The following is a 122704-nucleotide window of genomic DNA, read 5'->3' as shown; positions in this document are numbered from 1 at the left end:
AAGCAAATGAAAATTTCATTAAAAATTTAATTTTGTCATCGCATTTTAATACTTATTCGCAAAAAAACTATTTCATTTTGTATATATATATTTTTTTTTAAAAAAATTTGCCAATGGTAAATTTCTGTACTACTCATCATTATTGAAAAGACAAAAGACTTAATGTGCTTCTAAATGTTTCTTTGTTCCCGACAAATGTTAATGCTCATATTTTTTAAAAGAAACATTTAGAAGCACATTAAGTCTTTTTGACTTGAAATGTATCTAATGAATTCTAAAATTTTGTTAATTAAAACTTTAAGGAGCCTCACTAAAATAAGTCTTGGTATTCCCAGAATTTTGCTCTCTTGACAAAATCTGCGAGTTCGATTTTGTTTCTTAAGAGACTTATTTTTTACTGATATCCTCAAGAAAGTTTAAACTATTTAGAAAGTACTAGAACAATTTCTTGATTCTAGTGATAACTCTTCATGTGCCCCTGATTCTAGTGACAACACTTCATGTGCCCCTGATTCCAGTGACAACTCTTCATACAAGATATTAGTTCCTTTTTTAATGTAATATTATTCCTCATGTTAATCAGTAGCTATAGAAACTTTATAAAATATTTAAAATTTATATTTGTCATGCCACCGATCGGAGTATATTTTGTATTTTTAAACAAAATCTCAAATGTATATAGTGCTTGAGCTCAATGCATGAACTAATTTTTAAACTAAACCTTAACATTTTTGTTCCGTAAAAAATATTTTTATGTTAAAAAGTTTTTATTAGTTCGAGTTTAATCAAAAATAATTTAAAACTACTGCAAATAAGTCTCCAATGAGGTTCAACGATAAAATTTATTCATTAAAAGTTACATTTTGCATAATTTTCTTGCAGATTAAAAGTAACATACATTGGTCCATGCAAAATTTCAGTATTTATCATTAAAATAGCAACAATAAACGATTGTAAAAATATAAACATTAGCGCTCATAAAAAAGAACACGAAACATTTAAAAACAAAGTAAGCAATGAGAATGGTATTAAATAAGAATGAGCTGACAATGCAATAATTTCATGGTAAACTGATAGTTGTATAACTTTTTTCCGATACTGGGGCAAAATGTTGACTAAAACACATCTTTCTCTTCAAATATGAACTAACTTTAAAAACAGGTTTTTCTGCCACTTGAAAATTCGTTGAAAAAGACAATATATTTCATGCTGATCAAGTCTATACTAGGCCAAACAATGTCCTAATTGGTATCACATGTTAATTTTGCACCAGGAGAGAAAACATGGCAATTTGCAGAGATTTTTACTCGATTGTCATGCACTGAGAGAAATCGGTAAACATTATCATAAAAAAAAATATGCATTTAAACTAAAACTTATATCTAGATTTGTTGCACCAACTGTCATTAACTTCATAATAAACATCACATAAAGCGCAGAAGGAAGTCAAGATCAGGGCCACTACCTCGATTTCAAACAGTTTCACCAGATAATACTGGAAATATGAATAATGGACTTTTGTCCGAATTGGTGCTATTAATTACCATTAAATCCTTAATATAACATTACTAGAATACAATGCACTACTATGAAATAAGATCAGTGATGATCACTAATTAAAAACAATCCTGCCAGTTGGTTTGGGCAATATGAGTAATGATTCCGATACCCAAATAGATACCATTAACTGTCATTGGATTCATAATTGAGAATAAATTAGATAAGTAATCATTACTAACGTAATTTCAAGCCATTCTGCAAGCTGGAAGTAGCAATGGGAATAATGGCTTAATGCTCCAATCAGTTCAGTTAAGTGCCATTAAATTCATAACAAAACATCATGAAATAAGATTAGTATTGATCTTGATCAGACAGCTGACGCTAGTGATATCAATTATGGCCTGGTACCCAAATCAGTACCAGCATTTGAAACATGCAACTTCAAGACCTTGTAATTATAAAATGCTTGCTTTGTTCCATGGTGCATTTTAAGTTGGTGCCTTTTAATCACTAGCAGAGATTTTTCACTCGGTTGTCTATAATATAATAGCTTTAAAATTGTAATTAATATTGTGAATATTTACACAATGAGACACTAATAAAAAATCTATTAGTGTCTTTTAATTCCAAATTCGAAAGTTGAAACCATGTGATACCATTAGGTCAATAGTTCATACCATAGTTTTGTCAATACCATGTCTAACTTCAGGCCATAGTATGATACTTGTTGGTATACCAGTATATATGATACCATACATATGATACCAGTATATATGATGCCATACATATGATATACCAGTATATATGATACCATACATATGATATACCAGTATATATGATACCATATATATGATATACCAAAATACCAGTAAATAGTAGCAACTTTTACTCGCTTGTCTGACCATAGTTTACCAATCATTGACTTCTCGATTGCAAACATTTCTGAATGGTGGGGCGGGTAAAATGAATAATTGCGTGACGCCATAACTGCAGCCATGAGAAGTTAAACTGATCCTTTCCATATTAGTTTGAATAGGTTCTGTGTCTAATCTTGTAATGGGCCATTTCACGCAACGATCTTCTCTGACTGGCCTGGTAGACCTTAACGACAATGCGTAAGTATTATATGGATCCACTCTGACGGGGTATGGCAAATAAGCGGTCATTTCTTTCCAAACTTGACATCCTACTGATGCTCCTCTTGACCAAGGCAGGGACATCAGGTTAAGTTGAATGAAAACTTTACCATCATCTCTGCTTAAGATGAGATAATTTGGAGCTGGAATAAAAAGTAGAATACTGTCAATCGTGATTAACAAGCCCCCTTTCAATTCAAAATATCGGCCAATATAAGAGCATTTACTTTCGAGATTGTTATAAAGTAGATATAGAGCTAAGCACTTTGTTACGTGTACAAAACTTGTGTGTTCAAGAAAAGAAAAGAAATTATGATGATCAACGTTACCTTGTAATAAGGGTAACTTAATCCAACGGTAAGAATAGAATATTTGAGTTATGTGAACTACTGATAGGGTGACAAAAGGCAAAAAATGTACTTTTATTGGTCAAAGTATTAGTAAAAAAGAACTCACTTTTTCTTTTAAATTTTAGGAATTGTAGTTATAAAGGAAAAGGAAAAAAAGTAAATATATCATAACTTTTCTAATGGATGTGATTGTAATAATTTAAGCAACGACTAACTTTGTTAATAGTGAGAAAGATATTTTTCAAAGAATTATAAACTTTTTCCCCCATAGAGTACTTTATGTACAACAATATTTTGAACAAAGAGAAATAATGGCATAAGGTAAATATTACTTAGCCTTGTAATAAATTTTATTCTAGTCAGAACTGTTATTTCAATTTTTCAAGAAACTGATTACAAGTTGAACATAATACATTTAACTTTACGTAAACATTGACATAAAATTTATAATTAACTATGTAAGTCAAGTTACAGAATAATGAAATTAATAAAAGTTTTTAAGCAGTTATTAATTACAATTATCAATTATAACAGTTATTTTTAACATTTCCATAAAATCGAAAATAGCTATTTTCCGTCATTAACGCTTTGAAGCAGAAGGAACACCGGTGTGCTGTTTATAATTTTTTTCTAACTTTCTAATTATAAGCAAAAAATATATTTTTGGAATTTTTAATTATAAAAAACAGTCTAATAGTTATTAAAAAAAACCTGCTAAATTGTCGAACTTGTTTGTTTTACGCTGTATTTTTTGCCACCGTTGTTTAAAAGAAGATAATACCATGAATAATAAATGACTGTTTCTAATACATTGAAACAACTGCAAATAAGAGCAAATTTGAAAAACCATCACTTGGAAATGAGCCGTGTTGGGAAGATTTTACCTTTAACATGGAAAAAGATAGCATTTACGCGGTATTTCTTGAACATAAGTTATTAAAATGCTTGGACCTAAATTTATGAAAAATAAAAAAAATTAGTAAAATGTGTTTAATAAAAATTCTGCTTTAAAGTTTTAAAGTGATTAAGTTTTTTTTGGGACCCCAATTTTACAGCAGCTCGTTATTGATCTCTAATTACATTAGACACAGAGACCAAACGACTTTTTAATGTTGAATTCATCACTTCATAAAATACCATTTACCTGTTGAGCTTTCCGGGAATTTGTGAAAGAGACCAATAATTCTGAATCCCACAAAGAACATGTGATTGTCGGTACTGAATCTCAAGCAAGGCGTAGATCTTTTTGCAAAATAATCTTCATGGTGAAAAATGCCGAGCTCCACGGAGCACTTAACGTAGCTAATATGGTTCTGGAGCAATTTTGGAATACCGAATGATCTTCGATATAATGAACACGGCATTTTAACTTTCTCTACCATGGATGTGGGAATAAAAGTTCTATTACATTCCGGTATTAAATGCCATTGTATGAGTTTCAGGAAAGGTTCCATGGTTGACAAAACGTTAAACTCTGTCAAAGAAATACATCTGAAAAAAGAAAATTAACAGTTAATAATTAAAATTGTCTAAATGGTGACAAATATAATTTGTAATGTTTCAAAAAATTCTCGCTTCATTCTCTTTTTTTTTTAATTTAACGAGTTCTAAAAAATTCACAAATTTCCAAACGTTATTTTATGGTTTTAAAATAAATCTGAAATAACATTTGTAGAGCTTAATTGAAGAAAGAAATTATACCTACCAAACACAACCATTACATACTCAAGGCGACGATTAAAATGGTGTTATGACGATTATAATGGTGTTAATCTAGTCCCGTAAGTAATCTAGCCCCGTAAGTAATCTAGCCCCGTAAGTAATCTAGCCCCGTAAGTAATCTAGCCCCGTAAGTAATCTAGCCCCGTAAGTAATCTAGCCCCGTAAGTAATCTAGCCCCGTAAGTAATCTAGCCCCGTAAGTAATCTAGCCCCGTAAGTAATCTAGCCCCGTAAGTAATCTAGCCCCGTAAGTAATCTAGCCCCGTAAGTAGTCTAGCCCCGTAAGTAGTCTAGCCCCGTAAGTAGTCTAGCCCCGTAAGTAGTCTAGCCCCGTAAGTAGTCTAGCCCCGTAAGTAGTCTAGCCCCGTAAGTAATCTAGCCCCGTAAGTAATCTAGCCCCGTAAGTAATCTAGCCCCGTAAGTAATCTAGCCCCGTAAGTAATCTAGCCCCGTAAGTAATCTAGCCCCGTAAGTAATCTAGCCCCGTAAGTAATCTAGCCCCGTAAGTAATCTAGCCCCGTAAGTAATCTAGCTCCGTAAGTAATCTAGCTCCGTAAGTAATCTAGCTCCGTAAGTAATCTAGCTCCGTAAGTAATCTAGCTCCGTAAGTAATCTAGCTCCGTAAGTAATCTAGCTCCGTAAGTAATCTAGCTCCGTAAGTAATCTAGCTCCGTAAGTAATCTAGCTCCGTAAGTAATCTAGCTCCGTAAGTAATCTAGCTCCGTAAGTAATCTAGCTCCGTAAGTAATCTAGAAAGTAAATCTAGAAAGTAATTAGTAATACAGAAGTAATCTAGCTTCATAAGTAATCTAGAAAGTAATTAGTAATACAGAAGTAATCTAGCTTCATAAGTAATCTAGCAACAGAAGTAATCTAGTATCACTTCAAAATGAGATAAAAATTGATTATGAACATAAGGACAACTACATTTTTCAATAAAGGGAATTAACTTACTATTCGTACATGGTCTTCAAATATCGAACCTAATTCCCCTGCACATCATTCTCTTTTAAACTGGCAGATGGTATTGAACAAATAGTTATTAATTTAAATAAAATATCTGTATTGTATAATCGTAAAATGGGAATTTAGTGGTATCATTTCATAAATGGTCGTGAAAGCAGTTGTAAGTTATTTTAAGCTAATAATGCAGACATATTTTAGTAAAGTAGAAAATAAAACATGCTTCCAAGTAACTAATATACAAAAACGACCGATGTCAGTTTATTAAGTTTTCAAGCATAGTATGATTATAAAATGCGTTTCAAATTCTTCAGTATTAATTATAGTATTTTTGCTAATTTATTTTTCCATTTTTTAAGAATAAATTAAGTTTTATCTATCGTAAAATAAATAGTTTATTTCAGAAGTATTTACTCATTTAATCAGATTACTTAAAATAGCTTGGTATATATAATAAATCCATCACCGTGAGCGATTCAGAAAATTCGAGTTTTTATTAATAGCTTAGAAAATGATCTTACTTCCGAGTGCATTCACTGACGGCCCACTCTTTTAAACTAGTAAGAAGGCATCCCTCGTTTTCAATGTTAAAAAAAGGGTTGGACAGAAAGTATTCCATACTCTGAGGCTTCAGATCAAAGAATCCATGCGTGGCGGACACAATAAAACCGGCTTCCAGTATGAAATCTTGAGATTCCTTTTCAAGTAAATCCAGAGAATAAGTTCTTGCAAGCTCGTAAAGAATGCAGACATTGCTGAACTTGATATTAGAAGTCAAGTAATTCTCGCATAAGCCGATTAGGGTTTGTACGCTATACTTGTGAGCAACTTTCAAAAGAGTAGTTGCATCGTTCCAGTCTGTGAATTCCACCACTCCCATATAGAGGTACCTAAGAATAAAACAAAATGGCTAATTCAGTTGCCTGCATTCGTTTGTACATGTAGATAGTTCATAAAAACTATGTGCTTTAAGTAAAAGTTATCTTATAAGACAAAGTAGTGATACCGAAATACAAGATGAGGGAGAAGCACAGGAATATTGTACCTTACTGAAAAATTAATTTTCAATGCAATCTTTCCTATTATTATTTTTTTTAAATAGGCATTTCAAGCTATGTTATTTATTTTGAAGTAAACGCATGTTCAAGTTATGTCACTTTTCTTAAATACGCATTTTAAGCTATATAGCTTTTCTTAAAAACACATCTAAACCCATGTCCATTTTCTTACACATGCATTTTAAGCTAAGTTCGGGATTCAAAAACCACACTGACAGTTTCCTAGCTACTAACAAAGTGACAAATATTGTAAATATGCATTCTACATTTTAACTCTGCAACAAAAATTCTCTCTGAAATTACCGGTTTTTTACGGACTTTTTAAATTCACATAAATATAAAATTCACATAAATAAAATAAATTCTTTTTTCTCTCTCTTACGTAATATGCAAATGTGTCTATTTGATTGATTTGAAACTCGTAAATCATGAAAATACAGCACATTTTATGAATACCCATACTTTAATTTGTCTTATAACCGGCATTGAATTTTAACCGGCTGCCGGTCCATCTCTGAGTTTTCGACTATCAATGATTTTGAAGTCCGCAGCCTTGTAATTTTGAACACAACCCAAAAAACACGAGAACCCCTGGATCAAGCATTGGAACAAACTAGTCTTCGCGGAGAACTTTTTTGATAGAACTAACACGCATTTGCGTTGAATGGAGAGAAAAAGCACGAAAACTTACAGTTAGCCTAACGGCAAGGACCTGAGCACTGTGATCAGTGAGAGCCAGGTGCGGCAATTTGTATCCACCAGCCATCTCTGGGATATGAACTCGGCTCACCTCGTTGGAAGGCAGACGCTCTGTCCCCTGAGCCACCACGGCTCCAATATCTATTTCAAAAGTTTTGGTGTTTTTTATACCCTAGAGAAAAGGCCGCAAAACTTTTTTAATCCTAGACATCCAAAAATTTAATAATTTTCTTATCAATCCCTCTATGAAAAACGAGAAAAAAAGAAAATAATCTACCTGTTTCTTAAATAATTCATGTTATTTTGGCAAAAACAAATTTTAAATCATCGAGAAAGATGTGCGTGGCTAGTTTATCAAAGTTTGGCTCGAAATTTGTTAGTTTTAGTCATAAACAGCTTCAGCATTCCACATTCAATTGATTAAAAAATAATTATTGGTAAAAGAAATTAATAACTATGTTAAACTGTGCTGAACAAAAAAAATGATTAACGAGATGTAATTACGAGGTTTAGTGAGCAGCGCTTTCCTGTACATTAAAAAAATTAGAATACTGATTTAAGAATTCTGTAAATGTCATGAAACAAAATTATAACTACGTTTCTGTACGCTAACTGCTTTGCCAGTACTATTTAGATCCCACAAATATTCTGAAAATTACACACAGATATCCCATTAATGTAAAAGTGGAAATGCAAAAAGTGGAACAATACTTCATAAACTGTTTAATTGCATGGGGACTGGTGTCTCTAATTATGATGGTTCTCGTGTTCTTCTCTAACATGTCCACCTCCATCATTGTCCGGAATACTTCACTCATTGTGCAAAGGACGAGCTTGTGAGCTGGAAATTGCCATTTTTCGTCCTCATATTCTACTTTGATGCACACGTCACTGTCGCGTTCGTTGAAGAACAATTTGTAGCCAGCAGGGTTACCGAGCACGTATTTCGTACCGCTTACTCCTTGCAATTCTTGAAATAGATTATTCTGGAATAAAAAACACTATATAAAAACATGCACTATCACTAAACCACCAAAAAATATAGACTAGACTTAATAAAAGTCATTAAAAAAAGTAATTGGAGAAGAAACAAGGTTCTGAATTAGTCTGGTTCGTCATTCAACTGAAGAGACTCACTGTTAAAAGTTTGGGTGTAGATAATAGAACAAAAACTTTTGAAATTTTAAAGGAAACACCAGCGTGAAGTTTCAAAATACTTGAAAGACATTTTTTAAAGTCGATCAGTCATTTTATTTACCAAAAACTAATACTGATCTAAAAAAGACTTTTATCCCTTTATTTGAATGATCATTTATATGGCCTACACATTTGAATTCTAAGAATTTCTTTTATTACAAATATATGTTAATTTTCAGTTATATAATAATAAATATAAATTGAAAAAAGAAGTATTTTTTCAGACAATTGAGTTTAATGGTATGAAACCAGATTCATATATAGTGTGCTAAGCAACTTTGAATTATGACCTATGTCAGATGCATAAGAGGAAGGGGAAAAAAACTAGATGGCATTAAAGAAATTTAAAAGCAGGTGTTCCATGTACCTGAAACTAGTATTTAATGAATGGGAAAAAAACGAACAACAAATTTATCATTTTTTCTTTATGTGGTTAAAAAGTACATCATTTTATTTGCTCTACTCTATTGTGATAGAGCAGGTTAAAATATACTTTTAGCCTGAACTGTAGAATCACCCCAACTTCTACTTTTTATCACCAATCTTAAGCACCAGATCACTGTTCACTTCAGATTTGTGGCTACCAATATTTTACTCCTTAGCCTTTTAGTCTTAAAATCAAATCCAGAAGACATGAGAAATATTAAATCAAGCATTGAGATAAACTCTTATCACTTTTTGAGTGACACTAATTCATTATTAGCTTTAAATGGAAAATATAAATCCAATCTGTTTCCATGGTTAGCTCGATTGAAAATGGATTTTAGTTCATATTCAGTCTAAAACAGGAAAATTGTTAAGTCAGCTCTGTGGTTAAGTCAGCAAGGCGGACGCAGACTATGAAATGATTCACCATTATCTGGATTCGAACCTGGGTCACCCCATGAGAAGGCAAATGCTCTATCCCCTAAGTTCAACGTGAAAGTTTATTAGTCGCTTAAGATTTCCAGATTTTTCAGGACAGAATATTGGTAATTTATAACAAAAATTATGACTGTTACTTAGCTAAAAGCTTACTTAGCTTGCTTCTCACTTTAAAAATAGTGCTTTTTTTAAATATATTTTGTACATATTCGAAATTTTCCTGGTTCCAGAAGGTTGACATTCATTCGATATATCAATAATTTCTATATATTCTTATTCATCACAGCAATGTAAACCTGTAATAAGCTTTTAACAGTTTAAAACCACTTAGAAAGAAAACTGTAGGACTTAGTCAAACGTGGTGGGTCGTAAGAATATTGTTTTTCACGTAGCTAATAACCATTTTTTCCATTATTTCAAAACTCAAACTAAGAAAAAAATGACATATGCATTTATATGAAAGCAATTTTATGACTTATTTTTTTATTAAACAAAAAATAGTAAAATTGATTAAAAAGAATGGTAATCATAATAATATAAATTATAAAACAACTCATGCTTGACTAAATTAAAGTGATCTTTCATCTAGACTAGTTTAGATGAAAGAGAATATTTAGATTCTTGACGCAAGCAACATAAGTTTAAAAACGTGTAAAAAGAAACAACGTTGAACGTAAATTGAGAAAGAGTACAAGTTTTTGTGTTAGATATCCCACAAATTTTTTTATGCATTAAAAATAGAATTAAGATTCAGAACAAAATGTGTTTCAATATGTCATTAAAATGGTAATAAATAAATTTTGTTCTTAAATTACCTGGAAGCAAAGATTGATTATTTATAGACAAATTAATTTAATCAGAAATTACTTGAATGACGTAAAATATTTTTTTAAAAAAGAAATTAAAGCCAGCGGGTTACATCATTGTAAAGGGTTGGCTATAACCAGCTTTAAATTTACAAAAAAAGTTGAAAAAATGCAAGTCAGGGTGAAGTAAGTTTCCGTGTTTAAATACTGATAGAGAATCTATATCATAATTATATATATTGTTACAATTAATATGTGAACATGCAATGAATAACAGATTATCCTTGTATAAATTATTCATTTTCTGGTCTTATATTAAAATCTTGCACATACTAAATTCTAAAGTTATTTTTATAAAATACTTTAATACTATTTGATTCATAATAGAATATCTACGAGCAAAATTTTGTCCTACGATATGTTGAATTCCACGACTCACTCTTCTTTGCCAGTGGATTCGCTTTCATATTTTATGTGTATTTGGTTCCATGATATTTTGGCATACTATATCAAATTTTGTGTGTCACAGGGAGATGACAAAGATTTGATCAAATCACAAGGTAAGCTGATCAGTTCATGATGGAAATCCCTTAACTGTTTTAGTGAAACGATGAAATGGTGTTAAGATGTTATGATCAATGTAATTTATTAGGAAATATTAATTATATTATTAGTAAATCTAAGTAAATTTGTTTAAGTGAATAATTCTATCTATTATTACTAATATTCCATTTTTTATAACTGTCTTTGAACAGATGACTCAGTTTCTGTATTAACGACTATTGATGTTCAACTTCATAGCCTTGAAATTTTGCACTCTATTCAGAAGACAAGTAAACTCCTAGTCCAAGCATTGACAGAAAGTTTCCTTCACGGAGGATTTTTTGATAATAATCTGGATTTGCGCAACATGGAGAGGAAAACCACGAAAACCTCCCATGATTAGCCTGACGGCAAGGGGACTATAACCAGTGATGCGTCTGTCTCTGAAGATATTTAACTTCTGCACTATGGTCAGTGCGAGCCAGGGGCAGAATTCGTATCGACCAGCTATCGCTGGGATTTGAACCTGTGGCACCTCATTAGGAGGCTGACGCTTTATCCCCTGAACAAGGACGGCTTGTTATTACGAATAATTACCAATGAAGTTGGATCTATGTAGTAATTTTTAACTCATTTTGAGAGAGATTTCCAATGCGCATGCGCAATGGTAATTTCCCACCATAACATCTAAACAATATTAGTTTACTTTCAATGCAGGTTTCCTGCATTTTGAATGTGCTATTTGTCGTGCGAATACTTTGTACCAGAGGTTTATTTTTATTTTACCTTTTACGTTTGCAATGTTTAAGCATTTTGTCAAGTGATCTTGGGTTTAGCGGGCAACGACACTTAACTTTAAAAAACAGCAGTGTATATTTAACAGATCAATAACACTCACACTTCCCTTCATTATTCTGATTATTAAAAATAACAAACAAGGGATATTATCACTAGCCACATTGCAAACATTAATATTTTCATCACTTTTTTGTAACGATAAGTATGCAAACTCTACATTTTAAAGATTTTCATTCGTTAATAGATTTGCAATATTAAAAAAATCAAATGAAAATTATGAATTATAATAAACAAACCATCACTCATTAAATAAAATAGAAAAATAAACTTTTAAAGTTATTGATTTAAATTGAATCATAAGTGAAAACTCGTATATTTATTTAATCTTTATTTTCCTTCGACTTATTCACTTCATTTTTTACTAACAAAATTAAGAGAAGAGATCAAATAATTTTCTTTGGAAAAATCCCCCTGCAGAGTTATTTCAACATCTTTCAAGAATTGATAATATAACTTAAGAATTTGATCAAACCTCCATTTTCATCATTCTCGTGCGACGTTAAAGTGACATTTTTTAAACAACTGACATACAAGAGATTGTACAAGTGACATTCTTTGGCCATTTCTCAGATAATTTCTTTAAAACAAAGAGAGAAGAAGTTTTAAATTGAGGCTTTTAAATTTTGTTTGGGAAACAAGAACTTTGTTTGGGAAGTTTGGGACTTCAGAAAGCAGTTTTAAGCGCAAATAAAAATAGTCACACTGCTGTCTCAGTGCTTAGAGCAAGTATCAGTATTAAGTTAAATCAAAAATGAATAAATGATTGAAATACTTATTAACGGTTACCCATAATACTAGTACAGCAAACTTAAAAAAAAGATATTGAGGATAACTTTAGATTTTTACATGATATAAACCAGTGTTTCTTAACCTTTTAGATATAATGGACCCCTTTTAAGAATTTTTAAGAAGTCACGGACCACCCCCCTATGAAATAAATAATTGTAAAAAACATCAATTATTAGAAAACATTTAATTTTATTATTTTAATAGTATAGAAAATTTTTAAAATTAAAATTTTTAATGTGAAGGTTGCTGCTGCTTTTCCTTAATTAATAAATTGAATTGGGGGCTGGTTTTCGACAAAGCAACGTACATATCATGTTCAACATTCAATCGATTTGGATGTTATGTTTTTATTGTCATAAGTGTGGAAAATCTCTCTTTGCAAAGATACACTGTTGCAAACGGAATTATAACTGCCATAGCTCGTTTTACAAGCAATGGGTAGGCTTCCAAACGTTTTAAAAATTAGGAGTAGTCAGCGGACCCCCAAAATATAACTCATGGACTCATGGACCCCTTAGGGGTTCATGAACCACAGGTTAAGAAACCCTGCTATAAACCAATCATTAAAGTTCAAAAATTTGACCTCAAGTATGTTTCCATTAAAATGTGCATGTTAAGAACGCAAAATTTTAATCAATGGAACAAAATTTTCTAAAGGTGCTTTTTTCTCTTTTGGGTTTACTGCTCAACATTAGTAAATTTTACGCCAGTTTCTGTTTTATGTAATTCAGTGCAAAGTCTATTTTTAATTCAGTGATTCATTTTAATTGCCTTTATTGAAAACATGATTTTGTCTAATTTATTTTCTCGTAGTTCTGATAGATATTTTTACTTAAATTTAAATTATTTTTTTTTATTTAAGAACTTACATGAACAATAGCAGGTTATTTTTAGTATATTTACATTTAATGAGTAATAAAATGTATTTTTATATTCTGTTACAATATTTGCTTTTTTCTTCCACGCTAACAACCTTATGGATAAAGCTCAAATTTGTAAAAATATTAATACTTGCATATTTGATTTTTTTCGAAATAAGATTATGACTAATAATTATAACTGCTACATTTCTTATGGATATAAAGTTAAAACTCAAAGCATTTTTTAGAACTAGTGATCAATATATTGATTCATTTTTATACTTGTTTAAGAATTAAAATTTAAAGTAAAATCAGTAAACTGCTCGTTATAACTTTTGAATTGACTAGTTAATATTATGCGTATTTAACTCTCGAGAGTAAGAAACCAACAATAAATAAATTTTATCTTGTGAAAATACAAAGATCGAGTTTATACCAAACTAAATTCCAAAATTAAAAACGTTTGGCTGACAAAATTACCAGACTCTCCTATTCTACTGGATAATGAATTCTTTATTCTGCTGAAAATGCTTACACGATAGTATGATTTCAAACATTTACACTTAATGTTGATCTTGTTCTGGGCATTAAACCTAATTTAAAACTAAACGCTGTTTAAGAATAATTGAAAATACATAAATATATACAAGTATTGAACAAGAGAACAAAATTAGAATATTACATATGACATGACTGTATATTATATAATTTGAATTTCACATAAACAAAAATGCAAATAATAGGTTTTTTGATTGTTTCCTTTTAATTGCAAAAAACTTATAACCACTCCCATTATATTTAATGAACTGTCAACACATTTTTAACAGTCTCATAGCAGCTAACTCGCATAGAAAAGCATTTTGGATTATTATTGTTTTATTCTCTTACGTAATTAGTTTTAGTTAATTGACTCTTTGAAGAAGCTATTAAATAATATGAAAATAAGAAAAACTTAAATCACAAAACTCACGGCCATCAGAAAAAAATATTGGTGCAACAGTTGAAAAAGTATCTCATGCTAGAAAAATATGGTTATACAAGCTGAAGTTATTACGGTACTTAGAAACAAAAGCGGTTAAAAGTACATAACATATTTAATTCATAAAACTCCAGACTCAGGAGCTTAATTCAAAGATCTGTTCTTAAGCCACTCGTTATTGAAAAGTTTGACTTGACTTAGGTTGGTTGATTACTTTCCCGGTGCCACCCTGGCCGAGCAGTTTCGCCGCTGTGCCAAAAGCTCTGTAGTGAAGAGGCAGAGACTTCAAGTTCCATCGTAACCTTGGTGGGATACGAACCCACTACCTCGGTTTTTTCTCTACCTTATTTCTGCTATTTACTTTTCAATTTGACAAAGGCTTATTAGTAAGGCCCGGATTTTGATGACATTTGCATTTTTTGCATTTTTGGACATTTTTTGTCTCTTAGAGCATTTTTTTTAGATTTATAGGGCATTTTTCTTTAAATTTTTGGGCGTATTTTGCATTTTAATGCATTTTTCGAAGTTTTTTGTTAATTTTTCCAATTTTTATTATTTTTTATCAATTTTCATTATTACACTGGCTTCCAAACAATGAAGAAAATCTATAGGATATTAACAGGTGAAGCAAAATCTTTTCAAATTGAAGAAGAATTGTCAGTAAGTGAGATCGTCTTTTTCAAGTACACGCCTATAACATCAGTAGACGTTGAAAGAAGCTTCTGCAGGAATGAAAATTTACTTTCAGACAAGAGACGCTCGTTTACATTTCAAATTATCGAAAAACAATTAATAATCCAATGTAATTCTGATATTTAGTAATATTATGAGATGGAAGTTGTTATATCCATTAAAGTTTCTATACAAAATAAAAATATTTTGGTATCAATATATTTTCCTTTTTCTGTTATTTTAGGATATAAAACATATTTTTCAAACTTTAATGAGAGTAGAACAAGTATTGCATTGTTTTATAGTTTTTAAATGACTCATAATAATTTTAAAGAGCAAAACATTTTTTTAATTCAATATTTTTACTTTATTTAAAGCATTTTTTGCGCAATTTTTGCATTTTTAAGGGCATTTTTTGCCCTTTTTAAGGGCATTTTTTGCACTTTTTAAGGGCATTAGTTGAGATTTTTTAGGTCATCAAAATCCGGGCTCTACTTATTAGCAAAATGTGTCGAGCATACAGACCTGAATATGTATATGTAAAAATAAATGACTAAACTACTTTCCCGTGAATTAAGCTCTTTCATAATATTTGTTTGTAAATGCAGATACTTTTCACTGACTTCGTGACCAAACCCTGTGACCTTCTCTACCAAAGTTTGTGCCTTTACTGATTTGAGCATCCAAATTTCATAGTTGTTGCAGTTGTAGTTCATTTACGTCGCGCTAAAGCTGCACAATGGGCTATTGGCGACGGTCTGGGAAACATCCCTGAGGATGATCCGACATGCCATCACAAATTTGATCCTCTGCAGAGGGAATGACACCCCCGCATCGGTAGCCCGACGACCTGGAACACGAAGTCGAGCACTCTAAGATAGAGCAGTTTAACGAGGACCAATAACGCACACCCTCGGTTCCTATGCAGACTGATCCAAATGGTCATCCACCCGCACACTGACCGCAACCAGTGACGCTTGACTTCGGTGATCTGCTGGGAACCGTGTCTTGACGATCAGTCCGCTGCGGGACCCAGTTTCATTGAATACAAAATGAATGGAAGTCGGTAAGGTGGCTGAAACAATGCAATTCCGAATTATGACACAGTAATGCAAAAATCCGAGCCAAATTTCCGACTGAGAATTCAAATGCTTAATGGAAACAAGACAAACTTTATTAATGCTAATACCAGGAAACGCAAAAGACTAGTTGGTTTGAAGACTATAACTGCAATAGTAAAATGTACAGGTTTGTGAAAGGAATTCTTCACAAAGAATTGTTGAGGTTAATAAGACGATATCTCAATTATAAAATCAAGAGATCAAATGACACTAAAAGAAAAAGAATTCACAAACCATGTCAGAGAAGGTTGCACAGTCTCTGGGCGTATAAGACAAAAGCATTTAAATGCATTATTGTATATCAAGAATAAAAGAACTGATGTTTTAACAGAAATTTCACTATCTGCCTCTTAATAGCAATTGGCACAAAAACTATGGGCCTCGAAATTCCCTTAGGCTCTCTACTGTTCTATTGCAAGAATTTATTTTACAAATAAATGGGTTTTTTTTATTTCCAATGAGCTGCACAATCAGTCTTCCCGATGAGCAAACCAAGTGCGTTCTCCAGAAGTGGTATCCACTCTTTCAGGACCACCACAATAGGTTAGATACCGTTGGCGGTGTTAATTTGGACGTCTAGTTTCTGCGACACTAGATGGCAGCACCGAGACTCTCTTTGGATGCTAAAGTGCACTGGAAATTTAATTTTGCCGGAAATGCCAGAAGCCAATAGGGCACTCCAGGGATCTTTTACATGTCGCATAATCATACGGCATGGTCGATGAAGATTTGCTGCATCCCAAAAATCCGGTGTCTGGGCCGGGGATCGAACCCGCAGACTTGGGCTCAGAAGGCCGACTACAAACCAACTGCGCCACCCAGCCACTACAAATAAATGTAGAATGAGCAATAAAAATAGTAGTATTTTATTTATGTCGAGCTATGGGGGCACAATGGGCTAATGGTGATGGTCTGAGAAATATCCATGTTGTTGTTGTTGTTGTTTATTTACGTCGCACCAGAGCTGTGTTGTTGTTGTTAATTTACGTCGCACTAGAGCTGCACAATGGGCTATTGGCGACGGTCTGGGAAACATCCCGGAGGATGATCCGAAGACATGCCATCACAATTTTGATCCTCTGAGGAGGGGATGGCACCCCCGCTTCGGTAGCCCGACGACCTGCGCGCGAAGTCGAGCACTTTACGGTAGCACAGTTTAACGAGGACCAAATACCGCACACTCTCGGTCCCTACGCAGACTGATCCAAGTGGTCACCCACCCGCACACAGACCGTAGCCAGTGATGCTTGACTTCGGTGATCTGCTGGGAACCGTGTCTTAACGATCAGTCCACTGCGGGACTAGAGCTGTGCAATGGGCTATTGGCGATGGTCTGGGAAACATCCCTGAAGATGGTCCGAAGACATGCCATCACAATTTTGATCCTCTGTAGAGGGGGTGGCACCCCCGCTTCGGTAGCCCGACATCCTGCACGCGAAAAATATCCATGAGATTGATCCAAAGATATGCCATCACAATTTTGACCCTCTATAAAGGGGATGAGGCCTCGTGGATTGCACGCGAAATGCAGCACTTTATGGAACAGCAATTTTTCGATGACTGATATTATACACCTTCGGTCTCTTTACGGGCTGATCAAAGTGGCCTTCCATCCTCTAACTGACTGCAGACAGTGACGCTTGAGTTAGGTGACCTACTGGGAACCGTGTCTTACGACCAGTCCGCTGTGGAGGATCGGGAGAATATAGATTGCGAGTTATGTGTGGGTTGTTGTTGTTGTTAATTTACGTCGCACTAGAGCTGCACAATGGGCTATTGGCAACGGTCTGGGAAACATCCCGGAGGATGATCCGAAGACATGCCATCACAATTTTGATCGTCTGCGGAGGGGAAGTTATGTGTGGGTTCGTTTCAAAAAATCGTTAAAAATTTGAAATGGTGGCAGTAGTAGATTAAATGCATGCACTTTATCACAATTTTGAACTGTAAATATAGTCGCAATTAAATGAAAGTCACAAGCTTTGACGTAAAAGTCACTGGTCCGTGCTCCAAAGCTCTTGGAGAATTTCAGCCTTTACAAGCTAAACACACGCAGTGAGACTGTGAAACCTATCAAATTAGTAAATTTTGTAAGTTGATTACCAGTACTAGTTGATCTTTATTTTCACTAATCAATTTAATCCTACATAATGAAAAAGAGCAAACCATTTGTGACTTGACCACTTGTTTTGACTGTTGAAATAATTCAAATTTGTCTAGGACTCTTATTGAATACTCTATTTTGAACTATTTACTCCCCGTTACCCCACAGAGGATTAAAGGGAAGAGCAAAGATCCTCTTCTTCATGCAACCCAAGAACCATTTATCTGAAGCATGGAGGTAGCGGGTTCGAATCCCGCCGTAACCCTGGGTGTATTCTTCGTATTCCTGGATGTATTCTGAGTTGATAAAATGAAATTAAAAGCAACAGATCTAGAAACCCTTCGTGTTACAATTGATCTTGACGTAATGCGTTTTGAGTGGTGCTTCTTTTCTCCCCTGGCTGTGGTTTTTTATTGCAGATTATTATTTTTTTTCAATTGCTCAATAATATATGTACCAAGTTTGACAGACATCTGTGTGCTAGAGCAGACTCTGCTGATTTAAACAGTGTAACTTTAATTACAATCACCCTGTACAAGTGTTTAATTAAAGTATCACATATACCAGTAAATAAATAGATAGCAGAACATATCGTTCATTTACTAGTTTAACTATAGTTATATAGTTTGCGTAAAGGTGATTGTATACTATGCTATTATCCATAACAGCTATTTATAACTCGTAATTAAAATTACAGAAATAATCAGAAAGTATGATTGCTTATAATTCAAATTACGTTTGTAAGCTTTAGTTAAGATTAATTATAAAAGCGATTACAAGTAGGGGATTACTTATCATTAATTGTATTTCGCCAAAATTTGGTTGAAATGAATTTGAGATGGCTGTAGTCAATAAGCCTTTAGAGTAGCTCTAATACGACGAAAAATGTATTAATGCCATATTATCTTATTTAATATATTTTAGGTCATTCTAAAGCAGGGAAGAAAAGATACTGGAAGAAAAAAGTAATAAAAACTAAACCACGTATGTAAAAACAGTTCATTTAAAAATATCTACAAGAAACATAAAATAAATAAATCTAAATCCTAAACATTTATTTACAACATAAATAAATAAACCTCTTTATAAATAATATCGAATAAATGAGAAAACGACACAAGTAAAAAATTTAAAACCATTGCAATAAAATGATTTAAAAGATATAAAAAATATTAGCCATATTATGATTCAAAAATATTTAAAGTTACATTATAATAATAAAACGAAGAAAATAATTTATTCAAGAAACATCGAAAAAACAATGCATTATACGCAAAGGAAATATACGTTATAAAACTATGAGGATTAAAATAACAAAATCTACAATAAGGAAATTCATTGCAATGCACTATAAAATTCATTCTAATAAAATTCACTTCTTATAAAATTCCCACTTAGTTAATGTATTTTTATTACAATAAATAAAAGTATATAATAAATAATTTGTAATATTGTAATTTGTAGTAATAATTTAATCTAAGTAATTGACATTGAGTATTAAAAAGCAAAATTTTTTCTTCTCCCTCTCTTCTACCATATCGTTAGATGCCACAAGGAAAGGGTACAGAAATATGCAAAAATTAACAACCATGTATATTAACAACTTGAAAGTAAAAACTATTTGAAATTCCAATTTCGATTACAATTATTCTATTTATCCTTATAAATTGCCTTCTTCTATCTAACACGTTTTAGTGAATACGCAAAAGAATTTTACAATGAAAATTTTGGCCACTATGCGACTATCTATAGAGTTCAACTTTTATCCGGAACCTTGGGCTGAATCTCTAATTTAATTCCAATCATTTTTTGACCGCTACAAGCAAATTATCTTGCAATTTCATCACATAATGGAATTAAACACTAATTTAACGATCCAATGTAATTCCAATGTAAGCAAACTAAAAGACACAGAACTAAAAATTAAACAAAAAGTTTTGTCGCATCTGATGTAGGAAACAAAATCGCATCACTCACCCTGTAAACTTCTAAAATTTAAAATTTATCCTTGTTTTTCGAAAATAATGCAACTACACATTTTTTGCGACTAATTTACAGCAAATTATAACTAATTATTACCCTTTTTAAGCTCTCTGTAAGCGGTGGTTATGAATTTATTTATTTCTTTAGAAATTGAAAAAATATAAATTGTAAGATTTATTTTTTAGAATAAATCTTATTATTTATATCAATTGTTCCAATAATAATGGTTTTATAATTATAAGTCTTTACTGTTCAGTATTTTTTTTCATTGTTTTGTATATGTTCTCTTTAGGATTGCATATTGTATCATAAGATTATTGGTTTGGTTTATTGGTACAATATACATTTGCAGGCTTGTGTGCTTAATTAAGGCTTATAAACCTTTATCAAGTTGAAGGACAGGTAGCACAGTACAGGGTGATGATTGATTTTGTTCATTTACGACGCACTAGAGCTGCGCAATGGGCTATTGGCGACGGTCTGGGAAACATCCCTGAGGATGATTCGAAGACATGCTATCACAATTTTGATCCTCCGCAGAGGGGATGGCACCCCCGCTTTGGAAGCTCGACGACCTGCTCGCGAAATCGAGCACTTTGCGGTAGAACAGTTTAATGAGGTCCAATACCGCACACCCTCGGTCCCTACGCAGACTGGTCCAAGTGGCCACCCACCCGCACCACCTGACCGCAGCCAGTGATGCTTGACTTCGGTGATCTGCTGGGAACCGCGTCTTAACGATTAGTCCACTGCGGGACTGCACAATGCAGGAAAGGACATCACAAGGAATACATCTAGGGTTGCAGCGGGATTCGAACCCGCCACCTCTACGCTTTGCAGAGCGTTTTTCGCGCGATACCACTCAGCCAGGGAGGCCCTTATCATAAGATTATTAAAAAAACAAAAGAAAATATAATCAATCATTTGTATTCAACCAAAAACACTAACTACGAATTAATTATTAGGGCCGGTAACCTAGTGATTAAAGAATCGGGCTTCAGCCCGCAGGGTCCGGAGTTTGATCCCCGACTCCACTAAGACTCACCGAGTACATGCGATATGCATGCTCGTAAAATCTGTGGAATCAAAGTCCTGTGGTCGGTCGCTGTGCAGTATCATGGGTACAGGAATCTGTAAAAAAAAAATTTTCCTTCCAGATCAATGTCTTAATTGAGGAAGTGGCCTCACAAATTGTGATGGTATGTTTTCGGTTCATCTTCAGGGATGTTTCCCAGATCGTCGCCAATGGCAAATTATGCAGTTCTAGTGCATCTTTAATAAAGTACCAATATACCAACCATCATTTAATTAAAATAATTTAAAACACTGAAAGTATGAAAATATATAGGAATAATATAATAATTTTTATGGATACATAGGACATAGCATACTATTAACAATCTGATAAACAAAATCGTAATTCTATCGTCAAATTTGCTTTCATAATTTATTGAATAGACCATAGAATGAAACAACGTGAACATTATGACAAAAGAACTTAAAAAATGTATGGATAAAAATAAATAATAATGTCAATTTTCATGGGTAATAATAAGTAGCTATATACCAATAAAGTACCTATATACGTACCATCATTTAAATAATCTAAATAATTTAGAATTATTTAAAGCACTGAATGTATGGAAATATATCAGAATAATATAATAAATTTCATGGGTATATACGACATAACATACTGTTAACTATCTGATAAACATAATCATAATTTTTTCTTCAAATTTGCATTCGTAACTTATTGAATAGACCATAGAATGAAACAACATGAACATTATGACAAAACAACTTAAAAAATGCATGAATGAAAATAAATAGTAATGTCAATTTTCATGGATAATAATAAACTGTCTTAAAATCAAAATCATCACTTCTTCCTCGAATTTGTATTCGTAATTCTCCTTCTGGTCTCAAAATGATTTCGTTCATTACATTCACTTTGTCTCTCGGATCCAGTGATTTTACTTTGAACTTTCTAAGGATGGACGATACCACCGTTTTAATCTCCATGAAAGCAAATCTTTGTCCTATAAGAAAAAAATTTATGAATTTCAATGTGGACTTATCTTTCTATGCCGTCGGACCTGTGTAGGGGTCAGGAAACTGGCCTTGCATCTGAATGGTTCTGAGTTCGAATCCCGGGTAAGGCATCGATGTTCTTTCGTTCTCTGTACTATCTGTCCTTACTGTGGGAGCAACGTTGGACTGCCTAATATGGTGCCGCTGGAAAAGTGGCCAACAAATCTGCCCTTCAGATGCCTGTATGACGTAAGTCATTACCGTCAGCGTAAGGGCATTGGAAAAAAAATTTCTTTCTATATTTATAAACGACGCCATGGCTGTTTATGGGTGTTTAACTTTACGTTACATTTTTTTTTCTTGATGCGTAAGTGTAAGTAGGGAACGTAAATTTGCGAGGATGCTACGAGGAGTAAAAGGGAATTAAAATATTCAAGATTTATTAGTACGATAATTATCAACTGTTATCATATATGGACCTAACGCGAATTAGTTTTTTCGATTTTCCAACTTACTCGGAAATTGTTGAAATTTTTAAGTCGTTTTTCACGAATTTTTTCACTGATTTTCCTTAAATAATGACTATTTGTCTATTGTTGTAGGTAAACTAACTTATCCCTCTCCATATCTTCATTTATAAGTTTGCACTTGATTCGCAGTCAAATATAGCAGATATAGATAAAATAAAAAATAGAGAGCTTATATGTAGTCAGTTAAAAATTCTAAATTTTTATATCGAAACTTTTTTAAATAAAAAGGTAAAAGCGATAAAATTTAAAAGAGATAAAAACCGTTTCCAATATTTTAACTGTTATAGTTATCTAAGATTATGGATATATGTTAATAATAAGAAAATTATTTCGTATTCATTACTCATTGTGTCACCCAGCTTGTGTTCCTAAGTTTAAATATTTTATTGAAATAGAGTTTATTATTTTGAAATCCAGGCAATTGCTTATTTTGTTACGATGAGCGAGATTTTCTTACATAAAATTTCAATAATTAATAAGTATTTTAAAAACAAAATTATCTTTTTTTAAATATCGATCTTTAAGAAGAAAAAAAAAATATTATGAGAAATAAACACATAGATTGGTGAGAGCAGAGAGCAGGACTTCTTAGTTTAATTAAAAAAAATATTCCTTATTAAAATTCATCTTTCTAATAAAATTTAAGTTATTATTAAGAAATTATTAATTAAGTCTAATCGCTCAGAACAAAATTTTAGAAATAATAGATTTTATTCCTAACTGTTCCTGATTGCTTTAACTATAAAAATGCTATTTGCCCAAATAGATTTCCATGTTTTTGACAATGCTTACATATATTTATTTTAGAAAATTCTTTAAAGGTGCTTGTTAAGGACAGACACAATTCTAAGCATCTCAATTTTGAGTTCGGTATAAATCGCTAGAGCTGTTGTAATAAATTATATATTAACTCGAAAGATGGTAGAAACGCATTGACAAATGATAAAATCTGGTACAAATTTGTATTTTTGTTCAAATTTTTTGTATAAGGCTCAATTTAGGAAGTTGTATAAAGAATATTTTGAATTACGCCTGCGTCGCTTCCTGAAAAGTTAATGTTTCCTTTTTTTCGTAAGTATTAATTAAATATTTTCTCTCTTCCCCTCTTTCAACTAGTGTGACCATTTACTCAAAAAGATCAACTCTGCATATGCATGAACTTATTTTTTACTGTAAAGAGATAGAACTGACTAAGCGTGAAGCATAGAAGGCCAAACGATACGATACTTTTCTATTGTTTCAATACTTTATCATTTTCGTTTATTCTACAGGAATGAAATTTCTGAATCAGAATAAAATTCTCGCAAATACACCTAATTCGATCCTAATGAATGGATTTAATTCGTCTAATTCTCTATAGTATATGTTTGTTTCAAAACTGATAAGCCCTAAGTCACTCATCTCGCTGATTCGTGGCTCCCCATTCATCAATCTCAAACTCGATAATTCCCTAATCATGGGAAATCTCACCTTTCTTAATATTCTAAAAATAAAGTTGAAAGTTGCTTTTATTACCTATACAATTTCGAGGACCAGCTGAAAAAGGTACATATGCAAAAGGATGTCTTCCAGCGCTATTTTCAGGAGAAAATCGATCAGGGTCGAATTTTTCAGGATTAGGAAAGACTTTTGAATCTCTGTGAAGGAGATATGCATTTACGTAACACATACTTCCTTGAGGTATCACGTACTCATCTAAAATAAGGAAAAATAAATTATATAATTACATTTAATTACAATTACTTACTAATATAGATTTCAAATAATAGTTTCCGTTACAAATCACGTTCTATTCATCTTTAAAAAATAAAAAAAAATGATTATAAATATTCAATAACCGATATGCAACTATCATAGCTTCTATCACTTTTCTGCACTGAAATGAAAGCTTTAGATTTTGTTTTTGTCACTTTTAAACTGTATACAACTGCCATGACAAAGTATACATAACATATTTCCTAACATTTAAAACTAAATTATTATCTTATTTAATCCTTATCTAAAAAAATAGAATCATTATTACAATATTTTGTAACAAAATCTTGAATTCAAGGCTGGATAATATCTACTTTTGGAGATTCCCTCAACATCTACCTAACACTTTCATTTAGAATTCGAAAAACTGTAACATGGTTGTTAAATGTTTTGATTTATTAAAATCCGTTATCATTTCTCCCACTTTCATTTACGACAACTCATTTTAACGCGCAAGACTTCGAAAAAGAGCCTTGGTAATACATTAAAACAATCAATAGCCAATACATGGATTCCTTGGGTTTTCTAGGTTATTTTTTGTAAAACTGTTTTGAAACCTCGCAAAGTATGTTAAAAATACATTTGTAGTTATTAAGCTTTTCATAGCTATTATTATCTAATATATATAATTCTCTTACGTGGCCCCCAAATTCTGGCTGTATTTCTTTTCCGCCGGTGGCAAGGCTTGCTTTGTTTTGTTTACGTTACTATTTCTCTTACACGGCGACTAAAAAAAGCCTCATTACAACTCCCCGAATGGCAACGTGAGAAAATCGACCAATGATTGCCGCTAAAATTTTAACATGCCAAATCTAGTTGAGGTGGTTCAACATATAGCACTTTTAAAAACGGAAATTGAAATAACCATAGAGCATCAGCTGCGGCAATTTCATACTATTAAGCTAGGCAGAAGTGAGTAGTCTTTGCCGATAGATCTCTATTTTAGTATTTTGTCGAAAGCGCTTTTTTTCACGAATTTATACATTAGGAATTTATTGGACGATTTTCGATTTATGTCACGAATTATACTATAGCACATTTCTAATAGGTTTAACAAATTACATGTCATTTATTTGAATTCAAATTTATTTTAATGACTTAGTATTTACTAAAAAGATGTAATTTTTTTCAAAAAAAGAGTTTTTATATGGATTTGAATGATTGTTTTGAATTCTTAGAATTTTGTGCATTTGCAATGTACCTAAGTTAGTAGCTAGCGAAGCGAGCTTGGTTTGCGAAGCAAACCATATAAGATTGAGTGGCAATTTTCGGGGGTTGGCGAGCGTTAACGAGCAGGGGGCGCTGCCCACTAGTCAATAAAATTTCGATTAAAACTTCTTAAGTAATTACGCAGACGCGTTCTGATACTTCATTATTGAGTAACCGATAAGCTCGTCCGAGAAGAACCATGAAAAATGCAGAAATGAGATGAGAAAACCATTAAAAAGCATAATAACTACTGAAAAATTGAAAGAATCAGGGCATTAATTGTGGAATTAAAGTGATTTGCATCAGGGTAGCTCATCAATAGATAAGAAAGTAAAACAAGAATAGTAGAGGAATTTTAGTTTCAATTTTGCTATCAAGCTAAAATATGTAAAAAAAATATTTTATCAATTTTCAATCTATGCACATTTTTTGACCTTTCAGTCATACGTCGGCAAGCAAGCAGTATAATTATGAAAACAAAGTTCTCTGAAACAACAGAAAAGAATAATAATAATAATAATCTGTACCCTTGACAGCTTGTCTTTCGTAAATTCTCGTTCTTGTTAAATTCTTTGAGATTATTCCTTTAAATTGATTTGAAGTAAACTTAAAGTATTGACTTAAAGTAAGTGATTTAAAGTATTTTTCCATCTAAATTTCAGAGAGTGGAAACTTTAGCTAGATTTTAAACTGTTAAATGTAATTATATCTGCTACTGGATACAGAGCGTGCCATTTACTATTTACACTTTGAAGATCATAGTGGAAGAAAATTTAAAGTGGTATTCTGAAAAACAGCGAAATTCTGTATTAAGGAAGTGTAAAAGCATGATGATACACTATACATACCCTCCAACTGCTACGGAATTTCCGTAGTTTCAGAAATCTTCTTTTCAGACGGTAGCAAAATTAATGTCTTAATATTTAAAAAAAATTAATTTTAGCGTAACTTGTCCACTATTGCTTATAAAAGTGCAGGCCATATGGCTAGATTCTTAAGTTCTGATAAACGTTTTATGAGAGATCCATTTGCTTTAAAAATTTCTATTTTCGTTCGCTACCACTAGAAAGAATTATTTTCAAAATCCTCATAAGTTGGAGGGCATGCACTATACTACTTATGGTGATGTAGAAACTAAAAATCTTTTATACTAACTACATTGAAGATCATCTCTTATTTCTCTTCCATAAATAGACACTGAAGGATACAGTCTCATTGATTCCTAAAAAAATATGGGAGCTTGAGCTGTTACAAAGCAATAAACAAAGATCTAAGACAGTAAAGAATAAATTTTAGAGCAAATAATAAAATTTAAAAAAATAATTTATATTCTATGGCGCAGTTCAGGAATAAAAAGACAACCAATGTAAATGTGTATTTACGTTTTAAATTTAAAATTATTCTTTACATTTATTTGACTCGTTTAATTGATAGTTGAAATAAAATTTAGCATAACAACCAGTTTTATTTTATTTTTTTTTAAGTATAGACGAAATATTTTTGTCATTAAAATTTTTCTTTTCCCAACGCTGTTTTTCGAAGCTCTGTCATCAAGGAAAATGAAAAAAAAGCCATAAATTAAGTGCCTTGCACATGAACAATATGATGACTTCAAACTATATATCTAATCTTGCCGTGAAGAATTATCTGGACTTCAGAACAAGCAAATAACTTAAATACTTTAAATGCAATTAAACTTTTTTTTAAAAATCTCCAACTTGAAAATTAAGAAAATTACTGCCTTATCCTCAGTTTTTGCAAATTTTTATGAGCCCAAGTGATGGAGTAAGTTTTTAAATAATAAAAAATTAGACCACAAGCGCTTTTCACTTTCACAAAACTGTGATTTTCTCAATATTGGCGACAAATTAAACGTAGACATGGCTGGCTTTGAATAGGCCAAACTTGACCTATCAGTTATGACTAACATTTGCAGACTCATAGCAGTTATAGAAACAGCATAATATTCTCAAGAAGTCTCATTTCATATTACAACGAAGCCATCGAAAAATAGCCTTTAATATAGAGACCCAGGAGTTGAGATTAACTGATCTAAGTTATTTACTGATCTATATATGTGCACTTGAAAATATAAATGTACATTTGGGAATTTATCCGTTGTTAGTTTCCAACCTCTCATCATCTGCTTATCGGTTATAAGGGCCATGTGTTGGCGACTGCTTTTTTGAATTGGCTCCCAAACATAACACACGTGACTAACGAGTGCAAATTTTAATATCTCAAAGCATTGTTGAAAACATATCGTGATTTTTTTTCCTATTATTCAAAATTTCTACATAGGTGACGATATTTTGTTACCCATCCTTCTGAAGAACAGATTGCGTAAGTAATTTTCTCCAAAATACCATAAATTAATCCCTAGTAGCAGAATTTTTCAAGACAATCAGCAGAACAATCTTCATAAATTCATATTTGTTTGCAACTTAATCACACTTAAGGAAATTCGTCCAACTCAACCTTCAACTCAACCTCAACTTCAACTTTCTGTTCAACTACTACCTGAAACAGTTGAACTATGGTTGCCATGCGGTTGAAAAGAGTTGATCATTGATAAACGAGTGATTTCTTTCTTTTTAGGCGATTTAGCGTTTTATACATAGACGGATAAAAATTTTCATCGAAAGACTCAGCGCGTGTGGTAATTAAATTTAATTTAATCGACGGCAATGGATCCTTCCTCAGCAATTTCAAGTTTGATCATTTACAGTTTGCTAAAGAAAAAAAAAAGATAAGAGAAGGACACTTTGGAGTAAAGCATGACGCTTACGAAGACAGAGATTAGGCTGTTGGGAAAATTTATTGAGAGAACTGTTTGTTTTCCTTTGTGCAATCTTTGACATAGAAGTTAAAAATATATAATTAGTTTTAATATTGGAAAAGTAAATTAAGAAAAAAAAATCACCATTTTGTTATAAATATATTCGTTGCATGTTGTGTTAATTTCACTTATTATCATAAATTAAACACATAAGTAGCAATGGATTTTTATCTTTAGTTAATAAATATATTTTTAGATTATTCTTTACTTTTAGTCATATAGTATTTATTTTAAATTATTCAAATAAATTACCTTTAAGTTTTTCATATATTTAATAACATAATATAGCTTTTTGCAACTTACATTTACTATGTATATTTTACAACGGAGAAAACAAAATCTAATATAAGAGTAAAAATAAGCAGTTATAACAAAATTTAGGAGTTTGATAATTTTTTGCACCAAATTAATGCAATTAATTTTTTTAATGTTGACTTTAAGTTCTTGAAAAATTATTAAAATAGTTTTTTAAGAGTTCGATAAGTATTATTATATATGTTTAGTGAAATACTCTAATTTGAAAAAAATTGTGCTATTTGTAGAAATTTAAAAGTTTATGTGAAACTGAATTTTTAAAAAAAGAAAGCTATTAAACGGCACTATTTTGTAGAAGGTTCAACATGAATAAACACAAACTATTCAAAAATTAGGAAAAACAAGAACTGATAAAAGTGAACAATTTATTCCAAAAGCAGTTTCGATTAATTTTTTATGAGCTCTTAAATGATATTTCCTGTGGTGGCGGGATGTTACATTCCAAATGTTCTCTTTTTTCTTCAAGAGTTCAATAAATGTGCTCTCCATTTCGGTGCTCCATTTAAAAGTTTCTCCAACGGGAGCTTGTTCAAAATTTTGACTCATCTTTGCTGCAATACAAGTAAAAAAATTTATTAAGAAAGGTGAAGCAAATGTATTTAAGGCAACAGACAATAAGGAACAGTCATTAAAAATTACCAACCAATTAATTCTGTCAGCATATTGTTATGGTATGAGTAAGTTTTTTATTATCAGTAAAAACTGAAATAAATTTTTAATGGTTTTCCATGTTTTTATAATAAGATTAATAGAAAGTGAAATTAAAATTATGTATAATTACAAGGAGTATCAGTTACTTGTCCCATTTTTTCAAATATTTAACCTTAAGAAGAAGACTTCTTTTTTAGATAAATAATTTTAACTTTATCTTTAATTTCAAAAAATAAATTAATCTATTAAATTATGAAAAAAGCAGATATAAAAAGTACCTACATATTAGTAAATTTAAAGTTAAACGTGTGTTAATACTTTTTTATTAAAAAAATTACATTGAAAAAACCTGTTAGGTGCTTTAACGGGTAAAAAAATATTTTCAACTTCCTTCATAATTTATTCAAAACCTGCTTATTAATAATATAAAGAATGCAACTGCATTTGAAAAATTGATCCTTACAGTCTATGTTATTTAAATTTCCATCTAATCTAATTTCATTAAATATTACTTTTTGAAAAAACCCTCTTTAAGTTTTTAATAGTAATACAAAATTACAGATACAAGTTTCTTCAACTTTATAAATATTAAAAACTTAATCATATAAAGCATGCAGATCTATTTGACAAACTTATGCTACACAATAAATTACATAAGATTAAATGTGAATCAATAAGTTTTAATAAAAACATTTTTTTTTAATAAAGCCCACTTAGCGTCCCAAGTGGGTTTTTTCAAGGTGGGCCCACTTGTCAATAGAAAGTGCAAAGTAATTGGAAAAAAACAAATTTTTATTCCGCGAATACTGACAAATATACAGTTTAAAAATAAAATAATAACTGCAAAGAAATTAATTCTGTCAGCATATTGTTTAGGTATGAGTAAGTTTACTTCTTATAACGCAATTTTTTCCTTTGTAAAAAAATATTCAAAATCACTGAATTCAGTACCAACTCTAGAATAATTGCTGGTATAATCTTATCGGAACTATAGAAAGAGCAAAGTAATTGTAAAAAAAAAAAAAACTATATTTGAATTCGGCGAATACTAATAAATATACAGTTACGTACGAAAAAGATTAAATGCAATTCATAAAATTTGTTTATCATTTAAAGTAATGTCAAAATATAAAACAAAACTACTTTTATGTACTTGCAAAATTTACTTCAGATTGGCGAATTTGGCGTAAAAAATCATACTTTTAATTCACGGTTAAAAACATAACACATTTATAACATAAACTTCTTTAATGGATAGAAACAGATTTATACTTCTTATAAAATAACTTTAAAATCAATACTCAATTAAAAACTCACCTGAATTAATATATAACAAATTAGATTCGCTGCTTTTTCACATAAACTTTGCCGCCATATTGTTTTGACTTGTGCTATCCCATAATCCCATGCGGTTGCTGCTACCTGATTGGTTGAATTGTGAAGTTGAATCAACTTTTTCGAGGAGATCTGAAAGAGTTGAACAATAGTTGATCCAACTCGGATAAGTATAGCACACCTATGTTTTCGGACGAAGTTGGACGAAAAGTTGAAGTTGAGGTTGAGTTGAAGGTTGAGTTGGACGAATTTCTTTAAGTGTGATATGGCCTTTAGTTACCTGAAAACTATTATTATAATCATTTGGTGCAATCTAGCATGTATAAATCAAAATTTGCTTATGCAAGATAGAGTTAATAAAATCGATTTTATATGATATGTCGTTAAAAGCTCTATTACTTTAAGTATTTAGCAGAAAAATGCCTTGAAAAAATGGAACAAATCTCATTATAAGCAGATTGTGGAAATTCGTGAAAATAATTTTTTTATTGAATTCTAGTTATTTAAATAAAAGGATCTTAAATTTTTTGGAAATGTCTCCTAAATACTTTTTCAGTTTCATAATATGATAATTTTTGAACAGTTCGGAAAATCTTTCTCCACGCCAAGGGAATAATCTCAATTTGTAACTCGTATTACGACAATTCGGTGTTCGTGTCAAATTTTAAAAATTGTTCCTAACCGTTTATCAAGAACAAAGGAGGGTAGAAAAATCTCTCCCCTCCACAGATAATTTTTTATTTTTTTTCTTACCTTACCCTCAATATCCTTTCAACTACTTTTTCCCCTCCTCCTCAAATCTGCAGATTTTGTAATAATCTACAACGACCGCTGCCCTGCTGGTATGTTTTTGCCTTTCTGCTTCCAGTGTAACGCCCTCACACCTTTATATAGTTTGTAAAGGGAGAGAACTCCCTTTACCACAAAGTCTAAGACCGTCTGCTGCTATGGTAAAAATGAATAGCTCATTTCAGAGAAGAGGGCCTCTCTCTCCCTTAATTTCGTCCTCTCGCTGACCCAATCCAAACCTTGTCTTAAATTTTAAACCAACTTTAAATAGTTAGGCCTTGTATCGCTAGCCACCGCCACTGCTTCGGACGAATAACGAGGGGAGCTCTTTCCATGGACATACAGTTTTATGAGGGAAAATTGAAGGTACAGTAAATTTGGTTAGATCTACTATTATGTTCAGAGACAGTGTAGAGGTTTCTTTTCGTATTAAAACAAATCAAACAAAGTTTGAAAAAATAGCTGAGATAGCATATACTAGAGCAATAACTTTGAAGAAGAGAAAGTTTATACATTGGATGCCCTTACATCATATGTCAGTCACTTTTCAGTTCATCTGGAGTTAACACATTACATTATATTTACATGAGCCTGAAAAAGGTCTCAATGCAAGTCTGCAGGGCATTGTTGAAATTTTTTTAATATAACTCTTGCTAAGAAAGGTCATATGTCTTGGACTTTTTTCCTTATTTAATTATTAGAATATAAAATTAGAGAACAGTTCCTCGACCTGGTATTGGCTATCATTTAATTTTCAATTGTGAAATAATAAGTTCCAAATAGCGTTAAATAAATTAAATTATTATAAAATATTAAAAACAAAAAACGTGTATACCTTCACCACACATTCCAAATATTTCATATCTTTAATATCATCAACATCTACTTCACGATCACTCTCACCAAATATAGAATCCAATTCCTCGTGAACTTTATCCTGAACCCATGGATGCAACCCTATTAAATAGAGTGTCCAACTCATAGCAATAGAAGTTGTATCATGACCCTGAAAAATAATATTTATCCAATTATTTTAAAATCTCCACAAAAATAGAATAAGCAAACAATTTAACAAAAAAAGAAAATTTTAATTAAATGTTCATTGACACGATTTTATTCCTTCTGCCAAATCATAAAAGATGGCGTAAATCTCTTAGAATCAACATTTACTAACTATTAAAGCGGAAAAAAAATTATATACCAAGAAGACACTCACGCCATCTAGAATGAACATTTTAAACTCAATATACTCGAGAACGTCACTTCTTGTACCTATATTACGTATTTTTAAAACTCGTGTCAAGCGCGTACTCTTAAACCTAAATTTTGATCGAAGTTTTAAAAATAAAATTATCAAAATCTCACGAATGTTTATTAAGAACAATCACAGAAACGTTAGAATTGAGTTCGTATAACAGATTCTTTTTTAAATAAAGGAAATTGGAAGCATTCTTACTAACACTTATTGAAGCTAAGCCTCAGTTTTATTCAACAAACAAACTAGTTTTTATTATTTCACATTTTCTGTTAGTAAGCTCATTAATTGGATCAATTTTCTTGAGATAAATGTTTATCCTTTCCTGCTATTCTCGATAACTAAATTTTAGGTTTTCATAATTTTTTTTCAACAAGGATTCCAAACAGTATATTAAAAATTATCCTGATTATGGAGTACTTTGTAGATGCGTATGTCGTAGAAATGGATAAATAATATACAGAAAATACATAATCTAGAAAATGAATTACAACTAAAACATTCTTATGAATTACAATAAAACAGAATAACAAGATCGGATAAAGAATTTTATACACCGTGACCAATAAATTCGCATACAACTTTTAGAACACATTAAAAGATTATATATTTGTCTCGGTAGTGCCAATTCTATTTAGCAATTCTACCAATTCAATTTCTATTTAGACTGTTTAGTATTAGGTATATCGAAGCTATTGTAAGTTTAAATGTTGGACTACTTATAATTTTTTGACCTAAGTAGAATGAAGAAATTTTGAAAAATATGTGATAAATAAATTCATTAAATGCGAGCAGAATTTTCTAAGATTAGAAAGCTCTGGTGTTGAAGAGATTTCAGTTACTGCACTATCTGAAGGTATTATGACATGTCCTCAGTCAATGACAGAAAAAAGTCTGGCGGATTAGAAGATCTGTTCAGACAAAACTGTGAAAAAGGTCAAGAAAGAATGCAAGAAGTGAATAAAGATCTGCTATGAAACTAGCCCAAGTGCTCAATATATAGAAGGTATCAATGCTAAACATTTTGAGAAAGGACTTTGGGTGCAAAGCTTTGAGAAAAAGCAAAATTAATCGACTTTCAAAGTCTACTAATATGAAAAATAGAAGGTGCTGCACAAAATACTTGCCTGGCACGCTGAGGATAAGTTTGTCTTTTCAGACTAGAAAATATTAGTTTTGCAGCTAAGTCTCAACCCTCAAAATAGTAGAAGATGGCCAGTTTCTATTAATAACATCCCTGAGATACAGAATTATGTTTAGCTTTATTAAAATGCTTCGCCTGCGATGGTTTGGGGAGCTATTTGAAGAAAAGGCAAACTCCCCTTAGCTTTTATTGAAACAGGAGTAAAAATCAATGACCAAAAAAAAAAAAAAAGTTTAGGTTTTTGAAGCTGTTTTACTCCCAAGTGTCCACAGTATATATGGGGTGGAATATTTCTGCTTCTTCTTATGGGGTGGAATACTTCTGCTTGGTGGAATATTGCTGGTCCTCCTCATACCGAACGTGTAGCTCAGGAGGGGAGCTGCAAACATTTAGCTGAGTTTTTGTTTTCAGAATGGCAATTCAGGACCTTGAACAAAGCCATCATGGTTCTTTTTATTATTTGTACCCGTATTCGTGCTTTATAGACCCAATTTTAAAACTTACCTCAAATGTGAAAGTGTCCACTTCCTCTCTTATTTCTGTTTCTGAGATGGAATTGTTTTCAATGTGCTCATCCAGCAGGAGATCCAACAAAGCTCTTTTCTTCCTCTTGTAACTACTCTCATTGCTACCTTGTGAATCGTCAGAAGACATTCTCCTTTCAAGTTTTGCCTGCTTCCTTTCAAAAATCAACTAGGCACAAGACAAACCAAAATAACTTCCACAAATGGAATTTTTATTCACATTTAAAAGCAGCATGACTCATATTTTTTAAAAAAACAAAGAATATTAAAAACAAAACATAACATGATCTTCCTTATAGAAGAATATTTTCTTAATATTTGATATACTGAAGCAATATTATAATTATTAAATACCGCTTAACAATATGTTGTTTGTAGAGAAATATAATTGTTCGTGTCCGAAATTTTGTAAGTATCATAAAAAAACATAGGCTGACTTAAGCAATAACAAGGTATAGAACAAAGAGGCTGACTGCAAAATGCAAAAGCATGGAAGCATAATGTGTGGAGTTACTGTTTGTTAAATATCATTTATTTAATAAATTTTTATTTAATAAATTTTTATTGATTTTCGTTGTTTTTTTTTGTATTTTTTTTTTAAATTTATTTAAGTGGCGTTGAACAGCTGACCCAACTTTAAGTTTACGACTATCAATGTTTAACTCAGGAACTTTCTAATCCTGAATCCAACATAGGAAGACAGGAGAACTTCCGGATTGAGCATTGGGACAAACTAGCTTTTTCGGAGAACATTTTGGTAAGATAATCCTGCATTTGGGGACGTTCCGCAGAAAGAAAAACTATAAAAGCCTCTCACAGTTAGCCTTGTGGAAAGGAGAGTCTTGCCCTTGATCTGTCGACCACTGAGGATATTTTACGTCAGCATTGTAATCGGCTAAAGCCGGGAACAGAATTTGTATCTACTAGCCATCGCTGGGAATCGAACCTGGGTGTATTTTCCATCGTCCACTTTGCAATGTCATTAGTGATGTGAGAATGCAAGTTTAGAGTCTTGACATTGCACGATTCGCCACCCTCTAGACCTTTGGTTTTTTTTTCGTTTAAAAAAATTGTGAGGCAAAATTATTTTTCAGGAATTTTTCTTTAAAAGTATCTTTCAAAAGTCAGTTAATTAGTTTTTGTGGGTTTCGTACAGCTAAAGCAAATATTTTAAAAGTAAACTATTATGAAGTTATCAGATTATATATTTAATAAGAGCAACAAATTGTTAGACTAAAAGTTCTATTTATGAGCAATTGCACTTTTACAAGACGTTTTTTTCTGTAACACTTGAAACATAAACAATTGAATAAATACCTACTTTATCAGTAAATTCATGAACAATAGCACTTGTTTTCAGAAATTGTCTTCCAGAAGGAAAATATGGATAAATAGCTTCTATCCACAACCAAGGTCTTAAAGCTCTTTGAAAAAATAAATTACCTAATCTAAAATGATGAAAACATGTATTTAGACATATATTACATACTAAACATTATACATTATTATACATTACAATATAAAATATTATACTAAAATTTTAATTCCCCAACTTTAATTTAAAAAACTGCTAATCTATAAAGGAGGTGCTTTAAACATCGCCCTTCATTTATACCAGTTATCCCGTAAATACCGATCTTAATTTATATTTTCAGAATATTTATCTAAAAGGAAGAACAAAAGTATGCACAATAGAGGAAGCAAATTAATATTTGAACAGTGTAAATTGTGAGAAATCACAAGTAAAGAAGGTGGGAGTAGGAAACACTAAAACCTGTTTTATTGTATGTTGAAATTAAAGGGTGATTTCATACACATACTTGGTTTTAAACTAGCCTCTGTTTTCTTTCAAAATTGAGTAGGTTTTTGGTGTTAACACTTCCGTCTTCCTCAACTGTGGTTTGTTGTATTTGAGAAGCATTTTTGTTTAATTTAACTTCTTAAATACTAATTTACTGCCCCTAATTTGCATATTTTCTTGTCTATCTTTTCATAAGGATTCTAAAAATATATTTTAAGGGTGGTATTTATGGACCATCCTGTTTTTTTCTTTAAAAAATATCATGCTTAATAGGGAATAAAAAGTATGCATGCGAATTTTAATAATTTCCTATACTGATTATATATTCAGTTAAGCTTAAAATGAAGGCATTATTAAAATTGGAAATCTTTTTATAAATTTCAATCACAATAAATGGAATAAATTGGTGCAAAAGTTTTATTTATTGCACAATTAGGATTTCTAAATACAATATAAAAACAATTTTGAAGTTTCCAACACATTAAATTAGTTTATAAGAGAATCCTCTAAAGCTAGATTTGTTTTTTATCAGTCCATCTTTTTAAATAACTGTTCACAGACTTGCAAATTAATAAAACCTATTCCCATTCATATTACAGTTTTCTAGTTATGAAAAAACCTCGCTCTTTAGATGTACTTTCCTGTGATTTTGTAGCAAATGTAAAGCAATCATCAATGCTATTTTTGTGAAGCTATGGTGTAGTTTTTAGTTTTCTTCGGCTTGTTTACTTTTATTTTGTAATTTTAGAAGCCTCAGAGTAGTAGTATTATTACTAAAAAATAACACTCCAGCGTCCGTTACTGAGTAAAAAAAGGAAAAATGAACTGGGAAAATATCAAAACAATTCATGAGTATTAGTAAGCAAGTTCTGTATCATTGAACACACAACTTTTGCAAGGTGCTTTATTTTCTTCTGACAATTTTTAAAAATTCAGTGATTTTTAAAAATGCTGTACTTTTTGTGGAATTTTATAATATTTACAGCTGTTGCAAGTTATTAAAATGATTCTGAACAATTCTTAAAAAATTCACAAATAATATTTTGATCAATACACAACTTTTGAGTGGTAATTTGTTTTTATGTGACAATTTTTGAAAATGTGAAAAATTTTCGAAAATTTGCTGTTTTTTTAAAAACAAAATTTTTAAGGCTATTGAAGAGAGTAAAGATAATGCATAAGAAATGTGAAAAATTCTAATCTGATATGAAGACACAACTTTTGGAGGGTATTGCTTTTTCATTATAGAAAACTTTTTCTTTCGCTTCTACTTAAAGCCTATTCAAGCTTTTTTATGCGCTTTAATCTAGTGATATTGGGATGCAAGGAACACTTATTCTCAAACTTACAGCAGATTTAGAAGTACCGTGTTTATAGGGTCTGGTAAAAAGTTGCACTATCTCATATGTCGGATTTTGGTGGTACGGGTAAATGATAATGCTGACAAAAGTCGACAATGTTATGCTTTTATTTAGAAATATCAAATGATGCTTTTGAAGTGTTTTTTTTTTTTTTTTTTTTTGTGTTGAACCATATGAGATCAATCTCGTAACGACAGGACTAATAGCTTAGAAGTTATAAGGGTCTTATGATGTTCTGTATATCTTTGTATTTGCGCCTACGTATGTGACATTGCTATCTAAAAAATATCGTATTGTTTTCTACTTATTTTTTAAACTAAATTGAATGCGATAAATTCTGCGACAACAAAACAAATATTTCCGAAGTTTTAAGCATTTTTATGTGTACAAAGTAATTTTCCTTACTTGAACTTTTTTCCGTGGTAAATATTCCTGAATCACGACGTTGAATCAATAGTTGAATAATCAATTGATAGGATAAATATTTTGGATTCTCTAAGAGTTTCGAAGATTATACATTTTGTGCAGAAGAAAAGTAAAATCATTGCAATTTGATAAATAGTAGCCATATTCTCTAGTTTCAGTTTTATTGAATATATTGTGTCCTTCCACCCTATAATACCCATAGCAGAAAAACCTATAATGCTCATAGCAGAACATAATTACTCAATGCTTTCCTTCTTGTTTGCTGATGTTAATATCTCAGAAAGGAATGGACCAATGTTCTGTTTTTAGTATTATAATTTTGCATTGCTAACTAACATTTTATAATGTTTGGTTGTGTTTTCGTAACATAATATTGATACTTCCAAGAAATAAAATGCATTTATTATTTATTAAAGTGATTGTTTATTGAATTATATAACTGCATAAAATAAATAATAAAAGAAAAAAAGAAAAAAAAGAAGTGAAAAACGAATAAACGAATGAGCTACATGACTAAATATTGAAGCCTCTTATAGTATATTAGTATCAAGCGTCTACTTTTATTTTGGAATGAATTCAAAATAATACTTAATGGTATTTTTTAAAGGTTAAATTATCACAATACCGCATTAATAATGAACTATACTTACTCTATTACACCTTTCACATAAGGACTCGTTGATTTCGTTTGAGTATGCATTTCTGCTCCCAATACTGATTCTAGTATAAAAAAATCGATTAAACTTTCCATGATTAATTCTGAAATTGGGTGTACCTGCTATTCTAATTTTAAGATATCGCTCAAAAAGAGCAAAATTACCTTCTTAAGAGAAATTTTTTTTTTGCTTCATTTTTCTAAATTTACTAAAATGTTATTAAAACAATTCAAAATTATGATCCTAAAAATCTCTACATGTAAATCAAAAACAAAAAAGGACTTACAGTGGAAATTAGAAATTTTACTGACTTAGTACCTTATAGTAGAAAGAATATTTTATACAACAATTGGACACTTCTGATACATTTTAAGAAAAAATTACTGAAATGCTAAGTTTAGCAGTATTTCCGTTTGTTTATAGACATATATATATATATATATATATATATATATATATATATATATATATATATATATATATATATATATATATATATATATATATATATATATATATATATATATATATATATATATACACTCATGTCCATAAATTAAGGATAATTCAGAATCACCCGGAAATCAAACTCTAAAATTAAAATTTCACCTGTAAAATTATCACACACATCCTGAAGAAGAATATGCAAATTACAGGAAACCACTAAATGACGCTGGTAGTACGTCACAATGACGAGAGTGTAAGAGAGAGGTATATAAGGAATGGTGGCAAAGAAGTAAAATTGTTCACAAGTTCTCTAAAAGCCTTTTAGTGCAATAACCGTATAGTTATGGCACAAAGGAAGCATTAGGATTATTTTTTACGTGGCAGAATCATCGGACGACTGGAATGTGGACGTACTTAGCTGGAAGCATCCGAGGAACTTGGAATCACCCAGAGTGTCATCTACAGGCTTTGGCAACGATTCCAAGATGATGGTAATGTGAGTAGACGTTACAGCACAGGTCACCCCCGAGTTACAACGCCAAATGAAGACCGGTATTTGGCAGTTACTGCCAAAAGAAACAGACGGAGCACAGTATCAGACCTGTCTCGTCAGCTCTCTTCAGCTACCGGTACGGCAGTTTCAAGGCAGACCGTGTACAGACGCTTAGGGCACATTGGTCTATATGCTTGTAGGCCTGTCAGATGTGTTCCACTTACCGCAACTCACTGTCGCCTGCGATTAGCCTGGAGTAGAGAGCATTACATTGTGGACACGGCAACAGTGGTCTTGTGTGAAGTTTTCCGACGAGTCCAGGTTTAGTTTGCAGTCTGATTCTCGCCGGACTTTCTTATGGGGAGCGCCAGGTACCCGTTACAACCAAGACAACACCATTGAACGACACCGTTACGGTGGTGCAGGATGACTCGTTTGGGGAGGAATCTTTCTTGGTTCCAGAACTGACCTGCATACTCAGAGTGTAACGATGACAGGCCACATCTATAGGGAAATCATTCTGGAACAACATGTACGTTTGTTTCGAGGCGCCATGGGTGCTGAATTTCTGTTTATGGATGACAACGCCCGTCCTCACCGTGCAAACATTGTAGACGAATGCCTTCAATCGGAGGATATCACCCGTATGGATTGTTCAGCATACTCACCGGACTTGAATCCAATAGAGCATGTGTGGGATATGCTTGGCCGACGAATTGCAGCCCGTCAACTCCCTCCCACCTGTCTACCGAACTTTCGGAGGGCATTGCTTGATGAGTGGTGTAATATTCCCCAAAATCAGATTGATAATTTGATACTTAGCATGCCTAGGCGTTGTACGGCCTGTATTGCATCGTCCGGGAGACATACTCCGCATTAACCATCATACTAACCATGTTATACTGTTTTTTGTAAATAGGTTCTTTTTTGAAATTTGCTCCAGGGAGTAAAAATCGCAAGTTTTATTAATTATGTCAAACATATAGTATCTTTTTTGCTCTTTACCTTTTGTTTAATACATAGACTTTACAAATAAGTCAAATTTGTTTGGCTTCTGTCTCTTTCTGTGCCTGAACTTCATTATCCTTAATTTATGGACATGAGTGTATATTATATATATGCTACGGTCAATGTGATTGAACGGTTTAACCTGTCAAAATTAGTAATAACTTTTTTTTAGTCAAAGTGAGGAATAAAAACGAGAAAGAATGACATTGACCAAATTTAATTGGTTATTATTGATAATAAACGGTAATGTCATAAATTCTTAAGTCAAAGGAATACCGTAAATATATTCAAATTTATAAGACAGCAATGTATTCTAGCAGGCATCTAATTATTTTTCTTCTTACATTTTAATGGTTGTTTCAGTGATAATATTATACATATACTTGATTTTCCAGTATACATACGCAACACTATAGAATGCACAAAATTAAAAGGATAACAACTCAATATATTTTGATTTATTAATTGGATATTTTTAACATGATAATATGCACTCTTGATAATTCAATTAACTCACCTTCAATGTGCTAAATTATTTGTGTCAGTTATATTTTAAGTAAAGAATACAGGCACAAAAACGCACTTTCTCTGAGCAAGCATTCCCTTTTCTTAAGACAGATTTTTCTTGACTATCAAAATATTGGGGTAACTGCAATTTTGAAAATATTGCTCCAATAAATTGAGGCAAGAGAATTGGATAAAAGATTTAGCTCCTTAATATCACCGTAACTTTTTTGCGTTATTTTTACTGTTATACTGTAACCGTTTAAGATGCTTGCTTAAATTATTTTGTAACCATTTTAAAATCATTTTTCCAAAGAAAATTTTACGTTGAAAATAAATTGCTACAATTATTTATTATTCATTTTAATATTAGTCGAAAAAATTTGAATTATGAGGTAAATAAATTTTCACATCCCTTCTTAACTGTGTAAATTTAAAAAACAAAATCCAAAATGTGCGGAATCAGTCAAATAGTTTGAAGCAATGAAACTTAAAAAAAAGCAAGTCTTCTGAACTATTGGGCATAAAAAAGTAAAACTATTATTTAGTAGAACAAATTTTTGAATACTCTTTTGCCTTAACTATTTGCGCTGCAAATAGCTCCTTTATCTTGATATAAAATTACGTAGGATTGAAATCAAATCGTAGAAAACGGGACATGTGGTTATTCTGATCAAGTACATCTTTGTGTCAGGTTTCATAACTTAAAAAATAATTTCCCAAATATTTTCTGCATATTTAATGTAAGTCGCTCGAATCATGAACTTTGCATCCTTCACTGTAAAAGTTTCTTTGCAAAATTACGGTAAAAGCACTGGCATTTAACGGGGAAATGCAACTTCCGTAAAATGTATTTTATCGTTAAATCCATTTTACCTTAAATTTTACAGTAATATTTATTTATTTACAGTCATTCATTGATTTTACAGTAAATACTACTACAAACATGACGGCATATCAGATGTTTCTTGTTCTGCAAAATTTTAAAATAAAATGGATTTTACAATAAAAAGTATTGACACCCAGAGTGCCGATACCTTTTACCGTGATTTCATCTGGAAACTGTGTAGTACGTGAAATTTTAGAAATCCAACATTAGATTTAAAGTTACTTAAGTATGCTCTTTTTTTATTTTGAGCTGTGTGCATCAATACTTACCGCATATAATATCCAAACCACATCGTGTAACAATAGGAAGTATGTCAACATACTTTTCTTTCGAATGTTTGTCTAAAATGTTGACTAATATCTTTGACTGCTTGTTGAAAACATAATGGAAATCTTTCAAAATATTGAAATGAAATGCTGGTGTGAGTAGCTTCCTCCTATGCCTCCATTTTTCGTCATAACTTAAGATACAAAGAATGATTAAAAAAGAAATTGTGTTAGTATTAATACTAAGTACAAATATTGATATGCTAGGTAATTCAAGGATTTTAATCAATTGGCAATTTTATCTCTATATTAGAAAAGGTTATTGCCACCATCATTACCTCCATAATAACAAGCATTTTTAGCATACGCGCTTCTCCTTTTCATAGCTCAAACACTGTCAGATTAAACAGCATGAAATATTGCGTGATTCTTGTGAAATATTTTAGGAATTATTTGATATCAAAATGATACGGTCATTAGTTATTGAGTTACTTTATATCTAAGTTGAAGTCTTATTTCTCTTTTGCGCTACGTTCAGTATATGTAAATCATCTGCAGAGAATTATAATTTTTTCCTGCTACTGATATTCTTATGCCTGAAACTATGCAAAACATATCAGTCTGTTTAAATCTTGAGCTTGTCTTAAAACAACTAGATACTAACAGACAAATAAAATATTTTTAAAGAAATCAGTTTCTGATAAATAAAGTTAAAAAAATAATAAATGATAGCCTGCCTCAAAAGTTTAAGAAGAAGAGCTAATATGAAACCATTCAACAGTCCTAAAATAATCTTATTTGGATATTCTTATTCTTTTCAAATTATTCTTAAAAATATCGAAGCTATGTTATTCCACTGAATTAATTAGCTTCTTATCTGTTTCTGTGGGGAAAGCATACCAAGAATACCATGAAGGAATACCTGTGGGGAAAGAATACCATACCAATCGACTGTTCGAGTTCTTCGACGGGGTGGCCGGGTTAGCCTGGTCGGTCAGGACTCATGTCTGAGAGTTCGTGGGTTCGAGCCCCGCCGGTCGTAGACTCCCTGTGTAGTAAATGGTGTCTGATACACGTTAAATCTGTCGAGTCGCAAAGTCCTCCATGTTCCCATAACAAATCAATACCTCTGGGGGTACAGGATATGAGATTGATCGTTCTCTGATTCAGGTCAAAATTACAATCTGTGGATGAATGAATGGATGTATGAATGGGTCCTCCCTAAAAGCGGGTGTGACATATGGTTGTGGCATAAGTCGCATTCTTGGCCATAGATGGCGCCACTAGAAAACAAAAACAACAATCGCCCCCCTCTGCCTTAAGAAGCATACGAGGGAGAGATGGAGAGAGTTCTTCGGCGGTTTTATTCTTTATAATTTCCATATATTTGGTGAGTTAAAATGTCTGAAACTTTCTCAATTAGATTTAGTTCTGGGCTCAGGGCAGATGAATTTAGTACCTGGACATTCTGTTGAAAAGTCAATTTATTTGAAACGTAAAGTATTGTCTTGCTGTAATATACAATCAGCTCCTACCTGGAGGTCATGAAAAGAGAGCTTATGTTGCCTAAATATATCTTGATGCGTCTTAAATGTTTGTCTCTTCTTAATGAAATTCAGTATGCCTGCCCATTAAATCCGAATGCTACCCAAACTATTAGAGATTTTCCTCCTTTGTGCCGGCAGAAGAAATTCTTTAGCACTTTTCAGAGGTTATGTCGAATATAAGTTTTAGCCGTCAGGACCATCTAAGTTCCATTTTTCTCTCACTATTTAATAGTACAAAAAACCTTTTTTTTACCTTACTACATATGATTTTTTGCCCAGTTTGTTCTTGCAAGTTTATAATGTCGTTTAAGACAAAACTTTTTGAATATTTGTATTCCCGAATACGTCAATGCATAATGTCCTTAGACACTGCTACACCGACGGTGGTGTTTATAATCGGCGAATTAACATATTTTGCCTTTACATTAATCTCTAAATTTGACTCGTCGGACGCAATCATCAATATCTGTGTTTTTGGGCGAAATCATCTTATTTCTTCACTTGATTACCTCCCATTGATCTATTTAAAATGCTAAAAATTTCAAAAACACTCTTTTCTTCGGGTTTCAACTAAATTTTCATAATTTCATTCGTTCATAACTTTTTTTTTTTTTGAATTTCGCCGTTTTTTGAATTTTAAACATTGGAACTCTGGATTAGAAATTACCTACCTGTGAGTTAATGCTATGCAAGAAATACGTCAGTTCATCTTACTGATCCCACATTTATTAAGAAATTCCCAAATTGCTTAAACTTTTAAAATAGTTATTTTAAGCGAAATTTTTAAAGATCACAATATTAATAAAATAAATTTTATTTAACGATTATTTCTTGATAAAACTTCATATGGGTTATAGTTTTAGAATATTCCCGTAATTGCACTTACATTTTTTTAATTCAAAGTATCAGCAAATTTCGCTGTTTGCTTAAATTTTTTGAGCTTAAATTTTTGGTCAGGTGCTCAAATTGTGTGCTCCCAACACATCAAATGAAAAACCTGTAGCCTTCCAATAACAGTTTTATTAGAAATTATCCAATCTAGCTATAGTTCGAATTTTTAATCGATTGATTAACATCTGTTCCTCTGTTTGATGTTTGAAAGATCATTGTTCCTAAAGGTAAATCAATACTGTAACGAGGAGAAAAATGAAGCTTGTTGCTTTTTCAAGAACATTGTAAAGAGCTGGTATGTCAGGGCCATACAAATAACTGTCTCAATTTCAGCAAAATTGTATCAACCAAAGTGGTAATTGTGTAAAAGTGAAGAGAAATATTTATTTTGGGAAATGATATAAATGTAATAAAAGTAAACAAATTTATGAAATTAATACTTAACCTTATAATTTTAATATCTTTATATGTATGACTATAATTTCTTTTTTGGGAATTTTACAGAAATTTAAAATTTGCTTGTAATTCGTAATGAACAAAATACTTATTATTTACCCAAGTTATATCAAACAGGATTAGCACTCACCTTGTTAATAAACCTAATCCTAACCAAGGATGAAGGAAGTTGTAAACCCAGCTTTTTTTAATTTCGTTGTTATGATTCAAAACTGCCTAATAAAATATTAACTTTTCAATAAAGTATTAAGTATAACACGTTAATATCATGTAAATAAAATAACATATTTTTAAAATGTTTATGATGTCAGAAACCAAGTTTTCTAGATAGTAAGAAACGACAACTTAATATCGTTTTTTACATATAAAATAAAATTTATGGGTGGTTTTTTTCTCTCTTTGACACGTTATGCATTAAACGCGATATATATATATTAAGGATGATGATTTCTAAACCTTGTGTTGGAGATTGTAATAAGCTCACTGGACAAAAAATTAGCAACCCAAGTGTGCAAGCACCGATGAATCGTTAGATTTCGTTAAATAACGCAGTGGTTAAATGACGTGTTGAACTGCCTGCGCTCTGCCTCAACGTGATCTAAGGCAAGTAGCCATCAGTGAGGTTATTTTGTTTTAATCGGAAATTTATGTAAATATGGGTAAGTGTAAGGATGTGATAGAGTGGTAAAAAGGGGCAATTGCGTTTGGTCGTGCCTATTCAACCTGTTGGACTGCTCAATATGTCTACAAGCAGTCGTGTAATACACGTAGTCACGAAAGACGACGTCAGATTTGTAGTCAGAAAAGGATCCTGCATTGAAAGGACCGGAGACTTGTTTCACGACTTGTCAATTAAAATCGCTTCCAAACCAGACAGGAATTGCTTAAGTTAGTGAATGAAGGGCCATTTCAACCTGTTAATAAGAAAACATTGCGACGGGAGCTGCATGCAATGAACATTTGGAGTCGAATACCTCATAAAAGGCCATTGCTCCCCCAGACACATAAAACTGCTCAACTTCAGTGGGCTAGCAGTCATCGAACGTGGACAATTGCTGACTGGGGCAATGCAATATGGTCTAATCAGAATGGAATAGGCAGCTAATCCTCCTCTTTACAGAGCATGGCCCCTTTAAAGCTCATCTAAAACGCTTCTGCCTATCTACTGACAACACATGTGCCTGTGGAGGAGTAGGAATAGTGTGGCATTGTGCAATAGAATGTCCGCTTACCACATCCTACCACTTTAAACAACCAAAGCTAGAATTCCTTACAGCCTGGAAAAGATCTATCTATAAGAATCTAAAGTTGAAACAGAAGGCAGACCAACCTGATTACTTTTCTAGAAGAATACGAGGAAATCCTGACATAATTTTCATGAAGAAATGACAAAATTATGCAATGTTGAGCACCTACCACTACTAACATTGACCAAAGCTCTGAATACTTTTAATCAAATGCCTTAACTAATAGAAAAATCTTTTCTTTTTTTTTTTTTCAATTTTTGCATTTTTTTATTAAATTTTACATTTCTTTTTCTTTTCTTGTCTTTTTTGTTTCTATTTTCTATTTTTTTCCTCTTTTTTTTCTATCTGCCTTCTCTTCCAACCTTAACCATTAACCGATAAATGCCCCTTTAGGGTCATAGGCAAATGTTGGTGTGCACGTGTGTAATATGGTCCGACGAATCACATTTTTGCCTTTATTCAAATGACGCACGTAGTCGAGTATAACGAAGACCAGATGAAGCATTTCATCCTCAATGTGAGCAAGTTCAGGTTTAAGCCCGAGGTGGGTCTGTCATGTTTTGGAGGCTTTTTTCTTATTATGAATTGGACCCCTCACTGAGGCGGTCACTAACATGAACCAACAGGCTTATTTGAACATTTTAGATGATCAGGGGTTGCCTTTCAGTCAACATCTTCATGAAGAGTGTGCTGTCGATACCCCTATATTTTAAGATGACAACAGCAAAGTTCATCTGGCTGGAAGGATATATGGCTGGTTTCATGAACACTCAGACACTCAATTACATCTCGACTGCCCTGTGAAAGGGCCTGACTAGAACCCCATTCAAAATTTGTGGGACTTGTTGGAGAAACGGTAAAAACACCGATAGCAGCATCCTCGCAATTTGGTGGATTTGCGTGATCAAATCCTCAGGGAGTTGCTTACACTGGATTCGACATGCCTGCAAAACCCAGTTGTCTCACTTCCTAACCAAATCCAGGCGGTTATCAAACCCAAATGCGGTGTTACATGCTATTAAATTATGTTTTTTTTTATGATATCTCTAAGGGTGACTAATTTTTTGTCCGGTGTGCTTATGTTGTTATAGTTAATATCATGTGACTGTAACCACTACTACTTCCACTTAATTTTTATCGTTTTACTTTAGTTTTGCTTATGCCAACGTTGTTGAAATGTTTTATGTTGGATATTTGGTTTTCAATTAATTAAGATTCATAAATATCACTAAATTTAAGTTGGTTTAGAATTAATAAATGCTTGTTATGTTTTAATTCGTATCTGTTTATTAATTTGTAGAACTTGCAGTTCATTTGAATAATACTAAAAGGCATCCGTAAAATTTATTTGTTTGCACCCCATCGATATTTGTTAAAAGCCAAAGGGAAAAATAAATAAGCATAGCATTTAATTCATAATAACTTGAAAAAAGTTAAAGCATTAATTTACATAAAATGTTATTGTTTGTTACTATCAAGGATATTTACAACGTATAATTTTAGAATCATTGTCTAAAGAAGACAAAGATCTTACAAATTATCCATCGCAGGTTAATAATGAAGCCTGAAAATAATAATATCAAAATCGGATGAACCATTTTGGTGGTCATGACACAAACAATTTTAATTAAACACGCATAGTTTTATTAAAAGCAATTGTCTGATAGCGTGACAGAAGATTCGTAACAATCCAATTTTTCAACGAATAAACCGATGTTTGCGAATTCTAGCTCTACCCAAAAATTATTCCTCTCAGTTTTTGAAATGTTTTTTTTTCATGTTTAATAATTATTAAATTAATGTACGCAATACCATATGCATATCTATGAATTGTGATTACTAAATCGCTATCCCTGAGTGTAGTATCAGAAAGTGGTCAACATAAACGTTTACATAAACGCTTTTACTTTCTCAAAGTAATGAGAAAACTAATGAATCTTGTTGTCGTGTCCTATATTTACCTACATATAATCAATTTTAATCAATTATAAGAGAGTACAGAACACCAAGCTATTTTTAGAAACATATATATATTTTTTATGTCCCACGGTGAACTGATTGTAAATAACGGTTTCAAGTAGAACACTGGAGTCAAGCACCACTATATGTCAGCGAGGTGATGGGAGACCAGTTTGATCAGCCTGCTATGTGACCGAGGGTGCGTGGTTCCGGTTCTCGTTTAACTGTTCCACTTTAAAGTGTTTTACTTCATGCGCAGATCATAGGCTATTAAAACGGAGAAACGAGCCTCCTTGCAGAGAATCAGAATAGTGATGACAAGGTTTCTGATCATCCTGAGGGTTATTTCTTGGCAGTGGTTTTCCTCTTTATTTAACGCAAATGCGGGTTGGTTCCAGGTTGGTTCTGGTCTAAGTCCTCCATGAAAGCTAATTTCTCCCAATACTTAATTCAGGAATTCACTTATTTTCTGCATAGGGTACAAAATTACAAGGCTACGGAGTTGAACGTTAGTAGTCCGAAACCCAAAAAATTGGGCCGGCTGTTCAGCGGCTGATTAAATATATTTTTCAAAAATATAAAGTATATCCCATTGTGCGATTCTAGTGTTAAGTAAATTAAATACTACTACTTGTTCTTTTGGTAAGCAAAGCAAATAAATAGATGAATGAATATTTTAATACTTGAGAAATAAATTTACCAGTAAAACTAATAACAAACTCAAAAATTATTCTAAAATAAATCTTCTGAATTTAATAGTTTCAAATAATATTTTAAACTTTGGAATTATAAAAAAGTGTTTTACCTCAACAGTATCAGCCCGAAAAACGCTCACAAAAGGTATTAAAAACTGCCAAAAATTACTTATTCCATGCTTAGAGAATAAAACATTATACCCTAGAATGGACGCAAAATCATCTATAAGGGAAAAAATAAATGATGAGTAATGCAAAATATATAAATAAACAGTCGATAGTTTTGCAATCTAACATATTCATAATTTAAAACTGATATACTTTTTCGTAACCTCCTTATAAACAAAATTTAAAATTTGAAATTTATTCTACTAATTTAAAAGTTGTGAGCAATCACTTTTTGAAAGTACACAATTATACGCGGTTTATTAAATTAAAAAAGTTTAAATTATAAAAATATCATTACACGTATTTATCAATTAGTTTTAAACAGTAATGAGCAATGTTGTTGATTAAAGATAAATTAATTCGATAGCTTAAACTATTTTTAATTTTAAATCTCGTCATAAAAGAATTTGAGTCGTAGACTAATAAGTGACACACGAATTGCTTTATATTTATCAGCTATTTTTTTTACCTGATAATCTAGGCATTACAAAATAGATAGAAATCTCAATGATAAGATATAATTTTATAAAAGTAAATATTTTTGTTTATATTTCCGCATTAATAAATACAGTTCAGTTCATTTATCTTTAATCAGCAATATTTAAATACACAATCATTTAAATCAGACAACTATGAGTCAACTGCAATTTCCAATTTGAAATTATTTTTCTGTGATAACAAACGTAAGGCACTCCTAGTATTTTAGTTCATGTATGTGATTTTTTTTATATTTTTTATCAATCCAGTATTTGAATGTTTAATCTGTCATACCCGAATGGCATAATAAGTTTGAACTCCTTAAATTCAATTTGAACTGACAAAGTATGTTTGTTTTAATAAAGTTAAAACATTAGTAACTTTTGCTCGCATTTTTTAATCCTTAAATTCAGATTATTTATTTATTTTTAATTAACTGAATTTATATAAATTTAATAGATACGTTCTAAATTAACCTAGTATACTTAATTATTAACCTAGTATATTAACCTAGTATAGTGGGGGTTGGCGAGCGCCAGCGAGCAGGGGGCGAAGCCTCCTAGTAATAAAATAAAGAGTTAGTGTGTGTCATTCTTATAATTTCAGAGCTCATTGAGCTAGCATCCTGAAATTCGGACTGTGGGTAAAAGAGGTAATTTCGCCCCCAATCTTAAAACATCATTCAAAAATACCAATTAGATGGCCCCAGAGAGATTTTTGAAAATAGAGCTTTCTCATTGGTTAAGAATTAGCCATTTTATCTATGGCTCTAGTTTAAATATATAATAAAACTTTGAATGATTATGTTTTATCAAAGGGATATGTTTATGTTTTATCGTTTTTCAGGATAACATCAGTTCTGTTTTCAACATATAGCTCTCATTCACAAAAAAAAAAAAACGAGTTTACTGCACGTTCTTTAATGATTAAAATTTTTTTATTAATTTTTGTAAGATAAATTCATTGGTTAAGATGAATATGTTGACTGCGTCACCAATTAGTAGCATTTTTAAAGTTATCTAAAATTACATGCTTATTTTGTTCATAGTTATGCTTTCAAAATGTGTTCATAAAACTAAATAATTTAAAATCAATGAAAAATTTAATTAAAAAAATTCTCAACTTAAAAAATGAAAAAAATAATGGAGAAAAAGGACTTAATCTTTCAGAGAAACCATTAAAAATGCCTTGCCCGTATTGACGCCAATAAGGCTTAAGAAGAGATGTGGTGACTTAAGGGACAGAGGGCTAGCTTCCCAATGAGGTGGACCGGGTTCGAATCCCAATGATGGCTGGTCGATACGATTTTCGCACTCGGCTCACTCCAATCACAGTGACGATTAAAAATATCCTCAGTGGTAGACAGATCATGGGTCAGAATCCCCTTTCCGTCAAACTAATCGTAGTAGGTTTTCGTGGATTTCCTCTCCATATAACAATCCAAAAAGGTCTCTGCGAAGGCAAATTTCTCCCAATACTAGATCCAGGAGTTTCCTTGTCTTCCGGATTTTGTTCAAAATTACAAGGCTATGGAGTTGAAAATTTGCTGTCGTAATTGGGTCAGCTGTTCACCGATGGTCATAAAATAAAATAAAATGAAGCTTAAATAATTTTAGTAAAGATTTATAATCGAAATAAAATATAAACTATGTATTAAAAAGCAAATTTATTTTAGAAAAGATAGTTATTTTCTTAGGGAAGTTTCTATATTACTATTAATGTCTGTGATGCTTAATTAACTCCTGGACCTAGTTTTGGGAGAAATTTGCCTTCGTGGTGGACTCTTTTGATAGAACTAACTCACGTTTTGCGTTACATGGAGTGGAAAACCACGAAAATCTCCCATGGTTGGTCTGACGGCAAGGGAACTCTAATACATGATCCGTCCATCACTCATAACATTTTCTGTCAGCAATGTGGTCGAAGCAAGCCGGATGCGGAATTCGTATCTACCAGCCTTGGTGATTAATCAATATTATGGTGATTAATCCAGTTTTAATAGGCACTACAGATTCCAATATAGGTACAAAGTATTATATTAGTTTATATAATAAAAATGAATCAATGCTGTACAGTTTCAATATAGTTACTGTGCAAAGAGATTTTTACCAACACCTGGAAAAGGATACGAACGGTGCGGGAAAAAATGGACCACCATGGATAACTTTTGAACTAATGATCGCATCTTCACTTTCTGGGACTCAATCTTAACAGCTCCTGGAGTTGACCTCAATTTTGCTAGTTAATTAGTGCAGACGATATTTTAAATTACGTAATCAAACACACAAATTTACTTTCTCTGAATAAACACGCAATTTTTTCAGACAGATTTGTATTTTTGACTCTCAAATATTGAATAGCAGCAATCTGGGAAATATGGTTATATTTGTTCTGTCAAAAGAGCTATGCGAAGCTTGGACCCCTTAATATTAATTTTAATTTTTGAGCATTTCTCCATGAGTCAAGAATTTTGTAAGAGAATAAAAAAAATTTTACACTTAATTATAAAATTCGTTAATCCAAAGGTAATTCCATGCAAAAAAAGTAACTTTTAACGAATTTATATTTATTTTATGTAAAAATAGTCGAAAAACTTTTAAATTGTTTAGTAAACAAATGTTTGCAAAATTTTAAAAATTTTAATTTTGCAAATCAAAATACAAATTTGAGGGTAAAGAATGTAATTTTGCATGGTATAGTAAAAAATTTTGTATGCACAATCGGTTCCTGAGAAATCGAATTTTAAAAATATTATATATTCGTAACTTAAAATGTTGTCTGCATTTATATACACTGAAGAGCCAAAAAAACTGGTAAACTTGCCTAATATCGTGTAGGGCCCCCGCAAGCACGCAGAAGTGCCGCAACACGACGTGGCATGGATTCAATCAATGTGTGAAGTAGTGCTGGAGATAATTGACACCATGAATCCTGCAGGGCTGTCCATAAACCAGTGGGAGTAACAGGGGGTGGGGATATCTTCGGATATCGTTCTTGCATGATCTTTTTCCGACCCCAGCGATGTCGCAGATTTGATGTTTAACCGGATTTCCGATACTCACGGTATACTCGTGAAATAGTCGTACGTGAAAATCCAAATTTCATTGCTATCTCGGAGATGCTATGTCCCATCTCCCGTGTGCCGATTATAACACCACGTTCAAACTCACTTAAACCTGGCATTGTAGCAGCAGTAACCGATCTAAGAACTGTGCTAGACACTCGTTGTCTTATATACGCTTTGCGGATCGCAGCGCTGTACTTTGATTGGCTCCATACCCCTTTATTTGCATACTCATGCCTGTACCAATTTTTTTGGCTCTTCAGTGTATTAACATATTTGAGGTCACCCCCCCCCCGAAACATTAATATTGAGTTTCAGAATTTGAAGATCCGACCAATAGAGTAAAAATTATTCAAAATGGTCCTTTTTTATTTTATTTTATTTTTATCGTTTTAATTTATTTATTTTTCGTATTGTGTAGGAGAAAATTGCTTGACTGTAATAAATTGTTTTGATAACATGCATTGGCCGCGAGGATTATGCCAAATAATACTGAATGTAGTAAATCTTTATTTTGATAAGAAGAACGATAAAAAATATGCTTTGCTCGTAAAACAAACGAGAAAGACAAAATATAATAATCATTTCTTAAGAAATTGAATTATTTTAACTATATTAATTGTGTTGGTAAACGTCGTTCAGTCAGAATTTAATTTACACAGAATATTATTTATTAAGTCTAGGCTGAAAACAATATATTTAAATTTAAAGAATTTCTATTGACGAACCGAATATGCACCGAAGAGCCATTACATTAGAACCACCCTGCGAATAACATGTAGGACCAACTTTAGCCCTCAAAACTGCTAGCACCCGCCGTGGCACTGATTCCACAAGGTGCTGATAGGTAGTCTGAGGTATCTGGTACCAAGCGCTCACCAACTGGTCCTGTAATTCCCTCACATTGCGAGGGGGTAGCGTAGCAGCACGAATTTGGTTTTCTAAGTAGGACCAAAAATGGATTAAGGTCAGGTGAATTTGGGGGCCAAGACATGACTTGAAAGTCACTGGAATGTTCCTCGAACCAATCCATGACGATTCGACCCTTATGACATGGTGCATTATCCTGTTGGTAAACACCATCCCCCGCAAGAAAAACTGCTGCCATGAATGGGTGAACCTGGTCTGCAATTATGTTCAAGTAGCTTACAGACGTCAGGGATTGTTCTATGAGGATTATGGGTCCTAATATGCCCCATGAAAACATTGTTTCTGGGCGAGAAACCATGAAAACCTGTGCTAGCCCATTGTTATAGATGGAGGGTGGTCATAATGTAATGGCTCTTCGGTGTACATGTTTTTCCTCCTATTTATATTTGTTTCTCTTACGTATTACTACGAAAAAGTTCCTATTTCTTTTTCGTATTGACAATAAGGTATAAAAATATCCTGCAGTTGAAAAATCATAAGAATGGTTACAAATTCTGGAACGAAATTGCTTTTTTCACGTGAACAACAAAGTGTTGAAACATACTAAACTTTTATTTAGGAAAGAAATGAATGGTTAACATCGAACAGTTCATATCAAGGAACATAGTCTTCTTCATTTTTGTTTTAATCGTACAAATCATATAGGTAAAAAAAATGATTTAGAGCTATATTTTAGCTTTAACTATATTTTAGCTTTAACTTTCCCTCTACTCCGGGAAGTACTTACAACATTTAACAAAGATTAGACAACTATGCTTTTTTTTAATTTTATTTTTTGGATTTTATTCATTTTGCGAGTTTATATTAGTATAAAGATGTTGCCAGTTTATATAAGCATTATGAATAGAATGTGCCTTCAAACACTTAAAGAATATCTATAGTATCTATAATTTTGTATTTATAAATTCGTTATGTGCTTACATTGAATTAAATGTTCATACACTGAATTAAATGCTTATAAAACAAAAGTTTTACAAGATATATATCATGCATATTTTTAAAATTTTATTTTATAAAGAGTATTAGCGTAACATAGGCTAGAACAAAGCGCATAAGTATCCATTGAGCAAACGGAGCAACGCGAGCTTGAATTGCAAAGCTATCCAAAAGGAACTGAATAAACAGGATGGGAGAACGGCAAGCCTCCTAGTTTATGTAGATTAAATTAGTGGTTAAAAACTTGGTACAAAGAATTAGAAGCATGACTATAAAAATATACTAAACATTCTCTTATTGTATATTTTTATACAAATTCCAGTTACTACATTTATTACCCCGCTCTACACTACACGATATTAGTATAATTACACTTTACTTCAAAATGGGTGCACTGTAGCACTTAACTTTATTAAAAACTTTGCCAGGTAAGAGCATGAAATCCACGATTTAGAAAAATAATAGCTAATGATCATTGCTAAGGTCATACATTTTTAATATGAGCTGCTTTTAAAACTTGGTAAAAACAAAAACATTACAGCAGAACTTGTTTCTTCGATCTTAGAGGGTCAATATTACATACAAATATATAAGTAATAAGCTTAAAAAAATACCTATTTATAAAATTTGTTTCCTTCTTTAAGTTTCCTTCTTCGTAATGCTTATTTTTATTGAAAAGGTATCGATAAAATAAAAATTTAGTTGTTAAATTATAGGAAATATGCCCATTATGAAATTATATTTAAAGCCCATATGGCATGATATGAAACATAACTATAGAAACTCTGTGAACAACTTTAACATGTTTTAATATTAATTATACATTTTATAAGCGCGGAATTCAATACTGAACCTGTATAATTTTATAAAAAATATATATTTCAATGGATAATTTATTGACCTTTAATTTTTAATTAAATTTCAATAAAAACTTATATAAGAACTTAATTTAAGTGAAATTCCATCTAATATTTGTTCTTAGTAACATTTTAAATTCATTACGAAGCTTTAGAATAATCCGTGTGGGGATCAAGAAACTGCTCTTGCCTTAGAAAATTTCTAGTTTCGAATCCCGGACAAGGCATGAATGTCCTTTCATTGTCTGTACTATTACTCCTTACTGTGGGCGCAACGCTGGCCCACCTAATATGACTCCCCTGAAAGAGTAAAGAGTGGCCAACAAATCTAATCTAATACGACTTGAATTGCCAAATGTTAACCCAGGTGGACATTGAAAAGGAACAACTTTGGAATATCCTTTTTTTTAGAACAGTACAAACGGCAGTTTTGCACTCGGCCTCGTAAAAGTTTCATAATCATCAATAGTCTATTATTAGTTGTTACTTTAAAGAAATTAAGTTATTTTTCTATCAATTTAGTCTTTACAAATGAACCGTTCCAAATAATAGTTTTAAAGTAAATATAGGAGACAACTAAGGCATTCTTATATCCACTGTGGTTGCATTTTTTCACCATATCCTCTGTAGCTACAGTATATCACTATATCCACTGTAGCTACAGTGCACCGTCTTATTCACAGTACTGTAGTTATAATGTATATGGTGATATTCTGTATCTACAGTCGATAGGGTGATGTACTGTAGCTGCAATGAATGTAGTGAAGATTGAATTAGAATCTGTTTCTTTCATATGAATATATTCTGAAGTCTTAGTCTTCATTGCACTTTAAACCCACAATAAAAACCCACAAAAAAATTAGGATTGCTGATACCATGGCTACCTATGAGATTTTTTACGTACTTGGTATAAGATGAACTGTTCTTACAATGCTCTTTCTTCAATCATGTATAAGTTTATTAATTGGTATGAAAAATAATTTCAAAATAAGCTGTTAAAATTTGCATGCGTTTATCTATTGATTTAAATTTTTTAAGAGTATACTATATTTCCTATTTTAATTTAATTGTGAACTAATTATTAATGCTCTTTTAAAACTAGAAGAAGCCCATTTTCCGTGAAAAATATAAAAAATTCTATAAACATAATTTCCTTTTTACTTGTTTTAAAAGCGTAATTAAAAAAAGTATTTTTCATAAAATATCATTTTTCTAACAGAGAGTTTTCTCCCCGACATTAAATAAACCCCTTTTTAAATAAACCATTTTTTCTCAATTACAGTTTTCTTTTTTTTTAATTCGCGTGCCACTAATTTTAATATAAAGAAGTTTCAAAAGTTTTAAACATTACCTCTAAGACAGGAATAGTTTTCCACTATGCAAGAGTCTTAAGTATCGTAATACATTGAGATGAATTATTATCATAGTCCAATATCATAATCAGCACGAGACATCATACACAACATTTTCGTGGCACTCATTTGTAAAATTCATTTTTACTATTAATTTCTGAACAATGTAATATTTAATTTAAGCACAATTGCTGTTCAAATTAAAAGTTGTTAATTTTTTCAAAAATATAGATATCATACTTTATAATTATAAAAAATGAAAAAGTTACCCTGTTTTTACGGAAAGAGTAAATAACTATATTCAAGCAGTACAAATTAAGGAAATAAACATTGAACTTACAAACATGAACTGGAGCAATTAATTTTTGAAACCTTTGTGGTTTTATAAGTATTGCATGACCAGCAGGATAAAAAAGTCCAAGACCCAGACTTGGAAGTTTGTTAATACCATTTACAAGTTTCCTGGGAAGGTATAAAGTTGCGTAGAATATATATGCTAATAAAACTAATACAATAATACATTTAATTATTGCATACAAAACACTCGTACTGACAATTGCTAACATTTTCCTGATTTTGTGAAATCTAATATGAATACATGTTTTACGCCATTATATATATATTTTTTTCATTTTTGTATCTTCTAAGAGTAAAAAAATAAACAAGCTAATCAATTGTATCTTATCTATAATCTAATTCAGATAGTAAAAAATAAGATAAGTCTTATCCCAATTTCGCAACACTATCCCGTAAACTCTATAACTAAAATCATTTTACCAAAGAAAAATTGTCTAGCGTTTAGGGTATTAACCTTTCAAAACACGCATTTGATTATTATTCAATTTATTATCTTAAAAAATAGTTCACCTAATTAACTTTTTTTTGCACCAAAGGTGTTGTATTTCGTAGAAAAATTATTAAATAATGGATAGACGAAAATGTATAGATAAATATTTGATAATAAGTCTATAAATTTAAAAACAAATAAAACCATTAAAATATCTTTTATTTTCATTTTTGAATACGCAACTAACGCATACACAATTTTGAAATCCCTTAGATGTATAATAGAATGCACTTCTTCACCATACGTGATCCTTAAAAAATTTTGAAGAAAAGTATGATGATTGCCAAAAAAAAAATTTAAAATTTCAATGAGCGTATGCTTTTTTTTTTCTTTTTTTGTAGTCAAAATCTGTTGAAAACTGTTTTGTTGAATATAAAACATATCTTAAAGTTAACAATTATGTATAGATTAAATTTTCTACTTATTGAAAAACGCTGTAAATTTCAGAAGGGAAATTTCACTTGCAAATATTTGGATATCTGCGAGCAGGGTCATACATGGGTCAGCCAGTCAAGTCAATACCTCCTAGAAGGCCTCTGCGTGAAATTTGATCATTTAGTAGTCCAAACGTAATGACATCTTTCTTAGCTTCCCTCCTGTTTCGCAGCTTAGAACCCCGAACGTAGTAACATGCTTCTTAATTTCTTCCACTGAGCAGTTTGTGTTCGTTTCTACTAAATTGATCCGTGTTGAGGTCTCTATTCTAGGAGGTGTTGATCAGGTTCGACTCACAAGCGTAGCGTCACTAGTAGGGATCCAATTAAATTTAATTCAAAACTTTATTCTGTGAGATAATAAACCAAAGTCTTAAAACTGTACAAATAATTCGCCATGCACAACCACGTGATTAGTTGCAAGTACCCAATTGTGATTGAACTCACGATAATGGGATATTCTCAACTCGAAACAACTACTATTGATACACAACCACTTCACCTATGTCTCCAGAGCCATCTGTTTGTTTCTAAACAAGATGACGTGTTTACATTCTCTGGATATTGCTAGCTTATGCTGCACACAAACAACTTTTGCTTGCTGCCTCGTTACCTAGCGCTGGATATGTGGCAAGTTTTTTGACCTCAAGCAAATGGGAGTTACTAGCTTTCTGCGTTCAAATCACCCCTTGCAAAAAAATCTTCGGGGATCTTCCCCTGTCACTTGACTATTAGAATGTAGAAAGCTAGTAACCACAATTTGTTTGTGGTCAAAAACACGCGCAAAATTTTGTGTACTAGATCACGTGGCAGTAACAAAAATTTCCTTGCACGCAGCCCAAAGTAAAGCTAAGTTTCTCCACACAAGTTAGAATATTAGTTAACATGAAGTTATTTAAATTCAACGCCATATCACATTTGCAAGCATTTTTTTGTCTAATAATTTATAAACCTTTGTTTACGTACTTTACTACAACCGTGGTTATTTTTGTTTTGTGTATCGTTGTGCAATTTTTGTTTTGCGTGTCTTTGTATTTTGTGCTGTTGGTTTCAACTTTGCATAATTAGTTTATGCTCGACGTGACTTTGTGCTTATTTTTGAGTTAAATAAGGAACAAATCAAAACTTTCTTTTCCAAAGAATATAGATGTCACGTAAGAAAATTCATATTTGGCAGGCTAGGCTTACTCGAAATAAACTACAAAGTACATTTGCTAACATAAACAAAAGCCATGTTTCAACAGCCAATCAGGATCCATACCCACAATGAGGTCACTATTGTCATATTTGTGAGTAATTGTTTTGATATATAAATTGACAACAGCAGTTAAAAATCTACATTTTTTTTACTCAATAGAAAACTGCAGGAGGAGATTCCATCATAAACTAACCCTTAATTACCTGAGTTATAAGTGTAAAAAAATATAAATTATAGAAATTTTCAAGTCAGATACTGAACTATATCAAGTCACTGTTATCATTCAATAAGTTAATTGAGTATTGTGGTTGCAAACGGCAGCCATTCGATAACACTATATTACTATGCAATGAAACGTACTCTAATTTATCGCTACTAGTAGCTGGTTGATTATTGATGAAATTTTAGTAGGCAAGTAAGTAAAGTGGCACCACCTTTTAAATTTCTATAGAAGAATTACAATATGAAACGTGACAGAAAAATAATTTTGAATTCATTTATTGATTTTTTAATTCATAAAAGATTTTTTTGTAATTTGAAAAACTTCTTATTTGTCTGCATTCCAGAGCTTCATGACATATCAGACGTGATTCACAAAAATTGTATAAAACCAACAGCTTTCTGCAAACCAACTCATTTTACATCTGAATTTATTACATTTTACAGCCGAACATCTGAAAATTCAAATATATAAGAGTCAAAATCAAATCCACTTCTACTTGTATAATATGAATTAATGCTTACATATTCTCTTGATTTTTGAATGTACGATTTTGAATCTCGAAGTACTTGAGTTTTTTTTTTCATTTGAAAAGTCAAGTGAGATAGTTAAAGGCGGCGGCTTGTAAATAATAAATTTATTGTTCATCGGTAATAATAATTAGCCTTAAAATCAAAATTATCCGTCCTCCTTCGAATTTGTATCCGTACTTGTCCTTCTGGTTTCATAGTTATTTCATTTACTAAATTGATTCTGTCTCTTGGATCCAAAGACTTTACTTTGAACTTTCTAAGGATTGATGAAACAACAGTCTTTACTTCCATAAGCGCAAATCTTTGTCCTATGAAAAAAATATATACTTATTAGCTTGAATTTTTCTTATAAAAAGTTCTCTTTGTTGAAAGGCTACTGAGTATCCCAAAAATGACTAACGTATTTTTAAAATAAAAAAAGAGGTGAACACTGTAAAAATGAACGGTTTACGGCAGTATGTTTAGGAAACTATAAATTGCATTCTCTCATTTTTTAAAGTTCCCGCCAAGAGGTGACGCTGCAGGCATTCGGGAGATGCTGAGCAATCGAGTCCATGACATGCCCAATCGGTTTCTCGCTATGCAATCTCTTTGTGAGCACTTCCAAAGAATTTTGATGCTGACAAGGTAGAACAGCGGATGTTTGGTATTTTGCAATGGTCTCTGCTCCATTTTAATACCGATTGTATCTACTTCCTTTTTTCAACGCCACCTTTTGACGAGATATTTAACTAAATATGCAATTTAATAGCATGAAACTCGCTAGTTTCCCAAGCACAATGTCACAAACCATACATTTTAATCGAGCACTTTTCTTGTTTTATTAGAATCGATCAGCCATTTTTGGGACACCCGGAATATTTTCTCAATTTAAATTATCTGCGTTTAATGTGTTTAACTTAAAATATGTTGAACTTCGAAGCAATACTTCTATATAGTCATCATTAATTTTATAGTCACCCTCAATTTTTTTAAATATGCATTGCTAGCTAAATACCAATTTTTCTAATGAGTATAAGAGAGAGCAAGTCGATATTATTCATCATTACGAAAACAAGCACAAATCTGAAAGATAAACACATTTAATACATTATTTAATACATTAAAATGTATACAAAAACACATTTAATGAAGCTTAAATAAAAATTTTATTCATTTATTATAATTTGTTGTTCTTCTTGGTGACTGCAAGTTATTAGCTTAACTTAAACACGCTTTTAGAAATTCTGCTAATTAAAAGAAATATTATTAAAACAAAACTAAAACTAACTATACTCAGTATCATTTAAAACTGAAAATGATGCAACTGATTGGGGCCAGTTCCCGATAGCCACAATCATGCGTTTTTCTCCATTAATTTCTCTCTTAAGTGCTTAGGTTTTCTTTTTATTTCATTTATCGTTGATTTTAAATTATTAATTTTCTTTCAGTAACGCGTTTCAAAAGTATTACTATGAACAAAATTTTGTAACACTCACAAGCAATCCACGTTAATCCTTGTCCTTACCTAGTATAACGAATGAAAAATAATGAATAATTAAAGAAACAAAAACCGATCGCTCAAACTTTTTCTTTTATTTGTGTTGTTAAAACATCGGTTTTCACCACTTAACCGATATTATATGCACGATTCATTCAACTTGTGAATTCAATTCAAAAATACTTATATTTTATGACTTTTTAAAGGAACTCAATTCACATCTGAAACTTTCTACTGTTTGAGCTATCTTCATGAAGCTTTATCACTACTATGTAGGAGGAATCAAAGCTATTGTTCAGAAATCTTCATCTTGGTCAGGTATAAATAACAACCAAGAATAATATAGGAATATTTATCTGCAAATGCAATATAGTCACGCTAAAACCCTACTAAACCAGAGACGATATCGATAATTTCCGACGCAAACAAGTTTACATTTTTGTTCAAAAGTGCAAAAGCTTCAACACCGAGAATACACTTTTAGTCCTTCATCTTGGCCAGCTTTATTCAAGAAATCTCATTGCATCTGTGACCTTTTTATGCTTGTATAATTCTTGACCTACTTGCAAATTTTTGATACTGAAAGAAAACACAAATATTTTTAATTCTAAATAGAAAAAACTTCTTTGAACAAAATGCGCTAAAAAGCAGCAGAAATTTCAGAAAAAAGTAGCAATAAAGAAAAAGAAAATGATGGCAATAAAAATGAAAATATGACCACCGAAGCCGACGTCTTCAGGGGGTACCGGTCTCGGTAGCCATAAAAACAAAACCATTTCTAATTGATGGAGAAGCAAATGCTTAAATTAACTCCCTCAGTACCCCGATGGTTTTGTATAGAAGTCCAGGAAAAAAAGCATGCAATATAAATAACAAATTAAGAAAAGAAACTCAAGCAAAATCATCAGAAAAATAAAAACTCACATAGTCACAGGTCAAACATCAATTTCACATAGTCACTGGTCAAACATTAATTTCTTTTTCTTTATTGCAAATTTTTGAGAAATAGTTCTGAATCATCATATATGTTAAATGAAATGGCTAAAGTCAATAATTTCTTTACATATTATATTATACAGGGTTATTCAAAACGATGGACCCAATTTAATTAATTTGTACTAGTATGTACAAATACTACTGCTTTGTACTAGCAATACGTATGAATGAAACATGAACAATTTTATTAATTGAAAAAAACATTTTTTAACACATGTTATAAAGACTCTAAGATGATGTGCGGCAAACATTTAAGCTGTATCTGAACTCATTCGACGCTCGAAATAACATATCTTTAGTTACTGAGTGTCAGACAGCAGTAAAATGCTTTAACAGTCAGGCAGATTTGTTGGCAAAAGGGGAGACATGAAAAACCTTCTCAGTATAGTCCGACAAAAACTTTTGAATAACTCTGTATTTACATGGCAGGAAATAGAGAATACGTTATCCTGTATAAAATATTCTTAAAACAAACCACCTTACTTTATCCTTATATACTAAACTGCATATTTTTTTTTTAAATTTGGTGAAAAATGGTGTTAGTTGATATTTTATATGGGATTATAATTTTTGGTTGAAAACATGTTAAGTGCAGAACATGTATTTTTTTTTAAGTGGTATGAATCAAAAGGCAATGTGCTCAAGATTACAAGGATTGAAGTGATTGATGAGTACTTTGTACACACCAGTACATGAGTACTTTGCTTTATGACTCTTTATATACAACCAGAAACAAATGATCAAAAAATTTAAAAATAAATTATACAGAACTAACTATTTACGTATATTAAACAAAAATGATCGACTTAAAACGACCACTCCCAAATCTGAATATAATTTATTTACAAGACCCACCTATGCAGTTCCGAGGTCCTGCGGAGAAAGGTACATATGCAAAAGGATGTCTTCCTACACTATTTTCGGGAGAAAATCGATCGGGATCAAATTTTTCAGGATTGGAAAAAACTTTTGGATCTCTATGAAGAAGATAAGTATTTACGTAACACAAACCACCCTTAGGTATCACATATTCACCTGTAATTAAAAGAAATCACACAAATGTATTTTCACTTATAGGTATCGCCAATCATAAATAGCAATTGTATGGGAATTAAATTTATTATTGATGTGAATGAAACAGTTAGAAGAATGAAAGTTCTAAGTGACACTTTTTCGAACTACAAGTGAATTAATGACTACATGTTGGCAGTGGAAAATAAGGAGTATATCTTGCCTTGCCTTTATTTATTCTTCTATTTGGAAAAACATCTATAAGTCCTTGACACGCATTTAAGCTATACTATCATACAATTTGCAAAATTTTTTAAAATTATTAACTAAAGAGTGGCTTTCTAAGTTTACTCCTCTACCCTTTGTTACCAAATGCTCTTGGAACCTTCCACTCCAGATGTACGCTAACATCCTATTTACTCCATAACTGAAAAAAGACGTCTTAATGCCGGCTTTTGCCATAGCCTGAAAATAGGCTCGTCAAATTTACACGATAAGTTAAAAATCCCACCTTGTAAGTATAGGCAAAAAAAAATAAAAATAATGATAATAATCAATAAATAAAAAACTCTTGACGGAAAGAGCCAATCATCACTCCCCTGACTCGAAGTTGCCTTCGCCCGATAATGCTTATTCCTGGAAGCATGGAGAATCGGAGGTGGAAAATCGGGTTACTAATCGGCTTGTGATATCACGTACCTTAAATCAGGCTTCGTATAAATGGAAATTAGGGTTGTCACTTCGTATGTTTATCCTCTGAAAAATAGAAAATCCAATGGTTAAGCAAGACTAACATATGATCCTTCCCCAAAATATCTCCAATTTTCAAAACTGTCGTTTTCGACAATCTTTCACTTCAGAAACTTTCAATTCTTACATTTCAAAAATAGGCTTCTGATATCTGTATACTTTAGAAAAAATTATAAAGCCCACCAAATGGTTCCTAAGCGAGTTGTTAGGAAGAAGGATATACTATAACTTAATGCAATGAGAAGCGTAAAGGAAGAAGAACCGTCAAAACACAATGCGAAGCATATTGACAAAATTTTTCTTTTAGAAAACTGAAATAATGAGCTGCTTAAAATTGAAAGACAGCTAAGCTCATTCTGCAGATAAAACTGATGAAAAATATAATTCTTAATGCCCTCCAGGGTACGTTATTTTTTTATTAATAAAATATCGTATCTCGTATACGATTTCTTACTAAGGTTTTGGTGTTTTTTTTTAACTTATACTGTAAAGATTTTATTGTTTATCGAATTATTGTTTATCTAATGTTGTTAATTTAATTGTTTATCGAATTATTGTTTATCAAATATTACTAATTTAACTTCTTATCAAATGCTTTTTGGGTTACGATTTTTTGTATAAAGCTTTTGGGATACGAGTTTTAACCAATTGTTCTTGCTTACGATTTTTTACCTAATTCCCGCCAGGATATGATTTTTACAGTATTGCTTTTCAACTAAAAGAAAAAATCTTATATATGGCTGTTGGAAATTCTGTTAATTGAGACTTATCTATCAGACTGATATGTTTCCCAAATTTTATATATATCGTTCTGATTAATCAAAACTAACTTTAAACATCTCTCTAAATGTTTGCACGTTTTACTTATCAAATGTGATTAGATGATACTCTTACAGAATTTCTAAAGCATTGAAGGCTAACCGACACTAAGGTGACAGACACTGAAGGCAATAATATTCTAAGAAATGAGATACATCCTCTATACAGGATGATTCAGTGCGACAATTGCAAACTCGAAGAGAACTAGAGCGCATTCTAAACATTGGCCATATTATAATTCTCAATATTTAGAATAAGTTAAAAGGTAGAAACCGATGACTGGTAACTAGGACTGGGCGATATTAGAAATTATATATCGTGATATATCGTCAGTTTTGCATCGCGATATAGCGATGTATCGCGATATAGTATTTTTGAATTTCATTTACTTTAAGGCACAGAAAGTCAGATTTCTATCAAGACTTCATACACATATTGATTTAAATCAATTTATAAATTTGAAAATATATATGTTTTGCTAAAGAAAGATATTAAATAAATTGACTAAGATGTACAAATCTTACTTAAAATATTTATTGAAAAAATGTGTGTAGATACAGAATGAAATATTTGCACTTCTTTATCGTTTATAAGGTATAAGCAGTCTTAATTTAAGTTAACCCCTAAAACACCCTTAATGAAAAAAAATATTGTTATTAAACAAAAGATGATTTTAAAATTTCAAAATATATTTTAATTAAAATAAAAGTTAGATTGACTAAAAGCCGAAGTTTAAAATTAAAAATGTTCGAATTTTAAACTAAAAAGTAAACATAAGATTTGTAATAATTTCTTAAAATTTTCGTTCTCTGAAAGATTTCTCAGTTTAAAAATAAAAAGGGAATTTTATAATGATATCTAGCTGAAATTATTGAAAGAAAATTTAAAAAATTAAAAAAAAAGTTTGTTAAGAAATTCATTGTACACTTAAAACAAAGTGTTAAAAATATTTTTTTTTTTAAAAAAAGAAACTTTTTTTAACAAATCAATATTTGCTTGTACTATTATGCGTAAATAATTACAGAATTATTAAGTTCGATCGTAATGTTCAAATTCTTAATGAAGAAGTAAACACAAGTTTTGTTATATTTTCTAAAAATGATCACGCAAATAACAAAAGATTTCTTAGTTTAAAAATAAAAAAATAAATAAAAGTGAAATTTATCAATATATTTACCTAACAGCATAGGAACAAAATTTAAAAAATAAGTTCGTTAAAAAATTATTTGTATGATTAAAACAAAGAGCAAAATAAATTTTAGAAAAAAAAATGCTTCTTAAACATTATTTTTATTATTATTTCATATAAATAATTAAATTAAATTAAATAATGACCGAATTATGAACGAAAAACAAAGTAAGGCAAAGTTTCTTAATCAAATTCTTAAAAATAAAAACAAAAGAATTGTGATATTCGGTAATATATTTAGCTAATTAACTAATAATATAAAACGAAAATTAAAAAAAAATAATGATTTTACTCTCTAATAAAACGAAGTAGTAATTGATAAAAAAAAAAAAAAGAAATGAATAAAATTCGCAAACTTTTCAAATTCTTCTGAACAAATAAAGTTTATTGACTTATGTCCAAAAAATAAGTTTTGTTTTAACTTTATTTCTAAAAATAAAAACAACTCAAGATTTATAAATTTAAAATCAGTAATAGAAGCCCATTAAATTATTAGAAGTTTTATCCGAAAGGTTTTTAATAAATTAAAAGAAAGTAAAAAAATAACCTAACAAATTTATTTACTTTGTAATTTAATTCCTTATGGGTGCCTTAAATTAGATTTCCGATAATTTTCACATTTAAAAATATAAAAAAAGTTTTGTCAGAAAATAAATAAAAAACTTACCTAATTAATGAAGAAACTTTTCTTTATAAATTCTTTTCAATAATAGATTGCGTTCAGAACAAGGTTACGACGGCGATCACGAAGTTAATCCCATTGAAAATAATCTACAAGAAACGATTTCAAATCGCGAAGGTGCGAAAACGAACATGTGATATAACGATATAAGGTCTCAAAAGTGATTCTGATTCTACCGCTCATCAGTCAAGGCCGTCTCAACATAACGAAACAATATCGTCTTCCACAGCGCGAGTTGGCATCGGAACGTAAGAGAAAGTCCTTGCGTATATCGCTATATCGTTATATCGTCTTCTTCACTCGACGGCTTAAATCAGATTTCTGATATATCGCTTGGAATGAAAGTTGCTGTATCGGTTTGCCGATATAGGCGTTAAATCGATATGTCGCGATATATCGATTTATAGCCCAGTCCTACTGGTAACATCATCGCACAATGCATGAAATTAAAATCATTAAATGAATTAAAGTATCCGTTCAATTGCGCGTAAACAGCCAACCCATGATTGGGAAATGCCCTAGCGACATTCCTCTGCAATTCTCCCTCCTTATGACGTGACTTAAAATTTCTCTTAGTTTGTAACAGTATTGAATCACCCTGAAGATTATATGTTATTACTAATCTAACGGAAGAGGCATGTTTCAACTGTCATTTATGATGTGCAAAATTTCAAACATTACATTATAATTAAGACATGAAAAATTATGCGTACCACATTGAAGCTCTTCCCTTATTTCTCTTCCAAAAAAAGCAGCTGGAGGATACAACCTCATAGATTCCTAAAAAAGTGAAAGCTACTAGAATAGTACTAGAATGAAAGCTAGTAATAAAGAAGTGCTGGAGTAATTTTAAAGTAAGCGCGAAAACCTTTTGATCATTTCTTGATAACTATTAAAAGCCTAATTATGAAACTGGACCCGCATCCTTTATTTGATATTCTCTCAGGTTTGCATAAATTTAATTGATCAAATTTCCATGCGAAAGGTCTAGATAAATTTTTAAATCAGCTACTGTGGTAACCCTGTTTTTCACCTCAACTGGCGCGAGGTCACCAGGGAAGCATATGATACGATAATAGGTCATGAATTATTTTCTGGGGAAAAACTTTTATTAAATGATTTCAGATAAGAATTAAATTACATTTCCGGAGATATTTTTATCTTTAGATAGTTATATTTAATACTTTATTGATTTTTCGTTAATTATTTTTTTTGCATTACAATACTCTAAGAAAGAAATTTCAGCTAAATTATTGCCTTTCCTTTCTAATGTTTTCCTTTCTAAAATTTTAGTAAGTAGAGTTTAGTGATCAGTTTATTTAAGAAGGTGAATGTGCTTGTTGCTCAAATATGTAATTAAAGATGTTGAATGTGTTTTTACTCTAAAACGTGTACTTGGCAGAAGTAGAATTAAATGCTCAGTTATTATTTGTTGAAAATGAACGCAACTCTCGTTACGCTATGTAACATCACCGTTTTGACCTGTACAAATATTTTTGCGAAAATCTTAGCATTTCCCATAATCACTCTTATATTTGAATCTGTCAGAAATGGGTCTTGCTTTCTCAGTAATTTATATCTCTTATTTTAAACTCTTATTTTATCTCTTATTTTATTCTCTTATTTTATCTCTTATTTTATATCTCTTATTTTAAACACGTTTCTTTAATCGTAAAACAAAACTTCATCTATTTTATGTAAAACATTAAAAACGGTAGCACTCAAACTAGTTTTAAAAAAACTAAAAATAAATATTGTTCTTTTAAGAAGACTTGCATACCTTTACAGCACATTCCAAATATTTCATATCTTTGATATCCTCAACGTCCCCTTCTCGTTCACTTTCACCAAATATAGAATCTAATTCCTCGTGAACTTTATCCTGGACCCATGGATGCAGACCTATTAAGTACAATGTCCAACTCATGACAAGGGATGTTGATTCATGACCCTGTGAAAAAAATATTTCCTTTCAGTTTTTTTTAAATTGATTTTAATTGATTAATGCCTCTTTTATTATGATTAAGTTTAATAATTGATTTGTCAGATTTTGATGTGAAAAAGTAATTTTATTAAGTATGCTTAAGAATTAATTTTTGGCCCCTAAAAATAGTTTCTTAAACTTGTTTTTTGAGAAGACCATTTGAAAATCTGTCATTATACATGTGTATGTAGTAGAAATATGTTCTCATTCTTTTATGTTAAAAAGATGTATGCAATGAAGACTCTATAGATTGAGTAGGGCATCCAGCAAAAATATTACGGCACATTCCCAAATGTCGGTCAAATTTTTTTCAGCCGAGGACTCGGATATTGATATACAAAAGTTGTATGTTTATCACGACTCACTAGCCTTTCACTATTAAGTCTACATATTCTTTTAGTCTTGATGGTGGGACATTTTTCTGCTGTTTAAATGAGCAGAATTTTATGCAAAAAGTTTTAATGCAAGGCGGTTTTGTTTCCAGTATCAATACAGAAGAGCGAAAAATGAATAATGTTACTTAGAATTTTAACATATTTTTATAATGCGATATGTGGGCGACCTGCCATTTAAGATTCCTTCCTCCAAGCAAAGGAAAAGATATTCTGCTACTTTTGGACATCCTGCCACGCTCTTCAAAAGAATGTGCCTTTTGTTGAGCACATATGTTTTTGCTCTCTTATTTCGCTTCTTGACAACTTATTATTAAAATTAACATTCATTGTTATCAATAATGTTAAAAGGTGTTTTCTGTAAACTTGTTGTTCTAAAAATTCTTGTCATGAAATTTTCTGCCTTTCATAATATACAGAGCTCCATAATTCCATCAGCAATTTGTTGGCAAAAGCAGTTTACTCTAGATTTACATTTTGAATCAAAATAGTTTTTCAAACTAAATGAAAAAGAGTTAAATATGTATATTTAATTTATTGGTATTTTTATTGCTATTTTAATTTTTTCCCTCCAATATCCACCCGATTGACACTCGTCATTCAGGTATCAGTAAGGTAGATTTGTTGGCCACTCTTTCAGAGGCACCATATTAGGTGCCTCCTCAGTAAGGACAGACAGTACAGAGAATGAAAGAACATCTATGCCTAGTCCGGAATTCGGGGCCAAGATCTTTCTGATGTGAGGTCAGTTCCCCGACCACTACACAGCACGGTTGGCGATTTCAAAATTCAATATGTGTACTTACTTATAAAGACAATTTCATCTGCTGTTGTAATTTGTCGTTAAATCAGCATTTTTTTAAGTTTTTTATTTCAGAAAAGAAGTGACAATATAGACATTCTTAGATCCAAAAGTTTAGTAAAACAGTTTTAACTATACCTATTAAGAAACGTGCGACAAGAAAGTAAAGGCGCAGTAGAAATTCCTTTCATTAATATTCAATATCTTAATTTATTTATTTGTTTGTCACTGCCACCATTGTATTCGTAATGTTTAGAGTTGAAATCCATCGGAAAAAAAATTTCATTACCGTAAACTTTTCACTCAATTGGATGGACAGACTGCTGCCGGTCATTTTACCGAAAGTTCAGAAAAAAAATTATGACAATCTAAGTAAAATTTTAAAAATTCCTCCTTTTTCCCCATTAAAAAATGGTCTTAAAAGTCAAATCAATTTTAGGTAATAAGCATAATGAAATTATTTCTATAAATCAATCTGAAATATAAAATTATTTTATTTCATCATTACTGGAAAAAGCTCGATGAGGAACTAAAAGGATCAGGTCTGGTCGGACATCAAAATCAGCGCACTTACTGTTCGAAGTTTTTTAAAAATTGAGCAATTTTGCAATCCAAAAGCCAAAACTTTTGCCAGAGCCAAAACTTTTATGCCAGAGGCCGAGATCAAAGTTAGATCGATGCAAATTTACTAAAATTAAATTCTGTTAATTCTGCCATGTTTCGAGTTGAAATATAATATCGTATTATGAAGTGAAAGAAATACGATAATCTGGCTCAACTTTTAATCATAATAAAAATCTTATGGAATTCCAAAAATATCAGGATTAAACATTAGCGAATATTTCGCGCTCGGGCTCGCTTTTAAAGGTCGAGACACACCTTAGCCCGAAGAATTTTAATCCGAGCCCACCTGAGCCCGAGATACATAAAATTACTTAGAGCTTGAGTTCACCCGAGAACGAAAGGGGCATTGGATAAAGACCCAATACTACGGTCTCATCACTTGACCTTTGATGTCTAAACAAAGGAATTAGTAAATTAAAACCTTTTCTATTTCCAACCTGTAAAAGAAAAAGCGAAAATAAAACCTGAACTAGCTGAAACTCTAAGATGACTAAAACAAAAATTAAAATCTAAAAACAAAATCTTAAGTTAGATGAAAGTTTGTTGTTAAGCTAAATGAAGGTCTGTGTGACGCTTAGCAAAAGCACAGACAGAAGCAGCAGACCGCTGCAAATTCTTTTATCTTTTTAAAAATTTTCATAAACTTCTTTAAAAGTTCTAAAAAAAGTTTATGAGAATTTGAGATCACCCCAGAACGAAACCCTTTCTCATGAAACGAACCCGTTCTCAGTTTCGGGCTGAGCCGGTCTTATCACTATATCAAATGAATGAAATAAGTCACGCTCTTCCTTCGATCTTCAGGAAATTAAATAAAATACAAATTTAATTCAGCAGTTTCATTGCTATTCTCAAATAAAAGGAGAAGGAAATGAAAAACAACAGTTAAAAGCTCCTTTTTAATGTCTTTAGGAAAGCTCTATGTGAATCACAAATTTGCAAAACAACAAGTGTTTAGGATTGGTTTTCATTTCAAAGGTTTCTCCCTGCGGGACTTAGAGGTAAAGAAAAGGGTGAGAAAAGTATGTCGACATTTTTCCTGAAACAGACACTAGGTAAACAGTGAACAGGTAGAATTTTTTATCGATTTCTGAATTTGAAAATCAAAATTAAAATAACTTTCCAATGCTCAAATTCATTTTCAAAACATTATTTTAGCATTATAAGTGAGTTCTTCATAGTATTTATTAATTTTTATTTCATTTTAATGCATTCATTTAATTTAAAATATATTTATTTTAAATATAAAATAGTATTCAAAATATATTTTTTTACTCGCAGATGGTAATGAATTTCTCACAATTTAGAGCAGAAGAATATGCTGTTGTAGGTTATACCAGGCTAAAGGGATTTCACCTAAGGCACCCAAAACATCAATGTAGGGTATAACAGGCAACAAGATTGCAGTGGATAGTATTACACTGAATTGGGATTATATTGATAAGCAGTAAGATTACACTGATTAGCAACATGATTACACTGATAATTTAAAAATTATTAGTGCAAGGATTACCGGGAAATCACAATGATTGATGAGACTACGATTCATTTCTCATCTTTTTAAATTAGCAAAAGACATAGAACAGGTCACTCTTCCAAAGGAGAAAACTTGGAACAGAAGGCTAGCACTGCACACTTGTAGTTTCGTAAACTTGTTGTCGGATCAATACTCCACCTAAATCCATCTGAGCCTGTTTCCAATATTTACTCATTCACATTTGTTCACTATATCCTAATCATAGTTTTACAAAAGTGTTTCGTTTCACCTCAAATGTAAAAGTGTCCACCTCTTCTCTTATTTCTGCTTCTGAAATGGAATTGTTTTGAATATGCTCATCCAGGAGGAGATCCAACAAAGCTCTTTTCTTTCTCTTGTAATTACTATCATTGCTTCCTTCTGAATCGTCAGAAGACATTCTTCTTTTCAGCTTTGCTTGCTTTCTTTCAGAAATCAGCTATGCACAAGAAACAAAAGTCAAATTTTTTCAAAAGAAACTTTTATTTTATTTTATAACCGTTGTTAAAGAGCTGACGACCCATTTTTGGCAACTTCATACGCTTGTAATTTTAAACCCAACTCAGGAGACAAGGGAACTCCTGCATCAAGAATTTGGAAAAATTCTTCAAAAATTCTTCTATCAGAAGTCCTTCGTGAAGGACTTTTGATAGAACTTACTCTTAAAAAATCTTCAATTTTAACCAAAAAAAATCTTCTACAATTATCCCGATGGCAAAGGGATTCTAACCCATGATCCGACTACTAAAAATAATATTTTACGTCACTATGGATGATGCGAGTGAGGCGAAGAATTTGTATCAACTAGCCATCATTGGGATGCGAATTTGCGTCACGTCAATGGGATCTGAGTGCTCTATCTTCTTCGCTTTTAAAAGCAACCCATTTGTTTTCTAAAAATTGAATAGTATAAACAAAACATACAGTAGCAACAATTATGGATGTAGAGCCGTGATGGCTCAGGGGAGAAAGCGTGCACCTTCTAAAGGGATGAACCGGGTTTGAATCTCAGCAATAGCTCGTTGAAACGAATCCTGCACCAGGCTCGTACCAATCACAGTGATGATGTGAAATATCCTCAGTGACAGACTGATCATGGGTAAGAGTCCCTTTGCCCTCAGACTAATCGTGAGAGGTTTTCGTGGTTTTTCTCTCCATGTAAAGCAAATGCGGGTTAGTTCCATCAAAAAGTTCTCCACAAAGGCAAAATTTCTCCCAATACTTGATCCTGGTCTTCCCTTGTCTCTTGGATTGGGTTCAAAATTACAAGGATGCGTCCCCTGCCATAATATTTAATAAAATACTTCTTAAAGATAAGAATTTATCTTCCTCCGTTCCTTATCACAAACAAAATTATTGCCGAGAGAGATAGATAATTTTGAGAATGTTCTATTTGTTATTACTTCATATTATATGTTTTTTTTCTCTGTAATAAATATTTTTATAATAAATACACTAATAACAAATATTTTTACAGTATATTCTTTTGCTTTGATTTATCTCTACATTGAATAGAAGTTGTAATCATTTATTTCCTCACCATCAGCATTTCAGTCAAAGAAATTCTGAAAAATTCGATAAAATGACCCTTATAAAATGTATCTGCCATTTGTTATCTTTTGGCTTAAACTATGAAAAAAACTATACTTTAACAATAAAATATAAATTATAAAAAAATAACAGTTAAAAATACATATCTTACAAAATGCGTTTTTTATTATTTAAACGATTTGAATGTAAATGTTGGTTTTCCGAAATGTTGGTTTTCGATTCAATGTCGAAAATTTACCGGCAAAATATGAAAACCTTTTCCATTTCATTTCTTACCTAGGATTTGAATACTCTGCCAAATAACAAACTTATGAAGTGCAAAATATGTTTGTTTTCTTTAAGAAGAGGCATAAATATTTAATATTAATGTATTAATAGTAATAATGTATTAATAGCAATAACCGAATTTACCGGGAAAAGTAAATTGCAGGCATGCACGGGACAATGTCCAATATATTTTTGTTCTGTATTCCCAACTCTAATTTTACCACATTTGATATTATTAATAATAATCAAACAAGTCGATTAAAGAAATATCTATGTTTGATTAAGGAAATTGATTTAAACACTATTTTCAGGGACATCAACTTAAAAAAAAAAAGAAAATATTAAAAAAAAGTAAGGGAAAAAAATGACGAAACAGTAATTCGATGCTTCTTTCTCTATGACACATATCCACAAAAACACTCTTTCACACTTTGCCTAAAGCTCATTTGCTATTGTACTCACTGCCCAGGTAATGCAGATATTAATTCATACGTTGCCTAAAAACGCCAGGTATTGCATGCGACGCAAATGTAGCGCTCACTATACCATAATATACTTACTTTATCAGTAAATTCATGAACAAAAGCACTTGCGTTGAGAAACTGTCTACCCAAGGGAAAAAATGAATAAATATTTTCTATCCACAACCAAGGCCTTAAAACTCTTTCAAATACTAAACTAGACAATCTGAAACAATTAAAATATGTTAGAAAAGTGAATCTGCATTTTGTTCTTGCTGTTGAGAGTTGAGCAAAAGATACCATCCAATTAATTTGAATCAAATGAAATAATTCACTAAGGGGATTCGAATCAGTTTCACATAGGTTTTGATTGAATGATGAAGAAGGATTTGATTGGTCCAAAAAACAAAAAAATGAAGAAAAAAAACTACTTCTCACTTAGGGAGGGAGCTAAGTTGAAGTCTAACCCTTCAACTTAAGCTGCCTCCCTATGCGAGTGGATTTTCTCTTTTTCCCTTTGATATAAACAACTTCTACAAGACTGGTAGAAATACTTTCAGTTTTTGATATTTTTTGAAATTTTTAAAAAAATACAAAGTAAAATATTTTATAACTCGTTCTTATCAATAAAGTTTAAAGCTTTCAGAGTTTTTAGAGACCTGTAATAGATGGCGAAAGAAAAGAGTGTTTTTGAACACCCTAAGCCTGGAAATGTACAAATCAGCTTGTAACTTATATCGATTAATTAAGTTACAATGTACAGTAAAGAAATAACATTTCGTGAACCTTGCCTAAGTATTCATGGAGCTACGAACATTCTTATGAAAAACTAATTTTATTTTATTTATTTATTTTTTGCTTATTTGTTTATTTTTTGTTTTGTTTACGATAACTTTAAAAATATTCAATAAAATGAGCCAAAGTTTTGGTGAAATTTTCAAATAAAATCAAAAATATCGTTTTAAAATTTGAAAGAAATTTTTTTAAAAATTGAGAGAGATATGAGCATTTAAAGTAGTACTTTAATATTGTGCAAGCACAAAAAATTTTGATTTTTTTTTCACTATTTTGTTGTGAATCGTATTTGGAAAAATAGCATTTGGAATTTATCAAAAAAATCCAATTTGAATATTTTGAAAATGATAAAAGTTTTAGCAGTTTTTTAACTACTTATTGCATTTTTTTTAAAGAAAGCTCTGATTGATAAGGGGTTTTTCCACAAATTTCATTTTGTAGATTAAAAGAATTCAACAACAGTTGATAATACCCTATAATACTTCATCAGGTAATAAAATGGGATGATATAAGAAAACAAGTTAAATAAACGGTACTTTAATAAGGGATGGTTTCCAATACTGCCTATGACATTTGTAATAAATCTTGTTATGGTACAAATTGGAATTTGTGGAAAACTCTTTATTATTCATAGCTTCCTTTTGAAATAGGAAAGAAACTTCTTAAAAGAATGCTAGAAACTTTTTAAATTTTGAAGATATTCTAATCTGACTTCGTTCTTAAGTTACCAAATACGATTCACAACTGAATTATCAAAAAGAAATTTCATGTTTTCCGCACATGTGCAGTATTAAAGGGATAATTTTAATCAGTCATATTTTGCTCAATTTTTGGCAGTTTACTTTCAAACTTAAAAATAATGTTTTTTTATTAACTAACAATTGCTCCAAAAACTTGGTTAGCTAAAAAAAGTTTGCCAGTTCAAGTTCGTTCTGTTAAAGTATTTTTAAATTATCAGTATTTGTCACAGAACTGGAGATTTACGATTGATTCGACAATTAAAATTAGTTTCTTTGATTTAAATTAAGGAATTTGTAAATTAAACTAACAAAGTTATCATAAACAAAGTTATCACGTCCAATGAATCTGTTTTCTAAAAATCCTGCGTATAAATAAATTCTAATAAAAAGCCTCAATGATTCTCCTGTAATCTTTCTACCGCGTCGAAATATTTACTATACCCGGTTTTTTGTAGGTGAACTTTTTTTACCGTAAATCAAACTGTATGTTTAATAAAAAAGAACACAGTTCAAAATACGCGTTTAAGAAAATGGATAGAGTTGAAAACACGTGTTTGAGAAAATTGTAATAGCTCAAAAAGCATTTTTAAGAAAATGGACAGAACAAAAAATTTGCCTTTTCAATATGGGACACATTTTAAAAAGCGTGTTTAAGAAAATGGACACAACAAAAAATACGCCTTTTATTATTTGACCCAAATTTAACAATTAAACGAGGAATTTCGAACTTACTTTTCCTTAAATTTTTTAAATACTAAGTATAATCATTACAGCGCAAAGTGCTCAAATTATGGTTAAAAGTTATGGCACCCTGAGTGCAATATCCGAAAAATCTATTTTACAGTACAATTTTATTCCATAATTTTGCATTGACATTTATTTAATTGCAGTGTTTCAGAGATTTCACAGTAAGTATTATTTTTAAAATTACTGTAAATCAGATTTATTTGTTCCGTAAAACTCCAGAGTAAAAAGTAAAGGCACCTTGAATGTCAGTACTGTTTACCGCAATTCGTATTCTTTTACAGTGTGGATATATTACAGTTTAATTTTTTAATTTTTCAGGAAATCTCTTCGCATTCGGGTCAAGTGGCCTGTAAATGGATATATATATATATATATATATATATATATATATATATATATATATATATATATATATATATATATATATATATATATATATACATATATATGTATATATATATATATATATATATATATAATATGTATATATATATATATATATATATATATATATATATATATATATATATATATATATATATATATATATATATATATATATATATATATATATATATATATATATATATATATATATATATATATATATATATATATATATATATATATCATTTATGTCGGCTCCGTTATAGCGATATAATTTATGGGAACGAATGTCGGACGACCAGCCACTAATCCCATCAAATCATACCGATATCTTTTTTCCGCTTCGGATTCATTTAAACTCAAGTGCCTTATATTTACTAAGGAAATTAGTGCCAATTAAAATTGACACGTCGTTGTTCTTTTTCGAACATAAAATAATAATATCAAAGAACATATTCGAACATAGAATAAAATATCAAAGATGTATAAATTTGAGCTTTGACTTTTTGATAAGTCCAAAATTATTGAAAAAAATATAGAATAAAATATCAAAGCTGCTTAAATTTGAGCTTTAACTTTTTGATAAGTCCAAAATTATTGAAAAAGACATGTAACATATAAAAAAAATATTATTTACAAGTTTTTTCATTTATAAACTACGACGGAAATTATCCGAGTTAATTTTTTACTTACAACTCTAACTATCTAACAATTATTCGCATTTTAGAATTATAGATGGCGCCACTACCGCAGTTTTTTTTGTTTTGTTTGTTTGTTTCTAATAGTACAGATTAAATAGTTTGCTTTGAAACTTCTTCATTTTCCACTTTCTTAGATTTTAACGAAAGCTTCATGTATAATTTTAATACTGATTCCGTTTTAAAATTCACAATTCTCTGGGGGCAGCAATAATTTCGCGTTTTTTTTGGCTCAAAAAAAGGATCTCGAAAAGCATCTACTGAACCATCCGATAACAATTTGATTGTTCCTTGTCATCGTTTTGATCGTAGTCGTATCGTTTTGATCTCATGTCGTAGATGAAAATGCACTCTCACAATGACAAAGAAGGCTTTGATCGATCAAGAAAAAGAAAACTACCTCATTTCAAAGGCAAGTAGCTTGGAATAAACAATTTTGACTACCAATATGCAGGGGGTTGCCGCAATCTGATCAATATGGCCTCAATAATTTGGAAAGAAGAGTGCTCAAAAATTTTAATCCCCTTAATGTTAATTTTACTTTTTGCGTATTGTGCTATATCTCGAGAACTTTTTAAGCGAATCGAAATAATTTTGCACAAAATTATAAAATTCGTTTATCCAAAGATAATGCCACACAAAAAATAACTTTTAGTAAATATTTATTATTTTTTAATAATGGTCAAAAAAATTTAGAACTGTAACATCTACAACTTTTTGCATCATTTTGAAGAATATAATATGGCAAAATACGAATAGTTCCTCAGAGAAAACAAATTCTAAATATCTGACTTTTTTTTATCTAAATTTTGAAATTTTTCTCTCAGGAACGTTTCAACCGATTTTGCTCGAATTTTGTATTTTGCCATGCAAAATTATATTCTTCAAAATGATGCAGAAAATGTATATCTTACAATTCAAGCTTTTTCGACCATTTATAAATAAAATAATAAATATTAACTAAAATTTATTTTTTGTATGGAATTATCTTTGGATAAATGAATTTTATAATTGTGTGCTAACATTTTTCAATTCGCTTAAAAAGCTCATGAGATATAACAAAATGCGCAAAAAGTAAAATGAACATTAAGGGGTCCAAACTTTTGTTTCCGTATTTTCATGATTGCGGCTGCCCCCCATATACTAGGGGTCAGAATTCCGAATCCATTGATAAAAAGGCATGTTTATTTAGCGACAGTACGTGTTTGTGTCTGATTCCGTAATTAAAATATCGTCTGAGCTCATTAATTAGCATACTTGAGATCAACCCAAAGAGCCACTAAGGTTACGTCGTAGAACGTTAAGACACGATCATTAGATCAAAAGTAATTCAGGGTGGTCTGTTTTTTTCTTTTTTTTTAAACACTGCATTTGTACACCTGGCAATATGATTTATGCATTTTTATACAATTTACCAAAAGGTGTTGTTATTATAATTAATAGATAGGAAAATTAACATATAACGTTACTCTGTTTACCTTTCCTGTATTTCTTGCACTGTTATTTCTGTAAATGAAAGGGCCATTTGCCGGTAATCCCTACTGCTCTGTAGGTTTTTGTTTTTAAATACCGTGTCATTTTTTGGTTTACACTTGTTCAGTATTTCTTCCACTGTTTTTTTTTTTTATTTTAATATTAAGAACAAATTCTCCGTATTCTTTATCCTAGCAGGAAAAAAAATCTGAAAACGAAGATAAATTCTGACTCGCCTGCCTGTTTCCAAAAAATAATCATGCATACATTGCATGCCCAACATAAAATAAAACATTCTGTTATTATTAAAAAAATATTCTGTTGACGTTTTTAAATCAGTCTTTCGATTAAATTAAATAATGTAAGAATGAAAACACAAAATAAATAATAAACAGTACATACTCAATTACTCTCTTCACGTAAGGACTTGTCGATTTTGTTTGTGTGTGCATTTCTGTTCCCATAACAGACTCTGTAAAAAAAATTATTACACTTTATACAGTAAAATCAGTTTCCAAATTGAGTATACACATTATTTTACAAATAACATCCATTTGCAAAATATATACCTTTTTTTTTACTTATAAATGACGTTTTGAAGTGACGTCACTTTCAGCTATAAAACTGCCCTTTAATGATAATTTTTTTTACAACATTTCGCTTAGTTTTCTGAAATATCTTACTATATTGAAAATGCAAAAAAGTAATGGCTACCAACACCTCTACCGGAAGTGTGTTTTGAGTGTTTAATGCGAGTTTACATTTTGTTCACTTTATCACTTTAAGATCTTCATCATTTTAAGAATTACTTTGTATACGCATTTGAACAGTGGTGGCTCAGGCGATAGAGCGGTAGCCTCCCTATGAGGTGACCCTGGTTCAAATTTCAGCGATAGCTGATTGATGTGAATTTCGATCCTGGCTAACACAGACCACAGTGCTGACGCAAAATATCTTATTTTTTTAAGATTTTCTAACGTTTTTATTTTATCAATTTGAAATACCTTGTGTGCATACTTATATTTAGATTTTTCAATTTTTGATTTGAAATTTATTCTTTATTTAAATAATTGGTAATTTAACGTGTATTTATGCTTCAATATTTGATTTAGAACCGTGGTGGCATAGCGAATAGACAGATCGCCTCCCAGTGACATGACCTGGGTTTAAATGTCAGCTATGTCTGGTCGAAACGGATTCCGCACTTGGCGTGTAACAATCATAGTGCCGACGTAAAGTATCCTCAGTTTTAGACCGATCATGGGCTGGAGTCCCCTAGCAGTCAGGCTAACCGTGGGAGGTTTTCGTGATTTTTCTCTCCATGTAATGTAAATGTAAGATAGCTAAATCAAAAAAATCCTCCCCGAAGGCGAATTTTTCCTCCCAATTGATTCAAGAGTTCCCTTGTTTTCCAGATTGAGTTCAAAATTACAAACCTACAGAGTTGAACATTGAGTTGAACAAACTCCATACTTTTAAAATAGGATGAAAAGTGACATATGCAAAATAAACATATCTATTATTATAAAGTGAAACAACTCCAATAGTTGCATTGAAGTTCCGCAGAAAGTACCATACTGAGTACTTGTATTTCTTATACATAAAAATTTGCAAAAAGCTTCTTATTTAAAAATTACTTTTCATTCAAAGAATGCAATTTATAGTAAGAGACTCATATACATAAATACTGACTTCGTATTTGAAATATTGTCTGAACCAAGTAATAAATAAGCAAACCGGACAAAAAATTAGTCACCCTTAGAGAAATCATTAAAAACATCATAAGTGTAACACCGCTTCTGGATTTGACAACCGCCTTGATTCGGTTAGGAAGTGAGTACACAAGGTTTTGCAGGTACGTCGAATCCAGTTTAAGGCACTCGCTGAGGATTTGATCGCGCAAATCTACCGAATTGCGAGGATGCTGATTTAGGCGTTTTACCCGTTGTTCCAACATGTCTCTAAAATTCTCAAAGAAGTTCAAGTCATGTGATTTCGAAGGCCAGTCGAGATGTGATTGAGTGTCTGAGTGACAGCATGCTCTTTAAGAAGCTGCTGACGGAAAAGCAACACCAGATTATTCAGAATGCTCAAATAAACATCGTGGTTCATGTTAGTGGCCACCTCAGTGGTAGGAAATCAAGGTCCAATGCATAATAAGAAAAACACCCCCAAAACATGACAGACCCACCTCCGGCTTGAACTTGACCTTGCACACCGTCAGCCGGAAATGCTTCATCTGATCTTCTGTGCACTTGATGACGTGCGTCATTTGAATAGAGGCAAAAACGTGATTCGTCAGACCATATTACATTCCTCCAGACAGCAACTGTCCACGTTCAGTGACTTCTAGCTCACTGAAGTCGCACAACTTTAAGTGCCTGTGAGCAATGGCTTCTGACGAGGAATTCGACTCCAAACTCAAAATGTTCATTGCTTGCAGCTCCCATCGCAGTGTTCTCTCACTAACAGGTTGGGATGGACCTTCATTCACTAACTGAAGCAATTCCTGTCGGGTTCGGAAGCAAATTTGATTAACAAGTCGTGAAACACGTCTCCGGTCCCTTTCATACAGGATCTTTTTCCGACCACAATTCTGACGTCGTCTTTCGTGACCACGTGTATTGCATCACTGCTTGTATGGGCAGTCCGCATGGAAACACCAACAAATCCAGCAACTTCATTCACCGTATAACCATGGGCACGGCCAAACACAATTGTCCATTTTCGCCATTCTGTCAAACACTTACACTTACTCATATTTACACACAATTTCCGTCAAAACAAAAATATCACACTGATGGCTACTTTCCTTTGATCACGTTGAGGCAAGTGTGCTCGCAGTTGTGCACGTTACTTGACTACTGCGTCATCCAACGAAGCCTGACGATTCATCGGTACTTACGCACTAATTTTTTGTCCGGTGATCTTATATTTGAAGTTACTCCTTTGAATCATTAAGAATGAGTCCAAGAGCGTGAAGATTAGATCATTAGATCAAAAGTTATGAAAGTTTCTCCGTTTTTTATTTTGAGCACTGTACACTACATTAGACATATAAAAAAAATTAACTTGAATACTTACCACATATAATATCCAAGCTACATCGTGCAATAAAAGGAAGTATGTCAACATACTTCTCGTTCGAATGTTTATCTAAAATGTCCATTAATATCTTCGATTGTTTGTTAAAGACATATTGGAAATCTTTCAAAATATTAAAGTGAAATGCAGGTGTGAGAAGTTTCCTTCTGTGCCTCCATTTTTCGTCATGACTTGAAACAAAATAAGTAATATATTGAAAAAAAATTACGTCAATTCCTACTTACTTCAATAAAGAAAAATTTTATTTAATTTTTTATAATACAAATAAAATACAAACTATAACGCGTGAGAACTAATAGTAAGAATTGAAAAATTAATTAATGAAGTGAATTAATATTTGAAAAAAACTGTATTAATATCAAGTGTCATCTGCTACAATTTTAAAAAAATGTATTTGAATTTGAGTGGATAAACAAAAATTATTTTATTAACGATTGAAAAGTTGAACAAGATTTAAAAATACGGGGTTATTCATAATTCCCTCCGGGGTTTCGAAGCGTTATAGTAAAAAAACGTAAACGAATATGGCAAAAAAGAACATATGAAATTATTCCGAAAGTATTCAAGTTTTAATTTAAGCTGTTGCCGGTAGATGGCAGTAACATGTACCACTGAAGCCAGTTGTAGTAAAGAAAAAAGGCGTTTACAGGCGAAGGGAATTATGAATAACCTGTATATGCAGGGAGAGTGTGAACTAATAGTAGGGACTGAAAAAGAACAAAGTTAATCTTAACTATTGGGAAATAAAAGTTTTTTATACTAATTATGATAATTGTTCTATGTATTTCAACATGTTAAATAAAGAGACATTTTATAAATAGTAAAAGAAATTAAAAAATTTCAAAACCGAAGTCAAGACGGAAATATTTTTTAAAAAACACACTTGTTTTATATTTTCATACAAAAGAAAATAAACAAAAATATAAGAAAATCTTATGCGTTTTTCGAATCGGCTATAATTTTCTATTTCACATGTGAAACATAAGGTCTCCAGGTTGAAAATATATATAATGGGTTTGGTAAAATTATCATTCAAATGCTAGTTTTCACGAAATCGAGTTTAAAAATGCCTCCTGAACGCATTCCATTTCTTATTTATGCATCATGATTCAGATATTTAAAGCTCTGCTTCTGCATGTTTTCATGAAATTAAAAATTTAGAACTTACCAAAACTAATGTTTTCGTACTTAAGACATAAAAATTTTTTTATTCTTGAAAATATTTACATTATACCTTCCTCCCTAAATTTATGCATGATTAACACAACGGTTGATGAATTTTTAAATGATTTGCATTTCCATGGCATACCACTTCCCCGTCATGTCCTTTTGAAAGCGTTAAACCTAGTGGCTCACTTCTAGTCGGAGCAGAATAGCTAATTTTTTTAATGGATTAAATTTATGCCGACTGAAATACTGCCAAGAAAATGAAAAAGCAACATTTAAGTGGTTCAAGTTAGATTTCGGGATATGTAGTTTCAAAACCATTTTCTTTCCGTTGCTAATGCTAAAAAAATTTCAAGTATCTGGTGGAATAAAATTTACTTTTGAAAGAAATGAATGATATAGCTTATAAGAAGATGCCAAACATTTAAAAAATCTCTATAATCTCATCAATCTATCATATAATCTCAATTTTAAGTATTTTGTCACTTATATTTTGATTTTTCTATTGCATTAGAATAGAATGCATTAGAATAACATTAGAATAGAATGAATTAGAATAACATTAGAAGTTATCTGGCCCGACTCAGAAGGGTTGTATAAGATCGGAGAAGAGAAATATTGAGCAAGAGTGTGTCGCAAACAACGTTCATTAACTCCTTGCTCATAAAACCGTTGTTTACCACCAATATATTGCACCCGTTTTTTAGTTTTTAACTTTGTCGAAACTATATGTAAATCCATGTTTTGCAATGCAAATATGATTTCTGAAGAATAGTATTTAGTCCAGATCATTTTTACTGAAATTGGTCGAGATATTTCATAAAAACAAAAAAATTTAAGATATAAATAATAGGAAGACGCACATATATCAATAAATATGAACTCTTTATTCTCGAAGTAACAGCCAGAAGATTTTACTCTTATGAAAAGAATTATATCAATCTAAAACTATTAAAAACATATTTAGAATGCAAGGGAAAATACGCAACTGGAGAACGGACAAATGGCGGCGAAAAGAATGCATTTTCCCCCATTAAATTAATAAAATACGGGAGATAATAAAATGCAAGAAGCATGTTAGAATACTCTTTGCAAGGATAAGTTGAGGAATCCATGATTTATCTAGTTATATCTAGTAATTATTGCCAAGTTCTTTAACTAAAGATTTTTCTCTTTTCCTTAGATTTAGAATTTTTTGAATTTAAAATGTGTTAGCGGGTGGAATTAAAAACGATAATTTTGTAATAACAATAGCAACAATTTTAACGTTTTTCGAATTCTAAGTAATGTCCCAAGCAGCGAGTTACTGGGTTAACAAACCTAACATACCTGGGTTACATGCTCAAGTTACTGGGAAAAGACATTAATAATTAAATTTACTAAGAAAAGAATTAGATGAAATACCAATTTATTTATTTATTTAAATTTTAGGAAAAATTTTATTTTTTCATGACACACCTGTTCGTTATTTTAAAAGAACATTTTCTCATAAACTGATTCCTTAAAGAAGTGGAAGTTATAGCTAAATGGTTTCTCAAGGACATGTCAGGGAGCTAGTAGGACATGATAATGCAAATTCTGACACAATGGCTGCAAAAGCGCATAACATTTAGTTGTTGCTATATACACTGTAAAAAGGAATTCTTTTATATTACGGAGAATTTCTGGCATCAAAGCTACCTGAGATTACCCTTATGCTACGGAAAAAAGCACGTCAAAAATTTACATAATAAAACTTTACAAAAAATATCCGTACACACTAGCTATTTTCCGTAGAGAAATTTGGAGTGAAGGTAGATACATATACTCTGATTTGCATAGTGAACCAATTAATTTTACATAAGTTTGTAATAGTTATATATTTTTTAATTATTCTATTTTTATGTAATTTTTAATGATTTTTGAGATGTTGAAAACCATCATGATTGAAAGAATTGTTGTGGAATTTTTATTTTTTTCACGACTTTGGAAAGAGGGATTCGAATCCGGAACCTTCCTGGTATGAGACCAGCTCCTTGACCACCACAGAGACCAAACGGCATCTGTTTCAATGTATCAAATTATTTGTTGCCACTTCGATACTGAAGTTTTTCGCATTCGAAACCTAAAAAATCTGCACTTAACAGATACAACCAGTATCAATGCTTTCATATTTCATTTGTTAACAGAAAAAAAAACTCATTTAATAGATTACGATGCAGTTTAACATTAAATTTCTGTAATTTTAGAAAATATAAATTTTCCTTTAGAAAGTTACAAAACTGTTATATTTATAACAAAAAATTGTTACTGGTTAGAATATCGATAAATGTTTAGTCTTTAAAATGATATAAAGACTGTAAAAATAAACTTATCTTTGCGTTTAAAAAAAATAAGAGATTTTGCTTTGCGTATTACACTTGTATATAAGATTATTCTATGTTAAACCTCGCATCATTATATAAGAAGTTTTAAATTTGCAATTTATTTACAACAGGCAAAATAAGCTTGCCATATTTAATAAACAGGAATATTACTCACCTTGTTAATAGACCTAATCCTGAAGAAAGTTGTACATAGAGCTCTTTTTTATTTCGTTGTTGTGATTCAAAATTGCCTACAAAATGTTTAATTTTTCATTCAAAGAATAGTTTATATATATATATATATATATATATATATATATATATATATATATATATATATATATATATATATATATATATATATATATATATATATATATATATATATATATATATATATATATATATATATATATACAGGGTGCGTTCTGAAAGTAATGCGCATTTTCTGGGAAAAATAGATTTATTGATTCAACGGGTACAAATGGTTAAAATTCTTCAAAATAGTTCCCTTGTGCATCAATACACTTGTGGAGACGATTCTGCCCCGCCAGGAAGGCACCCTGGAACTCCTCGACAGGAATGCCGTTCAGGAACCTTGTAACATGAGCTTGGATGTTCTCCACCGACTCCCAGTGCTTTCCCTTTAGCTCTCTTTTCAGTCGGGGGAACAAAAAGAGTCACTCGTCTCTAAGTCAGAGCTATAGGGTGGCTGGGGCACCAAGGGGGTCTTACTTTGGGTCAGGTAGTTTCTGCTCCTCCGTCAACACCTTCGGCACAAGCTTCGCACGACCTTTCGCGTTTGCAAATCCTTCGTCACAATCCCATGTACCACACGTTTTGACAAGTTCAGGGTGTTAGCGATTGCCTGAATGCTTAACCGACGGTCTGACTTCAAAACTTCACGCTGGACATTTTCATCGGTTCGGGCTGTTGTTGGGCGTCCAGAGCGTGGCTCGTCGGTGATCTTTTATCGACCCTCCTTGAAGTGCCACCTTCCACACTGAGATCTCGAAATGCATTTCACTTTAAAGACGTCTTGAAGCATGTGATGAGTTTCCGTCGCATTCTTTCCAAACCACACACAAAACTTTATCGCGTTCTAGCGAACACTCCATCATGGTGTGACTCGATACTTGTGTCTGTGGGTACAACCGGCTGAGCAACTGCGCATGCGCAGGGCGAAAATTTTGACGCCTCAGCCAGTTGTAAACAGCGAAAAGTTGCCAAATGTTGCACACCCTTCACTTTACAACTGGCTGAGAGATTTTCGGCTTTGGATAGAATAGTTCATCAAATCATTGCCAGATGGCGCTAAATTTCAACGACAGGTGGCGATAAAAGCAGCTATTCGGAAATTTTTTCTGTGCTAGTGTTCCCTGCTATTGAAAATAACCTAATTTTTTCAAACGTTGGCAACAGATATATATTTGCATTAATTTGTTTATTATACTTAACATTTGTTTAACCCAGGGTTATCAGATGTGTATATATATATATATATAAACCATTTACAGAAACTTAGTAATAATAAATGGAATTGAATAGTATATGAATTAAATATATACATCAATTAATAATATTAATTAATAAATTTTAATTTAATAAGGATATTAAGTTTTTATTGAACTTTCTAAAAATACATGATTTGTTAAAATTGTCTTATAATATTCATGACAAGAAAAAATAAGTGTGCTGAATTGCTACAGTAATTAGCTTCATCATAGTATCTTTGGCTATTCACATATCTTTAAAAGCATGCAAACTCATAATATTCTATTTCAATGAATTTTTCAAACCTATGTATATATATATGCATTCCAAATTCATGTGAATAGTTAGATAAATAGCTATATGTTAACAAAATATATGATTTAAGTGATAGCACATATTTTTCTCACTAAGACATTGTATACAATTACAAAAATCGAGTAATTGGTAATTAAATTTCACTATTAGTAAATATTAAAGATTTAAATCAATTTGATCCTATTCAGAACACTCATTTAAAGCCTACTCCAGACAAATAGGTAAAATTATAGTTATATGTCATATGTCACTATATGTAAATTAATTTTACATGATTAATACAAGTATTTAATATTAGTAATTATTGCAAAACTTTATATTTAAACTTTTCATAGCTTTTAAAGCTTTATATTTAACACATACCTCTACAACAATTGTATATGAAACATTTGTCTTACCTTTTATGTAGATAAGGCCTTCAAATTCGTTTTGTATTTAGCAATACATATTATAAAACATGCAGACACATTTTAGGTATGGCAGGTTGCAGTCCACATAACTAAAAACTTGTAAACAAAAATTCACTTTTTATTTTCTTCTTTGTTTTACTTTCCATTTTTCAACAATAGCTGAGATTTTTAATTAGTAACCTTATATTTGTACACAATGTATCAAGGATAATTAAAATGAAATAATTGCACAAACTGAACCGTTAGTTCATAGTCACGGAAAAGTTCTAACACTTAAGTACACAAGCTTTTTTATTCATACTTTACAAAAAATCACATACCTTTAAATTTTGTTTATAATTTATTTGGAAATTCTTTCCAAATGAGAAACCATTGTATAAGCTGTAAAAAAATATGGCCTGCTACATTAGGAAATAAAAATTCACCCCCTGTAATAACAGTTGCACAGTATGTAAGAGATCAGACTGAGTTCATAATTAAAAGATTAAATAATAAAAAAATTCCATTCAAATTGTCATGTTTCTTTAAAATTTTTAAATACAGGCACCCAATTTTTATTTACTTTATGTTTTGTCTGTAAGTTTTAAAATATTTGCCAGTTATCATTATTGCTCCACAAATAGGGAGGCATTTCATTTGGTAATGTCCTAATGCAAATTGTCAAAGCTAGTGAATTGGATAAGCTGATTTCTCCCCTTCAGTTTTCAACAATTTTCTGCTCATATTTGGTAAATTAAACTATCTTAACACATTGGGCACCAATGAATACCTCACTGGCTCATCTATTTAGTAAGTTAATGCAACAGTTATTATGCACCATAATAATGTTAAAACATCTAGATATCTACAAGACAGATTGAATGAACTATTTATTTTAGCTACTAAAAAAACATATATAGTGTACAAGTTAATTATATGTTATATTGTGACATGGAATTCCATGCACAATTTAATAATACAGCAAATAATATAACTTCTTCATATAATGTAAACAAAAACTATATACATATAAGGTAATATACTCACCATTATACTTACAAACCATATTAAATTCCAAAAGAATTCCCCATTGAGAAAGATGTTGATGGAAATCGAAAGATGCGGCTTAGAAGGGGCAACAGAAGGAAAGACTTGATATCAAAATAATAAACAAGTTCCCTCACTAAAGCCCCACTGAGCCATCGTGCATCTAGATCATCACTTCTCCACAGTTAAGAGGTAATGCTTGCACAACCACTGCTCAGGAAATTATGCAGACTCAGCATATTTTCAAAAGTTAACTGCAACTGTAAGACTTGGTTCTGTTTAGTGTGCTATCCCAATGAAGATATGAAATTAATAAAAAAAAAAAAAAATATGGAACACCAAAAGGTATAGTACTTAAATGCATTCTGTTATTGATTGAAAATATAATTAATTTTAAATTAACTCAATTGAGAATAACAAACTTAATACATCAATTAGTAAAAACTACACCAATTGCAAAACTTCTGAAGGATAACATTTAATAGATTTTTTTAATCTTAAAGAACTCTGACTTACATTTACCTTTCATTATATTTTCTATTTATAAATAAATTTATTAACAATCTGGATTATAAATTAATCATGACTATAGTTTTCTATATACATAAAAATTTGGCAAGTCTAGATAATTATTCTTGATTATAGTTTTCTATATACATAAAAATTTGACAAGTCTAAATAATTATTCTTGATTATAGTTTTCTATATACATAAAAATTTGACTAGTCTAGATAATTATTCTTGATTATAGTTTTCTATATACATAAAAATTTGACTGGTCTAGATAATTATTCTTGATTATAGTTTTCTATATACATAAAAATTTGACTGGTCTAGATAATTATTCTTGATTATAGTCTTCTATATACATAAAAATTTGACTAGTCTGTACAAAAGAATTAAACATATTATATAAATTATTCTAGATTATAGCTTTTTACAAAAGAATAGAATCTCATTCAAAAGAAAATCTATAAATAGTTATTTGACAAATGTGTATCAACCATGCACATAGAGAACCTCTATATTAAAAAAAAAACTTCTGGCCAAATGAGTCTAACGTAAAACAATTTATAATCATTGATTATTATGAAAAATCTAGAATGCACAAAATCTTAATTTAAAATCGAACCTGCTTTTGTACAAGTTTATTTGCTGGTTGTTTTTCACACTGTGTAAAGTTAACTAAACTGTTGTCTGACATCAATGAATATTTTGTTTTTAACTCACTAAATGTATTATGAATCAAATCTAGCTCTGAATCAGTTTGGGCATTGACAATTAAATCTTTTATATCATTAAGATTTTCTAGGAGCATTTTCCTCTTATTTTCAGTGGTTAATGCACGATTAGTTACCAATTCAGCAGATATAGCAATATGTTCGTCTGACTTGCTAGGAGGAATAACTGGCTCAACGGAATTCAAAGAAGTAACAGAAAAATGTGAAATGACAAAATGAATGTGTTTGCACATATTGAACCTGATACAATTATCGACACAACTACATTTAAACTGATGCACACAAATGTTACATGCATCACATCTTAACTGGCAATTACACCTAACATCAACTTTATTAACATCATACGTTACAATTAAATTACCATGAGGTTTCGAAACCACCCAACTGCATGCTTTATCCAATTCTAAAACAGAATATTTGTCGTTCATAACTTTTATTTTGTCATGCCTACTTCTTATATCTAATACCCTCGCTGTAAGTTTATGCCTCTCAAGAGAAATTAACCTTCCAAAAAGTTTAGCCCTGATAGCACTCAACACCATAGAAAGTGACTTATCAAGTCTCTTAATAACACGCCCAGCACCTTCTTCATACTTTAACAACCTATGCCACCTTTCCAATTTCATATTAACATTAATCCTACAATCAACTCTATAACAATAAGCCCATTGCTTTGTCCTGCACATGTACTCCTCATTGAAATAATTTAAAAAACTTTTCGCATCTGCATTAGAGCTATACTTCTCAAAGAATGATTTGCATAAATGATCAAATGTCACAACATCAGTCTCTTCTTGAAGCTCAAATAAGTCAGATTTAATGACGGATCTTAAATCAGCTACCCTAACCTTAGAATTTAAATTCTTCTTCCAAGCCCTTTTAACATGCCAGCTACATAATAAGTGAAAGTCACATTCCCCAAAAACATTAACCCATGCATTATAATAGGCTGGTGCGTCATCTGACATAAAAACAGTAGGTAGATTAAGATTAGGCACCCGCTTACTTATCGCATCAAAAAAATATTTCACTACGTCAGCTGTTTCTCTAGAAGAGTAAAATACAGCAGCTGGAAATCCTTCACGATTAGTATCATTAACCATCAGTGTGGTGAATTTAAGCTGATACTGATTGAGACCATGTGTGGAGTCTATCATAACGATACCATCATTTAATTCTAGGAGCTTCTGCTGAGCATTGCTCATAATACCAAGCAAAAAATCATTTTCGTAAATTCCTGGCATTGCAGAGGCCTCTCCAACTGGCTTGTACAGCAAAACATGGTTGCCAGGCTCCTTTAGCATTTTTAGAACTTTAAGATGCACAGAAAGAGCATCATTTTTATCCAAACATACCTCACTATCTAAGTTAAATTCTGTACAGATATTGTGCAAATCTTTCTTGTCAATTAATGATAAACGTGTTGAGGGTGTATAATTAGATCTAACATTGGCTAAAACCCTAGATTTTGGTATGCCCTGCTCCATCTGAATAGCTAAAAGCTTACGTTCATCCAGACTTAGAGGCAACCTAGCAGCTTCATGTTCATGACCAACATGTACTGATTGAAGCTCAACAGATATATTACCTCTATCAGAATGTTTCGTTACTTTCATAGTAGCTGGACAACTGCTGTTAATTTTATTAGTCCCCATGGTTTTAACGTGACGTTTTCTTTCCCCGTCGCTAACTCTAATACGGCTCTTACCACTACGATGACACACATAATATTTAACTACTGATAAGTCAGACAATTTTTTAGTAGATCGTTGTATAAAATGGGATACTGTCTCTTTTTCAAAACTTCCCTTCCAAATGTCAAACGAATTTTGATCCTCAAAAGACTTAACTTCAAATAACAAGTTTACTTCAGAATGTTCGCTCTGGTAATGTTTCTGTAAAAAACAATAATTCACAAACATCTGATCGCATAAAGCGCACCCTAACTTGTTGGACATATCAATGGGCTTATCGTCGTGCAAGTTCCTCATGTGAGCGTATAAATTTTTTCTCATTGTAAATTCTCGTCCACATTCTTTGCATTTCACGTTTTCAGTCCCTACTTTTTTGTTGTCAGACATTTTTTAAAGTTATTATCCAAAGTTGAAACGAAAACGTATAAGTAATACTACTAAGCCTAACCAAGTCACGTGGAATTCTTTAACTTCCTTACGTCAATTAATTAGCATAAAAAAATTGATACACGTTTAAAAACACGTTGATACATTAATATAAGCAAAAAAAAAAATCATTTAAAACATTTAACTTACCTTATTTATTGAAAAGTAAATAAAGAGCTTAAAATGACAGCATTCCACCTAGCAACACATGATTACACCCTATAAGCTAAAATCTATGTATTCATACACCAGAACTACATAGTATAAGGTATTCCTCCGCGCCGTTTCCCCAACAGGGTTACTTTTCGAAATTATTTGGTGAAAATTAAATTCTAGCCAAGCATTTCAAGCGCATGCGCAGTTGCTCAGCCGGTTGTACCCACAGACATAAGTGTGACTCGATCGAAATAAAGACTTTGCGCAAAAACTCGTCCTACCGCTCCTACCCTACTGCTCGGAGCGACCTGAGACCAGGCTCGTTTGGAAGGACAAATCCCCCACCACATTTTTAGACCAATCTGAGTGCGCTGCTATCGATAGTCGCGTCACAATAAAATCATGCGCATTACTTTCAGAACGCACCCTGTATATATATATATATATATATATCTGTATGTGTAAAGTATATTATTACCTCAACTGTATCAGCTCGATATACGCTTATTAAAGGCTTTGTAAACTGCCAAATATTATCAATTCCGCCTTTATAGAATAGTGAGTTATATCCTACGTATGCCAAATAATCGTCTATAAAGAAACAAATTATATAAAATTCAAAATTTATAATTCAGTGATAAATTGGTTAAAGAAAATCTTAAGAAACTAAATCGGTAATATTTTAGAACATTAAGAACTTCATTTGCTTCAAACTATTACAAACTGGAAATAGAAGAACAACAGTTAACATGATCCAAGGACTCAAAAATAGACTCTCATTATAACTGACAGAGGCTTTCCAGTAGTGGAGGAGAAGAAACAAAAGTGATTTGAAATATCAAACGTAAAGTTTAAAACAAAAAATGGAGGAAAAGGTGATAAAAAAAACTAGCAACAGACCACAGTAGTCGAAAGCGAGAGAGAAGAAAAACAGAACAAGCATAACCACAGTGGCAGAGAGGGACAAATCAGGGTAAAATGTAAATCCATGCGCTATAGAGAGGTGGTGAGGAACTAATGTCGTTAACAAGGGAATCAGCATTTATATGAGTGACGCAAGTTTCCACGACATCAAGATGAACTTTATGTGACAGGGATGAAAGTAATGTCGAAATTGTATTTATGACAACTAAAAAAATGACTTTACTAAATGAATTGGTTTTATATAATAATAATTATACTAAATCTAATTATATTAAATACAATAATAATTACAGTAATTGTAATTATAATGATAATTATAGTTAATTATAATTACAGTAATTATAATACTAATAATAAAATTTTTAATAATAATATTTCAAGCATTAATAATTGTAATAACAATGACTAATATAATAATTTTTCTTTTTATTATAAATTGAAATGACATTTTTTTTTTAAATAATTTGTTTTGAAGATATTAACTGCTTTTACAATTTTTGAGTACACATGTTTATAGAACACTCGTAAAATAGGAAATCTGATTACATATATGAAGTCATATTTAGGTTCGTAATGTTTATTTGCAGGAGAAATGTAAGTAATTAAATTATTTTTCCTACAAAACATAGATTCATTTATGCAAATAACTTCATGATAATAGTAATAAATTTAAAAAAATTTCGGCGTTATATATGAATAGCAAAATTATTAAATGCAACAATAACAATGTGTAGTTTGTATATTATTATCAACATGTAATATTTTTTAAATTTCACCTCTATCTGTTATGGGGAATGCCCTCCCCCCAATGTCGGTCTCATTTTAATACTTTTAATCATAGATTAAAAGTACAAAACTAAAGTAGTCTTAAGTTTAGAATTTTAGTGCACTTCTTTACCTATTCGCTAAATGTTAATGTGGAAATATTTTTTGATTAACATTTTATTTTTTAGTTAGGAAGTACTATTAATTATATTGTCTGAAAAATTTTATAGTTGCCAGAGATGGCAAACGGAAAATTTTTTCAGCCATCTTTAGATGCCTTGTCCCATGTCTTGTATTGTGAAAGAAAAAATATGTAGCATGCTGTTGTTGTTATTGTTAATTTACGTCGCACTAGAGCTGCACAATGGGCTATTGGCGACGGTCTGGGAAACATCCCGGAGGATGATCCGAAGACATGCCATCACAATTTTGATCCTCTGCGGAGGGGATGGCACCCCCGCTACGGTAGCCCAACGACCTGCACGCGAAATATATAGCATGCAAAGTGACACTTAAACATCATGAAAATTAATGGACATATGGACATTTTTATAAAAAATAATTTCTTTGCCTAGCGTTTTAATGCTATAACTTTATAAACATTCAATGAAATTAGAGAGAGTTAATTACATTATGATTGATTTAAAAGTTTTTAAAAAATCATTAAAAACTGTGGAAGATATAAGTATTTAAGGTAGTTCCTTTATACTGCGAAAGCACATGAAAAATCTAAGAAAGTTTCTTCACAATTTTGAGGTGAATCCTATTTAGCAACTAATGAGAAAAGTTTGATTTGAATATCTTGAAAAAATTTAAAAAGCTTCAAGCAATTTTCTAAGTAGTTTTTGCACTTTTCAACTAGTTTTGTAGTTCAAAGTGATCAGGGGTATTCCAAAAAAATTATTTTGTATCATAAAACATCATATTTAATGACAGATGATTATGCTTTACAATAATCGTCCTGAAAGCAAAATAGGATGATACAAGGAAAAGAAACATGCGAAAGAAAATATATTGTTATGTGGAATGATCCCCCCCCCCCAATGCCGGTCTCATTTTAAATAAATCTATGATTAAAAGTACAAAATGAAATTTGTGGAAAACCCCTTATCGCTTTGAGCTTTCTTTTAAAATGTACAATAACTACTAGAAAATTTCTCGAAACTTTTTAAATATTCAAATAGAAATTTTAGACATTCAAATCAAACTTTTTTTCGTTAGCTGCCAAATACGATTTACTACAAAATTGTGAGGAAACTTTTTTCAGATTTTTTATGTGCTTTCGCAGTATAAAGGAACTACCTTAAATACTCCTATCTTGCTCAGTTTTTAACGAAGTTTTTCTAAATTTCAAAGCAATAATTTTGTAAATAATTTTTAATTGCTCTAAAAATTTTGTTCCATTTCATTGAATATTATAGTTTTAGCACATTGAATATTATAGTTACAGTAATAACAAAAAAAGGTAAAAAAAACAAGATTTTTTTTATAAATATTACGCCATCAATATTTACGCTAGGTTTTCGAAATTTTATGCAGTTAATAAAAATAACATCTTAAGTAATCGATACAAATGCAAACTTATAGCTTGATTTTTTGATATGGGGTGCTCAAAAATACTTGCTCTATTCGTAATTTATTGTGGATCACCCAAACCTCTGAAAGCTTTAAATCTTTTTGCTAAATCAGAGAAATTACATTAACTAAACGCCTCTAAAGTCACAAGGTAATCATTTTAGAATTTAGAATTTAGAAGAAAAAAATTTCACAAAACTGAAAATATCTCTTCAATTATTATAGATAGATAGATAGAAAATAAAAACCCAATGTCCCACAAAACAGAAAGGGGGAACGAAGAAATCAACCCCATGCCCAATATCGATAGATTAATGTCGGGAAAATTTTTTAAACAATATCAGACTAGCTCATAAGATAAGTTTCGGCTGATGAATTTCATTAAAAGAAATTGACTGAGGACAACCTTACCTGTAACTGAGCTGGAAAAAAAATTTGATATTTCTCTGTTGAAAATTATGGCAATTACTTTACACCAAAGTGATGCAGTGAAACCCAATATGTAACTCAGGGATATAGTGTTTCACTTCCTCAAGACTCTTTAATTTTACTTGGTATTAAGTAGACTCCATCACTTTGTCATCAAGCAGTATTGAAATTTATAATTCGAATAAAATATGTTATACATATGTATCAGTAAAATTATTTTTACGATACTACAAAAAGCAAGAGTTTTAATTTAGGATGCCTATGTACAATATTTCATTAAGTAAAATTATTTTGTAAATCAGCCATACACACATCACACATATATGTAATATTAATATGAATTCAAACTAGGATAAACAAAACTGAAGTCGATGGGAGTTAAACATTAAACTATTTAATACAGTTAACAGACATTGAAATCTTAGAATATAGTTATACTTTTGTTCCCGTAGATATTGCATGGCAGCATGAAAAAAACAAACTTGCGTCAACTCTTACTCCATGTAATGTAAACTACTGGAGATATCGAACTGTGCCAACATTGACGTTTTCGGAATCGAAAATAAATTATTTATGGTGTGAAAGAGGTGAGATTGGTTTGATCTTTTTCTAAATTATCTTTTTTACAATATCTTTTCTACATTACATTGATCCTTTTCTACAGTGTGCAAAATCCTTCATATTGCACACTGTAAATAATTTTGGTAGCACAGTTATTGCCACCACTTTTGGTTTTGAGATGAACTAAATGTTTTACAGCGAGCGTAACAATTTTTTTTATTTGCTTTTCACTTTTACAGTTTTATTTATTTATTTACTTATTTATTTGTTTATTTACTGACTATACATATTTTCATGCCTATTAGAATCAACTTATGGCTTCTTTGCAAAATCATTTTGTTTAAAGAACAAGCACAATTTAAGTAATATATTCGCACTAATTCTTCCAAAAACTTTTTGTACGTTAACTACAGGTCTGTACATGAAATTCATTCAGTTTACTTCAACATCGAAAATGGTGACAACTATACGCCAAAATATTTTCAGTAAATATGAAAGCTCTGTTTGTTAACTTTTCCAAAGTTTTTTCAGTAAATATGAAAGCTCTATTTGGTGTTAACTTGAATTAAAGCGTTCCTTTAGAAAATTTTGTTGGTTGTTCAACATGAGGATTCATTGGTTGTTCAGCATGAAATTCAAAAACACATTTCACCACAATTTTGCAGTGCACTTTGATAAAATTCTAAACTTAAAATTTCGTCATTTTTCTTTATGTGTCTAATTCAAGACTGTTATCTAGCTTTTTGAATAAAAAATAAGATGCAATCAATAAAAGATGTTATCGCTTATTTTGCATGTCAGCAATTTAAATATGTAATCATATGTATCAGATAACGTGAAGAGGGGTAACTTGAACTTTATACTTTTGAACTTTTAATTAAACTTTTTTGATCTTTAAATTTGCTTTATGTGACAAAATTTAAAAATGGAGAGGTTGTCATGATAATTTATGCCATGAAAGCAAGACATGTAAATATAGTTATTTCTCTCTAATCATTTGCGTCCGTATAAGTATTCAAAATAAGTAATACACTAAAGTCGCATGTAAGTAATGTTTAATTTCTAACTTCAAAAAAAAAATTCTTTTTGAAAATGTCGTTGAATCAGAATACAGTCGCGTTATTTATTTGTAATTCAGACAAATACGTGTATTTCGTACGGGGGAATGAAAAAAAATTTTATTTTAAAGATCTATAAATCTATGATCTATTAAAGTAAATAATCCTTTTTCAAACATCACTGATATTACCTCTGTATATTAACACCACTCTTCTGGGTGTTAAATTTAACGTTAAGTTTTTTTTAGCTGCTTAAAAACTATAAGACTTAAGAACTTGAAATAATGAAAGCTATTAGCTCTTAACAATGAAGCAAAAACTAACCAATCATATCACAGGAATGCAACTACTTATAAAAAATTTGACCAAGCTGAAAGAAGCATTATTTTTCATGAACTTAACAAGAGTTTTTTTTTTCGAAATAGCAATTTGTTCAAAAGTTATTGAACTTTAAAGAGCTCTTTTACGATTGTTTCTTTTTCACTTTTTTTGCATTACGTTACATTTTGTTAAAAGACAAATTCTGGTAATACTTTCGGCTTAGAAATTAAACTGAAAAATCAATTAGGAAAGTTGTCTAAATTTCCATGACACCATTAAATTGTATCTACAAACAGTACAAATTGAAGAAAGAAAGAATTGACATACAATTCAGAGTTGATGCAATTATTACTGAATCATATGTTACCACATAATTGCAACAAAACTTGAACAGCATAAATTAAAGAAACGAGCAATGAACTTGACACACATGAGTTGAAGCAATTTTTACCAGTTTCTATGGGATCATTTAATTGATTCTTAAATTTGAGCGGTACAAATTCAAAAAATAAACAATGAACTCGCAAACATGAGATGGGGCACCTTTTACCGATTTCAAAATGACCATTCAATTGCATCGAAATTTGAATATAGAATGGAAATAAATAATGAAAATTTTAATCGAAATAAATATTAAAAATTTTAATAGAAATAAATAATGAAATAATGAACAATATATAATCACAAAAAATTGAACGGCGTTCGAATAAGGAAAAAGTAAACAATATATGGACAATAATTACCGATTTCTCAGGGACCACTTAAAATTGTATCAAAACTCAAACAGTAAAAATTAAAGAAATGAACTGTGAACTTACAGACATGATGTGAAGCAATTATTTTTTGAAATCTTTGTGACTTTATGATAATTGCATGACCAACGGGATAAAAAAATCCCAAACCGAGACTTGGAAGTTTGTTAATACTTTTCACAAATTTCCTTCAAGGGATTAGGATAGCGTAGAAAATATAAAATGTAGCAACTACAGTTATAAATATAATCACTGCATACAACAAACTCGTATTGAAAATTGCTAGCATTTTTCCTTTTATAAAAATCGAATCATTCCAAATATTTATTTAAATTTGTTATCGCTTTTGTATCTTTAAAAGGTTAGAAATGCATCTTATCTGTTTTTCCTTTCTGATAAAATAAGAAATTAAATTCAATGAAACATTTTGTTTTCTTGCAAGCTTCTTGTTCATTGATATTTTAACAAATAAGGCAGTTCCCTGTGCATGTTTTGTATAGAATCAAGTGCGACTGTACACTAGTCAATTGAGCGAATAAATCAAAAATTAAAAATGTTTTTATGCACAAAATGTATTATTTTTGACGTGCACTTATGTGAAAAATTTTCTTTGCTATCTATGGACTATCTAAACATGCAAAATATATTTTCAGATACAATGTTTCCTACTGAATTAAATTAGATAAAATATTTTCGATCGAACAAATAGTCTTGAAATTGTAATGGCTTTCTTAATAACGAGTACGATCCAAAAATAGTACTTTTTGTTCATAAAACTCCTATAATTTCCAAATCATTAGTTCTTTCATCCCGTCATTGGTCTTACTCAACTCAGGAAGCGAATACTTCAGAGACCATACATCTCTTGTATTTCTAAAAGAAATCTAATTCTTTTGAAATAATGAGGTTGATTTAAATCACCCTCATTTCGTTCTAAAAAGAATCAAGGATTAGTTGCACTAGTTTCAATTATAACACCGAAAAAAATTTTATATGAATAAGCGGTTGCTGCATGGCACGCCGCCTGTGTTATAAACCATTCATATGGTAACGGTTTATCGAAAATTCAGAATTTCATAATGTATTTCGTATTGCAACAAATTTTCTAAAGATGCAAAGCTGAAAAGTAAATTTCTACAAATAAATGATTTTTATGACATGTTGTTGTTTCCAATCCCATCTGGGATAGCGGAGCTATACCAGATCCATGAGGCCGTAAGTCTTCAAAAAATCGAGGAAAAGGAGAGGTCTTTCAAGAACCTCTTTTATGGTGAAATCCAGGCAATCAAGTAGATGGTGAGGACTAGCCTCGCTGGAGTTGCACTTTTTACAAGATGAAAAAAGTTTAATTTGTCCACTGAAAGTGAGGCTCTTAGTATGCCCACTGACAAATCTGAAGGTAGCGGTTTGGTCGGCACGTGTATCCTGAAGGTCAAGGGCTCCTCCAGGACGCTTGCGGGGATACCAATTGTGATCCGATGTAACAAGCCAAGCTTTATTAACATTAGATTTGCGGATATAAAACAATTCAGAGTAAGTGAGGACAAGAAATGTTTCAAAGTACCATGATTAAATTGCCAAATTTCACCAGCTTTACCAAATTTTATCACAAACTATAAAATCATATTTTATTGTTGATTTTTCCAAAATCATTACCGAACAGACTGTAAATTTTACCATATTCTGGCAGTTTTAACTGCACCTTTTTTCTCTGTGTACCTTCCAAGGAAGCCATTTTTAAGATGCAAGTTAGGAGTAAATGCCGGAGAAACTTTAGAAAATAGATTATGCTTGGCAAAAATAGTGATCTTTATTTTTGCATATTACACATTTCAGATTAGCTTTTTGTTTACAAATTGTGTTAGCCATGAAACACATATAAATTTAGGTCAAAAATTGCCTGTTACATTGTTTAATCATGGCTTGAAATAAGGAAGTCTACTTACATTTATAATATATTTTATGAATCTCTATTTGTAGCGAAGGATCGCTATCAGTTTTTCATAAAAAAAATTACATTTTCTATCTATCTTGATGTAAAATATGCGTATCATGCATAACTTTTTTTAAAAAGGTAGTTTTTAAATCCATAGTATATCGACTTTAATCAATTAAATAATACAAAAAAAATTGCAAATAATCAAACTCAACACAATTTTCAAATTTTACAGGCACACAAATATAAACAATAAATATGACAAATCTATTTTATCAGGATCATACAAATAAACTCTTTTAAATTTTAAGAAAATCCTTACCAACTTTTTTCGGCAAAATAAGGTTATAACAATAGTTACTTTAAAATTTATGTCTCACTCCACTTAGAACCTTGTTATTTGCCCCTATATTTTCATTAAAATTTGTTTAATTAATTTAAAATAAGTTATAAATTTTTTCAGAACTATTTTCAACATGAAGATCGATATTAAAAAAAATTAAGCAAATATTCTCTAAAAGGCATTAATGATTACTAAGCATTTCACGTATTTTAAATTTCATTGCTTTTTTATTTATTCAGAAATATTTAGAAGAAAGGTAGAAGGTGACCAAAAAATCATAAAGCTAAAACATGAAATCATCATTTCAAATCTAATAGATTAGCAGTATTTTTTGTATTATTACAGTTGAACAGCCAACCCAATTTCGAGTTCACGACTACCAATGATCAACTCCAACCCAGAAGACAAAAGAACCCCAGGATCAAACATTAGGACAAACTAGCTTTCATGGATAACTTTTTGAATCAACTGACTCTGCGTTACATAAATACGTAGCTGCGTTACATAGAGAATAAAACTACGAAAGCCTCTCACGGTTATCCCGAAAGCAAGGGGATTCTAACCAATGAATCGACTTAAAAGATTATTTTGCGTCAGTATTGTGTTCAGTGTGAGCCGGGATCAGAATTCGAATCAACAAGCCACTGCTGAGATTCAAACCTGAGTCTTATCATTGAGAGTTGAACGGTTTATCCTCTGCGCTTTCGTGACTCCTATTAACAGTACTTCATTGCAGAGTGTTTCAAATCAGAATGCTTCATAACAGACACGCAATAGATTTCTTCATTTGAAATTCTTTAAAACATTTCTGGTATAATCCTACGCTCCACACTCGGGAAACGAAAATATATTTTTTTTCTCCATTAATAGAAATTCTGAAGAAAATAAAGCTAAATGAAATATTATCATCGGATATGAATACATTCGGATTCATACCATAATTCAACCTTCAAAAAATTTATTCAACCTCAAATTGATTCCGCGGTTCGTGACAACTAACTTATGGGTGAGAATAATAAATAGAAAAATTCTGTCTCAGATTTCTAGTTTTTATGACTCAAAAGCGAAAAGTATACTAAATTATGTGAATAATTTACCTAAAATCATTAAAATCTAAGCAAATATATGCCATTGATTATTGTCTCCGTTACACGAAGCAAAAAAAACAAATAAAACTTTTAGCAAAGAAACACTCTAATCAATATCAAATCAAAACGCTTAAAAATCTTAGAAAATAATTTTGTGGAGCTGATTTCCTTTCCTAAAGTCTTAAAAATACTTTACTTAATTTATAAAAACCTATTTCTTAATATATCTCATGCTAGTGATTCGTTTGAAAATTTCAGCCTTGTTCTAACTTAATTCGCCACTTAGGCCGATTGTATGCCATTTTTTAAAGTTTTTTTTAAATATGATTAATATGTTTTTAAATGTTATTTGTTTTTGTTCTTCACTCTAAGAAATTTCCGTAGAATTTAATTGCCGTCGCTGTGTGAGTGAGTTGTCTTCCTTTCGCTATATTACGTTTGATATCAACTTAAGACAGGTGGTCAATTTATGGTAGGGTATGATTCACTGTATGTGCTAAGCCCCTTATTTGCTGCCACTCACTGAGCCAGATAATTTCTGCTCAATAATTGCTCCGTGGCATACAATAGTTTTTTTCTACGAAAGAAGAAACTATTCACATTCACTGAAAACATATATACTTAAAAGAATTCAATTTTCTTACACTTGTGAGGCTGACTAACCACGTCCAAATATTTCTCTTATTTTATTAAGATCTATTAATAAACATAGTAAATTCTTCTGAGCAATTATTATTTTAAAATAACATTTAAAATTGAAGTAATATTATTACAAAAAATTCAGTGCGTTCACAAGCGTAATTTAATATTTTCAAATACTAGACTTACGGATATACCAAATACAATTTTTGCATGCATCACATTGTACAGTGCATTGTAAAAAAAAATGAACCACCTTTAATAACTTTTGATCTTATGATCTGATCTTCACATTCTTGGATCCATCTTAATGGTAAGAGAGGGTGACCTAAAATATGCTAAATAATTAGTGCAGGTGATATTTTAAATTACGATATCAGACAAAAAAACGTATTTTCTCTGAATAAACAGACCTTTTTTCCGACGTATTCGAATTTTTGACACCCAATACATAGGAGGAATCCGCAATCTAGGAAATATGGTCGCCATAATTTGGTCAGGAGAACTTTCCAATGATTGAATCCCCTAATGTTAACTTTATTTTCTGCATATTTTGCTTTATCTCAAGAGTTTTTCCAGCGAATTAAAAAAATTATTTGCAGAATTATAAAATGCGTTTATCCAAAGGTAAAATTCCATGCATAAAATAAATTTTGGTAAATATTTACTATTTCTTATTATTTTATTTAATAACATGCCCAAAACTTCTGAACTTTCAGACACATTAATTTTGACATAATTTTAAATTATATAATTTCACATGGCAAAATACAGAATTTGAGCAAACTCAGCTGATTAGTCACTGAAAAATCAAATTTTAAACATACGACTTTTTTGAAATGCGATTTCACAGGAACTAGTCAAGATTAAAAACCAGTTTAAAGAACGTTAGAGTGAAATTATGTGACAATAAAAAAATCAATTCTCTAAGTGTTAAACTCTTAATTTAGAAAACAATCAAAATGAAAATTTTTATAAGAGTAAATACCTTTAAATTAAGGATACAAAGATATTTATAGAAAACAATATATTTATGCCTTTTTAATAATTTTATGCTGATGATAAATCAATGTGGGAAAAAAGGATCCTACCATGTGACATTCCGGCCACGGCCAATTAAAATGATCTGACAACTATGTAAAACTGTGCTAGATTATTACGTTTTTGTGTTTGATAAAGTTATTCAGATTACCAATCAAAATATACCTAAATGTAACTAAAATTTTGCACATAATTTAAAAAGTTTTTTTCGCGTTCAAATAAATACCTGCATCAATTAAAATTTGCTACATGAAAATAAGGTGTTTCAAGAAACATTTTATAAGCATAAAAAACGTAAAAACCTATTAAAAACCGGAATAATTGTTATTTTAACGAATCAGTTATTTATCAAATAGAATTTTGTTAAAATATCAGTGAGCAAAGACCTATGCATTTAGAAAACTTATTACATTTATTTCAACATTTTAAAATTAGTTTTGTTATACGTATCAAATAAATTGGTTGCTCGTTACGAAATAAACATGAAACCTTAATATTTTTCTTATCTGGTCAACTCACAAATGGGTTTAGGCTAGCTTTTGGCTTCGATTGCTTTTAATGCCAATACGATTAGAATAGCTTTTAAATAACTCATTAATATATTAGTTTTAAAATATGGTTTCGAATAGGTTTCAAAAAACTCATTAGACATGGTTGATTTATTTCACTGGCTGTACTTCATACAAAATAGACAAGTGGTCTGGTTATAAAGGTTTTGCTCCCTATTTATTAACTAATAATTATCCAAATATATATATTAAATAATTTCTGTAGTATATGTGTGCCTATGACACTTATTTAATAGGAAAATTTTTCAACTTTAAATATCAGCTGCTCGTTTATTAATTAACATTTTTATCTGTGGTTCTTGAACCATTAAGACTACACTTCACAAAACTATTTTAGATGGGAAATTTCGTAACTCATAATATCAGATGTTACTCATATTAATTAGCATATTTTCCGTGGATATCTATATCATGGAATTTGCACCTTAATTTATAAGAAACCTGGATAAAAATAATTCGGCTCGTGATCATTTTTTTACTTCATTTATCTCATACAAAATATTTGAAACCATTAAAAAATTATCAGACTGTCACGTTCTAAGATGCAATCTTAACCTTTGAAGGTCTATCCTTAAAATTCGAATTTCTACCCTTAAGCAGACTAATTAATTACATTCCCACCCGGTGACGTCAAATGAGCAACACTTCCGGCATCTTCCGAGAGAAAGAACGAGAGTTTAGTTTCTGCTGTTAAAAACAACTTGTTAAAAATTTGGTTATTGTGCTATTAGAGACTTATCAATCTTTATAAAATGAAATGATGAGAATATGGAGATTTATGTCTAAAATAATAAGGATAATTATGCTTATAAATTTAAAAATTAATCTTTTTGCATTAAATCAATTTAAATCAAAGCTACGCAATCATACACAAAACTAAAAGTCATATTTGATACAAATAAAGAAGCTAAGACGGTATTAATATTTTATTACTATCATTGTTTCTCAATCTCTCTGCTTAATTCACATTATTGTATTAAGCAAAACATGCTTTATGAAACTCAACACAATGAAATAAAAATAAACTACAATCAGTATCATTTTGGTACCAAAAAATGATGCTATCGTTCATGGCTGATTCAAGATTTTCAAAATTTACCACGATCAATATCTTCCATTAATTTTGCACTTTGCATTATTACTTATTTGTTATTTCAGTTACCATTAATTCGACTATATTCATATAAACACGTCTCAAAGCATAACTGTAAGCAAAAATAAGCACGTAATCTCAGAACTACAAGTGCCAATTACATCCTACTCTGATTTTTGTTTATACTTACTAGATACATAAAAGATCAGTAATTATTTACATTTTTCTGTAAATCTCAATGTGAAAACTTCGTTCTTATCAAACAAAGCTGTAAAGTAGCAAACATTATTGATTTTCTCATTTACAAGTTTCAGTTGTATCTGAGCAAAGCTATTTTATGAAATGAGAAATTTGAGTTAAAACATAAATTTTGCTCGTTTAAAATTTTTTTAGTGTCCTTCAATTTAGTTTTAACAAACATGAAACATACACTATATATACATTTATTTCTATAAATTAGAGATGTAATTAAAGCCCATTTGTGCAGCCTTATTAAAATACTAGAGACAGTTTGAAGCAAATATTTTTATATTCAGAATTAATTATTCTCATGTATTCAATAAATTCATAGGCACCATACCATTAGTAATGTCCTTAAACTCCAGTTTTTCAACTCTGGGCTGCTAATGATGTATCTTAATATTGCCGAGTACACAAATACCTATGAAATGACAGATCATTTTTTTTCACATTGCAGCAACCCAAACATGCTGGTAGTGTTTTCATGTAAGTGTAGGAAGGGTAGCATTATCATGTAAAATAGGTCAATGATCTGCAAGCATTTCATTTCCTGTTTTGTTATAAAACTTTTTTTTAAGTATTAAAAAAATATTTATCAATTAGCCTCTAGAGGAAAATAATTAATAATGCATAGTATATTTCAACAATATCATACAACCACACTATCAAACATTTTGCATTTCAATAACATAATAGCCATCATATTAATACACACATTAATTTTCAATTTTTAAATCGCAGCTAATGATAAAACTTAAAAATTCTAATTGCTCAAGTCTTTACTAAAAAGCATGCTCATCGAATCTTAAGTAATTTTTCTATCTTCCGTAATCATTTTTACATAGACATTTAATTATAAATAAATAGACAAAATGCAAATATAACTCATTACATGCAAAAAGGGAGAAAATATTTTACTTTGAAACACATCAAAATTTGTTTTTAGTTTTAATAAAATTGGTCGAAGGGATAATACGCGAGTATTCTTATAATTCTCATAATCTAAACATTATATTGATTGTATATTTGATGTGAATTATTTCTAACACCAACATAACAGATGAAAGGATATAACCAAAAATTAATAAAATGAAAACACCAGAAACATCATACAAATGCAATGGATTGACAGTATTTGCTGTAAGGTAGGAGTTTTTCATTGCAGCAATAGATTCTTTCAGTTGAACATCCTTGAAACATTTCTGGTACAATCCTGCATTCCACGCACGTGAAACGAAACTATTTATTCTTTTCTCCAAACAAAAGTTTCTACGAAAATAAAAAGAGATAGGACTGAATGAAACTTTGTCATCGGATATGAAAAAAAAATTCGGATTCATACCGAACTTCAACCTTAAAAATGAATCAAAATGAAGAACTGCACCCCCTTTGACTAAATCTTCGTTAAAATCAATATTCTTTTGATAATCATAAAAATAATTTTTATCTTCAATATGTTTAATTAATTCTCTCAGTTTGTTATTATTGGAATGTTTAAATGAATTTACAGGTCCCCTAAAATAAATCATATAGCATTTGTGAGTACCAGCAATAACGGCATTGGAAAGTTCTTCATAATTTTGCACTGGAGGATTTTCTAAGGGATTTACCATAAAGGAGAAGAAAACTGCGGAATAACTGAATGAAATTATCATAGTGAAGAACAACCAAAACAAGAAATATAATCTGCTTTTTATGGATTCGATTGGAAACCGTAATCCTTGCTTCAAGACTATACTAGACATATAAAACAGAAGATCCAAATAAGATAATTTATTGTTTATTATTTTAATGCCAACTTTTGGCAATAAAACAAAAACAATAAGAAATCCTAACCATGTGTTGAGAGTGAAGGGATGGAGGAACCCAAATATAGTGAATATGGGTAGAGAATTTCTCACTGCAAATGTGTAATAGTCGATGCTGTAAGGTGCGCTTAAACCACCCTGAACAAATCGATTGTAGGTCATTTTGTGGAATGTAGCAATGTCTGCTGCTCCACTATCAACAATTTCTGTTTCTGTTTGAAGTTCTATCGAATCATAGTAGTTTCTAAACTTCGCGTTTACACCTAAGAAATCAAGCAATAGCTGAAGGAATTTTCCATCAACTCCACTAAGTTCATGACGTCCATCTGACGAAGTAGTCAAATTCAAGATGTCTTGCACTTTACTTATCAAAATTGTTAATTCTTTAATGTCACACATCACTTTTTTCGTATTGTCTTTTTCTTCTATTCGTGAACTAATCAGATATCTCATCAGTTTTTATAAGCAAAACTATTTGATCTTTAATGACATATGCATTGTTATTCTCGTGCCAATTGTCTTTTTACTTTTTCAAACTCATCGAAATTAGTTAGCAAAACTGCTGGAACTTTAATATCATGCATTATTATATGAATTTATATTCTATTTCACAAACTTCTTGAGTGTATTTATAAAGAAATTTTCGATCTTTAAAGCTTCACATCCCTTTCGTGCTAATTTTCTATTTCATTTGTGAAGTAGTTATCTACAAGTATATCATCAGTTCTTATTAGCAAATCTATTCGAGTTTTATTGTCTGGCATTACTCATCTTCTGTTAAATATTTTATTCTGTTATATAATTTATCAACTTAAAATAATTCAATTGTATCATACTTCATCTTACTCTCTTCCTGAGACTATATTCTGCAACATCTTTGAAACTAAATATTTGCTTTTCTGTACTATTTACCAAAGATTTTTGTCACTTTAATTCAAAAGTTCCAGTCCAAAAGTCAATCAGCTTAATCCAAAAGTCAAACACGGTAATGTTTTAAAGCATATCAAACACGCAGCATCTCACAGTTTTTTTCGCAATAAACAATAAAACGAATTCATTATTTAAGTAAATTGCGTGAAATCAATCCACTCAATTCCTAGTAAAAAACGATATCGAGATTTTGAATGTGAAAACTTAGTAGTGTCACGAAAGAATATTTAATGTTTTCCGTGATTCATTATTAACTTTGATATGCGTGACTGCCTCCATTGATTTCTTTGGATTAGTTAAAAATTTGTTAAAAATTTGGTTATTGTGCTTTTAGAGACTTATCAATCATTATAAAATGAAATGATGAGAATATGCAGATTTATGTCTGAAATAACAAGGATAATTATGCTTATAAATTTAAAAATTAAACTTTCTGCATTAAATCAATTTAAATCAACGCTACGCAATCATACACAAAACTATAAGTTATATTTGATACAAATAAAGAGGCTAAGACAGTATTAATATTTTATTACCATCATTGTTTTTCAACCTCTCTGCTTAATTCACATTATTGTATTAAGCAAAACATGCTTTATCAAACTCAACACAACGAAATAAAAATAAACTTCAATCAGTATCATTTTGGTACCAAAAAATGATACTATAGTTCATGGCTGATTCAAGATTGTCAAAATTTACCACAATCAATATCTTCCATTAATTTTGCACTTTGCATTATAACTAATTTGTTATTTCAGTTACCATTGATTCGTTTATATTTATATAAACACGTCTCAAAGCATAACTGCAAGCAAAAATAAGCACGTAATCTCCGAACTACAAGTACCAATTGCATCCCACTCTGATTTTTGTCTATACTTACTTGATATAAACATCAAGGATAAGTAATCATTTAAATTTTTCCGTAAATCTCAGTGAAACTTTGTTCTTATCAAACAAAGCTGTAAACTAGCAAACATTATTGGTTTTCTCATTTACAAGTTTCAGTTATATCTGAGCAAAGCGAATTTATGAAATGAAAAATTTGAGTTAAAACATAAAAAATATTTTTTCTCACTTAAAATTTCTTTGATGTCTTTTATTTTAGCTTTAACAAACGTGTCATTTACAGTGTCAATATTTTCATAAATTAGAGATGTTACTAAAACTCACTTGTGCTGTCTTATTAAAATACTAAAGACGGTTTGAAACGAATATTTTTATATTCAGAATTAATTATTCTAATGTATTCATTAAATTCACAGACAGAATACCATTTGTAATGTCCTTAAACTCCAGTTTTCCAACTCTAGGCTGCTAATGATGTATCTTAATATTGCCTAGTGCATAAGTACCTATGAAATGACAGAACCTAGACAGTACCTATAATTTTTTTTTCACATGGCAACACCCCAAACACACAGGTAGGGTTTTCATGTAAAATACGTCAATAATCTGCAAACATTTAATTTCCTTTTTTATAAAAAATAATTTTTTTTAATGTTGAAAAATTATTTATCAGTTGACCTTTAGATGAAAATAATTAATAATGCAAAATATATTTCAGCAATATCATGCCACAACATTGTCTAAAATTTTGCATTTCAATAACATAATAGATTCATATTAATACACATGTTAACATGTTAATTTTCAATTTGTAAATCGCAGCGAGTGATAAAACTTAAAAATTCTAATTGCAGAAGTCTTTACTAAAAAGCGTGTACATCGAATCTTAAATCATTTTACTATCTTCCACAATTATTTTTGCATAGTCATTAATTATAAATAAAGAGACAAAATGAAAATATAACTTACTACATGCAAAAAAGAAGAAAATATTTTACTTTGAAACACATCAAAATTTGTTTTCAACTTTATCAAAATTGGTCGAAGGGATAATAAGCGAATATTAAAAGCTTACAATTCTAAAAATCTATACTTTATATTAATTGTATATTTGTTGTGAATTATTTCTAACACCAACACAACAGATGAAAGGATGTAACCGAAAATTAGAAAAATGAAAACACCAGAAACATCATACAAATGCAATGGATTGACAGTATTTGCTGTAAAGTATGAGTTTTTCATTGCAGCGGTTTAATCTTTCATTTGGACATCTTTGAAACATTTTTGGTATAATCCTGAATTCCACGCACGTGAAACGAAGCTATTTATTCTTTTCTTTAAACAAAAATTTTTTCGAAAATAAAAAGAGATAGGACTGAATGAAACTTTGTCATCGGATATGAAAAAAAAATTCGGATTTATACCGAACTTCAACCTTAAAAATGAATCAAAATGTAGAACTGCACCCCCTTTAACTAAATCTTCGTTAAAATCAATATTCTTTTGATAATCATAAAAATAATTTTTATCTTCAATATGCTTAATTAATTCTCTCAGTTTGATATTATTGGAATGTTTAAATGAATTAACAGGTTCCCTGAAATAAATCATGTAGCATTTGTGAGTACCAGCAATAAGGGCATTGGAAAGTTCTTCATAATTTTGCACTGGAGGATTTTCTATGGGATTTACCATAAAGGAGAAGAAGACTGCGGAATGACTGAAGGATATTATCATGGAAAAGAACAACCAAAACAAGAAATATAATCTGCTTTTTAAGGAGTCGATTGGAAACCATAATCCTTGCTTCAAGACAATACCAGACAAATAAAAGAGTAGATCCAAGTAAGATAACTTATTGTTTATTACTTTAGTGCCAATTTTCGGAATTAAAACAAAAACAATAAGAAATCCTAACCATGTGTAGAGAGTGAAAGGATAGAGAAACCCAAATCTAGTGGATATGGGTACAGAATTTCTCACTACAAATGTGTAATAGTCGATGCTGTAAGGTGCGCTTAAATCACCCTGAACAAATCGGTTGTAGGTCATTTTGTGGAATGCAACAATGTCTGCTGCTCCACTGTCAATTATTTCTGTTTGAGTTTGAAGTTCTATCGAATCATAGTAGTATCTAAACTTCGCGTTTACACCTAAGAAATCAAGCAATAGCTGAAGGAACTTTCCTTCCACTCCACTAAGTTCATGACGTCCATCTGACGAAGTAGTCAAATTCAAGATGTCTTGCACTTTACTTATCAAAATTGTTAATTCTTTAATGTCACACATTACTTCTCTCGTGTTGTCTTCTTCTTCTAGTCGTGAACTAATCAGGTAACTCATCAGTTTTTATAAGCAAAACTATCTGATCTTTAATGACATATGCATTGTTATTCACGTGCCAATTGTCTTAATACTTTTTCAAGCTCATCGAATTTAATTAACAAAACTGTTGGAACTTTAATATCATGCATACTTTCTTGAATTTATATACTATTTCACAAACTCATCAAGCGTATTTCTTGAAGTTGTTCGATGTTTAGAGCTACACATCTCTTTCGTGCTAGTTTTGTTTTTCATTTGTGAACTAATTATCTATATCATCAGTTCTTATTAGCAAATCTATTCGAGTTTTATTGTCTGGCATTACTCATCTTCTGCTAAATATTTTATTCTGTTATATGACGTATCAACTTAAAATAATACAATTGTATCATACTTCATCTTACTCTCTTCCTGAGCTGATATTCTGTTATATCTTTGAAACTAAATATTTGCTTTTCTGTACTATTTACCAAAGTTTTTTGTCACTTTATCTCGACAGTCCCTGTCCCGTTTTTTGCAAATATTAGGCTTTTTGCTGGCATTATATTGAAGGAAAACAACAAAATTAAAAAGAGTCTACTTAATATTTCGAACTACTTTTCACTTAAAATGTCATAATTTTACTGTTTTAGAGCATATCAAACAAACAGCATCTCACTGGATTTTTTTCGTAATAAACAACGAAACAAATTTATTTTTTAAGTTAATTAAGTCAAATCAATCTATTCAATTCCAAGTAAAAAAACGATATCGAGATTTTGAATCTGAAAACTAATAATGTCACGAAAGAATATTTAATGTTTTCCGAGATTCATTGTTAACTTGGATATGCGTGACTGCCTCATTTGATCCCTTTAGAAAATGTATAGGAGAAAGTCGGATAATACTGGGTAGGTTTGAGCTAAACTTTTTGACCTATCTGATTTAACCAATATATTCATTCCTTAACTTTATACAATGTATCATTCTCAAAACGTTAAAGGTGTACTGTATTTTACAATAAATCATTTTTTTCTAGATAAAATCAAAGCACACGGATTTAACCCACTAAGGGAGTAATATTGGGTACGCTTGTTAACAATATGGGGAGTGGGAAATTTATAAATGCTAGAATTTCAGTGAAAAAGAAGCAGGAATTTCTATAAGGCAGTTTAAGTAAAATTACGCATGCAATTTACAGATGTTGTAGTTTAGGCCATACACAAGAGAGGAGGAGAAAGAGATGGGGAATTTTCTGGTTGTCTGACACGACTGAGGGGTCCAGCCTAAATTCGAAAAATTCGAAAACTAGCATTTGTCAATGTTTTTTCAAAAGAAAAGGTCATTTATTTTCTTTATAGCTACAAAAAAAATCCAGTTTAGTAGAGTCTCTTTTGAAAAAAAGTACAATATTTGAAAGGGTTATATATAAAGCCTTCTGTGCCTTAATGATAGTATCAGCAATGAACTGTGAGCTAGGGCCCGAGAAACCTTCGTTCAATCTTGAATGTAGCTATATTCTTCCTCTATTGAACTGCAGATTACATGGACCCATCGTAAACTCACATCAAGTGGAAAGGGTGCGGGATCGGTCAGCTAATTTACAATCCAGCTGGCTTTAACAATTTGTTTACTTTTGCTGGACATATTTCACTTAGCTGTTGTTGGTTGCAATTTTAATGCAAGCTTTTTATTCTTTTAAAAATTGTTCCCCAAACTAAAGAGATCAAGAACCAAATTGCTTTCTTTAATTCAAGAAAATGCGAAACAGAATTGCTGGTCAGTAAAAGCCACTAGATTGTAAAATCACGATTGGGTAGAAACCAATTTTACCCCACGGGCAGAGGTTATGGAAACGAAATAATACAATGCTAATTATCGAGCTAAATCCTTATTGTTTCTTAGGGTATGAATCGTTACTAAACTTATAATATGCTGCAAGTTAGGTCACGCAGTGGACTGATCGTTAATACACGGTTCCCAGCAGATCACAGAAGTCAAGCATCACTGGCTGCGGTCAGTGTGTGGGTAGGTGACCACATGGATCAGTCTGCGTAGGGACCGGGGGTGTGCGGTATTGGTCCTAGATAAACTGTACAACCGTAAAGTGTTTGACTTCGCGTGCAGGTTTTCAGGATACCGAAGCGGGGGTGCCATCCCCTCTGCAGAGGATCAAAATTTTGATGGCATGCTTTCGGATCGTCCTCAGTGATGTTTAACGGACCGTCGTCAATAGCCCATTGTGCAGCTCTAGTGTGACGTAAATGAACAACAACAACAGCTGCAAATTAGTATTTATAACTGTAATGAGCAATAAATAAGGATAGTTAAGAAAAGAGAATATTAGAGAGTTGACATAGTAAAACAAACTTATCTACTCAGACGCCATGATTTAATCAACAACATGCTTACATGGTAGATCCTTCTTTTTGTGTAGTAAAGTGTAATTCAGAGTTTGTCACTAAAAATAAAATCATTAAAACCTCGCTTTTACTCCACTCTCCTCTACTTAAATTAATGGTTTTCATGGAATACATGCATTGCTAATAACAACATAAACATGATATACAACACTATATGGAAAAAGCTTTCGAAATTTCACTAATCTGAACAATTAAATACCATCAGGTGCCGGTTTGACTATCAAATTTTGAGAGATTTACTGTATGTGCTACCAAAAAGTATATTTCTCCCAATACTTTTTCCAGGAGTTCCCTTGTCTTCTTGATTGGGTTAAAAAATACAAGGCTTAGGAGTTGAACATTGGTAGTCGCAAACTTAAAATTGTATCTACCGTTCTACGAAGGTAATGAAGTAATTAATATAGCATCTATTAATTTTGATGTGAAAACTTGAAGTATTGATTTTAATTTTGACGAAAATTCTAAAACTGTATTTTAGCAGCGTGATGACGGAACAACTTTTTTTTTATACTTCGTGAAAAAAATTTGTTTATTTTGTAATTTACAATCAATTTCATTCGGCAATGTTAAAACATAAAATGCGTCTAATTGTCAAATAAATTTTCTTTTAGATCTAATGCATGTGTAATTGAAAACAGTTAAATACTTTACTTCAATAGAAGCTTTCTTCAAATAACGTCCTGATGGCATTTATTTCGAAATTTTTTGAAAAAAGCTTAGGCTTGGAAGAAACAGTGCCTTTTCAAATCAGCGCAAGCTTTCTTTCGTGATTAAAATGTGTTAGTAATGTAACAAGCCAAAAATTAATAGTTGCGTTATTGAATTATGTAGCATACGTTAGAACGGAATTGGATAACAAAATTTCATAATTTTAATATTAATTATTGGGATTTATTATATTATTACGGTTGAAGTCATAAATGTTGCAACGAACTTATCAGTAAAAGTCCAAATTTTCTCTAGATATTAAACAGAATGAAAAAAAACTTTATTTATCATAAAAGCAGAATTTAAAATGATATACCGTCATGTGGGGCTACTTTGTGCAAATTCGAATTTGGCACTTTTCAAGTGCTGCTATTCTGTATTATGTTTTTTTCACGTTAAAAATGGTTGGAATTTGAAGATAGAAGTCTCCTCTATTACTACAAACACTTTTTCGAATTTTAAGACAATCTCAGAGAGCGTTTTGCTTATCCAATGTCAACAACTTTCCGAGAACGTCGGACGTCGAAAAGTGTGCGTAGAAACTTTAGCTGTGAAATGCAAAGACGTTGATAAAACAATTGTCGTAAGTCCAAAATTTTTTATTTATATATTAATAAACAATTATATCATGTTAGCGTTAAAGAAATTTGAAAATTAATAACAAATAAACGGAAAACGAAACAAAAATGCACTGTGGGGCAACTTTGTGCAAAGTTTCATTCGTTTTTTTTTCGACAGAAAAATTGTCGGACGTAATGAAAAATACCTGGAACGATAAAATACCGTGATTACACTCTAGAAAAGCTGCAACAATGTTTGCAAGCAGTTACTGGTGGTATGTCGATTGCAGAAACTTCTCGGAAATACAAAATCCACAGAAATACTATCTCTAATAAAATTCACAAGAAACACGTGAAACGTGCTGGTAAACTATTATTTTTCTTCATCAAAGTTTTTTCTAATGAATTAATCAAGCGATTTAACACATAAAAATATATTTTATAGGACATCCGGAGATTTTGACAGAAACTGAAGAGCAAGTTCCGTCATGTTCATTCAAGCATGTTATGTTCAAATTTATCAATATTATAAATGTTAATGAATACGTAATAATTATTACTAGGAGGCTTCGCTCTCTGACGCTGGCGCTCACCAACCCCCGGAACTGCTTTCGCAGTTCAGTTCGGATTGCTTCGCAATCCAATGCTCGCTCATTGGATACGTTCTTAACGTCTAGCTTTTGTATACTTTTTTGAATACTGAAGTTCCGAAAACTTTTCACTGTAGAACATTCTAAACCTGTACAGTTCAATATTAATTTGAAATTGCAAACAGTTCACATATTTTTTTTTAATCACACATTCTAAATTTCAGTTGTTGAGAAAAGTAACTGTTGTAAGTTTTGTTTTAAAGTCTTTCCCACAAAAGGGCTAAAGCCATGTGTTGTAAAACAATATGAAATAGTAGTCTGCCACTGAACGCCGGATGTAAAACATCGGCTTTGATGAAGATAATTTTGTATTTTTAATTCTCTCAAGGGCGCCACCCTAATAATATGGAATTTGTAAAATAAATGTAAATATTTTTGAAAGCCCATCATTTTGTATTTTCATCAGTGTTTAGAAGCAGAACAACTAAGTTTTTTATTTTATCACAAAAATATAAAATGTATAAAAAACAAAGAAAAGAGTAAGAAAATGAGTATAGTCATAGAAAAAGTTAAAATTATAATATAGTATTTGTCAGTTAAAATAAAACTTTTTGTTTAAGTCATTGGTAATAATTCAACTTTCTCCGAGGCAATTCTAAAGTATAAATTAAGGTAGTATTGTTAAGTTGAAACACAATATTTTTAGCTTTGATGTCAACAATACAATTCAATTTTTCACAAAAACGATTGTTTCCATTGCTAAATTTAATGCCAACAATTCAAATTTTTCTGAGGCAACTCTTAACCTCTAAATATTATTTTTTTATGTACACATTTCTAAATGTCAGTATTCAAACACAAAACATCTTAAAGTCCTCAAATTTAGCATGAAGTTGTAAAATGTAATGAAAGAGGGTCATAGCAATAATGAAAGTAGAAGTAAAGTTAGTATTGTAAAATTAAAACAATATTTTTAATCAATGAGCCAAGTTCTTCAAGAAGAAGTTGTAGAAGTAGGTTGTTTATTTAAAACTTTTTATAGAATTTGTTAATTTGGGCATTTGGCGATACAACACTTATAGAATTGAAGGATTTGTTACGCCAAGCGCTCAGGTATCATAATTTTGATCTAGTTGCGCTTCTATGTCATTTTGATTTATGTTGCTAAGTTAACTTTCAAAAAATTCTATGGCTGGCAATAGCATTTCTATTTTTCAAGTTGTTTATTTTTATTTCTTTTAGAATTCGTTATTTTTTTAGCGAAACGTTTTTTAACCTAACAGAATTCTTTGCCGACTATTTTCTCCATAAATGAAGAAAATAAAGTAAATATTTAAGTGTTGTGAAAAGAATCTTATTTAGTTGTACAAAGTACTTCAACCAAAATTTGGGAGCCACGTAAGAGAATTACATATATTAGATCAGAAGCACATCATTAAAAGGCAGAATGCTTTGGTGTTTTCAAAACGTAAACAAAACAAAGCAAACGTTGCCACCGGAGGAAAAGAAATACAGCCAAAATTTGGGAGCCACGTAAGAGAATTATATATATTAGATTTTTGAAATTTCATCTATTTCAATGTTCAAAAATGTATATGGTTACCTTTTGTTTAAACTCAAATGTTTTGAAATAAACATTCTTTTTGAGAAAAAATTCTTTGTAAAAAAATGGTTTTTTAACTCTGAAAATTATTTTCAAACTAATATCTTTACATATATTGATGTTTTTGTTATTAAAAATGTCAACAATTAACTTTTTTAACAATTTTATATCAATATTTTACTAAAACCATGATTATTAAAGTGAATTCCTATCGCTGCACGAAGTAGCCCCACTTGGGGGCTACTTTGAGCAAGGTATATTTTGACTTATTATATGTAAATATTGCATGCAAATTATGCCAATATTGATCAAATTCACTCGTCTGAGTTCAGTTATGAATATAATATCGATAAATTTTACTAAAGTTTGAATTAACATAGTTTTTTTACATGTCAAAGTTCAAAAACTGCGAAATCCTACACAAAGTAGCCCCACATGACGATAGTAATTCTTAAATCAATTCTTCAAAGTTTTTTAACAATACTTTGCAAACATTTGAAAATATTCCAAGAAATAAATGTGCCAGAGTTTATTTTATCAACATGTCAAATGTCCAATGTAAATTTTTGGATAAGTTTATAAAGATGATACATTTTTAATGGTTTATCCCATTACATATCGATCATTTAGTTGCTTTTATATCCCTCCATATTTGTTTCCGTGTTTTTCTTCTCTCTACTAAACTCTTCAATATGCATTTTTAAATAAGTTTGTAAAAATAAAACGTGTTTAATTGTTTATATCATTTCATACCGATCACTTAGTTGCTTTTATTTGTTTCCATATTTTTATCGTGAATAATTGTAAATAGATTTAAATCAAATATTTACTCTGAAAATGCAAATCTATGATAAATAACTTTGATCATCATCTTGCATTTTACATAATATAAATTTCATTCATTTTTTACTTGTTAAGAAATATTTCTATTACCGCCATAATAAGTAAAAAGATGTAATATAACCGGAAAATAACATAATATTAAGCAATAGACGTTATAAATTGCATCGTCTTATATATCTGATCAGAATTAATTTTATTCACCTACTAAAGAAAAAAATAAAATGTATCCAGAAAATAATAAGTTAATCTACAACATAAATTTCATTGTTTCGTACATATGTTCAGAATTATTTCTGTTATAAGTACGAGAAAAGATATTGAATATTATCCTGAAGATAATAAAATATAATGGACAATATAAATTTCATTACTTTGCATGTTTGTTCAGAATTACTTTTATTCATTTACGCAAAAAAATTTATGTATCCAGAAAATAATAAACTATAAATTAGTCTACAATATAAATTTCATTTCTTCACATTTCTCTTCTGAATTATTTCTATTAACAGTGAAAAAAAACATATAGAATATAACCCAGAAAATAATTAAATATTATAGACAATATAAATGTCATTACTTTGCATATTTGTTCAGAATTTTTTCCATCACTAACACGATGAAAGACAAAAAATATCCAAAAATTAATAAAATAAAAACACCAGAAATATCATGCAAATGCAATGGTTTAGGAGAATTTGTATTGATATATGAGTTTTTCAATGCAGAGGCAATATATTTCATTTGAACCTCTTTAATACATTTCTGGTATAATCCAAAATACCAAGCTCGTGAAATGAAAATATTTATTCTTTTCTTTAAACAAAAATTTTTTCGAAAATAAATGGAGACCAGGGAAAATGAAATTTTATCATCTGATATGAAAAGCATTGGATTTGGACCATACTTTATCCTCAATATGAACTCTGAACGAATCACTGCATCGCCTTCAACTAAAGCATCATGAAAATCTTTATGGCTCTTATAATCAAAAAAATAACTATTGTCTTCCATTTGCTTAATTAGTCGTTTAATGTTGGCGTTCTTGGAAAATTTTAGCGAATCTATGCTTGCCTTTATGGGAAGCATGTAACATTTACAAGTCCCAGCATGGACTGCATTGGAGAGCTCGTCGAAATTTCGCACTGGAGGATTTTTTAATGGATTCACCATAAAGGAGAAAAAAACAGCTGAATAACAAAAGGAAATTATCATGGTGAAAAACAGCCAAAACAAAAATAACAATCTGACTTTTAAGGATTCTAGTGGAAATTCTAACGGTTGCTTCAAGACACAGCTACTCATACGAAAAAGTAGATCCAAATAAGATAACTTATAGTACATTATTTTGATGCCGAGTATTGGAATGAATATAAAGACAACGAGGAATCCCACCCATGTGTCTAAAGTAAAAGGTTGAAAAAATGCAAATCTTGTTGAAATGGGTACAGAATTTCTAACTACAAATGTATAATAGTTGAATAAGTATGGGGCACTTGAAAGACCTTGATCAAAGCGATAGTTTATCATCTTATAGGTCATGGCTATATCTGCCTCTCCGGCATCAACAATTTCCTTAGGTTCTCGAAATCCTTTGAAATCTCTAAAATGTTTAAACTTCGCATTCACACCCAAGAAGTCTAGCAATAACTGCAAGAATTTTCCTTCAACTCCACCAAGTTCATGGCTTCCATCCGAGAAAGTTGTCAGATTCATACCATCATCAATTTCATATATCGAGACTGTTAAATCTTTAACGTCACACATTACTTCTCGATTATTTTCTACAAGCTCATCAGCTTGGATTCACAAAATTTTTTAAACTTTTAATGTTAAATACTTCTGAATTTTTATCATGAACATAACTGTTAGATCTTCTTAGATGAACGTTAAATGAACTTTAATAAGTTTCTTAACTTTGATTCACGAAACTGTAAAATTTAAAGCGACATATTGCTTTTTTCGCACCTACATTTTTTATATTTTTAAAAGCTCATTAACTTTCATTAATAAGTAAGATTTGAAAAGCAAGATTTATAAGCAAATCGTAGATTAATGTTTGACAGAAAATAGTCATTTCATTGTCTTGCCCTCCACTTTACTTAAAGTATATTCATTTTACATTTTTCTAGGAAATCAAACGCAGCTGCAATTGCTTAGAAACGAATTTGAAAGTAAATGGACTATTTAAGCAAAACATGCGAAAAAGTTATTGTAAGTAACGACTCTAAAATCACGAAATATTTTCTTTAATTTCTCTTTTTTTTTGTGATTTTTTTTTATTTCGCAGAACGTAAGAGTCTCATACGTGAGAAAATAATCATTAAAAAATATTAGCTTAACGATGTAACAAAGTTTAAAAACTTTTTTTAGTTTATAGATATGTTATATGAATAATATACTTGAAATCAATAAAACCTATAAATTCCCAAATGAATAAATATCATTGAGTGAGTATAGTAATGCTTCCCAGCAAAATAAAAAGGAAATAAAAAAAGCGATGAAAATAAAATTGAACAACAGCTATTAAATAAAATATGTTTCTCACTTAATTTGAAAATTGATTTTATAGCAATGATTTTAGTTTTTAATAGTATAAGCTATTTACGCAATTGCTTTATCGCTATTCACAAACATTTGACGTGATGGCAGAATTATAAAAATTCACGCAATTTTTTTCTTTCACTTTTTTTTATTAAAGTAAAGTTGCATAATTTTATGAAATTGAAACGCAAGTATTTTTGCATGTAAGGAATTACAAAGGAAAAGGCTTAAAAAAATATAGTCAAAACTACCCGAATTTGGTGATTTTTGCTGTATTTTTGGTTTTATGGGAACACCAAAAAGCGCGGTAATTTTTACTGAAATGTTTTAATAATGACTTCTGGAAAGATTAACGATAAAATATGGTTTTATTACCATGCTGTTTGGTAGTAAATGTGGAACAATTCTGTTGTTTTAGTTAAAAAGGTGACAATTTTAACAGTACTAGCATAAATGAAGATGACGCAAAAATGTTCAGTTTCATAAACTCTGATTTATTTAGTAAACACAGACTAACTTTGTTTTCCTATAGATTAGTTTTTGCTTCGATTTAAGCTTTAAGCTGACATTTACACGCCTGTAAAACTATATAAAATTGTATTTGTAATGAACGAATATGCATTTTAATATATTTGAAAATATGCTAAACGTTAGATTAGGCTGTACTTTTTTAATAGCTTTACTGCTGCTCATCGACGCTGTCCAAACATCCTAAAATGGAAGTATAGAGGTAACGAGTTCGAATCCCACCACAATCCTGGAAGTATCTAGTTATTTATATTAATTTATATTTATTTGTTTATTTATTTACTTATATTTATATATATTTATATATATTTATTTATATTTATTTATATTCATTTATTGTTCTTTTTCATTTATATTTTTATTGTTACATATACATAAGCAGGCTTGTTTGCTCATTACAAAGTTTGGCTTATGAGCCGTTGACAAAGTCGAAACGCAAGTCGCACAGATGAAGAAAATCGTGAAGACACAGATACAGAAAAACGGTGGGATTTAAACCTGCTCCACGCTATGATAGATGAATTTTTGCTGTGTCTTTCTCTAACTTGTGCTATCTACTCTTCGTCGAGACAATGGCTTATAATAAAGCGTAATTTGTAATGAGCATATGAACGGCGTGTGTATGTGTGACAAGAAACGATTTAGAAAGTTATTTTAAAAATTTAGAAAGTTAGAAACACAAATCAAGC

At 30.8% G+C, this 122704-nt stretch overlaps 4 protein-coding genes across 4 annotated transcripts; all 4 read right to left on the bottom strand.

Moving 5' to 3' along the window:
- Positions 1-823: 823 nt before the first annotated feature.
- Positions 824-14521, bottom strand: LOC107450175 (kelch repeat and BTB domain-containing protein 12). Its single transcript, XM_016065919.4, has 5 exons — positions 14315-14521; positions 8139-8413; positions 6192-6560; positions 4131-4477; positions 824-2779 (listed from the first exon to the last, which is right to left on the bottom strand). The coding sequence occupies exons 1-5, from the start codon at positions 14318-14320 to the stop codon at positions 2409-2411; spliced, it is 1368 nt and encodes a 455-aa protein (XP_015921405.3). The 5' UTR covers positions 14321-14521; the 3' UTR covers positions 824-2408.
- A 7027-nt stretch (positions 14522-21548) lies between these two features.
- Positions 21549-57619, bottom strand: LOC107450173 (cytochrome P450 4C1). Its single transcript, XM_016065917.4, has 11 exons — positions 57354-57619; positions 49340-49452; positions 45459-45544; positions 42438-42628; positions 38822-38891; positions 35905-36031; positions 34564-34752; positions 32496-32666; positions 26887-26953; positions 24283-24462; positions 21549-22245 (listed from the first exon to the last, which is right to left on the bottom strand). The coding sequence occupies exons 1-11, from the start codon at positions 57577-57579 to the stop codon at positions 22049-22051; spliced, it is 1617 nt and encodes a 538-aa protein (XP_015921403.3). The 5' UTR covers positions 57580-57619; the 3' UTR covers positions 21549-22048.
- A 2355-nt stretch (positions 57620-59974) lies between these two features.
- On the bottom strand, positions 59975-112258 carry LOC107450174 (cytochrome P450 4V2). The gene is given in 14 exon segments (XM_071178890.2): positions 59975-60553; positions 63577-63756; positions 67886-67952; positions 68953-69123; positions 72738-72926; positions 74866-74992; positions 80009-80078; positions 82691-82881; positions 86399-86420; positions 86423-86474; positions 93467-93579; positions 99440-99561; positions 108159-108456; positions 111340-112258. Coding segments are annotated over 14 exon segments (2718 nt in total). The 3' UTR covers positions 59975-60356.
- On the bottom strand, positions 90519-93187 carry LOC107450172 (uncharacterized). The gene has a single exon (XM_071179249.2). The coding sequence runs from the start codon at positions 92791-92793 to the stop codon at positions 90589-90591; it is 2205 nt and encodes a 734-aa protein (XP_071035350.2). The 5' UTR covers positions 92794-93187; the 3' UTR covers positions 90519-90588.
- Positions 112259-122704: the final 10446 nt, after the last annotated feature.

This window comes from Parasteatoda tepidariorum, chromosome 6 (genome assembly GCF_982258835.1).
Source record: "Parasteatoda tepidariorum strain Cologne lab strain chromosome 6, Ptep-v5.0, whole genome shotgun sequence".
NCBI lineage: Eukaryota > Metazoa > Arthropoda > Arachnida > Araneae > Theridiidae > Parasteatoda > Parasteatoda tepidariorum.
This window is presented reverse-complemented; position numbering and strand designations above follow the sequence as displayed.

Bases quoted from the DNA above. Each gene is read 5' to 3' on its own strand.
- LOC107450173 (XM_016065917.4), bottom strand. From the start codon at position 57,579: ATGTTAGCAATTGTCAGTACGAGTGTTTTGTATGCAATAATTAAATGT. The intron at 36,032-38,821 runs GTAAGTATAGTT...TCATCATTTTAG, and splicing joins TATGTGAAAGGTGTAATAGA to ATTAGGTAATTTATTTTTTC. The intron at 22,246-24,282 runs GTAATAAAAGCA...TTTTTCTTATAG, and splicing joins TGGTCCTCGAAATTGTATAG to GACAAAGATTTGCTTTCATG.
- LOC107450175 (XM_016065919.4), bottom strand. The intron at 6,561-8,138 runs GTATTGTTCCAC...TTTTATTCTTAG, and splicing joins GCAATTAAACAGTTTATGAA to GTACCTCTATATGGGAGTGG. The intron at 2,780-4,130 runs GTAAATGGTATT...TTTTTATTCCAG, and splicing joins ATTCCCGGAAAGCTCAACAG to CTCCAAATTATCTCATCTTA.
- LOC107450172 (XM_071179249.2), bottom strand. From the start codon at position 92,793: ATGTCTGACAACAAAAAAGTAGGGACTGAAAACGTGAAATGCAAAGAA.